At 42.8% G+C, this 114060-nt stretch overlaps 1 protein-coding gene across 1 annotated transcript; it reads left to right on the forward strand.

Moving 5' to 3' along the window:
* Nucleotides 1-32546: 32546 nt before the first annotated feature.
* Nucleotides 32547-103828, forward strand: SGPP2 (sphingosine-1-phosphate phosphatase 2). The gene is made up of 5 exons (XM_065411356.1): nt 32547-32768; nt 61453-61611; nt 89227-89400; nt 93000-93089; nt 103286-103828. Exons 1-5 carry the CDS (start codon nt 32547-32549, stop codon nt 103826-103828), a joined length of 1188 nt encoding a protein of 395 aa, XP_065267428.1.
* Nucleotides 103829-114060: the final 10232 nt, after the last annotated feature.

Genomic DNA, 114060 nt, shown 5'->3' on the forward strand with positions numbered 1-114060 from the left:
TATGACTCCAGTCCTGCAGACACTCACATGCTTTAATGTTACACAAATGAGAGCCCCACTGAAGAAAGTGAGACTATGCACACATGTAAAGACACATGTGTGTGAAAATGTTTGCAAGATTAAGGACTATATGCACACAACACAACTGAAATGCAGCCATCCCTGAGCTACAGGGCTCAGAAAAGAAAATGGTACACAGGAACACTGCAATTCAGATATTTATCTATCTGCTTGCTTACTCATCTAGTCTTTATTGCCCTAACATCTCAGCACCTCACAGACATTAATGGATTTTATCCTCACAACACCTCTATGAGGTAGAGAAGTGCTATCCCCAGTTTACCAACAGGAAACTGAGACACAGGATGGATTAAGTAATTTGCCCAAGATCAAACAAGAATTCTGTGGCTGAGCCAGGAATTGAGCTGAGGGGTGAAATCCTGACTCCACTGAAGTCAATGGCAAAACTCCCACTGACTTCGATGTAGTCAAGATTTCACTCCAGGTATCTTGAGTCCAATTCTAGTGCCCTGCCTTGTACATATAGGGATACTCTGATACAGAACAACCCATGGGAAATTATCATTTCTTATGTCTCATGACTATCCAAAGTGACTGTATCCCTGTATCCACCAATGAACGTTACTACTTTTTTTGGTAAGTATTTCTCTAAATTTTTGAGCATAGCTTTTCTAGATGCATCTATTACTGCTCCATTGATGCATCCAAAGGGAAGGGTGTTGTTGGAGTCAAAGCAATCATGAGTAGCCTCTCTCACAAAATTGTAAAGATCCATACATAGCTTGCATCTCCATAGTGTTCTTTCTGAACAATAGTGAAAATGTTTCAGATTTTGCGCTACAAGAATCTCTCTTCCTTCTAAAGGTTGGATATGCTCCCCACTCTTTTCCTGTTTCAGTTATAGTATTTAATTTTTTTTTATTTGGGCTTTCAGATTTTTAAGACCAGTTCTTAGGGGCAAAATATATTAATCGAAGAAAAAAATCAAAATTTAAGTATCTACAGGAAAGGACGAGTTGACATTTGGCTGAACCAGTCTCTAAGGCTTTGGATGCTATTCAGCATAAATCTTGTTATCAATTCTGAGCAAAAGTGGCAAACAACTTTTAATGAAATACAGATTGTTCACTTTGCAATAATCTTTAATATTTTTCATCCTGCAGCTTGGATGAACTGAATTGTAATGTTGGGCCTGATTCGCTAGTGCATTGCTCCAGTTTTATGCTGGGTAACTCCATTGATCTCAGTGGAGTTACACTGGTGTAAAATGAAGTAATGCATTTGGTGAATCAGTCCCAAAATGTAATAAAAAGTCACATTTTGGCATAAATCCCCATAGCAATCATCTATAATTAAATTGTTTCAGCTATACACATCTCCATGTTGTTGTACTATAGACATATTAAAATAGATTAGGTTTGATATCTGGCTTATTTTATATTTGAAAGAAGCAAATGCTAACTGATGAACACGTGACCCAGGAATGGACCTGATCCAGCCCAGAGACAGGTAAATCTCCATTGAGATAAATCTATGTGTACTGATCCTGAATTAGGACTGTAGCATCAGACCCAGTATGGTGTCTCAACAATTCAGAATGAGGGACAGTAGTAAAAATTAGTGCTGTAACATCTGTAATGTCAGACACATATATGACACAGGTGGTAACAAAAAACCTGAGGAAAAAAATCAAAACCCATTTTCATTCACTTTAACAAAGCAGGCAGTCTCATAAATTGAGACTTCTTAATGATTAAAATTAATAAAAAATTAAAGAATATTTTAATAATTAAGTAGTTTAGTTAGGGACGGATGCAAAGCCCATTGAGGTCACTGGGAGCTTTTCCATTGACTTCAATCTGCTTTGGATAAGACCCTTAATGATTAAAAATTATTTCCAGTGATATCAAAAGTGCACAGATGACATTTTAGTATCAAGGGGAAAATGTTTTTTACTGTATTCTTTTGTCTACATTTCTAGGCTGCATTAAGTAAGTAAACCCATGGCTCACATGGTAAATATTTAACAAAGAACTCTTCTCCTCTTCCATCTTTTCACACAACTAATTCATTTACATTAGCAAGAAGACCTGAATTTCTCCTTCCTATCCAGTTCCTTCTCTCTTTTGAGGATTCACTAAAACTGTGCATTGTTTTTCATGACATGTCATTATATCACAAGCTTTAAGAGACCAGCTTCTGCTTTCTTCTTCAAGTTAACATTTTACTTAATACATTTTAGTCCTGAATAATTTATTGTTAAAGTGCCTTCCTACCTATTCCCTTTTGGAGATGTTGCAAAAACTAGTGCAAATGCTGCATACTGAATGCAGTATGCCAGAAAAGAATTTAAATTTCCAATAATGTTTGCACTCCATGGTGGGAAGGTAAAGAAAGAAAAAGATTACATTTATAACCAATCCAGTGTGTCATTCATAGATGTCAGAGTTTAAGGCCAGAAGGAACAATTAGATAATCTAGTCTGACCTCCATTAATTTTTACCCAGTTACCCCTCTTTGACATTTAAAGTCTGAGGTTGAGATTTTAATTGCAGTGTAAGGGATTTAGACACTTCCTTTATTACAATCAGTGGAAGGCAAGTGTCTATGGGCCTAATTTAGCAATAATTCAGTCTAACTTCATGCCTTACTTTTGAGACATACAAATAGCCCCATTATAGTAAACCCTCTTTTACAGAATCTAAGGCCAGAAGGGGCCATTATAATGCACATTTTAAAATCAAAATACCATGTGGTACTAATGCCTTGGAGAAATCCAAGTATATTACATCAGCACTGTTATCTTTATCAACCTCACCTGTAAACTTCTCAAAATAAAAGAGAACAGATTAGTTTGAGAAGACCATGAGACCATGCTGACTGGCATTAATTATATTTTTATTATTATATCACATATTAGCCTCTAATTCTTTGTTGCTAGAGTCCTGAAATAACTGTTCTGTTATTTTACCTGGGACTGGCATGAGGGTAACCAGTTTATAGTTCCCTGGCTCATCCCTTTTATCCTTTTTAAATATTGGAACTACACTGGCAGTCCTCCAATCTTTGGGAATTTCCCCAGTTTTCCAAGATTTCTGAAAAAATTAGCATTAGTCGTTCCTTTAATTGAATAGTAGAAATACTGTGATATTAAAGTACAGATGATGCTTGTATAAGTATAAGCCTGATCCTTACCCCAGAGCTGTGTATTGTACTGTGGCTGCTGAATATGGCTCTGTATTAATTTTGTCTCACAAACAGATTAAAAGATCCAAATGCTACTTAAAGCTAAACTGGGTGTTTTTAGAAGCAAGTTGTTCCCCCAGAATTTATGCATGCATCCAGATAAGTACCCATTTGCACATGCAGTAACTGGATTGGATGTGCAAATGTGGATTTTGCCAGTGCAACAGGTGCAGGTAAAACCTCGGTATCAAAGTTTGACCTCTTGGCTCTTTATTACAAAATATGGTTGGCTCCAATGTTTCAGTCATGACAGACTGTTTTAAGGATTGAGACAGACCCTGAGCTGCAGAGTTCAGAATTGGATCAAAATCTCAATTTCCTCAAAACTGAATGATTCTTAAAGATACAAAGTTTTGGCTTGGGCCTGTCTCTAGCTGAAGAGTCATCACATTCATGAACTTTAAAAGATTACCTTTTTTTCCCTCCTAGTGTTAAAACTAGGAACCTTCCAAGCTGTCTAGTGTAGATTTACACTACGATCTAGGGGTGTGATTCCCTGCTTGTGTACACATACTTGCACTAGGTCTCACTGAGCTAGCCCTAGCATAAATCGCAGTGTAGCTGCAGTAGCATGGGTAGCAGCTGTGGAGACATGGCTGAGCTGTGCTGAGTACATACCTGCCACTTTCAGGCACAGCTCAGCTGTGCCTCCAATGCTGCTACCCTGCTACCATGGCTATACTATTATTTATACTCACACTAGTTCAATGAGTGCCAGCGTGAGTATGCATACACAAGCAGGGGAATCACACTCCTAGCACATAGTGTAGACATAGCCTTTAAACAGCTGAGCCATTACATCCACAATGAACTTTAATGCTCCACTCCAGTCATAGACATACTCTTCCCACCACTCTAACCATTCCATTCCTCCATTATTGAAGGTTTCTACACTGGTTTCCCCTTTTCTTCTGCATTAATTTTGAGCTTCTCCTCTTACTATCAACATACCCATTGCCCCACATGCTCCCCAGCAAGTGGGTCCTAAATTCAATGACAACCCCTGCCATCCTATTTCTACCTCAATCTGGAAATTCTGCAGCACCTTCATTAAAATTGGTGGGGGTGGGGACGGGCGAGGTTTATTGATTTAAATATGGAAATCAATAAACAGTCAGTACAGTGACCCTTAGAATTTTTTATATTCAATTCCATTTCTTTTACACTGTCCTACATTTACAGTGTTCAGTGTGCCACAGCTTTTATATCGACAGTGCGTAACTACACTGCAAAAGTTGCGAGGAAGACGCTGGAAGGTTTGGCAGCTTTGGTTTATGGCACCCAAGATGTCACAAGGGGCAGTTTGGAACTGTGGAATAAGCACATAAGTTGAGTATTTCTCCTACATTGGTCGGCAGTGGAATAGTTAACAATGCTGATATTTAGATTGTCATCTTTAGGTTTAAGAATTAACATCCCAATGAGCAATAGAGCAATATTCACTCCTCAGAACTATAGTTTCAAGTGGACTGCAGCCATCACTGCAAGAATTTGCAAGAGGGGCAGGGGAGGAAGACCTATAAGCTGGGTTGCACTGTCTTAAGCCACGCAGTGCAAGGAGTTAATATGACCCTAAGCATTGTTATTAGTAGTTCCCTGAGGCCAGGGACCATGCGTTTGTCTTAGGGCTGGTCTACTCAATTTTTGTACTGATTTAACTAAAACTGTAGAAAAACCAATTTAGTTACATTGGTATAACTCTCTAACATGGATGCAGTTATACTAACATAAATGCATTGACGTCAGTATAGCTTTTACTGAAACAAGCTATACTGACCGAAACACCTTTGTATCAGTATAACTGAGTTCACATGCTTGAGGGTTGCATTGATTTAATTAAGTTATTTCAAACAATTTAGTTAAAAAGGTGCAAAATTTGAGTGTAGACTAGCCCTTTGTTTTGTATAGCACCAAGGATGCTGTCAGCAGTAAAATAATAATAATGAGTCAGTATGGCTTAGTGGATAGAGCACTGGATTGGGACTTAGGAGACCCAGGGTCTAATTACTGGCTCTGCCACTGGCCTACTGGGTAAGTTTTGGCAAGTCACTTCACCTGTCTGTGCCTCAGTTTCCCTGTCTGTAAAATGGGGATCAAGATATTGACCTCCTTTGTAAAGCGTGTTGGAGATCTACTGATGTGAAGTGCTAGATAAGAGCTAGGTATCATTATAATGCCCATTTTCAAACTTGGGTGCCTGAATTTTTAGGCATTTAAGTGTCCACTTTGGCACTGATTTAGGCCTGATCCTTCAGGGGCTAGAACTGGCACTCACTGAAGTCAATAGCAAAGCTCTCATCGACTTTGATGGTACAGGATCAGAGTCTCAGTACTCTTCACACAGGCACCATCAAAGTCTCCACTCCCTACATTTCTCAGCTGCATGAGGCTGTTCTATATGTAATCACTGTGAGTAGATTGTTCAGCACTATGGGAGATTTGCTTGAAAGGCCCTGCATAAATGTCAGTTATTATTATCATCACTGCCCATTTTTAGCAATGTTGAACTAAGATAGGAATTATATTTGGGGTGAAATCCTGGCCCTGTTGAAGTCAATGGGAGTCTTGCCATTGACTTCAGTGCAGCCAGCATTTCACCCAAGATATTTATTCAGAGGTTGTTTTTTTTTTTAAAACAGTTCTTTTAAACATGTTTTGTCCCGTCAGACCACAATATTATGTACACATGTTCAACCAGATTTTGTCCAAAAGAGAGAAAATAGTGAAGGGCTCAGGGGTATTTGCACTCATACTATCATATCTAGTCAGGGATTATAATTACAATTGCTGTGTTTTGAGCTGAAATGACAGTTTGTGTTTTTTAAAATTTCATGTTCACCCACCAAAAAAACCAATGTATTAAAAAATACCAGATTTAACAATTATTTTAAATGGATTAAGCACTGAGTGCCTGATCTAAAGCGTATTGAAGTTTATGGGAGTCTTTCCTTTGACTATGATGGACTTTGGATCAGCCTCTGAGAACCTATTTTATACTGTAGAAGTTCACTATCTTTGTACTCTAGAAGTGTCTTCATAGAGAACCCTCCCCCTCACCCCCCCCCACACGTTTGACCTGGCTGCGTTCCTTTCTGATTCTTCAGTTGTGAGATCAGATGAAGACACAGGATTTGCCCCACCTCCAAAAAGTTAGGGAGTGTGTGTCCCTTCCCCAAGTCTGCAGGTCTTATGGGACCTGCCAAAGGCAAGTGTTGAAGTCTCTGCACTGCCATGCCAGGTCCCTGCAGCCAGCTATGTTGTCAGCCCCTCCTGCCTCACTGTGGCTGATCCTGGATTATCCTGAGGGGAAGCTGTTCAAATTTCTTTTGACACTGTCTGCAGTTACTTATGATGCATTGCCCTCCACAGGGGCTGATTCCCTTTTGTTCCCACACATAAAGGGGAGTGCAGGGGCTTTAGAAAATACCTCACAAAATAATTATGAAGAGGTTAGTTAATTGAGGCCTATGTCTGAAATGCTTTATTTTTAACACATTTTTAGTGATCACAAAAAGTGAAAGATGGTCAACCATGAAGACTAAAATCCTGTCTATCCAAAGAAGAGGGGTCACAGGGAGTGACAGAGCTGGGTTCTCTATACTCTGACCTGGAGGGATTCGAGATAATAGAGCATTCATGCTCTATGCCCACTCCGTCTGTAGCCTTTGCTGAGCTGGCCAACAGGAGTGCCAGTAAGTATCAGTGATGATGCTGGTGTGGAAACTTCACCACTAAGGTTTCACCTCTGCCTTTAAGCAATCATCAGACAGTGATAACCTTTCGGGTCAGGTGCACAGTGCACAGTGAATCTGAGTGATGGGCCTGAGCATGTGGGTTAGCCTAGCCCAGAGGTAAGCATCCCCACACCAAAACCCTACCGGCTAATGTGTCTTCATGGTTTCTGAACTCACTCGTGTCTGGGGGTGTATCGCATAATTCTTTGTGCTGAAGAACTCTAGGGATATTTCTACACAGCAACCCTCTCCCCACTTGCAGCAGCAAGTCTCAGAACCTAAGTCAACTGACTCTGGCTTGCGGGACTAAAAATAGCAATGTAGATGTTCGGGATCAGGCTGGAGCCAGGGTTCCAAGACCCTCCTCCTCACTGGGTTTCAGAGCCCAGGCTCCACCTTGAGCCCGAATATCTACACAGGCTATTTTTAGCTGCACAGCATGAGCCCAAGTCAGTTGACCCGGGTCTTCTTTTGCTGGGTAGAAGTACCCTTGGCTTCTTTCCCAGTCAGTTGTGGGAGAACTTGTCTGTCCTTTGGGCAGGAACTGTGAAAATGGCATTGGAGGAATAACAGCACCCACATGATTTAACCTGCATCTGTACTGTGAAGAGGGCGGGTTCCAGCCCAAGTTAAACCAGAGCGCATGTTCTATCCCACACACCCTCAACCAGCTACGCTGGCTCAGGCTTAAAGCCTCTCCAAGTCTGCCTCAGATATATTTCTGTGTGAACGGTAGGGCGGCTTGGGCTAAAACGCAGGTAAAAGCCTGGGTTAACCATACAGCAAAGACATACCCTCAGCCACTACCACCACCACCTTGGTCTGGATCAAACTACTGCTACTAATAATAATACCCCCTAGCTCTGATATTGTATTTTCATTATCCCGTAGAGGATAATGGCTTGATATAACTTTATTAATCCCCTGATTGCTACTCCCAAAACATCACAAAAGACCAGCAGGAGAAGATATTCTCCAGTGACTGGTCTTAAATTATTATTATGATAATGAAAAAGGCCCAACTTAGATCAGAGGCCTATGGTGCTAGGCACTGTACAAACATAATAAGAGACAATCCCTGCCCTGAAGAGCTCTAACAGAAAGATACAAAGGGTGGGAGTGGAAACAGACACTCAGAGAGGTGAAATGATGTGCCCAAGTTCAGAGAGCTGGTCAATGTCAGAGCTGTGACTAGAACCCATATCTCCTGACTCCCACTCCACTGGGCAATTCATCAGACCATGCTGCTTCCCATAAAACATAACTATTAACAAAACACTGCTTCACCCCTATGTCACTGGCTCACCCAATTTTCAGAAGTCTAATTAATGTTTAACTTAGGACTGCCCATCTGGGCCTTACAGTTCACAAAATAAATCAAAAGTCTCTCATTGACCTAAATGCAAAGTGCACTCAGTCTTTGATCAGACCTGGCTCCCTGTGCTAAGGCAGTGGGAAGGTCCTTCCTCTTGGCTTCACCCAGAACTGCCATTTGATAGAAGCAGCCAGACCTTTTTATCTGGTCTGCTGGGCCCCGATTGGCCTCTGTCTCCTCACAGCCCTTCTAGTTGCTGGAGGACCAACTGTCACTAGTTCCACCAGCAACTGACCCTGGGAGGCCTTTCTAGGTAACCCCTGGAGGTCCAAACTTGCTGCCCTTCTCCTTAAAGCAGTGGTTTCCAAACTTTAACAACCTGTGAACCCCTTTCACTAAAATGTCAAGTCTTGTGAACCCCCTCTTAAAAATAATATTTCCAGGGATTTTCTCCTTTACCTGAGTATAAATTATAAAAGCAGTGATCTTGGAAATATAAAATTTGTTTTTGTGACATGATTATTACACACTATGTATTATTAATTATTATTTATCATTACAGTATTTTTATTGCATTATGAAAACACGCTTCCAAGATTTCACTTTCGTAGCTTGTATCACTTTGAATAAGCTTGTTATAAGACAAGGCTCCTATGTTTCATCAAGGAGTGTCAGATGTGAAACAGCAGGAAGGTATTTAAGAATCCAACTCAGAGTTCCTCCTACACAAGCATTCAGGTCTTGAGCAGTCCAGGCAAACAACGCATGTTACAACAAAGCTTAAACTTGTTAAGAACATAAGAACGGCCATACTGGGTCAGACCAAAGGCCCATCTAGCCCAGTATCCTGTCTACCGACAGTGGCCAATGCTAGGTGCCCAGAGGGAGTGGACCAACAGGCAATGATCAAGTGATCTCTCTCCTGCCATCCATCTCCATCCTCTGACAAATAGAGGCTAGGGACACCATTCCTTACCCATCCTGGCTAATAGCCATTAATGGACTTAACCACCATGAATGTATCCAGTTCTCTTTTAAACGCTGTTATAGTCCTAGCTTTCACAACCTCCTCAGGTAAGGAGTTCCACAAGTTGACTGTGTGCTGCGTGAAGAAGAACTTCCTTGTATTTGTTTTAAACCTGCTGCCTATTAATTTCATTTGGTGACCCCTAGTTCTTGTATTATGGGAATAAGTAAATAACTTTTCCTTATCCACTTTCTCCACATCACTCATGATTTTGTATACGTCTATCATATCCCCCCTTAGTCTCCTCTTTTCCAAGCTGAAGAGTCCTAGCCTCTTTAATCTCTCCTCATATGGGACCCGTTCCAAACCCCTAATCATTTTAGTTGCCCTTTTCTGAACCTTTTCTAGTGCCAGTATATCTTTTTTGAGATGAGGAGACCACATCTGTACGCAGTATTCGAGATGTGGGTGTACCATCGATTTATATAAGGGCAATAATATATTCTCAGTCTTATTCTCTATCCCCTTTTTAATGATCCCTAACATCCTGTTTGCTTTTTTGACTGCCTCTGCACACTGCGCGGACATCTTCAGAGAACTATCCACGATGACTTCAAGATCTTTTTCCTGACTTGTTGTAGCTAAATTAGCCCCCATTATATTGTATGTATAGTTGGGGTTATTTTTTCCAATGTGCATTACTTTACATTTATCCATATTAAATTTCATTTGCCATTTTGTTGCCCAATCACTTAGTTTTGTGAGATCTTTTTGAAGTTCATCACAGTCTGCTTTGGTCTTAACTATCTTGAGCAGTTTAGTATCATCTGCAAACTTTGCCACCTCACTGTTTACCCCTTTCTCCAGATCATTTATAAATAAGTTGAATAGGATTGGTCCGAGGACTGACCCTTGGGGAACACCACTAGTTACCCCTCTCCATTCTGAGAATTTACTATTAATTCCTACCCTTTGTTCCTGGTCTTTTAACCAGTTCTCAATCCATGAAAGGACCTTCCCTTTTATCCCATGACAACTTACTTTACTTAAGAGTCTTTGGTGAGGGACCTTGTCAAAGGCTTTCTGGAAATCTAAGTACACTATGTCCACTGGATCCCCCTTGTCCACATGTTTGTTGACCCCTTCAAAGAACTCTAATAGATTAGTAAGACACGATTTCCCTTTACAGAAACCATGTTGACTATTGCTCAACAGTTTATGTTTTTCTATGTGTCTGACAATTTTATTCTTAACTATTGTTTCAACTAATTTGCCCGGCACCGACGTTAGACTTACCGGTCTGTAATTGCCGGGATCACCTCTAGAGCCCTTTTTAAATATTGGTGTTACATTAGCTAACTTCCAGTCATTGGGTACAGAAGCCGATTTAAAGGACAGGTTACAAACCTTAGTTAATAGTTCCGCAACTTCACATTTGAGTTCTTTCAGAACTCTTGGGTGAATGCCATCTGGTCCCGGTGACTTGTTAATGTTAAGTTTATCAATTAATTCCAAAACCTCCTCTAGTGACACTTCAATCTGTGACAGTTCCTCAGATTTGTCACCTACAAAAGCTGGCTCAGGCTTGGGAATCTCCCTAACATCCTCAGCCGTGAAGACTGAAGCAAAGAATCCATTTAGTTTCTCTGCAATGACTTTATCGTCTTTAAGCGCTCCTTTTGTATCTCGATCATCAAGGGGCCCCACTGGTTGTTTAGCAGGCTTCCTGCTTCTGATATACATAAAAAACATTTTGTTATTACCTTTGGAGTTCTTCATAATAATTTTAAAAACAATACTAGCTGCCTATTTAATTTTAAAAACAGCAAAAAATATCAACCTTCAAGACTCCTTATAAGAAATGGAAAGGGAGGTGAAGTCTCCTCAGTGTGATAGATATGTTTGCTTTGATCTGCTTAGCTCTTGGAAGTCTAGGGGCTCCGGGCTGCTGGCCCCATGCTGCCTGGGGTCCCTAGGGACAGCTCTGTCCGCCATTAGGGAATTTTTCCCCGAGAACCCCCTGTAACATTTCGCGAACCCCAGTTTGGGAACCACTGCCTTAAAGGGACACTTACTGGGCCAGGATGCACCAAGGCAATTGGGTTTCTGGCAGGGGGCCTGGTACACCCTGTCACACCCTTACAGAAGTGTATGACTTTATGGACATTACTAATTTAACCTTTTTTAACCCCTTATAAAACCAAGACATGTTCTGCAAGAGTAACCATGTGCTTCTGATTCTGTTAGATGAGCCAAGCAACTCTGACATAGCTAACAAACCCCCAACATTATAAGGGGCTGAAAATTGCTAGAATAAATGTCAGAACAACTTTTCAACCTTCCCCCACCAAGAATGACTATAATTCTGGACAGAGAAGGACATCTGATCAGAGACTTGGCATGCATTCCTTGCATACTCTGCTATAATAGCCCACTAAATTTCACATCTGAAATGAAGAACAGGAACTTATTTCTAATGGCTTGATTTGATATTAAATACCCCAATACAAACTAAATTAACAAGTGGAATGACTTTCTTATGGGAGTGAAAACTAAGGTTTCTAAGGTTACAAAGAAAAATTCTCCAATAATTAGCAGAAGATGTAGCCCCAGCAGAGTCAGGAAGAGTCTCCTACACCCTAGACTTGAATGATAGATTATTTTCTTTGAAGAGTATTTAGTTCCTGAGTTTTATAAACATCCTCCCACATAGCACCTGGCATTTTGGGGGTGCAACTAACTGCAAGGGCATATGAGGTAATTATGCCACTAATGACATCAAGTTGGGCCCACAAACATTTCACTGAAGTCACTAGAGTTACTCACACAGGTGTAAATCTAGAGTATAGAATCTGGCCATGCACTCACAGTGTTTTTTTCACTTGCAGAATTGCAGGAAAACAATGGGAGGCCAGGTTAAAGTACCATTCAGCATTAAGGTTAAGATTAATATGCAGATAGTAAAACTAGTAGAAAACAAATCTGGCATGGCAATGATTTAAAAACAACCTTTAAACAATTTTCTCAACCACAACAAATGAGAGAGGTAATTCATTGTTCATGTTAGCTCACAGATAACCTCTTAGGGATTAGCACATATGCCAAGCTGTGAGACACAGCATGTGACTCTTTTGTAGTCTTGTGATGCCTCTGAGCCTGAACCTGTTTAAACCTGAGGGTATGTCTACACTACCAGCGAGATCGATGGGCAGCGATCGATCCAGCGGGGGTTGATTTATCGTGTCTAATATAGACGCGATAAATTAACCGCCGATCGCTCTAGCGTTGACTCCAGTACTTCACCTCAACAAGAAGCACAAGGGGAATCGATGGGAGAATATATGAAGACACTGCAGTAAGTAGATCTAAGTACATCAACTTCAGCTACGTTACTCATGTAGCTGAAGTTGCGTAACTTAGATCAATCTCCCCCCGTAGTGTAGACCAGCCCTGAGTGACCTCTGCATCTGAGCCTGCTTAAGCCTGATGAGTCATCCCTGAACCAGAGAATGTGATGAATCATCAGAGGCAATTACCTGCATGTCTTGTGTTAGGCCCCATGCCATGCAACCAGGGTTCAGCCAATCCAGGCGAGGTCACATCCAGGTGATTCCAAGGCAGGTATATAGGGTCCTCAGGGAAACAGTCTCTCTAGTTTCTTCAACATCAGTATCTTGTTGGGAATATGCCTATTGCTTCTGCTCTTACTCTAGCCCATGCCTGTTTGAGCTTGCATGTGCTCCTGCCTCAGTTGGCCACCTGGTGACTCTAATGTGTCTGTACTGACTGACCTTCAGACTACGAGGAAATTACCAAATGTGTGGAAATTATTCCTTAGGATCATCATAATGTGTTGGAAGCTATACTTCCTCTCAGCCCCTTCCAATCTGCCCTTTCCCATCCCGCTGCGACAAGACCTATATAGCACTCTAAGCCTGGAGCCACTCCTCTAACATCTCAACAAGAGATACTGTTTTACACAAAAATGTTGATCCAATGCATTTCAGTGTTTGTTTATTTTTACAAACTTGTCTTATCTATTTGAACAGCTGAAACTTCAAGTAAGATTCCAGAAACTTGTCAAAAACTGTTTGAAATTCAAAGGGGCTTTCTAGATTTATTATAATAGGAATATGGACCTTGAGTCTCAGTCATGGCTTGAATTTGTAGATGCCAATGCAAGAAACAGCTGGGGGGTGCTTCTTTCATCAGGGCCCATCTGCCTGAGGGCACTGTGGCTGCTCTCCAGACACTAAAAGGAACCAGCTAGGGGCCACTTCCATCAAAGCCCTGCCCACCTGGTGACTGATGAGCAATCATGGTTAAAAGCCTTGCTCCCTCTCCAGCTGCTGCCATTGTCTTTGTAAAGAATGTGTGCCTATAATTATTTTAAAGCTGTATACAAATAAATGGGAATAATACAATAGATGTCTTCCATCTACCAGTCAACTGACACTCCAAGCCCTTTGTTTTCATATCATATCAACATATTAGGTATGTAATGCAAATCACATAGGTAGCAAGCCCACTTACCTTGTGTGCACCATTGGAAGACAATAGCACTGTAAGTTTAGTGGCATTAGCATGATATTGAGCAATGCCGCTTCTTCAGCTTGTGTGCGGAGTCAGATTGTCTGGGTCACAGGCCAGGATGCAATACTATACATACTGGCCCAGCATACTCACTTCCTTTCTGGTGCAAGCAGATGGTGACTATTCATGCTCCTTTTTAAAAGGATGAAACAGCTCCCGTCACCCCAGATTTAGTAAAGTAAATTGCCTCTTGACAGAGACTTGATATGCCAAATTTTGATACAGAGAAAATAGTTTTGCTATGATGATAAAAAATAAGGATTGTTACTGAACTGTTGACATAATTTAACTTTAGATAGAATTTACACATTAGAGAGGTGGTACACTCCAGCAAGTGGAATCTGGTAGTATTTTTTATCCAGCAAATACCCTAAAAATACCTGCTATTTGGTGAAAGTGAATGCATTCCAAAGACAAAACATTTGCTCCTTGGAAGTATCTTTATGAACCAAGGATAACAGACAACTCTCGCAGGGCCAGTTATCAGAGAGGGGGATGGAAGAGGCAAGGAAATCCCCTACCTCCCTCTATTTTACTTCAACCACTAATTACAGGGGGATGAATAATGTCATTAGTATGCAAAACTGTGTTTAGAAAAGGGAGAGAATATCTCGGGCCTTGCCTACATTGAGAATTTGCCCTAATTCCAGCAATCAATGGCCAGCCACGGAAAGAGGTGCACTGGTGCAGCCCCAGTGTAGAGAAGAAAAGCTGCAGTTTGCAACACTGGCGCTTACCCTGTTTTCATTCTTGACACCAATGAAAATCACAGCTTTCCTTGTCTACATATGTAGGCTGCACCAGTCCAGCTACGGTGCTAGCTGGCTATCATTTGCTGGAATCAGAGCAAATTCCCAATGTAGACAAGGTTTACTGTGTTGTATGGTTCATTTGATATTTTATTATGAACAATCAAATTGGATGATCTAGATTGTTCCTAATGGATGAGGATTGACATTTTTAGACTTGCTAATGACCAGTTCTTCCTACAGTACCTTCCTTATATATATACGAAAAATGGTTTTTACTGCAAAATAGTCTATCAGTGCTCAAAAAAAATATTTGACACGTGGGATTTTTTTTAACAGGATCAGTGACATTGAAGAGGATTTTAATTTTTTTCAAAAAAAGTCCAAATGTTGCAAATAACAGAAAGCTGAAAGTCACTAGCTATGGGCTGTTTTAAGATGACATCTGTAATGTGGGCGGCTCAGAGCTGCCTGCTTTTCTGAGAATGAAAAGTAAAGAGAGCTTTGCGATTCTCTCTCATTTAAATGAATCAACCGAACATTTGTTTTTTTGGTTGGTTTAAAAATATTAGTTACACTAATCTTGTGTGTGCAAACAAAAAAATAAAATCTATGAATTACAATATTTCTGGTAAGAGATTTTCAGAACAAATGAAAATATTAGTCATGAAAATTTTTTAAATATTAGTGATAAATAAAAATAAAAACATGTCGTTTGTATTCCAAAATCAGGATAAGTAATATGTACAATAGAAACAAAAGCTGGAGTAGAAAAATAATTCAACAGCCCAATCAGTTTATGGACTCATTCTTGCCTTTATGTGGCTTATACAAGGGTCAGGGGGCATATTTGCAGGCTAGTAGGCCCCAACCTTGAAAAAAATATATACCTTGTTACATCTTATTCCTAATTAAATCAGCTGTCGGGAGCAGTGACTCTTTTTATTTTATGTTTGTATACTAGCTTGCAAAGTGGAACCCAAATCTTGTCTAAGCTCTGCGCTCACCTGTAATACAAATAAGTCAATGATATGTCAGTGATATCTGCCAAGTCCTGTAATTGGTCAATCAGTATTCAAAAGACGTCAACCACGTAGTTTTTGTGTGAGGCTCTCTATTTCTACTTTGCTTGGTACACAGTGAAAAGAAAAAAAAGCAGAGTATTGCTTGGGAGATTTTTCTCTGTGGGTCTGACTCTCATTTACACTAAGAACCCTTTACAATACTCTGGCAGAGAGAAAAGATCAGGCCCGGTGAGCCTATGTTTTCAATCCTGCAAAGAGCTCTGCATGGATGAATGCCTACACACACACGGGGTCCCATTACAGTCAGCGTGGCTCCATGTAGAACTTTTTGCAGGATCAGGGCCTTCTTCAGCAAAAGTTGACTGCACGGCGTTCATATCTACAATCTCCCTGGGCAACCTGGTGTCAGGCTGTACCACATTAGCCATGTAGAAATCAGACACCCTGAGGTTTGGCAAGATACTTTGGAAAAATCCAGCATTATTCATTATTATTTATTACAGTTTTTATGTGTATTATGGTAGCACCTAGGAACCTCAATCAAGGTTCGGGGCCCTATTGTGCTAGGCCCCTTACAAAGAAGACAGTCTCTGCCCCAGATTGCTAACAGTCTAGGTGTCCAACAGGACTCATCGGGTGGTCAAACAGACAAACTGGTTGAAGAAGGAAGGAGAGTGACATAATTAAACAGAGTTTACCAGAGAAATAGAAGTGTCAGATAACAAATGTTTGACTCACAGCAGAGATAGATTTTAAGGAGGGATTTTTAAAACAGGTAATGTTACAGCTATATAATGCTGACAGAAAGATTTCCCCAAGTATAAGGGGCAACATAAGAGAAAACATGGAGTTGCCTGAGGGAGACATAGACAAGCAGGTATCTTCAAAACATTGTATCTTCAGAATAGTTATCAAACCTCAGGTTCACCCACTTTAAAGAACTATGGAAGATTCTGCAATCCAATGGAGGCTTTAGGAAACTGGCTTCCCCAGAGCAAAATAAATCCACACTGCTCCAGGTGAGTTAATGTCTGTAGATAATCAACCTATTTCTGTTGTGGAAGTCATACACTTTGGGGGGCTTGTGAAAGTAGTGGATCTTCATTAGCAGCTCCCCTCCCACAAATTTTGTGCCAGCAATGTTTTATCTTTGATATCTTTCACACATAAAATGCTATTTCTTTATATGGACACAAAGCAACACTGGCCTTTCCAGGATTTAACAGCATTCTGGGAAGACAAGAGCTCATAAGAAGACAAGAGGTGCTGCATTGTGTGTCTTTCAATAGCAGCTGCCCAGGATCTGTCGCTTTGTAAGCATTTCTCAGCATGCTGAATAAATGGCAGTTTATTATAGGGTTACCATATTTCAGCAAGCAAAAAAGAGGACGGGAGGAGCCCTGCCCTAGCCCCGTCCCCGTCCTGCCCTAGCCCCGCCCCTGCCCCTCCCACTTCCCGCCCCCCTCAGAACCCCCAACCCTCCCCCCCGCTCCTTGTCCCCTGGCTGCCCCCTCCTGGGACCCCTGCCCCTAACTGCCCCCCAGGACTCCACCCCCTACCTAAGCCTCCCTACCTCTTGTCCTCTGACTGCCCCCTCCTGAGACCCTCCCCCCATCCTAACTGGCCCCCTAGGACCCTACCCCCTACCTGTACCCTGACTGCTCCAACCCTTATCCACACCCCCACCCCCAGACAGACCCCTGGGACTCCCACGCCCCATCCAACCACTCCCCACCCCCTGACAGCCCCCCCCCCCCCAGAACTCCCGACCCATCTAAACCCCTCTGCTCCCTGTCCCATTGACTGCTCCGATCCCTCTCCCCACTCCTGCCCCCTGACAGCCCCCCCCAGAACTCCCAACCCCCCGCCTCGCTCCTTGTCCCCTGACTGCCCCCTCCTGGGAACCCTGCTCCTAACTGCCCTCCAGAACCCCACGCCCTACCTAAGGCTCCCTGTTCCTTATCCCCTAACTGCCCCCTCCTAAGACCCCCCCCAACTGCCCCCCAGGACCCTACCCCCTACCTGTACCCTGACTGCCCAAAACCTTATCCACACCCCCCCGAACTCCTCACCCCCCCGTCTCTTGACTGCCCCCTCCAAAACCTCCCTGCCCCTTCTCCGACCCCCTGGCCCCCTTGTTGTTGGCCTTCGCCTAATGTCTCTGTGAACTTGCTCAGGAACGGCCTGAGCCGTTCGTCCCGGCACTCTCGTCCCGGCAGGCTGGCTGGCAGGGGAGGAGGAGCGGGGGAGGAGCTCCAGATTGCCGGAGGCGATCTGCGAATGCAGGGAGGGAGGGAGGGAGTGATCTCTGCTGCAGGGGAGAGGAGGAGGGGCTCTCTCTGGCTGTCAGAGCCTCATGTAAGTGGCACCATCCGGCCGGCTGCCCTGTTAGCCGCGCGCGCTCTGCATGGGGGGGGGGGGGAAGTCCGGACATTTACAAATTCCCCCCGGACGCTATTTTTAGCTCAAAAATCCGGACATGTCCGGGGGAATCCGGACGAATGGTAACCCTAGTTTATTAGCATCCATGTGGTGCTCAGAGAGAATGGAGCCAACAGAACAAACACGTGTGTACAGCAAGAGCTCCTTCACTCACACACTGCAATTCTGTGTTAATGGTGCAGTATCAGAGCCACCATTCATGGGGAACTTGATTATGATTAGCTGGAAGCTGATCACCTGTTTCAAGAATTCCTTCTCCAATATCCCCTAACTGCACAGCAAACAAAGGGAATTAGTCCGAGCTGTTTGTGATCTGGTTGAATTCCCACTGTCTTTACACCATCCTCCTGCTTCCATCCCACAGGAGTCTCACAGAGAGTGTAATCCAAGTCCTGGAGCTACTGAAGGAGCTAATCCAGGAGATTAGCCTTGACCAAGACAGCATTTCTGTGGTGTTCCCCTGCAGTTCGAGCGCTGACAGGTTGCCTAAGCCAGATGACAACATCAGAGCCACTAAAAGAAAGATTCTAGGAATCATTTCACATGGTTCCAAGTACATCAAGACAAAAGTCACCACTGGCTGCTGCCTGGAGAGGGGCAATATGGGTGCCAAGACAGTCAACCAGGAGGAGGTTGCAATAGTCAGTTCAGGAAATGAATGAGAGTTTTAGCTATTGAGAAAGATGTTTTGGAGGGAGAAGGAGCATGATTTGGATCCAATTTGAATGTGTAGGGCGAATGAAAGAGGAAAGTTGGAGATGATCCTCTGGTTATAAATCAGGGAGAAAGAAGGAAGAGGAAAGGACTTAGGTGGAACAAGAAGGAACTCAGTTTTAGCTCAGGTTGAGCTTAGATTGTCATTGAGACATCCAGGAATAGATGTCTGAGATACAGGTTAAGATGTGGGATTGGAGAGAAACTGGAAACAAATCAGATGGTGTAGCTATTAGAGACATTTCTAAAAGCATAACATTATCTGTATTTCTCTTAGAGGATAAGACAATAATTACTTACTACACTGTCATTAAATTCATATGTTATTTCCCACAAACACTGAGAACAGCCATGATATCCTATGAATATCTGTACACTGTTAGAAAATGTGCAGGAATTTCTGTATTAGAGTTATGTGAAACTGAACCATCCCAACTTTCTTGTAAAATTAAAATCATTTGGTGAAGAGTAATTATTTAAATGCTATGCTAATCATCAATGGAAATTAGCAATCCCATTTTAAGCAATGCAAATCATAAGCAATTACATAGCATTATCTGGTTACTTACACTACAAACAGGAAAGTTAATTACTTCTACCCAAGACAGATAAATTTTCAGCAGGCAGAAGCTTTGACGCATGCTCTTGTTAGCAATTCATGAAGATGCTTTCATCCTGCTGTGTTCTACAATTCATTCTGCTTTTGGACCTGTGTTACCTAAAAATAAAATTCGGAACTGAATATATAATGTGTATTTATAATAAAATTATATCAAGAATTATTATCCTCAGGGTCAGATTAAGGCACAGGCACGTTCCTGGGTCTCAACACCACTCACTCAAATTTGAGTCATGATGGAGTGGTGGCAGGACCAAACCTGAACAGGCAGTGGGCAGGTGTGACCTGAAGAGCCCCTTTATGCCCACTGGCAAAGGATGCACCCAACAAACTATTGTCAGAATATGTAACCAAAGAGTGTCTTGTAAGGGATCATACGATAATTGGTGACATGTTGGTCATGAATATCATTGAGTGATGTATGTATGGGTTGTGTGCTGAAAATATGTTCTTAAAATATGTTCTGAAGGCAGTTGACAAACAAGTCTGCTCTAGATAAAGGAATATGGATTTACCTGCCTGCACGAATCAAGCTAACAGACAGATGAGAAAAGAGTGTGGCTTGATTACAAGCAAAGCACAATGAAAGTGCTCAAGGCAAAAAAGAAAGCAATTTGACCAGAGGATGAAGAAGGGTGTGACGGTCCACGCCCCTAGGGTCAGGGCCGCAAGGCCTATCCATCACAGTCTATGAAGCAGCCCTTCAGTGCAGGCAGCGTGGCCTAGTGGCCAGAGTCTATAGCGCCGCCCTTGGGTGCAGGACAGCGTGGCCTAGCAGCCAGAGTCTACAGCGCCGCCCTTGGGTGCAGGACAGCGTGGCCTAGCAGCCAGAGTCTACAAAGCGTTGGAGCGCCCCTTATGAGGTGGGGCAGCCCCAGTAGGGGGGTCCAGGCCCACCCGACTCCACCGGGCCCCGACCCAGGGCCCTAACAGTGGCGTAGTGGCTTGCCACTGACTCAGCGGGGGGGGGGGGGGTCCTACCGAAACACGCTGAGTTTCCCTGGGTGGGAGGTACCACTCCATCACCCTCCCTGGGTCACTTCCTACCAGAGTCTGTGTTGGGGTTTCCCATGAGATGTCGGGTCCTCTGTGTTCGGCAGGGCCGGTCGTCTCCAGGGTTTCCTCCAGTCGCTGGGGTGCCGGCGGGCCGTGGACGGCTTCGATTCCCGGTGCAGTCAGAGGGTGTGGCTGGCCCTCCGCAGGAGCTTCCCAGGCAGGTCCATCCCCTGCGGCCTCCAGCCCAGAATGAGCTGCTCTCCCTCCCTTTATACTATTAGAGCACTTGGAGCATGCCCAGTCTTGCCAGGGAGGCAGGACTTCTGCTGTCAATACCATGGGCTTAACCCTGTCTGGGCTAGTGCGGGGTAAGCAGACCCCGTCACACAGGGGTTTGGAACCTGCACCTTGAAAAACAAGCAGCAGGGGAGAGGAACATTGTCTGGGTTTACTTTTCAAAGGATACATTTCAAAGGCTTTAAGAGGGAAGAAAGGGGACTCCTTTGTTATCCACCACTGAAGGAACAAAGGGATCAATGCCCTCTGATTCTGTGAATGGTGGATCCTCCAGCCTAAAGGACTGGAGATGCCAACAGTTTAATGTAAGTGAGAAAGGTTCTTAGGCAAAGATTGCAGCTTTTTGACATTAAGTATTAGACACTAGAAAGCATGTTATTTTTTGTTTTGTTTGTAACCTTATCTGTCTCCTTTTTCTCTTGCTCAGTATCACTTAAATCTATGTTCTTTATTAATAAACTTATCCTTAGTTTTATTATAGATCAGTGTTTCTCAACGACCAGTCCGTGGACTGCACCGGTCCCAGAGATCTCCCTGAAACAGTTTAGGAAAGCAGCAAGCTGGTCCCTGGTATCAAAAAGGTTGATAAACACTGCTATAGACCATCTCAGTGCTATGTATTAAAGTAAAGTGGGGTCTTCAGCTAAACTAACAGACTGGTGTGTGCACTGTCCCTTTGGAGGCAGTGGACTTGGTCATTTCCGTGAGTGTCCTGCGATAGGGGATAGATACTGCAGAAAGATGTCTCTGGGGAACTCGGGAACTGGGGTTCACGGAATGTTACCTGCAAGGCCAGGTTTAGGTGTGATGTATATAATACACATTTATTTCCTGTTTACCTTTAAAACTTTTAAGGACTCTGCTTTTTGCGGAGACAGTCAGCCACATTGTGTTCAGTTCACTGCAGATTGTTTTAGGAGGGACATACACTCTGTTGCTTGGTCATGACGATTTTAGTTTAGTCCTATCTTGTTTTGCTCTTCTCTTAATCTAAAATAGAGGACATTCTGCCTGAAAGGATTTGCTTATTGTTATTAGGAAAAAGCATAACACAGAGTATGCAGGTTTGAGACCCATTAGAGTTGTGCAAGACTGTTGTTACTAAACCAACCTGGTTTTGTGTCGTTACCTGCTGAAAACTGAGATCAAACTTGTTAAGAGATTCACCAAGAATTGGGCCTATTTATGTTTTTTGCATCGTACACATGAAAAACTGAACATTTTCCATGGTTATGCTGCAAAACTAGGTGAAAATTGATGGTTCTGGTTGTGTTTAGTTTTTGAGATTTGGACAGAGCTGGTCAAAAAATGGAAAATATTTTTCACAGAAAACTGTTTTTCATCTTTTTTTCTGTTCAGATTTGGATTTGTTTAAATCAGAAGCTCAAAGTTATATTTAAGAGGTGTGAACACATGAGGATGAAAATACAGAGGTTCACACTCCCATGTGAATGGCAGCCACTAAATTTCACACTATTTTTAACATCATCTTTCACGTTATAAACTCTACAATTCTTCTGCATAAACTACTAAAGACCCCATGCTGTTCCCATTGAATTCAATGGGAGCATTGGCGCTGACTTTAGTTGGAGAATGGGCAGACCTAAAATGTATGTGCTTAATAGCCTAACAGGTATATAAACCAAAGAAATCTATAATAGGCATATAAAAATGGTGTTCAGGGTTTGTGGTCATAAAAGTACATAAAATCTCATTATGTTCTTTTGACATGTAAATACTTTTTAAGATACAAACTATCAAGCTATGGGATGAAAGATTCAAAAACGAACAGTGGGGCTCTGAAATACAGAAGAGTTGAGGAGAGAGAAAAGACATGATACAAAGCTCAGAGAGAAAATTTGTTTTAACCATGCTGTGATGGAGTGTATACATCCCTCAAAATGCTTCTTTATAAAGGGACCAAACTATTTCTCCAGAGTAAGGAAAAGGAACTTCCTGCTTGCTCAAAATATTGCCTTAGATTCCAGCATTGGGAATAAGTTTCATCAGATGATGAAGCAGTGGAGTTGCTAGCTGAACAGTGCTTGCGGCACTGCCCTCCCAAAACCAGCAAGCTTGACGTAGTCACAAAAGCATGAAGTGAATTCCAACGAGCAGCCCTATGATAACAGGACATTGCAGATGTGGGCTGGTGAGGCTGCTTCCTTTTTGAATCTGGGCCTTTGACTCAGGATAAGAATGAATGGATGATCTTTGGTCAAGGCCAAAACCCCTCAGAAGTAGGTCTGTAGTGCCCAGACTAGTGCACTCTAGCTCCATAGTGCCAAATTTTCCACAGCACACTGGGTCTGACAGGAAAGACATAAAAGAGCCCTCTTCTCTAGTGCTAAACAAAGGCATCTGATGTACACTGTTCATCTGGACCTGCTCTCAAGCACATCAGCTGATTGTTGCTCTATTTGTAGCACACATGTCCATGTCCAGATGAACCCCCAGATATTTTAGTTTAGTTTATTTATTTTGGAAATTTACAATTCTATTGCTTCTGTGCACAATTGATAGTGTTACCCTTTTTTGATCTGAGCAGTTAGCCATAATTCAGGGTCTAATGGGCTGTTTAGTTAGGAGAAGAAGATGATGTTGGAGTCTGATGCAATCCTGCTTATTTACAAAGCCCTGTTTCCCCGAACACAGCAGAAATAAAACAGCAGGAGACAGTTTCTTTGTTCACAGTTCCAAGCCCCTTTCCAGCCAGCATTCAGCCCAAGAAGTGTTCTCTTTTTAGGCTTTCCTCAGGACCATGTTCCCAGTGCTTGTTCTGGCTGTGTCCTTGGCTTTCTACTGTTTGTGTGCTTCTGCCCCGCTTGTCTCTCTCTCTCTCTTTCACACCCACTCATCCACCCACACACACACACCACTACTAATCAATGCCCTAGCCTCTGCAATTGCCATATCAGTCCTTAAGGAAACTTCTTTGGCCACGTGGTTCAGCTTTTACTCAAGCCATGCCACATGCCTGTGTTTTGGGCAGTGCTCCTATTGCTTCAGCTACCTACTTCCATAAAGTAGCTTAATGGTGTCTTACCACTATCTTAAATGGAAAGCTGTTATGACCAACAGCTTCAGTGAGGTTTCACCCAACCCAAAACTATAGGCTTGCTACTGAATCCAGAGAACATGGTGCTGGTTGGATTGGATATTTGCTGATATTTATAAGAAAGGACTATCATCTCTAATAAAACGGTTACTGTCTGAAATGTGACTCGGCAAATGGCATCCATATTTATTCTCCCTGAAATATTGTGGGCTTTTTAGTTTACAAGTCAAAACAAGACTTGTCTAACTGCCAGGACTGCAAGCTCAAGCTGGTATTTGAAAACTGAGCTGAATTCTTACATCATCATTATCTGCCCCAGTTCTGGAATTTGTACTAAGCTGTTAGCTTTGTTGATGCTGGAGGCAAAATTCTATAGCATCACAGTAATGACACTAGCTATAGTTAAGGAAGTAGTTTCTTGTAAGCCACTGAGTTCTAATCTTTTATGCTTATTCTCAGCCCAAAGGTGATTTTTCCTTGTGAATACTTAGTTGAACTCTAGCTGGCCATTTATGTACTATTCAGGCACTAAAAAGAGGTAGTTTCTCCAGTTTTAAAAGTTTTCTTTGTATCTGGATAATACATCATTAGCTTTTTTTTAATACTTCAGACTTGCCATTCCTCCATCATGACATTGTTTTTAATACATTTGTAGAAAGTTTCATTTCTAAATAATGGAAAATCTTGTACTATGCATGTGAAGTCTGGGCCAAATCTTTAAGTTTTTTCCCCTCGATTTATTCACTCTCAATTTATTCAGTGCTGCACATCTTTAGATGCCACTGATGACAATGGGAATTGGAGGGACTCAACAGGAACTTAGCACCAATCAGGATTTTGCCAAAATAAGGACAAAGTATCCCTCCTCTTGCTTTGAACAAGAATAAATAAAAAGAATAAAAACAAAAGCAAATCTTACAGTGATGAAGCAACAACTTTCAGAGCTCTAGCAAAAGAGTTCTGTGTACAAATCTCCAGTCCTGTCTATATTAGAAATATTTTTCAAAAAATTCTCAGTGTAAGCGACATTTTGGCCATTGTGTGTACAGGCGACTGCTTTCCACCACCAGTTTAACCACCATGGGCCAAATTTATAAAGGTATTTAGGTGTTCAAAGATGCAGATAGGTGCATAGTGGGATCTTCAAAAGTGTCTAAGCAGGTAAGGTGCATAACTGGCTTATGTTAGTTCTACTACTGTCTCTTGGACAGTGTAGAGGCCACTGAATATATTATGTGTAGGGCCCTACCAAATTCATGGCCACGAAAAACGTGTCATGGACCATGAAATCTGGTTTCCCTCATGAAATTTGGTCTTTTGTGTGCTTTTACCCTATACTGTACAGATTTCACGGGGGAGGCCAGCATTTCCCAAATTGGGGGTCCTGACCCAAAAGGGATTTGCAGGGAGGGAGGTCACAAGGTTATTTTAGGAGGGTCGCAGTATTGAAGGCAGCACCCTTACTTCTGTGCTGCCTTCAAAGCTGGGTGGCCAGAGAGCAGTGGCTGTTGGCTGGGCACCCAGCTCTGAAAGCAGCACCCCGCCAGCAGCAGTGCAGAAGTAAGGGTGGCAATATACCATACCATGCCACCCTTACTTCTGCTCTGATGCCTTCAGAGCTGGGCAGCCAGAGAGTGGTGGCTGCTGACTGAGGGCCCAGTTGTGCAGACAGCAGCACAGAAGTAAGGGTGGCAATACCATACCATGCCATCGTTACTTCTGCGCTGCTGCTGCTGGCAGCTCTGCCTTCAGAGCTGGGCTCCCGGCCAGCAGCTGCTGCTTACCAGCTGACCTGCTCTGAAGGCAGAGCTACCATCAGCAGCAGCACAGAAGTAAGGGTAACAGTACCGCAACCCCCCTACAATAACCTTGTGACCCCCCCACAACTCCTTTTTGGGTCAGGATCCCTACAATTACAACACTGTGAAATTTCAGATTTAAATAGCTGAAATCATAAAATATATTATTTTTAAAATCCTGTGACCATGCAATTGACCAAAATGGACCCTGAATTTGATAGGGCCCTAATTATGTGACTCCATGATATCCTGTTCTAAGCCAAATCTGGTGTGTTACAGAGTAAAATTCCTGTGAGGGACAGGTGTCTGTTGATGCCATCCACAACTATCATGTTTTAGGTGTTCCGGGTTGTGTGTGTTCTATCCTGCTTTCTCCTTGGGTCAAAGTCAAAGATGATTCTCACAGGGAAGTTGGTAGGCATTTGGAGCAGATGACCATACCCCCTTAGAGAGCACTGGGCAACCATTTAAGAGAGTGGTACCTGTTTATTTAGAAAACGGATCTCTTCATTCATCTTGACAGCGAGGGGGCATTTTTCGGTCAGATACTGACCACTGATGCATTATATATCCTCAGCTTTGCCTATTTATCAAGGTGTTTGATTTACAAAAAACATTCTTGATGAGACATCCCATTACTGATGACACTTTTGCAATGCAAGCTTTAGGTTCTTTCTCGATGTAGCCCATCTTATCAACAGCAGAGCTGAGGGAGGTGAAATCACCACCCATCTTGACTGGATGATTACTCACTAAGATGCTAGAGCTTTCAGGATGTTCAAAATCACTGATAGGAAGAATTTATCCCAATTAATTTGCAAGCCAAATTTTGCCGATAAGATTTCCAGGGCATGAAGTGCTGCAACTAGCTCAGCTGTTGATTTGACAAGCGGGAGCGACGTCATCAGAAAAATCAGCACGGGTGAGGTTTTTATCATCAAGGCTTTTCTCTAAAATACATTTACTTAGTGTATGGTCTAGCACATAGTATATGACAGCATAGCCTGCTTAGACACTTTTGTAATTCCCACTAGACATCTTTAAGTACCTAAATAGCTTTGTAAATCTGACCACGTTTCTAACTCCGTTTAGATCAGGTCTAATCAACACAATGCTTAAACTGGAGATGGCGGCCGAAGACTTGTTTTTCGGAGGTGTTGAATATCTGCAGCTCCCATTGATTTCAGTGGAGGTAGGGGGTGCTCTAAAGTTCTGAAAATCTGACATATTTTTAAAAAACAGCTTTCCCTACCTATCTTACTACTTAGACTGAAATTCTGGATTTGTCTTTCCCCATGTTTATAATATTAATTATTTATATGTTGAGTTCTGTGCAAACGGAAAGAGTTTATTTACTCACTGTAGTGATTTCTATCTCATACAACAGCATAGTGACATCATGGGCCATGTTTTAGCTAGCATTTTTGCCACTGTTGGTCTATCAAAAGAAAACATAGTAGCAAAACTGCATGAGTCCAGTGTATTTACTAGCACTTCCACTGTCATTACCACAAGTAGAATTGCAGTGGTGTTACACCAATGGTAGAAAAAATGCTGAAAATTTCCAGCGTCGATGTTCATGCCCTGCTCTGGAAGCCATACGCCATCTCCTCCATCTATTGGAGCTCTAGGAGATTAGATATTCAGAGCTGTGCATTACGGTTAAGATTGGGAGAAAATGCTTATTGTTAAATGAACTGTACCACTCAATTTTTTTTCTAAAATGTACTTCCTGTTTCTGTATAAGTTTACAACCCATGCCACACTCTGTTTTTGACCCTTCCCTCAACAGCGCTCCGCTCCAAACACAACACACACTCCGCATCCACATCCTATACTCTGGTAAGCCTCTCCACACCACACTCAAATGCCACCCCTTGTATACAGACAGTACAACACAACATAACACTCACATAGGCAGTCAAGCTCTCCATGCCACAACATGCACAGCACTCATACAGGCAGCCTTTCCCCTCCCTCTCTGCCTGCACACAACATAAAACACATACAGAGATACCCATAAACACATACCACTTGCAAGTCCTAATACCCAACCCCACATGTTATTTCCCCCATTACTCCAATACTGCACTGACTTGAAGGAGGATGCACTTCTCTTCATTCCCCCCACCTCACCCAGAGGAAAGGCCCGGCTTGGATCTATCTATATGGGGGTCTTATATCATGCCCACATCACTATGGCTTCTGTAATGATGCCTCTTCACTACCCCTTGGGAAGGGAGGCCACTCCCAGAGAAACTTCTGTTCCCCTCCTACCCACCCAGCCACTTTCTGGAGAGGGAGCAAAGCAATGGTGCCTCTTTGCATCCACTCAAAGGGGAGAGCATCTCCTGGCAGCATCAGCTCCTCTCCCCTTTGTAGTCCAGTGCCAGAGGTACTCCTGCTGTGGACCACAGGACCATGACTTCGTGTGCATGCATACATTCCCTTGCAATATTTGTGTTGGTCACAAACAATAGAGTAGAATATTGACTAGCAACAAAGCATTACATTCACTATGATTCTAAAATAATGGAAACATTTTTAACAGAGTTTTTGAAAACAACCACCACCATCTAAATTTTAGGTCAGAGTTTAGTTGCTAGTCTCCCCTTATGCCCTTCACCTTCAGCCTCCATTTTCAGCAATGGCCTCCAGCACTGCAAGCACAATTTTACACTTGCATTTGCATTTGGGTGCAAAATTATGGCTGCAGTTAACTACCACTCTATTTTAAACTATAGCTGACACCCAAGGGAAAGAAGATGGGTGATGTCTTGTTTTGAAATAGTTAAAGATCAAACAGACCAAATTCACTGCTTGCATAAGTAGGTGAAACTGAGGTGGGTAGATGTTCATTTACTTACACCAATAGTAAACTTGACCTTGAAATTTCCTAAAACAAAACAGAGCTTTGACACAAACTTTCTTGGGGAATGGTAGCGAGTAGTGGGCGCCGGGCAAACAAATACTCTGGGTAAAGTTTATGCTGAAAAGGTAGGAAGGAAATAAATGCAGCTCCCCCTCCCCCAAGGCATTTTCCTCAGGGGATCTTCAGTTTGTTTTCTCCAGTGCCTACTAGGGTCTTCAATGGCTTGTGCTTTCTGTAGTTGCCCCATACATGTATTTTTCTTTTTCTTTATTAATAGTTCTCCAGTTATATTTCTTGAAGACATCCTGTTTGCACTGGAGTTACCGAGCCACTTTTCAGGCTGCCTAATTAGTCCTACTGCTACTTAGCCAAACACAACCATCCAGAGAAGAACTGAAATGAAAAGCTTCTAAACAAATACAGCAGCAAAATAAAGCTAGAATTCCCACAAGCACAAACATCCAGCAATTCTTGGGTTCCTTCTAGCTGGAACTACTATAACAATAGCCTTCCTTGCAGTATTTTAGCTAAAACCAGAAGTGCAAAACAATATTTTTAAAAAAATAAATAAATTAGCCCAATACTTTTTAGCCCCAAACAAAGTTTAGGTTCAAAGGTAAGATACAAGTTTTGGGGCAATTCTTATATGAGCTCATTCACTCACCTTTAATTTCATGGGTCAAATCCTGCGGGCTGTCTTCAGGAAAGCCTCTCATTGATTTCAGGGGGCATTTTGTCTGACTAAAGACTGAACAAAAATTGGGTAAGGATGTCAGGATTATTATTTCTATTTGAAAATAATTGGGAGGCATTTACATATTATGATAAGGACAATTTAAATACTTAGATAGGCCGATCAGATAGATATAGGCTTTGTGCCTGCAAAAGAGATCTTTTAAAAAAAAAAAAGCTGTTCAGAACTGTCCCACCAGTCACATGCTATCAATACTGAAAACTATTCTGTATCTATCTGGCATTACATAGTTTCCTTTTTGTCGTTGTTGTTGTTGTTGTTGCAAGCTTTGGGTGATATCCTGGCCTCATTGATGTCAATGGCAAAATTTGCATCGACTTTAGTGGGGCTGAGATTTCACCCTTTGAAACCAATATGTTTACAACTTTTCACATAGTTTTTCATATTGATGGATAAAATGGGAATGGAATGTGCTGGGGGATATTTCCTGTAATATGAAGAAACAGTCATAAAGAACATATGGGCCAAATTCATCTCTGGTGCAACTTTATTGACGTCACTCCAGGGATGAATTTGGCCCTATATCTGGAATTGAGAAATACAGATGTATTTCTTTTGTTAAATATTCCACCCCACAGAGATTTCCTGAGTCCTAAAGAGAGAAAAGGCAGTGGGAAACAGTTTTTCCAGGTATTTATGAAAGTACCCAAAGTATTATGTAGCCTCAAAGATCATTTCATAAAAATCATTTGCATAACACCTGCCTTTACACATAATAATGCCTGAATGGATGTCCTGCACCCTAAAGCCAATGGGAAATCATGCTGACAAACAAGCTGAACTCTTTAATCATGAGAGCAGATGAGTACACACAAACTATTCAAAATGCAGTTCTACCTGAAAAGTGACTTCAGATGGATTTGTGGTGGCTCAGCACCTCTAAACATCAGACTCTGGGTGTCTCAGTTTTGGGAACCCAGAAACTGAAGCACACAAAATTAGTGCCCTCTTCTGAAAATTTATTCCTACATTATTTGACCAAGGCCACAAATATCCAGAAAGGGATTTAGGGCCTAATTGCTGGTTAGCTTTAGGCTACACCCCTCTCCTCAATATTTCCCTGGGCTAGTATGGGGAATAGACAGACCTAGGTGTAATGTAGGTGATGTTATACTGGTGCAGTGCAGAGCACAGGGATACTGACCAGCATACACATGTTTGAGGGAGGAGATGCTGAGGCTGGAATGTGTTGCATATACATGTTCAGAGAAGGGTGAATGCTGGGCCCCAAGTGGGGTGCAACATGCACCTGCCTGGACAGGGAGAGGGAGATCCTGGGGTATCAGAGGGAGATGGTGTAAACATACCTGTATGGGGATGGGATTGCTCTAGGTCAGAGTGGGGCCAGAGTGTTGTCAGCCAGTGTCAGAATTGTTGCAGAGTGTACACATCTGGTGGTCGGGGTGGAGAGGTGCTAGGACTGCTGAGGAGTGGAGTATGGATATATCTTTGTGAGGCAGACATACTGGGTCAGAGTGTGGCCTGGGACTCTCTTACACATAGAGCTCTCTATGTTTTTTCTATAACATCCATCACTAAGGGCTTGTCTTCACTACCCGCCTGGATCGGCGGGTAGAAATCGATCTCTCGGGGATTGAATTATCGCGTCTCGTCGGGACGCGACAATCGATCCCTGAATCGACGCGCGTACTCTACCAGCGCAGGTAGGAGTAAGCGCCGTCGACGGGGGAGCCGTGGCGGTCGATTTGCCGCCGTCCTCACAACGGGGTAAGTCGGCTCGGATACGTTGAATTCAGCTATGCTATTCAGGTATCTTAAATCGATCCCCCCCCCCCCCAGTGTAGACCTAGCCTAAGTGTATTTCAGGTAAATTCCTCAGTGAAATGCAAGGGGGTTCATTCTCTTCTTCCCTCCCTGCTTGGGTACTGTATATTCAATCATTGTTGTGGTAGAAATGCTTTGTCAAATACAAAGATTTTGAGAGTGCTCTGGAAGTGGTCAGGATCTAGATTAGTCTGATTCCCTCTAGAAGTTTGTTCTACAGCCAAACCCAGTTGAACAAAAATACTGCTAGCTGGAGAGCAGTTCTAACAAAATCCAGGAAAGACTGAGAGACTGGTGGTCTAAAGGGGAAATTGTGTGAAGATTGTCTTGCCCTGACCTGAAAGTGGTGGTTGGGGTGTGTGTGCGGGGGGAAGGTTGTCTCACTTGTGTGGGTAGGAGAGTGAGGAGTGAAGATCAGCACTAACAGAAGTGAGAGGGGATGCAGGTACCTGTGGGCAGGGAGAGGCACTGGGGTTCAGAGGGCGCAGAATAGCTGGGGCTGACAGGGCCGGCCACTGGTGTTCAGAAGGGCGCACGCAGGTGTGTGTGGGGGAAGGTGGGGAGCTCGGAGAGCGCACACATACCTGTGCACTGGGGGGAGGCTCGGAGCGGTGTACACGCCACAGTGCCAGAGACAGGGACTCGGAGGGGCGTACCCACCCCAGTGCCGGAGGGGGCTGTGAGATGGGCTCAAAGGGGCGCACACACCCTGGTGCCGGGGGGGTCTCGGTGGGGAGATGGGCTCAGAGGGGTGCACACACCCCAGTCCAGGGGGCGGGGGCGAGATGGGCTCAGCGGGGTGCACACACCCTGGTACAGCGGACGGGGGCTCAGAGGGGCGCACACACCCCAGTGTCTGGGACAGGGGCTCGGAAGGGCACACACACCCCAGTCCTGGGGGAGGGGGTGAGACGGGCTCGCAGGGGCACAAACACCCCAGTGCTGGGGACGGGGGCTCGCAGGGGCGGCTGGGGCGCACACACTCCAGTCCTGGTAGGGGGTGGTGAGACGGGCTCGCAGGGGCCCACACACCCCAGTGCTGGGGACGGGGGCTCGCAGGGGCGCACACACCCCAGTGCTGGGGGGGGGGGTGAGACGGGCTCGCAGGGGCCCACACACCCCAGTGCTGGGGACAGGGGCTCGCAGGGGCGCACACACCCCAGTCCTGGGGGGGGAGGTGAGACGGGCTCGCAGGGGCCCACACACCCCAGTGCTGGGGACAGGGGCTCGGAGGGGCGCACACACCCCAGTCCTGGTGGGGGGGGGGGGGTGAGACGGGCTCGCAGAGGCGCGCACACCCCAGTGCTGGGGACGGGCTGGCAGGGGCGCGCACACCCCATGGTGCCGGGTGCGACGCGGGCGCTGACACCTGTGCGGGGAGCCAGACGGCGCTGGCACGCCGCACGCGGCCATGCAGGGGAGGCCACCTGCGCGGGGCGGAGCTCGGGCCGGGGCAGGCGGCTGCACCTGTTCCGTGACCCGCGGCCGCCGGCCTGGGGCGCTGCCTGTGCCGGGTCGGCCGGGGCGCGCAGACAGCTCAGGCGCTCGCTTCCCTGGAGCATGGCCCAAGTGCTCCGCAGACTCCGCAGCTCCCAGCCAGTCGCCCGCTTCCAGCGCTGCTGCGGGCTCTTCCCCGCCGCGGAGGAAGGAGCCGGCGATGGGCTGGCGGGGACCGTGGGCGGTGGGGACCATCTCCCGGCCCGGGACACCTGCCCCGGGAGCAGCCCCGCCAGGCAGCGGCTGCCAGAGGCCAACGGTGTGAAGAGCAGCCCCCAGCCGCAGGTAACTCCCCAGCCAGGCACTAGGGTCAGGGAAGCCCCAGCCCGGCAGGCTCAGCAGCGAGGGGTGGCGGCGTCTTCTCATCTCACCTCTACCCCCACTTCCCCTGTGGGGTAAATGGGGGGAGGGGTCTGGGGAGCGTTCCCATTACCCCCCCCCCCTCTTTTCCTGGTGCATCGGTGGCTTTGGGATATTTATGGGTTTCCATGTTCCCCCGCCTCATACCTCTTGCAATCGAGGGGGAGGGGAGTGTTTCACTGAACTCGTTCTCTGTCTCCCCCCTCCCCCCGCAGTCCAAAGAGAGTGAGAGGGCGGGGGCTGTATCCCTAGGGGAATTCCTTAATAACCTTGTGCTTTTAGAGGGTACTTTACTCTCTTGTAGGTGGATGCAGAAATTCATCATGATTTAAAAGTGTGAAGCTTTACTGGGAGCCTGGGAACTTTGGAAAGGGGCTCTGAGGGACTGTAGGGGTCACTAAAAGCAAGTGTGAGTCAGACAGTTAGAAAATGAAATTTCAAATCAAAGTGAAAGAGGTTCTGGTTATGTTTCCATTATCTGATCAGTTCTACTTTACACACACTGATACCAAAGGGTGTAACCTCTTTAAATCTTGCAGTCACATTCATTTTGGCAGCCCCCTTCAACTCGGTGGGGCTCTGTGTGGGCATAAAGGCTCTCCGTATGGATCCAGTTATTGGATCAGGGCCTAAGATTGCAATTGTTACATTAAAAAAAAAGAGAGAACTTTTTGTACCCTTCCTATAAACTTAACAGGAGAAACAGGTGGTGAATTTGTAAGTGGATGGGAAACAATGTGAGAAAAAAAATCACAATTATTCAAGCTTGAGTAAATCAAGGAGAGTCACAGGGGAAGATTTTTAATTTACCAATACAGACACTGTTAGGAAGAACCTTCAGCCTTTACTTAAGCAAAGTCAATGGGAGTTATGACTGGCCTAAGCTTGCAGGATCTGGCCTTTTGTATAACAACTGAATTTTGCTTTTTAATATTTCTCTGTGACTTAGTTTTGTACGTATGAGGTATACAGTATCATTTCTTGACTCTTGTAGTCACTAGCTACCCAGACAAAAGTACATATTAAACCTTGTATAATTGTTGCAAACTACTTTCTAAATCAAAATAAACTTTATTCTTAGAATGTGCTAGGTCTGTTTATGCTAGTGACTTTCAAAAACAAGCATGAATAAATGAATTTCACATCTGAAGTTGTATGATCAGATTCTTAGTTGATGCTTTCTTGTGTTTATGCTGTTATTTGTTGCCATGGACAGGGCTAATGTTATAGTAATACAAACTGATCAAAGACAGCAGTGACTTTTGTACAGCTGAAACTAGAAAATGGGACCAGTGCTGTCTGTGTACAAACTGCAAAACAGATGGAATGCTGGCTGGCTATGTCTGAACAAACAGAAAGGTTGTGGCACTTGCTGATGGTGGGATACCCTCCCGAATAAGCCTCAAATGTGGAAAAGTTGAAGGATGTACTAAAATGTAAAAAATTCCCCTGAAGTGCCACTTACTGTATGAACGTTTCCTGAAATTAAGGTGGTAATAGTGTCTGTGCTTAGAGCACGGGGTTATTGATGAATCTGAAGCTTCAAATCACCTAAGGATACTGCTGTTTATAAAACTTGTCTGGTTTTCATTTTATCTATTTGTTTAAAGATATGAAGAAAATATGATCTGTGGAGCATGGCCAAGGTTGTCAGTTTATAAGAGAATGTCAGAAGAGGGAAAGGTGGATAACAAGGAAAAGTACTGGGGATGTTATAGAGAAAAAGTGGTGTTGGGAAAGGAGATAAATATAGCTGGTTTCTGTGTAGAAGTTAGAAAGATAACATGGTCTAGATCCTCAGCTGGTGTGAACTGGCATAACTTCATTGAAGTCAATGGAGTGATGCAAATTTACATAGCAGAGGATCTGACCCCATAACTAAGAGGTTGTCTAACAGTCAAAAAGCCAGTCATTGATATATAGATATACAATAAATGTTAAGCAGCTGGGGGATGGGGACAACAGAATAGAAAGTAAATAAAGGCTTGGTCTAAACACAAAGTTGCACCAGTTTAACTAAAGTTGTGATTTTTAAACACTTAGCTAAATCAGTGCAACTTTGTGTAGACACATCAGTCTAAACCTGGTTTATATTGGTTTTGCTTGCTCCTGTAAATTCATTCAATCTAAATTGATATTGATTTTAAAATTGGTTAAAAGTGTCTCAGCACTGGGCTTTGCTTCAACTAAATTGGTTGAATTAAACTAGTGCAAATGTGTGTATACACAATCCCTAATAGTTATGATAGCCAGAAAAGGGAACTAAAGAGCTGGAGCGGGGATAGATGACAAATTATAGAGGAGAATTTTTAAAGTGAAAATCAGAGTGACAACTTCTTAATTAAAAATAGAGCCTGAGTCAATGAGGTGCACAGCACTAACTAGGGAGACTAATTCAAGAAATTATTTGTAAATTCTTATTCCAATTCTAAATTTAAAAGAAGCATTCTGAGGAGAGATGTTGTCTGAGTTACCTTAATTTTTAAGAAGGCTGTTCTCTCCCTCCAACTATTATTATAATCGAGAGATGTTGATACCCCTGTTGCTTCTAGACCCCGTCTAGATTGCTGCCAGCAAGAACTTCCTAAGGTCACTGAGCAAGACTGATATAACTCCCTAGAGGTCTCTAGCTACACCTGTGCCGCTAACCCCAAAGTGTAATTAGTCTATGTTAGCCAGCTCTGTCCATTGTGAGTGTGGCTGCATACAGGTTGTGCTTTCCTTGCTTTCTCTGATCTTGGCCAAGCAAAAAAAGCAGTGAAGTATTGAAATTTACAATGTACATATTTAGTCTTATGCATTTGTATTATCACACACAAAAAAGTGCAGGAAGGGCATGGTGCAGTGTGCATGTACAGTTTCCATGACTTGCTTGTCTCCCATTGCATCAAACTGGATTTGTTATAGATCATTCAGGAAGGGCAGGGTGTGTACTTGGAATTGTAATCTTTCAAGCTCAGCTCACAAAATAAATTCACCCACATGAAATTGTGCAAGTGTTCCAAGTATGCTCACTCATGCTCTTAGTTCTTTGGGCTTAGCTTCCTTTCACTGGGGTCTAAATATATGGGGTCTGCTGTTTCTCCCTGCATGGCTTTTCTTCCTAGAGGCTTCTTGCGCTCAGCTCCCCTTTGGAGGGCCTCAGCTACCCCATTGGTCTCTGCTTGGCTCTTTCTTGATTGGAGGGTCAGGAAGACTCACTCATGGTACTCTTCCAAGTCTGCTCGCTTGTAGTGCCAAAATGGTCTGCAGTTACAGTAAATTATGCAGATCTTTATAATAGGATCCTCCCTTCCAGAAATAGTTAATACAGAGAAATAGTTACTTTAAATGTCAGAGAAAGTTTTATAACTATGTTGACATTTAAAATAATTGGTTTTCTGAGTTAATACACACTGAGATGAATGGATCAGTTCACACCTCTGACTTATTGTTTCAGATTCTGCAAACAAAGGTAGAGGAAGGATAACATGGTGGTTAGGATGCTATCATGAAATTTAGAAGACCAGGGTTCAATTCCCTGCTTTGCTACAGTCTGTGAGAGACTTTGGGCAAGTCTCATTTTATTTTATTTTTTTTGGTACATCAGCTCACCATCTGTAAAATGGGGCTAATCGTACTTCCCAGTCTTACAGAAGCGTTATGAAGATAAATACCTAAAGATGGAGGTGCTCTTTGAAAGTGATTGGAAGAGATGAGGAGCTTTAGTAATAGAGATGCTTAAACATTTCCAAGGGTCAGGTCTACACTACTGCTTAAGTTGATCTAACTTATGTTGCTCAGGGATGTGTAAAAGCCCCTCCCCCAAGCTACACAAGTTTTGCACTGTTCACACCGGCACTATGTCAGCGGGAGACACTCTCCCAATGACATAGCTTCCGTTTCTTGCCAAGGTGGAGTAATTATGCCGACAGGAGAACGCTCTCTCATTGGCATAGTGCATCTTCACCAGACGTGCTATCTTGGTGCAGCTGCGCCGATGTAGCACTGTAGTGTAGACTTGCCCCTAGTCTTGATTACACTGGGGCCAACCAACCTTTAATAGTTCCTGATTTCCCGAACTTCTTTGTGGTTTTAGTGTAACAGACTGAGGATTCATTTCTGAATTTTTTTTGCTTTTAGGGAGTTTAGTCATGAGATTTTCTGAAGTCTGTGGCAGTTGAACACAAAAACATTACACAGTCCTCTGAAAAACTTGCCCCATGTTATTTTGGCAAGTAAGTGTTCAGATTCCAAATCAAATGGAGGCTCTAGACAAACTATAACTGCATTTAAAAATAAGATTCCCTTTGCTTACCAGTGGTGTCCCAATTTTTGGATGATTCTTTCTTCTGTAGATAAGCTCAGATAAAATTCTTCCTACATTTCTTTTAAGTTATAACAATAATTTAGGGATATGTGAGAAATATAAATGTCCCCAATAAATGGTTTGAATGAATGTTTGATGTCTTAACATTTCAACAGATACTCAAGGGCATCTGATTGAACTATGGAAGGATATCTATATTTACTCTGTAGATACATTAATTGTATAAAGGACTCCTAACTGGTGTAATGTTTCCATATTGGTAGCAGCCTGTCTCTCTCTCTTTTTTTTTTTTTGGGTAAGTGAACATAGTGCTGACCTCTGATAAAGATATACTCTTAGTAGGGGTCTTGTAAGTTGACCTTTGTATAGATGAAATCGGTCCATAGCTGGAATGGGCTAGGAGAAATTGCACATCTGTTAATTCTAGATGCATTGCAGCCACACAAATGCAGTGATCAATGACTACTTGCAGACTAAGATATTGCTTAATGTAAAGGTGGCTAGATCATGTTTTGGAATCTGAAATGCCTTTTTTTTTTTTTTTAAACAATAGATTTTTAGCCTCTGTCCTCCCCCCAATATATTTCCTTACCCTTTTGAAATTCAAACAGATGCTTTGCTATATAAGGTCTTATTTCATGATGGGCTTTCAGGCCTCAAATGTGGCACTTTTTCTAGCTCCATCAGCAAAACAAGAGCAAAGAAAAACTCCCCTAGCTGGATAGGGCAAGGAGATGCAACTGCTGTAATTTAGTCCACATTTTTAAAAAACAGCCTCAGATTTGAGCGTGCTGCTGGAGGGACTTGGTGCCTGATTTTTTTTTTCCCCCCTGAGGGGCTGCTGAGCACCTGCAGATTAGCACTGCTGAAAATCAGGGGCCCAAGCTGTCTATTCGTCCTTTCCTTTCTTAGCTATTGTCAACCCACTGTGTCTGCTTAGGAAACTCGTCCCTTTGGTATGTACCCAATTTTTGCTCTCATCAAGGTTGATGGTTCCATTGTTTCTGTGGAAAGCAGCTGTTATGGGAAGTTTTAATCATGCAGAATAAGGGGCCAGTCCTATGGAGGACTTTGAACATGAGGATTGAAGGCTTGAATTTCATCAAAGGTTCTTCAAGGGGAGTATATGTGTAACAATTCCCTGGAGGGGTTGTCAGTGGGCACTGAATACAGGACCTCTAGTTCCAAAGCGTAGACCTCTATGACTTGAGTTAAAAGACTAAATTTGTTAGTTGGGACCAGCCACAGGTGGCTATCCTCTGTGGACCAGCCCCAAAGTCAGACTACCAAACACTGGTAACAATGGCAAGTGTATGGTAATCTAAAACTTTACTGAAGGGTGGACTCATCACAATCCACCACTGCCAGGGCCATTATTCATCTTCTTTCCTGTCCTTGGAGGCCATTGTCTTCTCGTCCTAACACCAAATCTGTAGTCCTGGAATCCTGGCAATGATTACAGCTGGCATTGCTAGTGGTGGAGGTAAGTTGCTTTATTTTTATGTAATTTTACTGAATGTCTTAATCTTTTATGCTTATGTTTTCTGCCTTGTAGCTGAGTTAATGGTTTCTCATATGTCATTCTCCCCCCGTACTCTAGAGATTCACAGATATGGATTATACAGGACGGGTCTAGAGGAAAAAGGACCTTCTTGGGAAAGTCATCTGACCCCAACAAGTTACTCTTTTCTCCTTGCCAGATGTGATAATGGTCCCTACAAGACAATTACTACTCATCTCAGAAAGGATTGCTGAGTGCTAGAGTCTCACCTGCTGGTAAGACTGAGGTCTAGGATTTCTTAAGGTTGGGTGGGTAGCTTTGCTTAAGCCTTGTTTACACATGCACAAGTTGCACCAGGCTTAATTAAAATCTGCGAAGAACAATTTAGCTTAAACTGGTGCAAAACCCTTTGTGGGAAACACCTGTTTAAAATGGTTCTGTGTAGCTTGCATAATTAAATCTTCCTGCACTAGCTACATTTAAATCCAGGTTTAAACCTAAATTAAAGTTACCTATAGGGATTTGCACTGGTTTTAAAACGGTTTAGTTTATCTGGAGCAACCGTGTGTAGGTCATTGTTTAGTGACAGTTTTGTTGTTTGTCTTACTGGAGGTCAGCTATGTTCCTTCTGTTTTTCTGAAAGGTGTCTGGGATGTGTAAATTACTGCAGTTACCTGATGTCTACCAATTCTGATTCATATTAAGATAAGTTTTTAATGTTGCAATATCAAACTACATTCTCTCCTTCCCTGCCCTCTTATGTAGTATGTAAGAGGAGTCTAATCAGTGTCATCTTTCATTTTACAGGAGAAGACAATACCATGGCTTTCACCAGTCCAATTATACTATATTAAAATATGCATTAAACATTTGTATTGCATTCCGTGGTCTGTTTCCAATAAGCACTGTTCAGTGATGACAGAGTTCCTTGGTTAGGATTAGTCTGTTTAAAAGGGGAAAGGAGCTGCTGTATGGAGAAGAAGATACAATGCTCTAAGCATTGGGGGAAGGAACTGGGAGGTTCAGTTACAACAGTGCACCTGCAATGCCAGTTTTCCTCGAACCTGGCAGCATGCTGATGTATAGTGAATTGATGTATTGTTAAGCCTTGATGAAGGTGCACTCAGTGCTATTGGCAGAACTGTGTAGTTATGAGCACTCCTGGATTTGAAGGGTCTAGCCACCTTTGCAGGTGCCTGAATTTGTGGTTCTAATAGCTTCTCTTCAGTGTTGATAGATCATTAGGGTGTCTAGATAGTAGGAAGATACGCAGTACTGACAGTGGGTGCTAACTACTGCTCTCCTGGCCTCGGTGACACTTCCTATAACTTTTTGAATCCGTTTGGGCTGGTCTACACTAGCAACTAATGATGTTGCTCAGAGTGAAGGAAGGACTTGCTTCCAGTGGTGCTGGAACAATTTTTATAGTGAGGGTGCTGAGAGTGATTGAACCAAACTGTAAATCCTGTATATGATGGAAACCACTTCAAGCCAGGGGGTGCTGCAACACTCTTAGTTCCAGCACCTATGTTGCCATCTACAACCATCATCAGCAATGGATCACTCTTACTGTATATGAAGTTAATGCACATCAATGCTACTGTCACAGCTAAGATTAGAGCACAGTTCACTAACCTGGTAATAACATGGCTTTGCCCAGGAGAGTCTACCTGGGACCATGACCATCTTCTTAAACCATGTTAAAGCTTTACTTAGTCCAAGCATAGAAAAATATTTTGATTTAGGATTTTAAATTCAGCTGTAAAGGAAACCAATTTCCCCCTCATCCATATCAATGAACTTACAAAATTTGTTGCATTACACTGGAGGAAATAAATTAGTTACCTACCTGAAAGTGGAAATGTGACTATCAAATTTTGCCTTGCCAGTTTCTCTGAAATCTTGCTGCCTTGTGCCACTCATCAAATTGTCATGAAAATAAAAACCTTGTGTTATAGGCAAATGAACAATATTAATTGAGCCACAGGCTAAATATACATCACAGTTGGTAGCAAATGACAAACTTTCATAGTGAAATTAAGCTTAGAGTTGACTTCTGAAGCCAAAACATTGAGAGAACTTTCTGTATTTAAAAAACAAAACAAAAAACCCCACCACACAACCACCACCCCAAAACCTTCGCCTTCCATGCTGGTTTTTCTACCAGTGAATGAGGATGATCCTCTTACACAGTTGCATTGTGTCATCCACAAAAAGCCAACAAACTGAGAAATAGCAAACACTTGGACATATTAGAAAAGGTGAGTGTATGTATTCCTCCTCAGACTCTCCTGAAGTAACTTGCAGCCTTACAGCTCTCCACAATAGACCAGTCAACTTTCCTCTCCATCCCTGCCAAAATAAAAACAAAGGGGTGATGAGATGAGAGGCATTAAAGTGTGTGTGTGTGGGGGGGGGGGGCGGCTGGAGGAGGGGGATCTTGCTAGAGAATAGATTGAGAACCACTGGTCTAAGGCAAGTAGTTTTCCTGTCCAAATATGCTGCTGGTGATCTTTTCATTTTAGATGTCTGGAGCACAACTGAGTTCACAAATTTCTTCTGATGGCCGTATCTTGAAATCAGGATGATGGGGATTTTAGTCTAATTCTGTAATCTCTCTCCATATATCTTAAGTTTTCACCATCTAATTTTTTCTTAAAACAGGATTTTTTCCATTCCTCAGATGTTTTGGCTCTAACAGAAGTAGTGTGAGGAATGAGGGAAAACCAGACTTGCTAAAACATTTCAAATGTAGGCTCCTTTGGTACCCCTCAGCCTGTGGGACAAACCTGTTTTTCTCCTCTAATGAAAATACGGAGGAATAGTTCTTTTGTGCAATAAGGAAATAACAAGGCAAGTAGGGAGCAAATAAATCATTCAACTCCTTTCCCTTTCCTTCCAAAACAAGCATCTGCCTTTCAGTTGGTGCTTAAGAATGTGGAAAGCCTTCTTTGCAATGCTATTTCCTACGGTCTATAACAAGGTTGTAGAAATTTTGTGACCCCAAACACCACATTGGATACCTCCCACGAGGCTGAGGAATGCACCTTCCACACCTATCAAAAATATACACAGCTTTATTTATTTATTTGTTTATATATATATATATATATATATATATATGCCGCTTCTTTAATAGCAATCTTTTGATTTGAGTTAATCAGCAATAAAAAAAAAAGAATCCGTTGAATAGCTTTGTTTTCACACTGGAGTTTCAGGGAAAAGGTGACTGTGGGGGATGTTCTTAGTTGCACAGGCTGTGTCCTTGGCCTGACACATGACCTGGTAGACGAGATAGTTGGTATTACTATAGACTTCTCCAAATTTAGCTTTTATGTTGGATCAGTTGGCAATTTTCTATCTAAAAGAACTATGCTCAGGGATGAATGTGTCATTGAAGGCCTGAGTTTTGTGTTTTTTTTTTCTGGTGGAACCAGAAATGAAGTAAAATCTCAGAACTGATTAAGAGGAGAAAATATTACATATTGAAAAGTAGAAAGTGTGGGGGATGGGGGAGTTAGGCTGGAAGCAACTCAGCCACATGGACAGAGCAGTGCACAGGGTTTAATAAAGTTCCACTTGTTCAGCTTAACCTGTATTCAGCTTTACTCTGGGAATGAAATATGCTCACACTGTTCATTCCCTGAAGTGCAGCAGCTGGCAGCATGAGCTATGGAACTTGGTCTGAAGCCCTCTCGATTCCTGGATTTTGCAGACACAAACCTAGCCCAGCAATGGACCCCAGTAGAAGGAGGAGTTAGAGCTGTAAGACCTGGCCATACTGCAAGATAACAGCAGGAAAGTAAAACTGTTATTTTGTCTTATTGGGGAACAAGACAGAGGTCTGCACCACTCAAACTCACCACTGCCTCAGTCCTAGAAGCCCTGCGGACCTATTGCTCTCCAAAGCAGAACAAAGCTAGGGAAGGACACAGGTTTTTTCACTAGTTACCAATCAAAAGGGGAAGGGATGGACCCTTATGCACAGTGACTGCTACATACAAATGTGGGGACTTGACAGACTCTCTAACTCCAGACAGGATAGTCTGTAGCACTTGGGATCACCACCTGTGGAAGCACTGCACCAGGAAGGCGATCTCATATTAGACAGATTCTTATACATGTCTGCAGCAGAAGCTGCAAGAAGCTGAAAGCCCTCGGAGGAGCAACCTCTCCCCTCCCCCCAGACGTACAACAGCAAAGGAAAGCAGGTGGCCTGAGTTCCATACCCGGTGTGAGATGCATTTACTGTGCATGAGCTGGCAAATAAGCGCCCCACTCCAGGACCACATTGCAAGGAGTGTGGTAAGCTGAACCATTTTAGCAATGTGTGCAAGAGCAGAGTTTGTACATCTGACAGCAATGACAGCATCGTGAATCAGGTTCAGGCTGTTGGGACAGGAAAGCAACGAACATCTGTGTATGCAACAACGTTAATAGGGAAAAACACCCTGTGTGATATCAGCTGGATAGTGGGGCCTCCTGCAATTTGAATCCTTGGGGTAAACTGGACTCATGCACACACACAAGAAAGGGCAGTCTTAGGCCAGGTCTACACTACCGCGGTAGTTCGACAGCTGGCAATCGAACTTCCGGGTTCGATTTATCGCGTCTGGTCTGGATGCGATATATCGATCCCGGAAGCGCTCGCCGTCGACTGCGGTACTCCAGCTCGGCGAGAGGAGTACCGCGGAGTCGACGGGGAGCCTGCCTGCCGCGTGTGGACCGCGTCTGAACCGCGGTAAGTTCGAACTAAGGTATGTCGACTTCAGCTACGTTATTCACGTAGCTGAAGTTGTGTACCTTAGTTCGAATTTGGGGGTTAGTGTAGACCAGGCCTTAGTCTAATAATGTACAAGGGGAGCACAATGTAGCTGCTAGGAAAATGTGACCTCATAGTAAATAACCTGAAACATAAGACAGTACCTACTTAAGTTTGTGGTGGTGGATAAGCATCATGGACCCTTCTTGGGGAATATAGCCATACAAGCCATGGATCTGATCAGGGTGCAGTGTCTGAATTTTATAGCTGCAGTGCAAAAAGGGGAGTCCCATGGACAATGGAGACAATTTTAAATGCATATGGGGATGTTTTCAAAGCTGCTGGTTGCCTTGAAGGAAAGCTGTGACTGTATGTAGACCCCAGTGTGGAAACTGTATGCTTATTCCAGAAGAAAATTCAAGTGACACTATATAATCCAGTATGTGAAAGTCTGTAGAGGAGAGTACAACCTGGGTGTCCAGTGGAGCGCCCCCTCCTGGCGGTGTCCCATCCGTCGTCTCGTCCTCGGTTGGCGTGTCCAGACCCGCGTTGCTCCCAAGCTCGTGGCATCCTCTTCGAGCCACTGCCCTCCGGCAGTGCCCCTTAGTCCATCCTCGCCCCCTTCTGGGGCGGGGGAGGAGGGGGGGGAAGAGATCAATCAGCTGCCTCTCTGCATCCTGGCCGATGTGGCCAACTGCACCCTCAAAGTCACTCCCCTCTTGGCAGGAGGTTGGTGTAGCTCTAGATGGCCGCTCCTTCGGCCAGGTGCATGGCAAGGGGGGACCCAGGCCCGCCCACTACTCTGGGTCCCAACCAGGGACCCTCTAGTGGCAGCCGTCCTGCCCTCCTTGTCTCCCCCCGTCTGTCCACGTCCCTGGGCCGCTTCCCCTTCGGACCCTAGCACCGGCTAGGCCCTTCCCTTCAGGGCCTGCAGCCTGACAGACTCCGGGCTGGAGTTACCTTCCGCTCCCCCGGGCCTGCCCAGCACTGCGCTGTCCCCGGTGCTAGTCTCCCAGCCTGGAGACAGACCTTCTCCTGTCGAAGGCCTGGGACAGACTGACTCTCCTCTCCCCGAGCAGCCTTCTTATAGGGCTGAGCCTGGCCCTGATTGGCTGTCTCCAACCTGGGCCCTGATTGGCTCCCAGTAAGCCCTTCTCCAATTGGTTCCGTCTGCGCAGGCCCACTGGCCTGCCGCAGCCCATACTCTCAGGGAGTGGAGCAGCCACCCCACTACACTGGGTAAGTAGCATGGTGGTTAAGAAGCCATCAGGTAAGTTACATATCTGCGTAGACACAGCCATTGAATGGATTTTGAAAAGACACAGTTATCCACTGTGCACAATTGATGGCATTTTGACAGAACTTTCCAAAGCCAGAGTCTTTGGGTCTGTGATGTGAGGAATGGGTTTTGGCATATACAAGTGGATAAAGAATCCAGCATACTGACAACCTTTGCAACAACATTTGCTCATTACAGATGGCTGCGCAGCAGCAGAAGTGTTTCAGGAAAGACTCGCCCAAGCACTGAAGTACTGCCTGTGCTGAAAATAGTTGTATATGATATCCCTCACTGAAGGTGAAGGGAGCAATGATACAGAATCAGAACAAGACTATGACACAAAACTACAAGCTTTTTGCTGCAATGCAAGGACAAAAACAAACTTCAGCCCAGAAAAAATGCAACTCAAACAGCATGAGGTGACATACATTGAACATCTGCTCACAGCAGATGAACTGAAAGTAGATCCCAACAAGATGAAGGCAGTCAGATATGCCGGCTCCAGTATATGTGACAAGGGATACAGCACTTCACAGGAATGATAACATTTCTGTCCAAGTTCTGTCACACCTGGCTGCAGTAGCATTATCCATACATCAGCTCGCAGATGTTGACTGGGACTGGGCAGGTCCCCAACAGCCCCAAATGATAACGGATGCCCCTATCCTGAAGTACTGCCTGCCAGGAGAGCCACTGACACTCCAGTGTGATGAATTAGAGAAAGGACCGGTATAACTCTTTTGCAGGAGCAGTTGGCCACTTATGCCGGCAGAGCCCTGTCAGGGATTGAACGATGGAACTATGGTATTTGGAGAAGAGCGATTCTATCAGAACATCTATGGTTATCCAGTACTAGTGCAATCAGACCACAAACCCCTGGAGACAATCATGGCAAAGCCCCTTCTGCGTGCTCTAGAGATTGCAGCACATGTTGATACACCTCCAGCACTACCAGGTGAAGCTCAGATATTGTCCAGGATGATTGCTGGTAGTAGTTGACACCCTGAGCAGGACATATATATTCAGCATCCATGAGTTATGGGAAGGAGATCAGGACATGGAATCCATTGATGTGCTGCACTATTTTCCAGTTTCAACGGTGAAACTGATGAAAGTGAAAAGTTATGGAAAGGGACATCTCACTACTAGTCAAGACAGTGATACTAGAAGTGTGGCCAGCAGACAAAAGCCACATACCAGTAGGTGCAGAACCATATTTTCAAACTAAAGATGAGCTGAGTGTGCAGAATGGAACCATATTTTGAGGACAGAGAGCTGTTGTCCCAGACTCATTATATAAGGAGATAATGCAAAAAATGCGTGCCTTGCCCGTGGGCATTGACAGCAGCCTTATATGGGCTCAAGAGTATGTTTACAGGCCAGGAATGAATACACAGCTCCACTTCATGATAGAAGGGTGTGAACCTGCCAGTTGTGTGATAGCCACCAGGAGAGAGACTTACCACATGAGCTGCCCACTTGACCATGGGAAAAAGTGAGAATGGATTTATTTACCTTGATTACAATGGACTATTATTCAAAATTTTGGAAGGCTGATGCCCTACCTGATACAGGAAGCAAGTCTGTGTTTGGGAAACTGAAGGCTCACAGAGAGATGGCATTCTTGGCACAGTACTCACCCACAGCAGACCCCAATTTGCCTTGGAAGAATTCAAGGAACTTGCATGAAAATGGGAGTTTGACAACCACATCTCTTCCCCAGCATATTCACAGAGTAATGGCAAGGTGGAATCAGCTGTGAAAGCTGCTAAGAGTGTTACACAAGGCTGTTTCTTCTGCTTCATATCCCTTGCAAGCATCTTTGGCACATAGGAATACCCCTTCACAGGAGTTCCAAAACAGTCCAATGCTGGGACAAAGCCCCAAAACCCTGCTATGAATGAGGAGGCCTGTTGCAGCCAGAAGAATGGTGATAACACTGAGAGGAGATAGAGAACAATCAGAAGAATCAGGTGCTAAAGTACAACAGGTTAGCCAATGACCTACCGGTAAGGCTAAGATTTTTGTCACGGATATTTTTAGTAAAAGTCACGGACAGGTCACAGGGAATCATGAAATATTCATGGAATCCCATGACCTGTCCCTAATTTTTACTAAAAATATCCATGATAAAATGAGAAGCCTGGACACCTGCGGGTGGGCTGGGAGCTCCCCCCTCTGCTGCTGGCTCCCCTCTGGGCAGTCCCTCCTGCCCCCCACAGAGGTGCAGAGCTGCAGGGGTCCCCTCTGCCCCCCCACAGCAGCCAGGAGCTCTGGGGGTCCCCCCTGCCAGAGAGCAGCAGCAGTGGGGGTCCCCCTGCACCAGCCAGGAGCTCCAGGGGTCCCCCCTGCCAAAGAGCATCAGGGGTTCCCCCTGCCTGGAGCGGCACCGGGGAACCTTGCAGCTCCCATCCGGGGCTGGCTGAAGTCACGGAGGTCTTTGGAAGTCATGGAATCCATGACCTTCGTGACTAAATCGCAGCCTTATCTACTGGCCACACAGACAGGAATTCCTGTGAGGATCCAGCCATTGAACAAACAGCAGGAGGAGTGACGTGAACTAAGGGAATCCTGAGGGGTACAATGGCACCCAGGTCTTACAGGGTGACTGTACAAGAGGGACAAGTGATCTAAGGAACAGAAGACACTTACAAACCAGCAGACAACACCCAGAAAAAGCCTACAGAGATCACCACAGAACAGAGACAGAGAATCATCTGGAGGCCACCTCCACAAAGAGGGAGGAGACTCCACCAAGAGTTTGCTAGACTGGGAGAGGTCACTCCTAGTTTGGTCTCCTCAACAGGAAACCAGACCATCTGAAAGACTATTTAACCTGCTGCGTTTGTGGTAAAGACTAGACTCCCGCTCAGCTCTGTGCTAGCAGTCTTTGGCCAAAGGGACGAGGTGGGATCTGGGCATCAATTATTTGTTTTAATGTTGATATTAAACTGTCTAAACTAGGGAAGATGTATCATGAGTGGAACTGGAGTCAGAAGGCCCATGTTTCCTGAAGGGACTGTTATTGAGGGGACACTAGTGGAACAGGGAATGCAAGGAGTTAGGCTGGATTTAACTCAATACCATGATTAGAATAGCCCACAGGGTTTAATAAAGTTCCATGTATTCAGCTTAACCTGCATTCTGCTTCACTCTTTACTATGGAAAGAGAGAGGACCAAATTAAGGTAACCTTAGTTCTAGCACTTCCTATCTTGAGTGCCTCTCTTTGCAACCTAAATGTTTTAATTTACGGTTTATTTATTTAGTTTCCTAATATTTAAAAACACTAAAATAGGAATTCTATTGCCTGGAATCCAAACCTGGGTCACTAACTCTGTTTGGATCTTTACCTCCGCAGCACCGATCTCTGCCACGTGTGCTAACATAGTAATTGGGAACAGTAGTAGGCTGACTGCAGGGTAGATCAGGCACTAAAGCTGGCTGGGAACTCTTCAGCTTTTTTTCATTAGAAAATATTGATTTGTCAAAACAAACTTTTTTCAGACACTTACATTTGGACAAAATGTGTGTCAGGAAGGCTTCTCTGGTCCAAGATGGCATTTCAGAGAAAGAGACACCCCCACCCTTACAGAGCAGGGACTTGAACCCAGGTGAATGCCCTAGCCACTGGGCTATTGGCTGTTCTTGGAGGCTGTGTCTGTGAGACCAGACATTCCAACTTGGACCTGAGAAGTATTCCTGTTGAAACAGATTATTTATGTGAAAAGTTTCAGTTTAGACAAATCAGTCTAGTTTAATTTTTCATTGAAAAGAAAAGTGTCAAAAACTCAAGGGTTTTTCACAAAACTGCATTTTTGTTTTCTGGTCAGCCCTCACACACACCACCAGGGGGTTTCATGGTTATTTGCTGACACAGCAGAGGAATGTAGAGACTCTGGACATTGGGTGAAATTCCAGGTTTTGGTAGGGAGTGTGCTTTAGGTGTTAATATTTGTGCTTCTGTTTTTCCCTTTTCCTGTCTCCTAGCCATCCTCACACTCCTTGTCTCTCTCTCTCTCTCTCTCTCCTTCCTCCTCTCCCATGTCCTCCTCTCCACCCTCACCCGGCAGCATAAAGTACAGGAGAGTCTGCCTTAGGGTGACCAAAGAGCAAGTGTGAAAAATCGGGATGGAGATGGGGGGGTAATAGGCGCCTATATAAGAAAAAGGCCCAAATATCGGGACTGTCCCTATAAAATCAGGACATCTGGTCACCCTAGTCTACCTGCTCTCAGTTGCTGTGGCTAGCACCACAGCACCCTGTGGTAGGTAGGAAGATCAATTTCAGGGAAAGTTTGCTCAACCCACACTTTTAAGCAGATAGAATCTCCTTGGCAACTAATTTTTTTAAAACTCTCTAACAAGCCTCTACTGCCCATGTATGAATGGAGTTCTTTCAAGGGCTTCTAACTTGGCCAAATTTGGGCAGATTTTCATGGGACATGAAAAGATACATCCCTGACACGCTCCCCATCACCACATTTTGAGTTCTTGTTCCAGTGCATGGAGTTTCTAGACCCTGTCCAAAGAAATGGTTATGTAAGAATTTCACCTGGACATAACACTTTCTCTAGTCTGAACCATTTTAGCAGAAACTTTCCAAAAACATTCAGCCTGAGGCAGACACCTAGCATGGGAAACTTCAGCCTGAATAGTTAGTCTGGAAAATGTATAATTAACCGTAATGGGGGTCTTATCCTGGGAACTGTTAAGTAAACATAACTATAGTTATGATACCAGCTCCGCCTACAGTAAGACTTTCAGCTGTCCAGCATCTTTCTTGGCATTAGATATTTGATCTCAATGTTAAACAGCAAATTGTTTTGTAATCTACATAATAATTTATGCTTTTGAGCTGAAAGTCCTGGTTTTCTTAGCTCTAGCAATAGAGTCTCCTTTTTAAATCCAGAGGTCTGAGGTTTGATCCCAGCTGCAGATGACCTACCCGGGGTCATCTCATTACTCTTTCATGGTCATCACAGTGACTGGAGTCTCATATTGTAGGGGAGAGGATACAATTGATTTCTGCCTCCAAACTGCTGTACAATAGGATGAAGTTGATAAATGGCAGCAGCCCTCTTGTAGTAAGCACAAAGCAATGGTTTACTATAAGCTAGATTCAAACTTAATTTAACTTACTGTTATTGCTAGTCAAAGAATAAAGTCATGTGACAAATGTTAACTAAGCATCTGAAAATCCTTTGCACAAATTCCTAGCAGTGTCTCTCTAAGGCTTCAGTGTAAAGAATAAGTTGTCCTTCAATGTTGTTGACCTTCAGACCAGCCATCCTAAATTTTAATCATCCAAAGTACTTGGCAGACTCCAGCTAGGTCACCTAAACTATATTTCTATCATACATGTTTCCAGGATTTCAGACAGGTCTTTTTATATGTTTCCATACATATCTTCCCTCCTCAACTCACTGTTAAAAACAAGAAAACCCTTTGTAAATTTAACATTCTCTACCTCCTACCAAAAATCCTTTTAATTAACATGAATAGAAGCCAGGATGAATTCTGAAAGGTATTTATCTGCCAAGAGCTAAGTTCAGGGTACTGCGTTTCTGCTACAACTGTTGACCATTAGAACCGAATGATTTGGGGTGGGAGGTGGGAATAATAAATTTGCTGAAAAATACATTTTTCTTGAGCACCAAAGGAATTTGTCAAATAGATATGGCTGAAAAATGATTTTTTTAAGTCCAAATAGTTTTAATTTGCTAAAATGGTCAGTTTAAAAATTTAGTTAAATTAAAAAAAAAATTGAAAGATACCCAAAATGAAATGAAAAACTGAATTTTCTTTTTGGGTTGAGCAAAATGTTTCATTCAACCCCCAACTATTTGTTTTCATATTAGTGAGAAAAATAAATATATATTTGGTTTAACTGAACTGATTTTGGGGGGCTGGGGGCACTCCGGCTCTGAACTGAAAAAATCAGTTATTCACTCAGCGTTTGATAACACATCTCATAGCAAGTGTAGCAAATGGGGATCTTTATGCTGCCTAAGAATTTGAAGTCAATTGCATTAAACAGCATTATGAACTGCATTCAGTGTTCAATAGTCAGTGTTTCTCCTCCCCGGGCTAGGCTATCACTGGCACACAAAACTTTAGCATTGGCCGGTAAGCAAAGGAGAAACTGATTTTTTACATTTGTCTTAAAATGACTAGCTCTTAAGTCCTAAACATTCTGGTAACAGTTGAATTTTTACTTTGAAAGAACTTTTAAATTGTTGCAAATAGAACAATGCTTTGACATCTTGGGCATATCTAGACCCAAAACAACGTATGTGGCCGTAGAGTCACAGCTTTACAGGGTTGGCCAGACCACAAGGTGTGAGAGCCTACAGCACAACCCTGATTTTTTCTGAACCATGTGGTTAACCCTGAATGATGGGTATGTGCACTTCATTAAGGCCTGGTGCAACCCATTAGGCAACCTAGGCGGTCGCCTAGGGTGCTAGTATTTGGGGGGCGGCATTTCGTGTCCTTCGGCGGCAACCGGAGCTTTGGCTGCCCCGGTCGTCATCGGCATTTAGGCAGAGGGAGCTGGGATAGGGGGCGGCACGCAGGGGAACTCCCTGCCCCAGCTCACCTCTGCTCCGCCTCCTCCCCTGAGCACGCCGCCCCGCTCTGCTTCTCTCCCTCCCAGGCTTGCGGCGCGAGAAGTGGAGCGGCAACTGCGTGCTCAGGGAAGAGGTGGAGCAGAGGTAAGTTGGGGCGGGGAGCTGCCGCACGGCTCCCCGGGCGGAGCTGCTGGGGGGGGGGCGCGCCTCAGGGCAGACGGGGGGAGCTGCTGCTGCAGTGGGGGGCGCCTCAGGGCGGGGGGGGGAGCTGCTGCAGGGGGGCCCTCAGGGCAGAGGGGGGGCGGGGAGCTGCCGCGGGGCTTGGGGAAGGGGGGGGGGGGCGCGTGCAAGGTGGAAGTTTCACCTAGGGCGCGAAACATCTTTGCACCCACCCTGACTTCATTTGTGCTGATTGAATCTCAGTCACATGGAACATAAAGCTCTATTCTAGGCTGAAAAGGGAGTCTTATTCACAAAGGCATCAATGAGTCTGAATCAGACTCGCTCAATTTACAAGTAAACATGTTTCTGTTAGTTTGATTTCCAGATGAGTTTGCACTATGCTCTATTTCCCACACTGCTCATGTATAATTACCCATATCCCTGACACCTGGATGAGAAGTATTTTAGTTACATAGCTACATTACATCTTGTCACATCCTTGGTAAATCTTTGCCTGGTGGATGCTCATTAGGCTGCTGTGTTTGGGTCCTACCACATTGGACCCATGCACTTTTAGGCTTCCTGAGACTGAACAGAGTCTAGGAACTGCCTGTGATGTTGGGTTTCTAGGCACACACTCAGGGGACAGATCCTCCATCTAGCACCCTTTCACAGAGCTGAGACCCACAGTTCTGCTGCCTAGGCTCAGAGACTAGTGCTGGATTCCCCAGCAGCATAAGTATACCTTTCCCTAGTGCTCCAAGGTTTTGGGTTTACCAGTTACCTTTCCAAGAATATGTGATAGTTGAAGCATATAACACAGAGACTTTGTAAAGGCCCTATCACAATTAGCACAATAAATATATAGATCTAGACAAAACACCTGTATGCATTTATCTCAATTTCCTCACCACCCTTCAGCATTTTTTGGGCTCAGGTCAGAATCTTTTAAAGGGTCCAGCATCTTTCCTCTCACCCTTTCCTCCTGCATATAGCTTCTCCTTTGGAACATGGACTCTCCTCTCACTCCTGTAAGCCAGCTTTCTGCTTCTAGTCTGTTCTCCCTCTTTCTAAAATGGCTAGTGGGAGACCCCTTTCTTCTCTTATAACCTCCAGTCCCTTTGTCAGGTGACCTGCTGATCAGCCTTTTCAGGTGGTCAGTCTCCATCAGGCAATTTGTTGCTTAGTTATCAGCACACCTGGGCTGACTAGTTTTTCTGGGTGGTAGCCAACTCTTTGTCCAAGGAGGATTCTACGTGAATAAAGGATCATCAAGGTTTAGCAACCCTCATTGTTAGTCCTGTGTCACTACCTCTTGGAATTTCAGTCTAACATGGAATTTAGAAGACAAGAGAGAAGGGAGACAAGCTCATTATTCAAAATGGAGTTTATAGACTGATAAAGTTATATATGCAGAGTTCAGAATCCTCAACAGGAATTCATAAGTTGTATATAGATTTCCCAAATCATGATACACCTTAATAAACTACATCTATAATGCATTTCAGATGGGTTACAGTCATGGATAGCAGATATTTTCTCCTCGCTCCCATGGAAAAAGAAAGACTTTTTATTTTGAAGGGGGGAAACTATCAAATTGTCATTACCAATAGCTGCCTTCATTTCATTTATAATCCTTTAATTTAGGGAGAAAATATTGAATGAACAGGGACAAAAATAATATTTGATCTATAATTATAGACTACTGACATATTTTACCATTTGCACACAAAAGTGTGTCCTGATAGCCTATAATAATGGTTTGAATGTGGCTCTGCTGGAATTTGTTTTGTCACTATCCTTTCCCTGCAGGTTTCTGCCACGGTTTCTGGCTAGCAGCAGAATTTAGTAACATTATACTGAAGGGTAAGATGTTCCACTGGAACATCAACATATCAGTGTAGCTACCTGGTGTTGCATTGCAGCCAGAAATAGATGTACATTTTCCCCACTCCTACCTGCCAGTGAATTAGGAAGGACTCAAGTGGTTAATTGGTTCCTATTTAAATATTCTAAGAATGTGGGTAACTTAACCAGAGCTACATGTTCAGGTAACACTGCATCTTATGAATGTGCAATTTTGTTTTCTGAGTTGATATTTTTCGGATGGAACTATGTGTCTTTTGTGTTTGTAAATGTCCTGGGGTATTATACACAAACACTTTCCAAAAATGTTCTTAAAATTCCCATTTCCACTACACTCTTGTGCATGGTATTTGTGCAAAACCGATTGTAACTTAGCTGGATGCCTCTCCCTCCCTGAGCCAAGCGGGCTGTGGCCTAAATTATTAAACATACCTCATAGAATATTAAAGACATCAAATCACTTCAGTAGGTTAAGTACAAACAATTTTTAGACTATCTCAGGAGACTCACAAATTATTTAAATGAGCTATTCTTAATAAGAGGTTGGAGGGATAAACTGCTATAAACATGAGAGAATGTCAAATGTTCACAGAAATTAATTGCAATAACTTTCTGCATAAAGTAGTGATTCAAGTGCTTCAGCTATCTTTAAATGTGATTAACTCCCACAGAAATCCCATGCCAGGGTTAGACTGGGGGTAGAAAGGAGACTGTGCTCTACCAAAGCTTCTGCCATGATCCCAGCTTTATTTTGAAATGATTGTCAAGAAATTGTAAATGTTATCATAGTTAGCACCCTGTGGAAACGAATGTGAGAAGGTTCCACCTCTTAAAGGGACTGATCTAATTTTGCTTAGGGCCTCCCATGCTCAGAGTATTTCATAACCATAAGGGGTAGAAACTATTTTTTTAAAAAGCTTAACCTATGCTGAAACTGCTGGGGCCACCAGAGAAGTACCGATAAAGTATTAATGAAGTGATAAATTGCTGATAAAGCTCAAAACTTGTTCATGTCTACTGCTACTCATGAAAGACCATGTTATTGTAAGCTACCATTTCCCTAGGAAACAAACAGGTGTGGATGCCAGAACTATCACACACACTTTTTTCTTAAAATGTTTATCTAAATAAAGGAAAGTAACAAACAGTGCAGATGATGAATAAACCTCCAGAGTAACAAGTTCCCATACCCTATGCTACTCTATCTTAAAATGTGTTAGTCAGAATGTGTGTGAGAAAGATAATGACATAATAAATACCTCAAGCAGATTCTACTGGGGATGAGCAAATAATAATGAAAAAAAAAAAAAAACCCAAATCCCCAGATGGGTCCATTTCAAATCCTGAAAAGTCAATAAAACCAACAGTTTTCACAGAACTGTTTCCATTTTGGGGCCAGTTCTGTTTTTAAATAACTTCTAATTACAATAGTCTTTATCTGATTTCTTAAGAATAGAATAATTGACCTTGGGAGTGTGCCATTCATTTTCGATTTAAGACACATGAGCACATAATTCCTAACACAAAGATTGTTGCTTAATTGGAAAATTAGCACACTAAGGAGTGAGCATTCTTTTGGGATAAGCATAAGTATGTCCAAATATGGTTTAATGATATTAGACACAAAGCACCATAGTTGCTAATTAGTCCATGTTGTGTTCTAATTGGCATACTAGACTCAAGATATTTAGCATGATTCTTCCTTAATTCACTCAGTGCCACAGAACTGCTAAGTTTACTTATAGAGATGTCTGTTACGAATATATGACCTCTAATACTAATACATGGGGGAATAAGTCCATCAAATTGGTGTTTCAAGAACACTGACTTCTTTTTTTCTGTCTCTTGTCTATCTAAAGTGAATTTAAATAAATTATCTTTTCTTTGGCTAGCTAGGTGAATGGATGTGGTTTCTTTAGGTGTCTTGCTACTATCATCCTCAGATAATTACTAAAAGAATTACAGCTGCATGACGTTCCAGGCAATCCACACCAGTGAGGGCCTGATTCACCACTTGCCCTGCAACCTGAGGTGCCTCCCACTGCTTTGCTGTTGTAGTTCCCAACGTGCATGCAGGTCACACTCTGAGTGTCTGCGTGTAGTCATAGCCCTGGTCCAGAAGCTCTGACTCCAGCAGCCTGTCAGTAAACACCAGCCACACTCTGGCTTCCATCAGCTTTGGTTACTACTTGCAAGTGACACCCCCCCCCCCCCCCGCACACTCCCAGTCCCAGATTTCCCCCCAAAACAGTGTATGTTTTGCACTGTCCAACCCTCTCCTGGACAGTCCAGTTATGTTAGGTTCCTTGCCCCTTTAAGGGGGTCAACATACAACAGTCTGCTACCTTAAATGAAGTTATCCGAACAAGTCACAACACTGGATTAGTTTTAATAAAAGAATAAAACAAGTTCATTTATTTACAGAGAGAGAGATTTCAAGTGAGTAAAAGTAATGAGGCATTAAAGTCAGAAATGGTTACAAGGAAAATAAAGATTAAAGTATTTCTAAACTTAACAATCTAGACATGGTTCAAGTAACCACATGTTTCCAGTAACTTTGCTGACCAAACTCTCAGGCTAGGATTGCTCCCAAAGTCTAATGGTTGTTTCTTATGTCTTCTGAGGAGAAGAGAGAGCTATGGATAGGGAGAGAGAACTTGGCGTGGTTTTTCCTCTCACTTTTCTAGTCCAGTCCATCTTTGAGATGCATTTTCCTGAAGGTTACCCCTCAAAGCAAAGTTTATTCAAACAGAAAAGAGGGCAACATGGTTTTTGGTAGTGAAAGAGGATGCATGGTGTTTCTTCTTACCTCTGTTTGCTGAAATGCAGATTTTCCTAGTTTCCTGTCGTCCCCCTCTCACTGTCCAAGGACTCCGTTTGCAACTTTATGTAAATTGAGGTAAACACACACTCCCTTGTTTAATGCCAGCTTTGACCAGTTCTGCCTCCTGGGGGTTATGTGGTTTTGAACATGTGCCACCAACATCATTCCGAGAGAATTAATAACTTTACATATAACATTGCTACACACATTTCATCATGATATTATTGACCACTGAGTTAATTAGTTTTCAAAAAATACCTCACAAGGCCTATTTTATACAAAGACTATAACAATAGAGTGTAGGGTGTGAATATAGGGGTGCATTCAGTCACAGACTGATATTTTCAAAGCAGACTAAGGGATTTGGCCGCCTAATTCCTTTTTTAAATGAATGGGAATTGGATGTCCAGATTCCGTAGGAGCTTTAAAAATCTCAGCCCAAACACGATCGAGAAGGTGCATCTTTGCCAGAGTTGAATTTTGAACTGCTCCCTAGTTTCCAGTTGTTTAATCTGTGGGGTCTTAGCTATGGCCATGGTATAGGCTTGTAACCTAAACTACTTACTGTCCACAAACATCATCTTCCACAAACCATCTGTGTGCCAAGAACCTCTCACACAGAGTAGGAGCATAGTGGTTACAGGTATCTCCTGAGTCTGGCATGTACTTTCTAGTTCACCAAAGAGGGTCATGTGGGGTCTCTAAAAAATTCTTGTCATACTGATCCTCATAATCGTTGTGTGATATATGTATGGATATTTGAGTTGTGTATATGTACTAAAAATATTCTTTAAAGTATCTTACCAACCACAGAGAAAAACAGGTTTCTTCCAGATAGGAAGTAAGAGGTATATCTCTCTTCAAATGTAAAGTAAGCTTTGTAAAGTTACACAATGGGGACTCATTTGCATACAAAGTCAACAGGAGGATATGAAATCAACAGAAAAAAATGAGTGATGGGTTCTGCTGTCTCTGAGGACAGACAGTGAACTCTGGTGATAAAAGTAGAGGGCAAGGAGATACCCCTTAATCCTGCACCAAGGAAGTAAAGGGACAGCGCATGTACGTTCATGAAAATGGGATCCCAACCAGCCTTGGTTGCAAATGCTGCAAAGGACATTTGGGATGAGATAAGCGTCTTTAAACAAAATGATTCCCCTTTTAAAATAAAGCTTAGTCTCTAAGAATCATACTATGATTTTACTTTATATGTAACCCTTCTGTTTCCACTATCCTTACTCACTATGTCTTAAATCTTAATCTTTGATAATAAACTTATAAATATAAGTCAGTGCTGTGGTACTGTACAAGGAGCTGACCCTGAATTGGATCGTTCAAGCTGATGTGTACATGGTTCCCCTGATGACAGCTAACCTGGTAATTCTGTGAGTGTTCAGTAGCTAAGAAACAGAATACTACAGAAGTATGCTTCAAAGGAACTTGGGGACTGAGGTGCACCTATTATTAACCTTCAAGGCAAAGTAGGGGCTGGCATAGCCACAAGGAGAGTGCTTGGGTGGCTGACAGATTAGAGGTTGGAGCTGTTCCACTTTGTGTAAATAATTATTCATTGAGCCAAAGAGAGGTTGACTAGCCCAGTGATTAGGACACTTATGTGGGATGTGGGAGACCCAGATTCAATAAATGAATAGAAAGTGGAACGGCTCCAAACAGGAGAGATTGAGAGAGACCTACCCCAGAAAAGCCAATAGGCCTCACCTCAAGTGAGTGCTCTAACCACTGGGCTATTGACTATTCTGGGGTCGGTCTTTGTTTTTCTCCCTCCCTGTATCTGAGAAACCTTTCCCAATGAAAGTTTCATCGAAACTAGTATGTTTCTGCAAAATCTTTGGTTTCAACAAATCAGCATTTTCTGATGAAAAATCATTTCATTAGAAACCTCCCAATTAATTCTACTATTGAAAAATTATTTAGCTTTCGCCACCATCAGAAAACTGATCCTCATACCATTTCACAACTACACGGATGTTTATGCCTACTTTCTGTAGGTGGGTGATGGCTGCTCAGACATAATTGATCAATCCTTTAACATAAGCTGAGTTCAGCTGCACAGATATAGCGTCTACTCCCTTGCCCAACTCCATTTACGCAATGTGTAGTGACTTGACTCAATCTTAATAGATAAAAGGCACACAGACACGATCTCCCTTCTGAAATCTAATTTCTCTCCAGTCAGGAAAGAGATTTTTAACCCAGCTCTGCACATCTTTGCCTGCTCAGTCTGTGCATTTCCCTGATGTAACTTTTTAAAAAAAGTATCACCCACACCTGACACTTGACCATTATTCTGCTCTAATGAATCTGTGCATCCATCTGTTTTTTATGCTAATTCTCTCCTTTACAAGTCTGAAGTCTCCAGACTACACTGTCCACTGTCTTATTTCCAGAGTTTTGCAGTGTGGTTAGTTTGTCAGTTTCCCACAGAGTTAGCGGTGAGAGACATCATGGACTGAGTTTGAGGAAGTATCAGGGGCTTCCCCTAGTGGACCTCTCCCTTCCAGTGGATTGTATCTTCATGCAGTGGGAATAGTGTGACTATTTCAGATCCACTAATAGATCATCAATTTAGTCCTCAGTTTGTTTTCTGGAAGCTAGTTTTGGTGACAAATGTCAGGGGCTTTGGATGCTGTGTGTGACATATGTAATGCTTTGGGAATATGAAATATTCAGCGATTATGTGGAGAGATGTAACAGATGTTATATTTAAAGACTACTGTATCAAATTTATAAAAGTTATGTGTATCTTTATGGGCTTGTCAGTGATTGTATTGTCAGTGGGTGAGCTAAAGCTAAACAGTGCTTCTGTAGGAGCTAAAGACAACAAGGAATAATTAATGCAAATCCCAACTATGGAAAAAATACAGGTAATACACCTGTGGAAGTTTTATGCTTAGGGAGAATATCATATACTGGTGTGACCTGGGTCAAGAAGTCAAGCAGACAAAGGACTAGAAACTGTGTAAAGCGACTGCCCTGACCTAGGGAGGGAGGTCAGTTAGGCTACGTCTTCACTACGGGGGGGGTCGATTTAAGATATGCAAATTCAGCTACGCGAATAGCGTAGCTGAATTCGACGTATCGCAGCCGACTTACCCCGCTGTAAGGACGGTGGCAAAATCGACCTCCGCGGCTTCCCGTCGACAGCGCTTACTCCCACCTCCGCTGGTGGAGTAAGAGCGTCGATTCGGGGATCGATTGTCGCGTCCCAACGAGATGCGATAATTCGATCCCCGAGAGGTCGATTTCTACCCGCCGATTCAGGCGGGTAGTGTAGACCTAGCCTTACACTTAATGCAAGAACTGACATAAGATTGTGACCAAGTAACAGGCCCTGTAACAGAGCCTGTAGTACTATACGTCCAATCAGGGTCTCCATGTGGAAGATGGGTGATGACCTGATAAGTTAGACCTACATGTGAGCTGTTTATTATAGGTTTTCTCTGTTATGACAGAGGGGCACCCAAACCCAATTTGAATGGTGGTGTGACCCAGTGTGTCAGGTCACAATGCCACTTACTCAAATTTGGCCCAGCTGCCCCACTATCATAATGGAGAGCTGGTTGGACCAATTTCTGCTGCCCTAGGCCTATGGGAGGGGAGTGGCACACTGACATTTTGCCTAGGGCGGTAGATTGTCTTGAGCAGCCACACCTCAGCCAGCACTCTCCAGACCCAGAACTGTGCAGTAGAGACCCCCCATTCTGGGGAAACTAGCAGTCAGGTGGGGCCTACCCCTCTCTCCCCTCCTCCCTCACCACATGGTCTTAGGGGGGGGAAATGCAGAGAGGAGCTAGGCAGAGACTCCAGCAGGTAGGAGCAGCTGCACAAGCAGCCAAAGCAGGAACCTTTGGACATTCAGAGCACTTCAGTTTTGACTGGGCATTCTCTGCCCTGCACTGATTGGCTGTTTACTCCAACTCTCCCCCCTGTCCCCGCAAAGCCTCTTCATCTCAGCTTCACTCCCCATCTGCCCCTCTTCTCTCCTACCACCCTCTCAGCTCCCTTCCCTTCAGCATCACCCCCTCTCCCATTACTTTTCTTTCCATTTAGCTGATCTTTCCCCCCCCCCCCCCCATGGTGGAACTAATAGGACACTTGGCATCACATTGTTCACTCTGCTTGTCTGTTTTATCCCTTTCCCCACCCTGTCTCTCTCTGGTCGAGTTAGATTGTAAGCTCTTCAGGGCAGAGACCATCTGCAACTCCATGTTCGTACAGCACCTAGCACAATGGGGCCCATTCATGGTTGGTCCTTAGGCACTACCGCAATAAACAAACATTAAAGATGTACATCTTCAAAGGGCAATTACAGGTAATAACCTGTTATAAGAGATGGGTGCTCTGGAAGGTTTTGTTCTGTAGAATCATGTTGCGTATTGACATACAAAAAGTAGGAGAGGGATGAAAAATTGGAAGTATTAAAGCACATAATATTTCTTACCCTTGATTCACGGATACCCACCTCATTTTGCAATCTGCTCATGCAGCCCTTTTAAAAGTTGAATCAAGTTAAATTTAAGCAATTTAGCTTATAAATTACCTCTGTCATGAAGCGTAGCATTTATTGAGTTTTTAAAAGGTTATGTCAGTCTTCTTGTCCCACTGCAGTGACTCGGCAGCACCTCACATGGTGAAGAGGATATGCTGTTTCTACAGTTGCTTAATCCCCACATTGAGATAGAGGCAGAGTTTGTGGCCCTCTGGATAAGAGAGTTAGGGAAAAAATTGAGGTTTAAAGTAAAAAATGGTTTTTAAAGGAAGGATGAAGCAAGTGACATGCCACTTGCTATCCTAGGGCAAATTTCAGGACGTCTAAAGGCAACTGGTAATCCAGTCTCCCTAGCCAGTGACGCAAATCTCAAAAACACAAGTTGCTTTATTTACTATTCTATTTGATTTTGGGGTTTTGCTTTGTCTCATCACATTCTTCTGTCAAGAGCAATAGTTCTTCCTTTTATCTAAAGCTGCATAAGCTCCCTAAATTTAGGGCCAGGAGGGTTCCACATCTGACCCTCCAAAACAGAGACTAGTCCAGGTCTGAACCTTTGCGCATGCATGTGTGTGTCTGTCTTCCTGTATATCATAGATTTGTCATAACTGATTGGGGGAGGAGGGGAAACACATTTAATCTATGTATCACTTAGTTATAAAATTCACTTTTATATGAAAAACTAAACCTACAGTTCTTGAGTCTCACTGCAACAAATTACTGTCTGAATCGCAAACTGGTTTGTAGCCCTAGTTGTTTAAATTGCACTGCTAACAACTTAATTCAATAAGTTCACTGAAACATGCTAAAAACATTTCACTTTCAGGATTGTGCACAGAAGTATGTTGTGAAGAATTATTTCTACTACTACCTGTTCAAGTTTTCATCTGCCTTGGGTGAAGAGATTTTTTACATCACATTCCTTCCATTCACCTACTGGAACATCAATCACGATGTGTCGAGGAGGCTGATAATGATGTGGTGTGTAAGTATGGGTGTGATTATTAAAACATTTATTAATTCCATTACTGTAACACCATAATAATCAACTTCTTCTGGCTTTTGATTGTCTTGTTTTTATCAAAAACTAAAGTAAGATGAATTGTGCTTCCAGAAGCACAAGTGTAATTTTTCAAACTAATTTTACAAAGGGATTTTATTTACACTGTTTCAAAGACACATAATCAACCTTGTATCACTCCTTTTTGGAAGTACAGTTGCACTTGCAACTGGGAAGAGAGGTGACCACAAGTTATGAATAAAACATTGAGTGCATCCACTCTCCCTACCCCCAAAGTGGCAAGGAGAGGTCTAAAATATTTGGCTATTTCTCTCTACCCCAAGCCCCCACTATGCTATTGATGTTAATTTAAAACTTGAAATTATCATTTGGATTTCATTTTAATATTGCTCTTCTTAATTTGTTCTGATTCTAGCTATAGATAAAGCCATATCTGATGTCTCAATTTTAAGTTAGTGGTCACCACAGTCACCAACAGCCCATTGCAAATTATTTGTGTTTTGGCCAGAGTGACAGCGATAAATACTTCTGTGCTCATATATGGCTGCAAATTTTAATCAAAAACCACAAAGAGTGAAGACCTACTTATTGCCATGTTCATACTTGTTTCTATTTGCTGTTCCAGCACTCTAGAAGTGGGGTTCTAGAAGTAAAAGTGTCTGTACAAATAGCATTTTGGAACTCCAGGTCTATTTTCACTCAGTGATTCTGTGTCTCGGGTACTCAGTCAACAAGCAAAAACCTGGTGGTGTTTTCAAACTGCCAGTACATCAAACTAAGCCTGGGATCTGAGAGTCAAGATGGGTTCTTTCCTTCTTATGCATCATCACCAATCATAAGGATTCTTGAGGCCAAATGAGTTTTTTTTTATTATATCCATGCAGTCACATTGCCATCAGTAGCTTTGCACAGGTATAAATTACTGACCCTAATGGAGATCTGGTAAGCAATTCTACTGATGCACAGGAGGGGAAGGATTCCAGTTCATACCTGTTTTAACATGTTTTAGTCACTATAGTAAATCAGATTGACTGAGTGCACACAGGGAGCAGAGCTGTTGAGTAAGGAGATGTTTTTACAGACCTACTTTAAGTAGAATTGCACTCTCCAATGCTACCCTCCCTTTTAAAACCTCTTATACTTTAGTGTAGTGAACTGACTTGGTATAGGTGTAGTTGTGACCTCTGCTGGAACAAGCAGACTGGGGTGACAGTTCTCTCAAGAGAGCCAGCTGAAGAAACAATTCTGAGAAACGTTTCTAATTGGTACTGCATGTGTCATGTAGGTGGTTAAATACCATGGTATGTAAAACAGAATAAGTCATTAGAATAAGTTTATGAAGCAAAGGTAGTGGGAAGTTTGAGAGAGGTAGGTATCATTATGGGGGAGAAATATCACCATCTTGAAGGTTCCAACACCCAGTTATTAAAGTTTTTTTTTTAAATTAGTTTATTTCCTCCCCCCTCCCCATTCGATAACTAACTTGCTTCCTTTTTACAGGCTCTCCAGCAGGGCTAGCTAGAAAACATTCCTTTTTCAGTATGACAGATTAGTCTAAGAACCTTCCAGTTCGTACAGCAGTATTTTCTCTCGGTTACCCTTATTTCTTTCACTTAACCTTCTTCATATCCAGCAACTCATGCTAGAAGAATCCAGTGTGCAGGCATGAGAAATGAGAATCCACAGCCTGGATTTGAATAAAGAAATATCCATAATCTCATTTCAGACAAAGAATAAGGGCCCTGATTCTGTGTCCATTGAAGTCAGTGGTAAAGAGTTAAGTGACTAGTGGTGCAGGGTCAGTATAGGATCATACCCCAAATGAGCAGGCTTTAACGCCATTTTCAGTCGGATAGCTTCTGAAGATGTTTGCACCACTGTGTTTTGTGTTTTTCAATTGCAGGCTAGTGCTAACAAGAGTTAATACAAGAATAACAACGTGCCTGGTTACCCATTAATAACTGCAGTTTTGTTGAGATTGTTAATTCTGTTTTTGTAATACTATAATCCTATTTGTACAGCAGTAATCTGATCAGGGTGGAGGGAGGGAGGGACATCTTTTCATTTTAAACACGAAAGTAGAGCATTTAAGAAATTGGTTAGTAGCTTTTGAGAAATGTATTATCTGGATTAGGCGTGACGCTGAACCAGGTCTGAAATTCACCTTTTACCATTGTGAATGGTTTGCTTAATTGCAGGTGAGGATTTTTTTTTTTTTAATCCAGCTATTTTCTGTAGTATCTTCTACAGACAGATCAGTGGATCCGGTCACTCATCCAGACTAGCCTGGGAGAAATTTAGTGTCAGTGAAAACTTGTCTGTGATGTATAGCAGTGGCCCCCAAACTGTAGGGGGCACCCCCCCCCCTAGAAGGGCATGGAAGGACATTTGGGGGGGAGGGGTGCAGCAGGGCCCAAGTCAGCCCCCACAGGGGGCAGGGAGGGAGCATCACCCAGCCCCGCTCTGCTCCCTGCGTTGCTCCGTCCCCGCCCCCAGCCGCTGTCCTGGTCGCAGCCTCGGTCCCCAACTGCAGACCAGCTGCAGATCTGCTCCTGGCCCCATTCCCAGCCTCGCTCCCAGCCCCAGACCTGCCCCCAGCCTCGGCTCCCTTACCCCATCCACGTTTCCCCCTCCTCCCCCCCTCCCCCCCCGGGAGCCACGGCCCCGCTCCTGGCCTTGGCTGAGGGGTGTGTGGACAGGAGTAAGGGGGGGGGGAGGGTACAACCCTGAAAAGTTTGGGAACCACTGATATAGTTTAAACCCCTTGTGATAGGAGTTTTCCATGTCTTTCTCATGGCTGTCTGATATTTTTTGAATGAAAGGCACCATAAAATATCATCTGAAGTAATTTGACTTATGTACGTCTTCCACTAAAACGCAACCATTTCGGGAGTGGAAGACAACAGCCATTCTTTGCCTATAATTATAGGCAACAAATTTTATCAAAGCAAGTTAAGAAATGAATTCTCCAACTGGAACTAGGAGTAGGTGGACAGCGTATAATTAGAGTTGGGCTCTGGTCAGAAATACTCCCACTCTTTTTGGAAAAGTGCCATAGAATCTTGTAATAAGTAATTAGTGCCTCTTTTTTACATCTCAGTCAAAAGATAGACTCAGAAGGGGCCATCACGATCATCTAGTCTGACCTCCTGCACATTGCAGACCAAGAACCCCACCTACCCACTCCTGTAATAGACCCCTAACCTCTGGCTGAGTTACTGAAGTCCTCCAATCATGGTTTAAAGAGTTCAAGTTATAAAGAATCCACCATTTACACTAGTTTAAACCTGCAAGTGACCTGTGCCCCATGCTGCAGAGGAAGGCAAAAAACCCCCAGGGTCTCTGCCAATCTGACCTGGGGGAAAATTCCTCCTGACCCCAAAATGGCGATCAGTTAGACCCTGAGCATGTGGGCAAGACCCACCAGGCAGGTATCTGAGAGAGAATTCTCTGTAGTAACCCAGAGCCCTCCACATCTAGTGGCCCATCTCTGGCCATTGGAGATTTGTGCTACTGGAAGTCGCTGATGGGCCACATGCCATTATAGGTAGTCCTGTCATACCATCTCCTCCATAAACTTATTAAGCTCAGTCTTGAAGCCAGTTAGGTTTTTTGCCCCCACTGCTCCCCTTGGAAGATGACACTTCCAGCATCACAATACTTTCTAACACCACACACAAGCACTGGTTTGATATTCAGAGGGAAGAGTAATTCCTATTGAACTGCTAACATCTCTTCTCATGGGACACTTTTAAGGAAAACCAGGTTCTATCCAAGTACTAACCAGGTCTAGCCCTGTGGAATTCAAGAGATAATTCAAGGTCAGAATACTAGGTTGTATGGCTACCATTATTGCTTGTTTCTGACTGCTAAGTGAGATACACAGTGGCTTTGGCAATGAAAGGAAAAAGGAAGCTTACTTTTAAAATAAGGATTTTCACAGGTTTTTATTTTTAAACATTTTCATTGTATTTAGTTGAAGAGTTAAATGTCTATGAATATTAAGCATTATTATATATTCAATTTGGCAAATGCAACTGGATGGTTTGTAGTGAAGCCATGCAGCTTTTGAACAATAAACAGCGTTCATTGCAACCTTTGTAACCTGTCCTAGGGGTGCTTGTTCCTGTAGCCTACGGTAGCCTAGAGGAATGGGATATACCAGGGTTGTTACTTTTTCCCCAACTGGACCAAAAATAAATAAATTTCTGTTTGGGGGGTGGGGGGGAAAGAACATGAATGTTTTATTAAATGAAATGCAGAATACATGTACTATGTGATTCACTTTGTCCACCTGTTTATTCCACAAAAACAATGCATATGTTGCCAAAATGAAACACTTTCAATTCTGTAAGTAAAACACAGACATGCTCATTGAGACTCCAGCCCTAGTTAACTAGTTAGGATTATCACTCTTTTGTATCAGCTCTTAAATAATGGTACATTTTTACCTACTTACTATCCCCTTCAGCACTGGGCCTGTTACAAAGTTTTAACCAAACTATTCTGCCTGTGCAGCAAACAGACTCAATTGGTGTTGAGCTGACTGGGCAGGAGTGCAGATCTTTTACAACCTGACAGTTTCAAATCCCATTGTCTTGACTTTCATGATTTTACTCCCAAAACTTCCCACTATTTTGATGCAACAATCTGTCATGAAACCTCCTTCCCAAACACAGTCATGAGCATCTTCAATGCTGAATGCTAGAGGATATGGAAGGCACGGAGAATTGTGTTCCATCATTTCATCTTCTCTTCTATGCCCAACCTATGCTTTTTATATTCAGGATCAGTCATTAGCTAAGAAATTGAAATGATCTAAGGCTTCTCTGAATCATTTTTCAGTTTTGCCCTTGGATGGTTCCAGGTCTCAGTTAATTAGATTGTACATGATTTCCAGTGGAGAGAGTGCAACAGTAGTGTTATCAGCCTACAGTGTCAAGATCTTGCAAAACCATCATCAATGTCTTTTGTAAATGTAGTGCCTCCCTGTTGATGAAACCACACAGCACGCATTTTACATAAAAGAGTGGAGCTGGTCGACATTTTACAACTGAATATTATTTTGTCAAAAACAGCCTTTTATAAAAAATAGAATCTTTTTTGTAAAAAAAGTTAAATTTTTAAGAATATTTCATTTTTTTCAACAAATTGGAAAAACAAAAAATTGGGTCTCCTCAGTTTTTTCTTTTCCCCTCCCTTTTTCAGTGATGAGAAAGGGAGAAGGAAAGAACACACACAAATTTTGAAATTAAACATTTTCAGCAATTCTCATGAAAAGTTTTGAATAAATGAAAAAATGTCCCTTTTTGAGACATGCAGAACAACAGTGACTTTGACATGTTTGGAATATTTCCCCACACCTCCTATTTTTTTGACCAGCTTTAATCACAAGTCATCCTCGTTCGCAGTGCAGTTTTCAACATACTTTTCATAGTTGAATGCAGTGAGGGATAAAAGCTTCCTGGCAGCTCCACCAATTGTTATTGGGCAGCTATATCAATTCTCCTCTTTCAGTCAATCAATTAACAATGAGGCTGATGGTGGTTGTGGAAAAAAATCAAAGAGTTCTTCTGCAATATGCTCTAGGACCATCTGAATGATCCATCAATCATTAGGAGGGTAAAACAATACATTGCACTGCTAGAATACCATCCATCTGAGGATCTCAAAAGACTTGACAAATATTAATCACCAGCATCCTATTAGATACATAGGTGTTATCCCCATTTTAAAGAGAGAGGTAGTTATTTGCCCAAGGTTACACAGCAAGAGGCTGGAAGAGCTGTGAAAACAATCCAGGTATCTTGACTCCTATTCTTAAGCTATAACCACCTGGAAATCCTTCTCTGATTCATCCAAATTCTCTTGAATCTGCACAGCTTGGGCTGGAAATCTGAACAGCATTTGTCGTGAGATTAAATTCCTGGCTGAAGCAGACATATCAAACAAACAAACCTGCTTAAACTTCTTTGAGTCTCACCACAGGTTTGAGTTTATAGGGGGAAAGTTTGGGACAGTTATTTTATCTCAACTGATTTGCCCATCACTACTCGCAGCGCGAACACTGCATATTGGTACATGTTCAGCTCAGTCAGAGACAGATCAAGAAACTACTTTGCTACACTTTTCCCCTCCTGCTTGTCATTCAGTATGCTTAAGATTACATTTAAACAAAACAAAGGAAGACAATTAACTCAGTTACCCTAGTACTCTTTATGTTTGTGTTTTGAGTGTTGTGTGCGCACCCGTGTGGGTGTATAATATGTACACAATGCATGTATACATGTGTGCACGTACTACATTTGCTTTCTGACCCCATAGTATGTTGACACCTACGACATTATACAGAATACGTGAGCAATGTGGACTTTGCCAGGGGAGTGGCTGAGATTGCCTTTGTGTCACAGAGATAAGCTGGTATTTACTGAAGAGCTGGCATTTCAGGAACAAGCTGGCCTTCCTGATCAGTATACAGTATGTATTATGATGAGTAGAACTGGAGAAATGGAATCAGGTTTCGAAAGGGGCATAGTTCGGTGCGAGACTGGGGGGCTTGGGAATGCAGACTGGGACCAGACTTGCCAAAAATGAAAATCTTGCTTCATATTTATATAAACTGATAATTAAATAAAGACCACTAATGTCAAATTGGAACAAAAATATCCACAAAAATCACATTCAAAATAAACTTACTTTTTAAAATGGTTTTTGCTTTATTATTTAGATTAAATAACTTATTTTTCATAGTATAATAAGATGTTGCGATTGAGACTTCAAATCTGAATTCCTGATAAAATCTTTCGTTTAATAGATTTAATTTTAATAGAAAAAAATAGATTTTCCTCTCAGGTCAGGATGAACCATTGGGATCATTTAGTCTGGCCTCCTGCAAAACACAAGCCATAGAACCTCATCTAGAATTTCTGCATCAAGCCCATACATTCTATTTGAACTAGAGCATACATCTCTTAGAAAGCTATCCAGTCTTGACTTAAAGAGTTCAAGTGATGAAAAATCCACTATGTCCCTAGGTAAACTTAGGAGGTGTTGGATTCAAAACCCTGATCTGAACATGCCTGAAACCAGGTGGTCTTGTTTTTTATATCTGATTTGGATGTGGGCCAAAACAGTGTAGATATCATAAGATCAGTATTTCTTGCAAGATATTTTCACAATTTGGGTTTCAAATAATGTTTAAATAGTTAATGAGACTTTAGAGATGTGACACTTGAGCTATTAGTCCCGGTTTGACTTCAAACCCAGATTCTGAACCCTCGCCCAAACCTAATCTCTACTGTATGTAGGGTCTTATACCGCCCTCATCACTAGTATCTGAGCACCTTCCAGCAGTGCTTTAAGCAACATGACTAACAATACAGATCGGTATACTAAACTCCTGTGCATAGGCTACATTTCAGAGGGGTGAGTGGGGGGTGAAGAGGGGAATTAGGATTAATGTTCATTTGTTGCAAGAATTTCATTAAGAATTGCCCTCTTTCAGACTGCTTCTGTCTCCTATTGCTCTCAGTGGGAGCAAAAACAATTCTTTCTGGAATTCTCTGTAGAATATTTGTGAGCGCTCATTGAAAAAGCTTTTTTCTGTCAGTCTTCATAACCGAAAGCAAAAAGTAACCGTTAATCCTAAACATTTCTTTTTAAAAAGCACCTGTTGCATCAGAACTACAGAGGAATACAGGAGACAGGAGAGAAAGAAAGCGGGGAATCAGTGTCTGCATTGTGGAACATGGGGATAGGAGAATGTTGGGGTGCCAAAGAAAGTGATAGAGGGGACGAGGAAGGTGGCAAACAGAATTAAAGTTCGGGTGCCTTAATTGTGCATTCCATACCTTAACTTGTTTGTGTTCCTTTTAGCTTTAACCTTAACTCTGAATTGCTTGGGTGTGTAAAGCTTGGGTTTGCAATAATTAAACCATCCCTGTAATGTTTTACCTTTGAGTTAGAGATAAGTATTCAATCTTGCTTCTGGTTTTACATAGCTTTTATCTGGGGAATTTTGTACAAGTCTTGTGAAATTAGTAAAAATATCCCACTATGACCTTGCCTACATTAAGAAGCTTTCTCAGGTGTTAAACATGGTTTTGAACAATTGAGTTAGCCAACATCATTATGACCATAACAGTCTGATCAGTGCAGACGAAATCAAGTTGTATGCTTAAATCAGTGAGATTATGCTGATTTATGCTATCAGAGGACCTGGTCCCTGGTTTGTGGGTGTGGTATTGTGGGTGGGTAGGAGAAGATTCCCACTCTGAATTAATGAGAAAGTTTGCACGACATGTTGCCTTGCAATGGAACAGTAGTTGAAAGCTGTTAGTTTTTACAAGACTAGTAAATGATGTGTTTTGACTTTAAAGGTAAATATTTATTAACAAACTGGAATTTAACTGTATTCATGGTTCCAATTGACATTACTGCTGTTGGATTCTTGGGCACCACTTTGAAAACTTATTTATTGATCAATTGTGATTTCATTGTGATATATGTTTTGGCTTGGAAGGATTAGAGTTTTGGTCAGTAAATGTCAATTTCACCATACACAGACAAATATATATATATTTCCATCGATGATAAAAATTTACAGATAGGAAAAGTAAGAAAAATGTTGCTTGAGAATTTAGAGTTTGATGTTTACTTTGTATATTTTGACATGTGATGCTGACATTTGTGTCTCAACAGTTATAAGTTTTAACTTTTGGAATCTCACCATCTACTATCATTAAATAATTAATTATTTTCAGACACACACACACACACACACACACACACACACACACACACACACACACACACACACACACACACACACACACCATTAATTTCCTACAACTGTGAAAAAGATAAAAATCAGAAAAAAAATGCTTAAAACCCATAATTTTGTACAACTGTGAAAGTGGGCAAATCACTTAAAAAAAAAAAATCTTTAAAACAAACGAGTATTATCTGTCAAAATAATAAAATTAAAATTGAATTCTGCCAAGCCAACACATTTTATTGCATATTAATGTGTCCTCAGCATTCTAGGGGAGACTCTTTCTCAAGCAGATAAATGCAACTGCATTTGCTACTGATAAACACTTCCACTCAACACTGTGGCCCCAATTTTCAAATGTGGGTGCCCAGACATGACATCCAAATCCTGCATTTAGATGTGTAAAACTGTGCTTCATATCACACGTAAATAGTCATTTGCATACTTAAATGCACTATTGAGCATCCAGATGTGATATTTGGGCATCCACCTTGGTGCCCATATTTGAAATTTGAGCTCCCCAAAGAAGTGAAGAGTCTAAGAAAAATAAAGTAATACCAAGCTTGGGTTAACTACTAAATTTCCATAGTACCTGGGGATCAAAATAAGTGATCCATAGATGAAAGTAATATTATCTTCAAAGTAGTAAAAAGCTGTGGGTTGGAAATGATTCTGCAAGTGCTGGGAATTACTATCTGCTCGCAATAGAAAGTGCAACGAAAGTTCCCACAATTAAAGCAAATAATGCTTTATGTGTCTTCATACGACGTGTGCCTGATGTTGCGTGTCCAGCGTGTTAAGGTGCAGCAAGCTGTTTGCTAGAGATTGAGACCTTGGTGAACAAGCTCCTGCTATGTTTTTCTTTAAGAAAGAAAGAAAAAAAAGAGTTTCTTGGAACAAAGACACTGTTTCACCAGAGCTGCAAACTGCAGGAGTTTTGCAGTTTGAGGGAGAGATCAGATAATATACAAAACCAGTGTTACAATAACTTATGTAGCCTTTCTCCTGAAGTTGAGTTTGATTCATTGTTAGGTGTAACTCCACTGAATCCAGTCAAAATACACCAGGGATGAATGTAGCACATCACTTTTTGCAACTGAATTTTAAAGACTTTGTAAGACCCCAGTTTGTTCTCAAGAGGACCCAAGGAAAGACAGATCTAATAATCTATAGATTAAGACTTTTGTCTGTTCTCTTCCCTATTTCCTAATTTTCCCTGTAGTTTATTTCTAGGCCTGTGAGCTGGAAGAATTTGAATTTTTCAAAAGTGTGGGAAGTGGAATTTTCAAAGCTGGGATTGGTCATGCCCAAGTCTGAGAACCCAATGGCTTGAGCACTGGAGGCAGGGTGGAGGTGTGGTCTGAGAAATGGGTGTCCAAACAGTATTTTCAGGAAATCCCAAGGTTGCTCATGGGCTGTTCCAGGTACTGCTCCTTCTCATTCTTTCTGACATCATGTTTGGCAGTGTCTGAAAATAGCCTGCTTTTTAAAAATGCACATCACACTGGGGTGCCTAGACTTCACTATTGTATGTAAAATGCATGAATAATTTTGAAAATCCCATCGAACAGTATGTGCTGAGGCAACTTGAGTGTGGTCAAGGGCCAGTTTGTAAGTCTTATGGGAATCCAACTCTCAGCCTCCTAAGGGACGCTGATCCTGCCAAAGCTTTTGAAAATGTTGGCCTCAGTGTGCAGAAACTCCCCCCTTATCTGCTTCATGTTCAGTCTCAGTCATGTTCCAGCACAGCAAATGGGTGAAATTGTTTTATGCCACGTCTACACTATGAGCTTGCGTGTGATTGTCTTGCTCATGTACACGAACTCGCCCTAGCTCTCATCGAACCAGCATGAGTATAAATAGCAGCGTAGCCACAGTAGCACAGACAGTAGCAGTGGAGACATAGTTTAGCTGTGCCGAGTACGTACCCACTGGTTTCAGAGGGTTTGTGCTCAGCACAGCTAAGCTGTGCCTCTGCTGCCACTGGCCATGCTACAGTGGCTACTAGATGAGCACGAGCATGTGTACACAAGCAGGGGAGATCAAACCCTTGGCTCATAGTGTAGGGACATAGCTTTAATGTCATTTAAACACACACCCACCGCCCTGATACTTTTCTATCCATTCTGATGCTGGAGAGACTTGTAGCATTGTGCAGACATCCTCTAGGAGCATTGGGTGAGCTTGTGCCACAGGGAGACAGTGGTACATGGGGGAGAGCACTAGTACCTTGAGAACATATCATATACCAGTGAGGTTGTGAAAAGCCCAGTGTCTGGGAACCCAGCTAAGCATGAGCTGATAGACAACTTGGGTATCTACTACTGTGAGTATTTTTCAAAGAGCAGCAGCGTCCACATCCTCCTATGAAAATTCAGCTTGTCGTTGGAGTGTCTGATTTTGGGCATCCTTTACAGAAAGCCCTTTTGAAAATTCTCCTGAAAAGCCTCCCTTGAACCAGACTATTCTTCTGCTTGCAAAGCACTTGCGTGAGTTCTCACTTTGGATCTGTGCTGCCTTAAAATTAACAAAGAACAGAAAAATAGCAACATTCACAAGCTCTTGCTATACAGTTACATACCAGAGCCACTCTTTCCTCTTTTGATTTTTCCTGGTTCCAAGTAGACTCTACTTTGGATCTGGTTAAACATTAAATTTAGAATCCCCAAGGGGATATGCTGCAAACAAAAATGTTTGGCCTTTTTAGAATCACTGTGAACCAATAAGGGATGTTTCCCATTTTTGCCCTCCTTGACCCACACAATACATTTTGGTTCTTTGGAATTACTACTATAATCTGAAAAATGACTCTCTGTCTTGATGACTAGAAATCTGCACATGCACATTTCCATAGAACCTAGTCTCAGCTGTCTGTCCCTTTGATCAAACGAAGTCAATCCACACAGCTAGAGGCCAGCCCTCCTCATCTTTGTTTAAATTTCTCATCTGAGTGGCTATGAAAAGAGGTGGGGTTTTTCTGTTTTTGTTTAAGAAAAGCTTGTTTAAATGAGGAAGTTGTTTGAAATACAGGGTCCCAGAGACAAGGTAGATTAAAAACTCTACTGGATCAGACAGGTCGGAAATCATGTTAAAGACTAAAAGTCCTTGCAGAGTTTAACAGATTTCAGTAGTCTCCTTGCATTTTTGTTTTGAATGGGGCTTCTGTGTGTCCTAAAGAAAACTAGCATATCCAAATCTAATGCAAAACTGAAACCTAATTATTTTTAACACGCGGTTTCTTAGTGTTTGACTGTATTTTTTAAAAACATTCTTCATTTTGAGTAAATTGTATAAGAGAATATTGTCTGGATAAGTTACTCTTTCATATTCACAACTAAGATGTTCTTTCTTAAAGAAAGTGAAACAACTGAATGACGCACAACTGAAAAGAACCAAATTTCCTTTAGAGGGTTATGTAGTAAGATATAGCTTCAGAATTGTCCAAAGTACACCAGGAAGGTATCCCGCTTTTTTACTCTTCTCACAATGGCTTTTGTCCTGCTTTATTAGATGTAGTAATAATTAGTGTAACTTATTTAAGGCCAGAAGGGAGCACCAGATCATCTAGTCTGACCTTCTGTATATCACAGGCCGCCACCACCACCACCACCTGCACAGCGGACACTAAACCCAACAACTGAAATGAGACCAAAGTATTACAGCCCACATGCAGGGGTGAAAGTAACTTAAATGACTTACTGGTACTCAGGGTGGCCGAGGTCCTGTGCAAGGTGGGGGGGAGGGCGCTCTGGGGCGGGGCCTTGGGCAGAAGGGGCAGGGCTGGGGCCAAAATCCCCCAGCCAGCCCTTCAGCGCTGCCCGGCCCGCGCTGCCCAGGGCTTCGGCAGCGATTTAAAGGACCGGGGGCTCTGGCCACAAGCGCGGCAGCCAGGAGCCCCGGGCCCTTTAAATTGCCGCTGGAGCCCCCGGTCACTGCTGCCACTACCACGGCAGAGGCCGGAACCACAGGCCCTTTAAATCGCCACCGGAGCCCCGGGATAGCAGTGGTGGGGGTCGGGAGCCCAGGGGCTCTGGCCGCTGCTGGGAGCCCAGGGCCCTTTTAAATCGCCGGGCCCTGGGGCAGCTGCCCCTTTTGCCCCCCCATCAGCAGCCCTGCCGGTATGGTCGGCATTTTCTTACCAGTACGCTGGACTGGACTGGCTTACTTTCACCTCTGCCCACAGGAGACTATTATGTGCTATAGGCAGATAATAGGAGGGAGCAAGGTGCACCAGTAGTGATACCAAAATAATCCCAGCAAGTGACCCATACCCACACGCTGCAGAAGGAAGGGAAAACCCTCAAGGTTCCTACCAATCTAACCTGAGGGAAAATTCCACACATGGCAATCAGTTAGACTGTGAGCAAGAACCAGCCAGCCAAACACCTGAGGGAAAATATTCGATTCTATATGGGTTGGTTATTTTGTTTCAGTCATGGACAGATCTTGCACACATAATTTAGAAGTGCAATATTGCAAATGTGTATTTTTCTTTTATCTTCCAAAGTCTGTTCCCCACACACACCCTGGGGAAAGTCAAAGACAGAAAGTAGTGGCTGCTTGCTTATAACATTATGGTGAAATCTTGGCCCTTTTGCAGACAGTGTTGATGCTTTCATAGACTGCAGTGGAGTTAGGCTTCCACCCTAATGTACAGCTGGGAAATAGTTGTTCAGATCCTTCCCAAGACAGTACTTTCTCTTTGGGTGTAACAGCTACAAATGTCTCCTTAGCAGAAGGGTTCTATTTTTGTCTTTCCTTCACACAATCACAAAATAGCTCCTGCTTTTTCTTCTCTTTCTCAGCTAAGGAATAAAAAAGGTATTCAGAGTGGGTATTTTAAAAAAAAAAAAAATTTACTTTTAGATTGTTAAAAAGTATTATTTTTATATATAAACCGGTTATCTTACCTACTTTGAGTTTAACTCTTCTGGTAAACCCAAGATCTAATGCATCGGAACTATATCATTGGTCTCATAGGCGCCGACTTCCTACTGGTGCCGGTGGGTGCTCGACCCCCCCTCTACCCCCGGCCCCGCCCCTCCCACCCCTATTCCGACTCCTTCCCCAAATCCCAGCCCTGCCTCTTCCCCTCCTCCTTCCCTGAGCGCGCCACGTTCCCGCTCCTCCCCCCTCCCTCCCGGAGCTTGCTACAGCTGTTTGGTGTTGGCAAGCGCTAGGAGGTAGGCGGAGGAGCAGGGACGCGGCGCGCTCAGGGGAGGAGGCAGTGGTTGGGTGTGGGGGGAAAGCTTGGCTGCCGGTGGGTGCAGAGCACCCACTAATTTTTCCCCGTGGGCGCTCCAGCCCCAGAGCACCCATGAAGTCGGCGCCTATGATTGGTCTAAGTTAGAATGTAAGCTTGAGGCAGGGATGGAGTCTTCTTCCAGCACACTTTCAACTCTATCTCCTCTCACTTACATTTGTGTAATCACTGAAGTCAATGAGGCCACATCAGAATAAAACCAGCATAAGTAAGAGAATCAGGCCCTCAGTATCCAGCCTGTCTAGGAACTTCTGAGGCAAGGGTCAAGATTTCTTGCTTGGAGCATTTGTATATAGTTAAATCTTAGCTTTGTTTAGAAAACCTTGGCACTTTTTTCTGAGCATTAACAAATTAATTCATTTTCAGTAATGTGAATTTCTGAGTTGTCCACTATATTCTCATGTTTGCCTAGTGTGTAAGCTGCTTTGGGGACAAGGACCTTTAATTACACGTGTACAGCATACAATACGGGGGGAGGGAGGGGCCTTTCTTAACCAGGGCCTTTAGGTGCCAATATTGTCTCCATTGCAATATTTCCTATACTGCATATTTGGAATATATATAATCCCAGTTCAGTGAAAATGCATTTTATTTAGGGAGCTAATTCTCCAAGCACCTTGAAGACAAAACAGCTCTGTCCAGTATGGAAGTAATCAGTCTACTGCAGGGGTCGGCAACCTTTCAGAAGTGGTGTGCCGAGTCTTCATTTATTCATTATAATTTAAGGTTTGGCATGCCAGTAATACATTTTAACGTTTTTAGAAGGTCTTTTTCTATAAGTCTATAATATATAACTAAACTATTGTTGTATGTAAAGTAAATAAGGTTTTTAAAATGTTTAAGAAGCTTCATTTCAAATTAAATTAAAATGCAGAGTCCCCTGGATCGGTGGCCAGGACCCGGGCAGTGTGAGTGCCACTGAAAATCAGCTCGCGTGCCGCCTTCGGCATGCGTGCCATAGGTTGCCTACCTCTGGTCTACTGCATCACATCTCCTTTATCTGGAGGAAAAATAGGGTGTCTGAACTACAGCTGGAGAGCCATAGAGGAACTCTTGTCTTATTCAAAGACTAAAGGGTGTTCACCTTTGCAATGCCGCATTGGGTGTCCATTTAAGGTTTCCAGCTCTACCACAAGGTCAAGTACTGAATGGACACTGCATCTGGGAGAGTATTCGGAGACAAAATCTCCCATTTTATGTGCAGCTCACAGTTTGCAGCTTTAGTTACTCCTCTTAAAAAAAATTTTTTTTTAAAAGTTGATGCTTTTATGAGGAAAAATGGGGAATAAGACATTTACCAACCAGGGCCGGCTCCAGGCACCAGCCCACCAAGCATGTGCTTGGGGCGGCACCTGGAGGAGGGCGGCGCGGCGCTCCGGCCTGAGAGCGGGGCCGCGACCGGGCTCGCTGCCCTCCCCCCGGTGCTCCGGCCGCCGGGGAGAGCGGAGCCGCGGCGGGCTCGCCGCCCTCCTCCCGGCGCTCCGGGCGGTCGAGGCGTGGCGGGAGGCTTTTTTGCCTGGGTCTGCAAAAAAGTCAGAGCCGGCCCTGTTACCAAATATGAGCTAATCTCAGATGAAAAATTTGAATGTATCTGAATGATACAACTGATCCAGTGTTGACACACCTTTACTGTCTAGTTGCAGCAAAATCTTGAGTAGGTGAGGGTGGATCTCACTGCCAAATTTCAAGTCCCTGCTCCAAAACACAGAGAGGTGCTAGTGTTTCTTAATGAAAGAGCTGGAAGACTTTAAAAAAACAAAAACAAAAAACAACCCACACGCAACCATGGGCAAAAACATTTTTTCCTAAACTTAGTCTTAGAAACAATTGAACCATTTTAGCTGAAACTTTTCAAACAAACAAAAACCAAAATACCTGAGGCAAACACCCAGCAAGGAAAACTTCCACCCCAAATGGTTTGACAAAGTTATAAGCAACTGAAAACAGGGTTGTATAATGGACAGTGTCAGCTAACCTTTTACATAGGCTTTGTTATCTGTGCTGCACATAATAAATGTGTACAGGAAGCAGATTACATATTGCACACCCTTGAGTGTGTTTGCTTAAACTATTACCTCTGATTCACAAATAAAGGAATCTAAAAAAGAATGTAGCTTTAAAAGGTGGTTGGTTTTTTTATCTTCTGTTCATCAGAAGCTGTAATGTTATGCCTAAAGCAGTTCACCCTTTCACAGTGGGATAGGGAAACTCAAGAGACACCATGAGCAATAGTTGCACCGTTTGAACTGGTTAACTGCCCTGAAGCCCTTGGCTAGCTGTGGTAAAACATTCTTTGCAAAAAGGTCATGGAAAGGTTGCTGCTCCGCCTCTCTAGACAGTGACTACTATGTGTGATAAATAGCCCTTATGAAATGATCATATTTAATAACTCCATGCTTATTACAAAGGTTAGGGAACTGGAGCTACTGGAAGAGTCAATGGTGCTTTCCCTTCTTTTCTACTTTGATTTTTTCCCCAGGCCTTTATTTTAACTTGGATAATGAATAAGGGTGAGATGTAGAAATGTGGCTCCAGCAGTCTCAGCAGTTGTAGCAACTGCCAGGCACTCTGTTTCTTTGTTGCAAATCATCCATGTAAAAAGCAGGTAAGGCAGGGCACGTGTTTAAAAAGCGCATGAGGAAATGGCACATCAATACACAGTTGTCTGGGGCTGCTACTTGTTTCAGTAATACTGTTGGTTTCTGATCATCCTTTAAAAGGGAGGTAAAGCTTTGGGCAACAAGGATGAGATGAGATGGGGAGAGAGGAATGAAGTAATAAGTGGGAGTTGTGTGTAAAATTGGTACGATCAATAAGGGGGAATAGTGAATTATAATTAATTTTGTGGAGGCGACTGTGGCATTCTGAGGAAAATAATGAGCATTGCATATAGAACTGATTTACAAGAAACTACTACTTTTTCCAGTAGCCAGTCTGTGGAAGTCACTGTACCAGGAAACCCTCATGCCAAGTAGAGTTGCCAACTTTCTACTCACACAAAACCGAACACCCTTGCCCCCCCCCAGCCTCACCCCTCCTCTGAGGCCACGCCCATGTCCCACCCCTTCTCCGAGGCCCTGCCCCGCTCACTCCACCCCTCTGGGCTGGGATTGAGGGGTTTGGAGGGTGAGCAGGGAATCAGGGCTGGGGGAGGGGTTCGGGGGGCAGGAGGGGCTCAGGGGTACAGGCTCCGGGCGGCGCTTACCTCAAGCAGCTCCCAGAAGCAGTGGCACGTCCCGCCTCCGGCTCCTATGTGGAGGCACGGCCAGGCGGCTCTGTGTGCTGCCCCATCCGCAGGTGCTGCCCCTGCAGCTCCCATTGGCCACAAAGCCCCCTGTCTCCACATAGGAGCTGGAGGGGGGACATGCCGGCTGCTTTCCGGGAGCCGCGTGGCATGGAGGCTAGCAGGGAGCCTGCCAGCCCCACTGTGCGGCACCGCCAACTGGACAGTCAACGGCCGGTCAGTGGTGCTGACCGAAGCTGCCAGGATCCCTTTTCGACCGGGTGTTCCAGTCGAAAACTGGACACCTAGTCACCCTAATGCCAAGTACTGTGGCATCTAAAATGATCTGGTCCATTTAAATAAATGAACTGCTTTAGTGTTACAATATATCTTATGTTATGCACAATGTACTGAAGGACCAATCCTGCTGCATCTGCAGCCACTGAGAGCCCTGCCTATGTAGGAATTTGCAGAGTGAATGATGTGCAGGTGGGAAGAGGAGAGCACGCAGGGGAAAGAATGCCAGAGTTTATGCAGGCATCATGGAGAACATGTCCACGAGGACACCATGCTTGTTTCTTTGGAGATCTGTAGGGGGTAGACTGATGGAATGGTGGATGATTGGGGATTCAGTGGATCTACTCCTAAGTGGATCCACCAGCCATTCCCTTTTTGAGGAGGAGGGCGGTAGCCAGCAGAGACTAATAGCTGTGTACCACAAAACAACAGGTCTACAACCTTAGGCTAACCCCTTGTTCTTGGGCTTGGCACAAGGAACCAGATATACCCCTGAAAGAATATACTCCCTTAGTCTCTCCACAGTTTCAGGTCTCCCTCTCAATGAATCAAGCAGTTAAATGTATGGGTTGCATGGTTCATCTGTTCACTCAGGCTTTTGAGGGAGAAGGCTGGATAGTGTGATCTGTAAAGCAATGCATCCTAGATTTTTGTTTTAAACTCTGTACGCGCACCTAGAGTCAGACATCCATTTTATAAGTCTGAAAAATAAATACTGCTTTCACGGGTTTTGTCTTTCTACCTTTCCTTCTCCTAGCCAGCTTATTTGTAGCAAATATCACTTGCAAATGATGCCAGTCCTTACATTTTCACTCTCCAATATGTTTGATGCTCTAATGTCATTTCTGTCCAGATACAACAGCCATGTTAAAACAAAAGCAGCCTGATTGCTAATAGGAGTGTGTTAATCTAGGAAAGAAAGTGGATATGCAGGATTTCTGGTGCCAGTCTACACATGCTTTAGAAAGAAAGGCAGACCCACAGGTTCAAAGTCAGGCAGCCAGAGTAAGTAGAAGCCTCAAGGAAAAATTCACCAATGTCATTGACCCCACGTATATTCTCTTGACTTTCATTAATGGATCAATAGATCAGATAAGAAGAACTCAAAATAGAAAGCTGAAAATAAAATGTAATGGATGCATTCTGGCTCCTTTGTTAGATAGCAAAAGAATATTTCAGAGTATAAAAATAGAAAAGACTGATCAAAGTGCTCTGCCAAGTCTTCAAACATCTGTGGAACAATGGGCCTTTCTAGCTCACATACTAAAGCTCTCACAGTAGATTTTCTTGGAGACCTCAATTAGAAGTAGGTTGCTGTTTTTATATCAGGATAATGGCCTGCACAACAGAATGATTAGGATTAGATGTAGTCACCGAAGAGTTCGCAAATGTAACAACCAACTTCAGAAACCTGGTAATACTGTGCAAATATTGTAAAATGGGAAATTACGTATTCGCACAGAAGAAACTGCAGCAAAAATAGTGCCACTTATTATATTAAGGTACCAAGCCACTGTCTAGACGAATTATTTTCTCTATTGTATTCTCAGACTTTTTTCCATCAATAGTTACTCAAGTGGGACTTATGTGATGATTCTATGGAACCACTGTAACAATATGAGGGATGAGAACTTAGACTCCCTATCTCTTCCCACACCATATATTGTGTGTGTGTGTGTGTGTGTGTACACACACACTTTGTATATGTGTGTAGGAGTGTGTATATAATACCTAGCTCTTATATAGCTTCTTTTTAAATTAGTAGATCTCAAAAGCACTTCACACTCATTGAGGTATTTAACGGATATCATGTGTGTCAATACAATCTGCATGCATCCTGCAGAGGAAGAACGGTTAAAGGCAATGACTGATATGGTGACATATGAGAGAGAACTATTTAAAATGCAGGATCATTTAGTTGAGTATGAACTTAAGATACACGAGAACCCTTTTTTTGGTTATATAAAGCAGGACTGAAATGATATCAACACTGGTATACATGCTGAAAACACAAAAAAACCTACAAGTAAATAATGATGGAAAGACATGTGCACTCATTATTGTCTTTATGAGAAGTGGTAAAACTAGTCCCACGTAAAGGTCAAGCAGCCAGCTGCACAATGGAGAACTCTGGCACCCATGGGTGGGAGGAACCCTCTGCCTTTCAAGCTTTGGAGACAGAGCTGCTACTGCAAATTAAGGTGCTGCAATGGCTCTCTCAGCCACTATGTTTCCCCCTTTAAAACATGGCACTGACCAGTACTTCTGCATAGTAATGGATCCCTCAGCCTTCTCCAGGCCTCCTTTCTGGCAGTGCACAAAGGGTCCATCCTGTCTTCCCACACAATGTACCTGCTCCACTAGATCAAGGGAGGTGATTTCAAGGCAGGATTTCCCCCCAAAAATGCATATTTAATACAGTGTAGAAGATATGTTGGGTGTTATACAGAAATTCAAAATAAGTGCCTTTTTGCGTAACATACGTATATGAAAACAGAGCTAGGCCTTGAAACCCACTCAGCAATTCACAAGCAAACACTGTGATGTCTCCCATTTTAGAAGCAATGTAATAAAGGGAGTTCTAGGGCTTTATAACCTCTACAGAAGACAAAATACCATTTCTATTGCACTGAGGCACTACGTATTAAAGCAAGAGTTGTCAAAGTTAATAGTACATTATGGGTTACGTTATCCGTGTTTGAACTGGGTTTGATTACTGAATTTTGAAAGATAGGGAGTATTTTGCAACAGACCTCACAGTTACTAGTTAGAACTAGCACTAGTCTTTTTTTTTTTTTTTTTTTTTTTTTAAGTAGCAATTCTTAAAATAGCAGAGGATCTTGGGAGTTCCAAGGTTTGTATGTGTGGAATGGCATTAATGGAAAGCCTAGAGCACTGCTAAATTCTAAGGGTGGGGAATTTCAAGAGTGCTTATCATTGTCCTTCTCTGCTTCCATTAAAGGGAATGGGAGTTTGATTGATTTCAAATGGGACAGAATTAGGCCAATGTTTAAACCACCATCTGAAAAATCTAACAGCATGGTTCTGCAGACGAGTTCCTGGGGTCCCATCGTATCACATAAGGGTTGAGTAGACCAGTAGGGCACTCCATAGTTGGGATATCCAACAAATGGTGGAGGAATGGGACATTCACAGATAAGAAAGTCCCCAGATGTAGATGAGGAGAGTACCTTAATGTGACTACAACAAAGCAAATTTCAAATCCAGGCTGATTTAGTCTTTATCGCTATTTAAAAATGCAAATTGCTGTGGAGTTGCATTCTGTTCTTGACACTGGTCAGGTGGCTGTTTCAGATGAAGGGATAGGGACTGCTAGAGGTGATGATTTGTCAACGCATGACTTGCTGTTACTATCCTTTTGTTGTTGCTGCTCATTGTCAAGCAGGCCCACCGACAGACATTCTGGGCCCCAGGGCCAGGGGAAGTTTTCAAGTGTTCCTCTCACTTAGTTCAACTATTTGAATTCTCAGTGCAGAATGGAAGGGAAGGGTACAACTTTCACCTAAGTAATTTTTCATATTTCTTGCACCCAGTTCAAACAGCTTTCATTTTAAAAAAGTGCAGACCTAATACATGCATAGTCCTGAATCTAGAGAGAGAGAGAGAGAGAGAGAGAGAGAGTGTGTGTGTGTGTGTGTGTGTGTGTGTGTGTGTGTGTGTGCGCGCGCTAGTTTGAAGAAATTTAGCTTTGAAATAGCAGAGATGAATGTTCAGTAAGAACACTCTGAACATGCTTTGACTTCAGGAAAATAAAATGACTGCAATGTGATGCTCAGTGTCTTCACACCTGCACTGCAGCATGGAGAGAGCAGAGCTCCTTTTCACAGAAGGACATGAAAAAAACTTTGACTTGGGAGGGGAGGGGAGGGTGGGGGGGAGAAAACCACTCTCTTTCCTGTAACCCTCAGCATGCCCCCTTCTCAGCAGTATGTACAAATGCAGTGCTAATAGTATAAATCACTATAATATTGCAGCTGTAGAATTATGGGAGTTAGGGTTACCATTCGTCCGGATTCCCCCGGACATGTCCGGCTTTTAGAGTTAAAAATAGCGCCCGGGGGGAATTTGTAAATGTCCGGACTCCCCCCCCCCCCCCCTGCAGAGCACGCGCTGCTGACAGGGCAGCCGGCCGGATGGTGCCACTTACATGGGGCTCTGACAGCCAGAGAGAGCCCCTCCTCCACTTCCCCCTCCTCTACCCTGCAACTGAGAGCACTCCCTCCCTCCCTGCATTCGCAGATCACCAGCCGGCCGTTCGCACCGGCAGTCTGGAGCTCCTCCCCCTGCTCCTCCTCCCCGGCACGCTGGTCTGAGCGGCAGAGTAAGGGGGCCAGGGGGTCGGAGAAGGGGCAGGGAGGTTCTGGAGGGAGCAGTCAAGAGATGGGGGGGGTGCGGGCGTTCGGGGGGGGGGCTTTCTGGGGGTGGGGGTGTGGATAAGGTTTTGGGCAGTCAGGGTACAGGTAGAGGGTAGGATCCTGGGGGGGGCAGTTAGGGTGGGGGGGGTCTCAGGAGGGGTCAGTTAGGGGACAAGGAACAGAGAGGCTTAGGTAGGGGGTGGGGTTCTGGAGGGCAGTTAGGAGCAGGGGTCCCAGGAGGGGTAGTCAGGGGACAAGGAGCGGGGGGGCTGTCAGGGGGCAGGGGTGGGGAGAGGGATCGGAGCAGTCAGGGGACAGGGAGCAGAGGGGTTTAGATGGGTCGGGAGTTCTGGGGGGGGGCTATCAGGGGGTGGGGAGTGGTTGGATGGGGCATGGGAGTCCCGGGGGTGGGGGTGTGGATAAGGGTTGGGGCAGTCAGGGGACAGGTAGGGGGTAGGGTCCTAGGGGGCCAGTTAGGATGGGGGGAGGGTCTCAGGAGGGGGCAGTCAGGGAACAAGGAGCATGGAGGCTTAGGTAGGGGGTGGAGTCCTGGGGGGCAGTTAGGGGCAGGGGTCCCAGGAGGGGGCAGTCAGGGGACAAGGAGCAGGGGGAGGGTTGGGGGTCCTGAGGGGGGCGGGAAGTGGGAGGGAGTGGAAGGGGCAGGGGTGGGGCTAGGGCAGGGCTAGGGCAGGACTGGGGCGGGGCTCCTCCCGTCCTCTTTTTTGCTTGCTGAAATATGGTAACCCTAATGGGAGTCATGAGCTAAATCTCAAGCTTCAGTGAAGATCTATGCCAGACCATTTGACATTTCACCTACTGTGCAAAGTACGTCTCTAGTCATGATGCCACTTGTTGAAAGCTAGAACGAGGATATTGTTGTGATCCCTTCGGGCTTTGACTATGGAACAAGCTACCTCTAATACAGTAGTCCTGCAAGGTGTGCTAGACCATCTACTTTCTTTGGCTGTAATTGCAACATAGTCTTCTTCAATCCAGCTCTTTACTACCTTTAACTGATCTATATGGGAGAAGGAGGGGTAGGAGTTTGAGGGGTAGTATGATAGATTGGGGCCTTGTGCTACTCACTGTACAACACATAGTAAGAGTTGGCCCTGGCCTGGAAGAGCGTACAATCTAAACTCAGACAGAAAAGATGTGTTATCCCCATTGTACAGATAAGGTACAGAGGCATGGTGAGACAAAGTAATCTGGCTAGGGTCATGTTGGGAATCTGTGCCAGAAAGAGGAAATGAATTCAGATAAGCATTAATGAGGCCCCATGACACCCCTGTGAGGGAGGCAGTTAAGGACACTGCCGAGAAGTGGTACTGTGCGTGCCTTACTACATAAAGAGGAGGGAAAAAAGCCTGACTCTGCTCACTCAACTCTCTGCCTCTGAATATGCACCTGGCCCAACCGTTAGCTGCCTTAGTCCTTCCACTGTGATCTTGGACATGACTCCATCCTACCGTCTCACTTCCCAGATGCCTCAGAGTTCCTTCTGCTCTTCATCCCTCCCTCCTGCCAATATCCAATCTCTATTGTTTCCATACTAACCTCAGTAGTCCCATTTTCCCTTAAGAACTTGCATCCCAACTTGGCTTGCAAATAATTCAGGAATGAAAGAGTTAAAAACACTATGCTGCAAAAGCAAAACAGCCCCAAACTGTGAGGTACCTTGTATTTAGACACACTTCCTTAAGTTTTCAAAACAACGTAAAGGGAATTAGCCATGCTCCTCCCACCACATTTCATGAATCACTCAACTTAAATCCCCATGCATTGCTTTGTAACTGTCTCCTCAAGTTAATTATGTCTTGCACAATCCATTATGTTTCTTGATTTTCTTACTTCAGTAATGGAAAAAAGAGGAGTCTTTAGGTTCAGACAAATTCCACACGCCAAGACAAACAAAATACATTTATTAATGTGCAAATTAAAATGATTTATGCTGAAATTGCCTGTATGTTGTTTTCCACCAGAACTGCAGGGAAAAAAAGCAATTGATCTGCATCACTCAGAAATTGAACGGAACAGAGTGCATCCTAGAAATAAACTTAGAAGCAAAGCAGTTAAAGCCAAAAACATAGTTCCCTAGCTACCTGTTGAACACTAGCCACACAGGAAAGAAACAAAATTGAGCACCAAAGCAGGGAAATGATACTTCGCTTGGGCAAAGGTTTCTTTCTGTGAGGCTCTGGCTAATTCTTTTTCTGTATATTTGTGTAATGACAAATTTTGTCTTCTCACCCAACTTTTCAAAGCCTGTTCCTTTTTCCTTTCTAAGCTTTCGGGTGGGGGCCAGTGGGTAGATTTTCCAGGAGAGATTGTTGGATGGAAAGTTTTGCAGGCATGTGGGGTCTGTTGGAATGGATTTTACTTACAGAAGTTCTAAAGATTCTTGTGAGATTGGCAAAGTTTTGCCATAGGCAAGATCAGGAACAGTAGGAATGTTTTATAGTCAGCCCCACCAACATCCTAATTTTTTCTACACTCCTGTGAAGACAACTGGGAGATATGTTGAAAATTCATAGGAAGGCTCTGAGAAAGTATATAAAAAACTTACTTTTATGGTGCATACTTTTTAATTGTAAAACCAACCATATGTGTCTATCTTGCTGCAGTCATCTATATTTGCTGGTCATTGCTGTAGAATATTTTTCAGACTTGACTGTCTCTTGGCCAAATTCTTTCACTGACGTATATCAGTGTAACCAAGAACAGAACCTGACCTACAGTTCTTACAAGAGCTGTCCTTGTGTGGAGTCTGAGTTGCCTCTGGAATTGTGAGCAAATGTCTTCTATTTAGAGTGAAAAAAAGAACTACAACTGGAGAGCCTCCACTGAAATGCCAATTCCCAGCCTTCACAAAGGAACCTGTTACACTTTCCTGTGATCTTGTGACCTTACCCAATCCCAAAATTACTTGATCTATGGTTGTGGCCATCTCTAGCTATGCTAAACTTGTTCCACAGCCATCACAGGTTCTGAGACACTTTGCAAATAAGCGATTCAAGTCAAGGATTGAAGATGAAGTGCCCTGCTGTCTAGATTTTTATCTTGGTACTACCACTCCCATGCCTCCAGGTTTCCCTCCCCCCCCCCCATCTTGATTTACCCACATCACCTCACCCTTCCTAAAGAAAGCTTGGATTATAGGAGACTTGCAGTATCTTTGCCCTCAATACAGTGTTGTCCTCATTACACTGTTCTAGGCAGTACAGGCACATTGACTTCTTAGGCACATGCCCAAAGGCTCAGCGTATGCCTTCCACTGCCTAATATATAATGGTAGCAGCATGAGCTTTTAAATTTTAAAATGACGTGTTTTCTAGTCTACGCTGTCATTTAAAAAACATTAGAGATGAAACTTAATTACTTCCATTCATTATATTGTATTTGCATGGGACTTCCCACCTCTGCTTTCACGTCAGTAATAATCCAGCTCAGCATGGCTTGCCCTGCCTTAACTCTAGGCTAATGCCAAAAACAGTAGCTTCATAATAATAGTGGAATACATTTCCCGACCCATCAGAGAGAATTTTTGCTTTTAGTTCTGGAATTTAATCGGAGCATGGAAATGCTCCGCTGCTTGGAAATGGCACAGAATTTTAAACTATAGAAATCCACTAAGATTTTCATCTCTCTTTGACCCACTGTATGCTGTGAACAGTCTGGGGCACAAACTGTTTAAAACCCACTCCCAGAATACTACTGTGAAATGGAAAAGATCAGTAGGGCCATACTGATGATATTAAATTGGCCATATATACTAATTCATGAGACAACAAAGGGGTTAAATGATATAAAACCTCACGGGAATCATTTTTACTAGGGTCTGTCCCCTCCAACAGAGAGAGGACCCAGATCTTTATTTCCCCAAAGTTCAGGGGATGTTTGGTTATGACATTTTGATCACATAATGGTCTGGTCTCATAGCTACCTGGTATAGGCCAGATTTTGTTTTCAAAAGTAGATTGAGTGCAGGTTCCTGAGTCTCAAGGCCTCTCCTTATAAGGAGAAATCACTTCTGAAATAGAAAATGAAATAAAAACAACCTTAGCACTATTATAAATATTTCATGACCAAGACCAGTTTAAAAAAATTATGCTTTTAAGAAAACTTCTCGTCACGCAGTGCTAGAGGCAGAACAAAGAATCATCGTATATGGTAATTGAATAGTTTCCATGATAGACAGTCACAGCTGAATCTAATTTTTATGTAGAGTTTTTATTTTGTTTTATGAGACTTACTTTGCATATCTCTAGCTGCACCATCCTCATGGCAAAAAAGGCTAAAGAAGGTTTGTTTTCCATTCTTTAAAAATGCTGATACCCGGCAGCAAAGGACATACTAACATTATAAGCAGACTTGTTTCAAAAGCAACCTCATAGTCAGAGGCGCAGAGAGCACAGGGCCTTCAGGTTTCCATCACTGTAATCGGGAAAGGGTGCTGAAGCACTACCCGATCCTTAATGAATAAAGAATTAACTGCTGCTTAGCTTCTCCCTCTTACACAGATGCTCAGATGGCGTGAAGGGTGGTGGTTTATAATCCTGTTTTTGGGAAGAGCGCACACCACCCCCAGGACCATGGGTTGAGCTGAAGCCTAAAGTTGGAATCTATGTTTGTCTTCTGCTATGTTAACTTATTTTATTTTCTGATCACAAGTACTATCCATTTGGGGGAGATGGGGGACTTCACTGACAACAGCTATATCTTTTCTTTTAGTCTCTCTACTTGCTTACAAGCAATAACTGCTTGAGAGGATAACTTTTTTCTTCCCTTTGATTAATAAAAATATTTCAAACAACATCTGTGCTTCAGTGGTTAATAACATATTAATAGTTCCCTGACCTAACTCTTTCTGGTATTACAAAGTGGCTCAGTTACTTGGAATTGTCCAAGCAGTGCATGAAAGCACTTTGTTACCAGGAAGTCTGGCAGGAGGAGAAACTTTGCAAACATAGTACTGCCTATCCTGCTTTCTCCACTGTGTCCACCCAAAGATGTCAAAACAGTATACCCACCACTGCCTGTGGGTGCTTCTAGATGGTGTTTTGATGGCACGTTGTGGAGCTGGCAGAATTGAAAAATGCCAGACATCAGGGTGGAATTAATCCTTGCAGGGAGAACTTAAAAAAAAAATTAAGTGTATATTTCAAAGATGAAACATGATAATTTCATGGGCCTGAAAAATATGTAATAAGGAAGTCTCTAATCTGCCTCTTTGCTCAGAGTGAAGTGGTTGTGAATGGAGGAGGAGAAACCTTTACATTTAAAATAAATGTTTAATAATGCGTTAGTGGTGAGGAAACAAATGACGCTGGAGGTTGGGAGCCACTTGTCTCATACTGTGACTTGCTTATCTATGCTGTACCTCTTCTGAGTAACATCCTTCTGGTCCCAGATCTGATCCACTGACAACACTGTGCAGTAAAACCGCTGTTCCTCTCGTGTGCGAGTATAATGAAGTACTCTTTAGTTATTCTGGGGATAAATTCTGATCTCAGACTAGTGGATTTTACATGATATGCTGCAATAGTTGCCCATGTAGCTGAGACTGAAATTAGGCCTTTGTGTGAGTGGAGTGAGAATTCCCTCGCCTTAACAGGTCTAGCTAATTATGTGCTCTGTTTCCCCCCAGATTGTTATGTACATAGGCCAAGTCACTAAGGACATCCTGAAGTGGCCTCGTCCTCATTCACCGCCTGTTGTGAAGCTGGAAATGAGAGCAGAATATGGAATGCCATCCACCCATGCCATGGCAGCTACATCCATTTCCTTCACATTTTGTATTGCAACAATAAACCAAAACAAGGTAAGGAGGAACAAGCATGCGTCTGATCCCATTGAATGGCAGCGAGCATGAAAAGGTCCAATGCTTTTACCCACCAAGACTTCCATCATTACTCACTCCTACCTTCTACTGTTGTAATGGGTTAATACTAGATATGACAAGAACTGTTGTAGAAAATTTCCCAACTCATTTGGGATGGCACTAGCTCAGTGTCATTGTTGGGCTTTGTTACTGTGTTAAGCTTCAGGGAAATGTTCTGTGTTTTCACTAAGTACTGACCACTTAAACTGCATTGCTCAGAAGGAACTCTTCACAACAGTCATAGTATGAAGTATGTCTTGTATTGTACAGTTACACTGAAATACACCTCTACCTTGATATAACGCTGTCCTCGGGAGCCAAAAAAATCTTACCATGTTATAGGTGAAACCGTGTTATATCGAACTTGCTTTGATCCACCGGAGTGCGCAGCCCCGCCCCCCCGGAGCGCTGCTTGACCGCGTTATATCCAAATTCGTGTGAAAGCGGGTCGCGTTATATCGAGGTAGCGGTGTAGTTACATTGGTTGCAGTGTGCACGTGAGGAATTGCAAAGTCCCATGGACACCAGAGGGGCTCTCTACTGCCGTTGACAATGATAATGTCGGATGCAGAAGAAATATTTTTATGAAATTCCTCTAAAAATTTAATCCCTTTAATGGTCCTGTTGCACTTTTCAAATTAATAGTTGTTAAAATATTTTATAACATATTATTGGAAAATATTACCAAGACCTGATGGACAAGTAACACTGTCCAGTTCACTGCACACTCACTATTATTGTGGGTTGCTCAGAGAATCCTCATCAAAAAGACTCATTGGGGAAGTCAGGTTTGACAAGTCAGGCTGGGTGTAGATTTTCCTCTTCTTGTTACCATGTACCTTTAAAATATTGACAAGAACTAGAGAAACTCACTTGAATAGTACATAGTGAGGGTGTACAATCAATGTGAGCGTGAGGCACAACGTCTTTCTTCTTGCTCTATTGAGGACATAATCTTAGTATAGTGACCCAATTGGCAAAGCTGCAGAACATGGATTTCAAGGGGGTGTGCGAACTCAGCACCTTAGAAAAAAACAGGCCATGTGCTACTGTTCTATAAAAATGAAGAAATTGTCACAAACTTAGGACCACTTAGAACTTCACATTTGCCACTATGCTATATAACATGGCTACCAGGAGTTCATAATGACAGCATGCCTAGAGCTCTGGTCTTACTCCTGCTAAACCAGGGGCGGGCAAGAATTTTCACAGGGGGGCCACTCCAGGAATTTTGGTAAGTTGTCACGGGCCGCACATTTCTACTATATTAATGGAGGGGATGCAGGGTCTGGGAGGGGGATCTGGGCTGGGCAGAGGATTTGGGTGCAAGAGGGGGCACAGGGTCTGGGAGAGAGTTTGGGTGCAGGAGGGGGCTCCTGGCTGGTGCAGAGTGTTGGAGTGCAGGAGAGGGTGAAGGGTGTGGGCTCTGGGAGGGAGTTTGGTGCAGGAGGGGGCTCTGGGCTGAGGCAGAGGATTGGGGTGCAGGGTCTTGGAGGGAGTTTGGGTGCAGGAGGGGGTTCTGACCTGGGGCAGGGGATTGGGGTGCAGGAGGGGGTGCGAGGTGCAGGCTCTGGCCAGGAGGCGCTTACCACAGGTGGCTCCCGGCTGGTGGCGTAGCAGGGCTCAGGCAGGCTGCCTGCATGCAGTGGCCCCACATCACTCCAGGAAGTGGCTGCGGCTGGCTGCTGCTGGCACGTCTCTGCGCGCCCCTTGGGGGAAGGGGGGCAGCAGGTCTCCTTGTGCTGCCCAAGCCCACAAACACCACCCCCGCAGCTCCCATTGGCCAGTTTCCAGGCAATGAGAGCTGTGAGGACAGTGCTGGGGGTGGGGCAGAGCGGCCTCCCCCCCGCCAGGGGCACACAGAGACATGCCAGCAGCAGCCAGCCACTTCCAGGAGCGGTGTGGGGCCATGGCAGGCATTAGCCTGCCTGAGCACCCCGCTGCACCATGGGACTTTTAGTGGCCCAGACTCAGAGATTGCGAGGGGGCAGAGGAGGCCAGACAGAAATGTTAGATGGGCCAGATCTGGCTCATGGGCCGTATTTTGCCCACCCCTGTGCTAAACCCTACTACTTGAACTAAAGGAAAACTTCTTTATCTGTTAGCAGTACCGGGCCACGGCACCCACTTAGGCAGTTCTGACCCTGCCCAGCAGAGGACAGCAGTACACATCCATACTAACTTAGTCATTACAGTTCTTTATTTTCACCCATATATGAATTTGTGCACTAATATTGCAACCTATATCTTCTGAATAGCTGTATTGTACTTACTGTAAAATACAGACCACCATAAATATTAGATATTAGAAAATATCTACTGGTACATTCCTTTGATGTCTTCTAGAGCTGCAATTGATCATTAGTAGTCCTTCATCAGCCCCGGAACTGTGTGAGGAGGAAGGAATAAATTGGGAATACTCTATTTAGGAGGTAACACTGAGGCTCAGGAGGGTGAGGGGAAAACAGCATTAAAGGGAGTCAGACCAGTGTGTGCAGTCACAGATCAAGCTTTCCACAGGAGGGTCTTGGATACTACAGTGACTGTGGGGCCACATCAGTAAATTGTCAAACGTATAGCTCTGCGAAAGCATTTCTGACCTGACCTACAATCACCCCATACCATCCATCTAGTCATGGCACTCTCCTGAGTCAATTGTGCCAATCGAGTGATTATTTTTATTATACGGACAAATGTCCTGTTGGAGCGAAGATGAGGCCATCAGACTCATTTTCATGGATGACCTAAATCAGGATTTGAATGAAGGGGTGAAAGGCTAATCCATTAACCTAGTTCTCTACCAAGGATTTCTCGCCTCTCTATAATCTGAAAATACTTTACCAAACCATTTAAATAGTTGATTCCATGTTGGTAAGGCCATTCTGAGAAAGAATAAAATGAATAAAATTATATAAACCATAGATGACACAAGAAAGTTTGATATTACGGTTAGACTGCTATAATAACTGGAGTACAGTTTTAGGCTAGCCATTGATTCCCCCCCGCCCCACCCCCCCCGAGAACTATTGATCACAGTTTGTGTCAGACAGTAGGGGTATCACATTTCGCTCTCAGGCAATCACTTGAACAACTGCTCTGTACCTTGCTTTTTTCTAAAAAACAAACAAACAAAAAAAACCCTCTCTAATGCATAATCACTTAGTGCAAGAACTACTAGATTTTGTGGATGATCTTCTATTGTACATTAAGAAAAAAGAAATCTACAGGTGCCATATCGTCCATAGCTCATTCATGCCATCATTAGACCTAGCTTCCAGTGGGGAAAATGGAATCTTAAGACCTTCCACAGGCTACAAGTAATAACATAGCTTTCAACATGATACAGTGCCGCCAACATTCAGCCTGAGAGTATCTGAATGCATAACTCTGATACACATTAGCTCTCTGGAACATTAGAACTCGCGTTCTGATTCTAGATTACCATGTGGATGATGGCCATTGGATAATTTATTTTAGGTACTGACAGACAATATATGTACTTAACTGAATGCTGGTAACATTTCTCTTTCTTTCTACAGTACTCACTTGTGTTAGGACTAATGGCAGCATTTGTATTGTCTACTTTGGTGTGTCTCAGCAGACTTTACACTGGAATGCACACTGTACTGGTAAGGATAAAGATATACTGTCCTTCTGTCTGTGTTATTTTACTGGCACCCGTCCCCTTAGTATCTAAGCACTCTGAGGAGTGGGGGGGGGGGGGGGGAAATCATATTTTTGGCTTCCTTCCCTACCAACTAGAGGGAATGTTGGGATTTTTTCTGTAAAAATATATTTTAAAAAGGTATTTTTTAACATACACACAGCTCTAGGTGTGTGAAATAGTATTGCAGTGACAGTGCATAAATGGTACTCTTATAGGAACAGTAGGACAAAAAGGTGGATTGGCATTTCACTCTGAATGCGGAAAGGCAAGTGGTTATTTTAACTGCTAGCGACTTCCATACTGTTGGTCCTGCTCCCATGAAGCTCTGTCTCCCATGGTCATAAGCTACTTTCTGTTGATTAACAGTTTGACTGAGTAGAAGGTGGCTGTAGACTAGCCCAATAGTTAGTACTTCTGGAGGAGTGCCAGTGCTCGTCACTGTGGTTATCCCATGCACAAAGCATTGTGAACTTCAACTTAAAAACTTTCCCAAATGCATTTCTCATCAAACACAATCATTAAAAATCCAGGAAATTGTTAGTTAAGCAATATTTCCACCCAAACCAACCTCATTGTGCATACCTTGCCCCCAAAACACACTCTCCAGCTCCACAAGAAACTCCCTTTGAATTCCAATACCTAACCAACCATAATATACACAACCAGTTTCTCATAATCACACACAAATGCACAACCTGAATTCTGACCACATGCTTTTTCATGTACAAATGACTCATTATACATTTTCCTCTAGGGAGAAATCTGAATGTAGCTGAAGTTGGGGTTAAGCTTGTGTATTTCAGTGCATTTGAGAATCTGGATGTGTGCACTTTGGCTGATAAATATGTAACTGAAAGGGAGTTTGTTGTGCAGCTGAGGAGCCTGGTGGAGTGTTGGGTATTATGGTGTTTAGGTAAAAAGTCAGGTGAGGTGAGGTGAGGTTGGTGTGAATGTGAATCTTGATTTAATTTTTGATGTCCTGGACATTCAGTGATTACATTGATAGGAAATGTCCTTAAGCAAGTTAACAGTATTGTGTGTGTGGTAGTTTCCTGTTTGTGTACGTGGAGCTAAGTTAGGTTATGACATAAGGGGAATAGCACTTTTCTGTTAAGTACACATGTCAATGTAAACCTTAATTAAGGAGTCATTAGTGGCCTCCGTAATAACAGGAAGCTTTATTGTAATTGGTATGTAATTAGCAGAGATGTGCAGCACTTTCCTAAATATGAAATTCAGTGTATGAAAATATTTTCAACTTACATAATGCATCATTAATAGTATATGAAGAAATATTGTATAGTCTGAATTATGAATAAAGTAATTGTATTAGTTGTTATGAAGACATAAATTTGATGCATTGTAAAAAAACATAAATTCCTAATAAAATGGTGGTTGTCCATGAGATATGGCCTGACCTTTCCTTCCAACCTTACTGGATCAAAACAATGTCTTAAAAAAGAGAGGATGTCTCCAGTCTAGCTTTAACTAGTGACCCTAAGTCAATCAGTAAAAATTCTTAGCATATTTCCGTTGGTGTTCCATGATAATGAAAGAGACTTTTCTAAATTCAGATAGAGTTTGGGGTAAAGAAGAAAAAGCCCTTTGTGCCTATCTCAGATTGCCTCTAAACCCCCAACTCCTTAGTTTAACAGCAAGAAACATATTTCAGTAGAGAGTCTTCGTCTTAAAAAATGGCATGCTAGTGAGTGGAGCTGAGGAAATAATTCAAGTAGAACAATTATTTCACAAATGTAGCCTCTTTCTGTTCACAAATTGTCCATGAGCAATTTAAGGTTCTTCTCAATATTTTATTCATTATTCCAGAACAATTTGTCAAATTTCTATGAATAACTCTGTCTGAAAACTGCTCCTCAAGCGGTTCAGTGCAATTATTCAGTATTCTAAATCCAAGTTTGGACACAGGTCACATCATATGCTCATCAGGAAGCAGAAACAATAATTATTAGAATCGGGTTTCTGGTGCAAATGATCACATTTGAGCTCAGGTTACTCCCCTCAAAGGTTTTGTCCACCTACATTTTTCACTAGACTATTGATGGAAAACTAGCACTGAAGGTGCATGAACACATCTGTAGTGAAATCAATATTTTCTTCAAGCAAATATTCACACAAAACATGCTGATTCACTGAGGTTTACTGAATTTCTCAAATTTAGCAAGTGAATGAACACATGTAATTTACAAAAATTAGCAAGAATATTGCAACACAGCATTTACTTGGTTTCTTTGAGTTTTAATAATATCACACAATGTAATAAATGTATTTTAGTATAGGCTGTAAAAGTAAGGAAATGTAAGGTCTGATGTATACTTGCAGTTTTATTGGTAGAAGTATTTTGGTTAGGAGCATGATGGTTTTTGGGTGTGTTTATTTTATTGAAATAGTTATATCTGTAGAAGGATTAATGTGGATGCCATTATGGTGACTTACGCCATTATGGTTCTTCCCCGTACAGGATGGGAATAGCTATACTGGTGTAAAAGCACCTTTTTACTAATAACTGAATTTACACTCTAGGGGGTTGTACTGCTTTAACTAGTATAGTTAACTAGAATAGCTTGTTAGTGTAGAGAAGCCTAACTAATACACATAGGTGCTGGAATTAGGGGTGCTGGAGGTGCTGCTGCACCGCCTGGTTTGAAGTGGTTTCCATCATATACAGGGTTTAAGTCTGGTTCAATGACCCTCAGCACCCTCATTATACATATTGTTCCAGCACCCCTATTATTATGAGAACCTTCTACAACATCTGCTAATAATGAACCTTGGTTGAGAAGTGGGGAGATGCCACTGTTTTGGGGGATTGCAAATTATAAAGTGTGAAGAACTAGCAAAGTGAGAATTAGTGACATTCTGTATGTAAATCAGAGAAACTGTCACTCAAAAACAAGGAGGAGTCTGGTGGCACCTTAAAGACTAACAGATTTATTTGGGCATAAGCTTTTGTGGGTAAAAAACCTCACTTCTTCACAGGGCCGGCTCCAGGCACCAGCTCAGCAAGCAGGTGCTTGGGGTGGCCAACGGAAAGGGGCGGGATGTCCGGATCTTCGGCGGTAATTCGGTGGCAGGTCCCTCGGTCCCTCTCAGAGGGAAGGACCTGCCGCCGAAGAATGAAGTAGCAGCGGTACAGCTGCCGCTGAAGTGCCGCCGATCGCAACTTCCCCCCCGCCGCTTGAGGCGGCAAAAACGTTGGAGCTGGCCCTGCTTCTTCAGATGTCTTTAAGGTGCCACCGGACTCCTTGTTGTTTTTGTGGATACAGACTAATACAGCTACCCCCTAATACTTGTCACTCAAAGGCACAACCAAACTCTTGATTAAATTTTGAGGCAGAGATTCTGTAATTAGGAGGAGGTTTTTAAAGGCATAAAGGGCAATTAGGTGCTCCAATCAAGAGTCAATGGGAGTCTGGGGCCTACCTCCAGTGGTATCTATGAAAATCTCCCCCAGATTTTTTGCCTGAAAACTCTGAACCAACTCGTGATATCCTTGATCACTTACTTCAGTTGCAGGAGTGAGGACTTGGTGCACTGTTTAAAGATCAGTAGAATGGGTGGGGGGAGGGGACAAAATTCATCTGCATCTACTAGGATATGAAAACTATGTATGCCGACTTTCATTTGTGGAACAGTATAACACCGAGGCATAAGGAATCACATCACCGACCACATCACAACTGCAGACAACACTAAAAATACACAGTGGGAAGGCTTTTATCCTTTTAACCCTTCAGTGCCAGCATCGGGAATTTCCTAATGCATCAAACTAACCCATTTTGCATTAGTGATCACAGCAAAGCTCAGTTTCCCCTTGACTGTAATGCACATGTTCCTGTCTCCAAAAAGCTACATGAGATGGTAGAAGCACACAGTCGCTTGAGAGCCACATTTAATTTTGCGACAGTACTGCAGTTCACAATATATACTGCCATGATTTAAAAAGCAATAATATCTTATCCTACCTAAACATTGGCCAGTATATAAGGAAAAGTCTAAAGGTAATTTGTTATTTAATTCTGAAAGAGTTTCCTCTGAAAACAAAGTAAATAATTTGTGTAAGAAATATAGCTCTAGGATTGATGCATTTATTGCTGATTATACAGTTACAAAGACAGAAAAGAAGCAGATTCTGTTCTGTAATACGCAGCCTACAATGTGCACCTATCTTCTCGGTTACATCTTGGGTTTTTTCCAATAGCACCATTAGTCCCGAAGGGATTTTAAATGGTTTACAAACTGACATACAACTATGTATCGGGGTCATTTCACCCGCCGTGGAAAACTGCCCAATATTTGTATGCAGCAAATATTATTCAACAGTTAAGGACAAGTAGTGTGGTAGAAGAATATCATATCCAAACAAAACAATCAGAGGAATTAAAGTAAGCAAAAGAATACCCAAGATGAAATAGGTTTCACTTTCTTGAGACATGGGTTTCCCCCCAAGATAGACCTGAAGAAGAGCTCTGTGTAATCTCAAAAGCTTGTCTCTCCCCCCCAATTGAGGTTGGCCCAATAAAAAATTATCAGAATAGTAATAAACATCTTTTTATATACAATGTTGAGCTTTTAGAGAATGTGTTTGAATGATTAGCTTCACTTGTTTATTGCTCATATTTAGAAGAAATTCCTGTTGACTCTAGGTAACATTTTCAAAAGCACCTACATGACTTAGGAGCATAAGGTCCATTTTCAAAAATGACTTAAGCACTTAAAAGCCCAAGACTCATTGAAAGGTTCCAAAGTTACTCAGGTGCTTAATTTTTTTTTTTTTTTAACTCGGTATTATTAGCCTTTGGGATCAAGATTTAAAACTTTATCTGTTTACATAGAAAAGTCATGTACAAGTTAAGATCTTTGTTATCATTTTAGAGGGAGTTCAGTCTTGTTTGTCATGCAGTAGTTGTGTGTGTGCGCACACACACGCATGTATGTAAATCTCAGGTTAGTCAGACAAACTTAAACCCATCAAAAATGTATACTGGAAGAAATACCTCTGGTATATGCTCTATCGTGCAGCACGCCAAATTATTTCAGTCCAAATTTTTTTTTAAATCCAATTTCCCATAAGAAACAAAACCCAAAACTCTTTTATTCCATTATAAAATGACTGACAGAATAAAAATGTGCACAAAGGAAAACTTTAACTAATCAACCCAGTAAATAGAGGTTCTCTGTTCAGGAGTTATTATCCAAATGTAAGCAGTCTTTAGTGATCATATAGTGTAGGTAGCAAAATAGGTATTAACTGGAAAGAGAAGCTATTCATATGCAAAATGGATGAATCTTACCATATACTTATTTCTACTAAGGCTGAGTCCTTCCTTTTTACATTATATTCTTTAAGAATTAATGAATCTCTGACTTCACCTACCAGCAATGAAATCCACATACAGATTTACAAAAGGTATTCCTTGAAGTCACCACTGAGGATTTGGGGGAGAAATGCACCTTGGAAAGTATAAGAAACTTTTTAGATTTAAGTGTGCTAATAAGCCTTAATATTTGCAGTTTAGGTAGTTAATTAGCTAATTAAAGGCACTCTGGGTTAATGAAGAGCCATAAATAGGTGCATAACTTTCTCCTTGCACCTCATTTATCTTTAAATTTAAGATTTTTTTCCCATGGGTTTCACCCAGCTTGATGCTGATCAAATGTGGCATTGGTATAGGCATATTTCTAAATAAAAGAGTGCTCTGAACAGAATGACCAGCACCTGAATGCAGAAATTGAATTCAGTATTTCCTCAGTTTTTTTAAAGCAACCAATTAAACCCTTCTCCATCAGCACCTTCCTTTCCTTCCTCTCAGCCCCTGAAATCTAGTATCTGGGATGGCTTTCTATAGTGTTAACTGTTGACAAACAGAGACAAAAATAAATTGCATTTACTCATAAAAGAAAAACTACAAGTAAAATTAATGTAGGAGGAAAAGATGAAGGAGAATTAAGATTTCTATAGCCATCCTTTAAAGCCACATCATAGCCTCTCTTTTTGGTGGGGGATGGAGGGAAGGGAAGTTTATTCACTGCAAATGTTTTACAGATTTTTGTATGGCATGAATGCTGCCAAAGTCAATACCACATTAGGTCCTTCCCCGCTCCCATGCATCTATTGTTCAGATTAGGCTTGCACCACTATGTAGGTTGCAGTTGGTGCACATATAGTTATCTGAGTAGGAAAGCTGTGTCTGAAATAACCCCAAGTTCCAAATGAGTAAATAATATTCTCTTGGTTAACAGTTTATGAGTTTGGTTAATTAGCCAATGCAACACCAGGCAATATTGCTGAGTTTATCAACCACCTTTTAATAGCAGTCCATAGCACCAGCTTTAGAGCAGAGACTTGCACCCTTAATGGGACTGAATGGCTCAGAAAGAGGTGTGTTTACCACCATGCAGAAAGTTATTGTAATGTTTACCAGACAAGTACTGTGACTAATCATTCCCTGTGCAGACACTACTGAGACTCTCTGAGCCTGGGCAAGCTAGACTCACTCATGGCTAACTTGGTTTTATTATTGTTGTTTAATAAAAGGATCTGTAAGGATCTGGGGGGAGGGATAGCTCAGTGGTTTGTGCGTTGGCCTGCTAAACCCAGGGTTGTGAGTTCAATTCTTGAGAGGGCCACTTAGGGATCTGGGGCAAAATCAGTATTTGGTCCTGCTAGTGAAGGCAGGAGGCTGGACTCAATGATCTTTTGGGGTCCCTTCCAGTTCTAGAAGATAGGATATCTCCATTTGTTATTTAATGGATCCTCTGGTGATTTTCTCTCCACTTACTTGTGTTCACATACATTCAGTTTTGGAGCTTTGACAGCAATAAGTGATCATCATCATGAACTTCATGTAATTCACTTGAGGACAGGGAGTGAGATGCAAGCCACTGAAGTGAAGTGGAATTTGGGTTTGCTTTTGATGCTTGATTCTCTTTTTAGCTACTCATTAAACTACAACTATTTAAAAACAACATTAAATTTACTGAATGGTTACTTATGGTTGCTTCAGTATTGCCAAGCCCAAGTATTTAAAAAAATAAAAATCATATGTCATGCCCCCAAAATCATGTTTGGCTTAAAAGTCATGAGTTGTTGGGTTTTTTTTTTTTTTTAAGTAAATGTTGGATTCTTTTTATTTGCTTTCTGGTTTTTCCAAGCTTCCCCCCCCCCCCAAAACACTTGTTTTTTTAAACAAAAGCTGAGATTCTAAAATAATCCCAAGACTCCAGGAGCTGGAGCTTTTAGAAACGCATTAAATGTCGCAAGACTGATGACTAAAATTACAAGAGTAGACAACGCTGGGATTTCAGTATCAGATTCTATATTTTGAGCAACAGAAATTGGGGCCACATTGTGCTAGGTACTTTACAAACATGAGAGACAGTCCCTGCCCAAAACAGCTTACATCCTATATACACAAGACAGACAAAGGATGGGAGGGGGAAAAGAGGCATGAAGAGGTGAAGTGATATTGAGGAAAATCACACAGCAAGTCAGAGCTTGAGTATATAACCCAGGCCTCTTGATTCCCAGGCCAGGACCTTCTTTGCTAGATCAAGTAGAGCCTTAGCATATTAAGTGTTAATAATCCCTTTATTAAGAACAGTTTACACTTATGGAACTGTGGATCCTTGACAGTAAAACAGCAGTACCAAGTTGTATCTTGGTAAGCAATATCAATATTATGTATTTACATCATTCTCTTGTAATTGTAATGCTAACCTTAATGGAAACTTGTACTGATCATATGCAAAAATGATTCTTTGAATTACTTTTTTTTTAAATTTCAAATTTGCTTGGAACCTAGTACATGAAAATTCTCAGCATCTAACATTCACCCATTTTTGAGTTACGTGCTTGTCACAAAATATTTCTGAAAAATAAAAATAAAAATCCAGCCTTGATTACTCTAAATGGAGTTTGCTCAAAAACAATTCACCTATGGGTGATGACCAAGCATAGAAATTGTCAATTGTAAAGAACTTTTCAGAAAGTTATGATCTTGTGAAACAAGGGAATTTTTAGTATTTACTTGACTAGAGCTTTTGCAATATCACACTGAGTCAGCTAGATAATGATAATAGAACTGTGTTTGTGAGGAAAACAGTCTCTGTATTGCTTTTGACCTCCCTACCTGCAGCAGGCTGCAAAACTTCAGTGAGAGCATTTGTCACAGGGTAGCATGTGTCTCCTTTCCCAGTATCACTGTTGACAACAGCTTTATAAAAGTCCTCAAAGCAGCTTATTTATTTCAGTTAATAAATTAGACTTTAACCTCCATGGTCTTGCCTCAGGCAATTAACTAACAATCCAGACTTCAATTACTGCTATCACAAGAGTTCTTATGCATTGTTATTGCCTAAAGGAGTCTGTGCCCAGCCAAACTAGAGAAATGCATCATTTAAATATTTTACATTATCTCATATCTATGCAGTTGTTTCCTCCCTCAACTTTAATAATATGAAGTTTCTTTTGTTAAAGGAACCATATAACCTTTCTCCTGCTTGTGCAAACGAAGAAATCATAATCCTGTTGCCATGGAATGAAATTAGCTTTGGGATTATGGGTGGGGAAAGGTTTGCATTAATAGAAATCTGCTGTTTAAACTTGTTTTAATAGAGACCCTGAAACTAAGTCATACAAATAGTTTCTCCCATTTAATTAATTATCAGAAGTTAACTGGCCCTCAAAAAACAAGTGTACAAGGGGTAAAATCTTGCTTATCCTACTCAGGGAAACAACTACAGAGATATAAGACAATGTAAAATATTTAAATGATGCATTTCTCTAGTTTGGCTGGGCACAGGCTCCTTTAGGCAATAACAATGCATAAGAACTCTTGTTATAGCAGTAATACATTGGCCCCGATCCTTCTTGTATACTTTGTTTTGTCTGTCATAAATCTACGTATCTAATCTGTGTTTATACTTCCACTCATCAGCATAGGATCTAGACTCTGGCTACAAAACACTAAGTTTAACAATGAATTGAGCCTGAAAGAAGGACACTGTTTTAGCCAATACATTCCTTTGCTCAGGGAAAGGTTTCTTTGACTTACTGTCACTTCAGTATTGTGGGAAAACATATCTAAAGAAATGGGGCTTGAAATGTGCACTGAATGTGGCCAACCTGGTTCATCCTGATCACCTGTAGCAGTGTTCTAGAATGTAGGGCCCGCAAAGCTCTGCCCCCTGAGTAGATTGGCCCTGTACAGCGCTTCTCCTACCTCCCTTGTTTAAAAAGTAGTGTACAAATCAATGGGCTTTTGCAGGGTTATGTCAATGTCTTAAATGTTGCAGTGTTGTTAAATCATGGAGTAACTGAAAAATAGTAATTAACGGAAAGTAAACTCAGAAAAAAGAACAGGAGTACTTGTGGCACCTTAGAGACTAACAAATTTATTAGAGCATAAGCTTTCGTGGGCTACAACCCACTTCTTCGGAAAATAATTGCTGACTGTCAGAAGTTAAGACTGTGGCCTGTTACGCAGTGGAGACCAGAAATGTCTATTAAAAACATATAGGATGGCAGGTTAAGACAGCAAGTTCAGTACTTAGGGTATGAATTTGGAAGTCAGTTTTGACTTCAGCCAGTACTGAAATGCTGCAGTTTATCGTTGGGTAATAAGTGAAAAACACTAGCCAACTGACACTGCAGAGGGAATTTGGGTAGGTAGAATCTTTATGTGGCCAGGATAAAAGGTCTGTTTTGCTATATAAAGTCTTATGAAGCACTGAGGGAATTGCGGCCACTCAGATCACATTTTTAGCTGAACATTCTGACACCTCTCTTTTTGGCAAGTAATTCATTATTAGTGCACTGGAGTGGGGGGAGGAGGAGGAAGGACAGGATACATATTCATTTGAAAAAATAAGATACTTGTTGCTATTAATGTTCCTATTGTTTCTCACTACATTAATGCTTTACTTCATAGTTAACTGTATTTGTGGGGGGAAAAAACATAATGTGTTCAATCTTAGAGTATACATTTAAATAATAAAAAAAGATAAATTTAAATGTAAAGACTGCATCTGCCTAATTTACTCCCCACTTTTGAACTGAAAAATTGGTTTGGTAGTCTGATAACCTGTTTATACTTCCATGTTTTAACAAGTTTTTTTTTTTAATTCCCATGTTTACAGGATGTGATTGGTGGAACTCTGATTTCAGCTGCGTTAATTGCACTCACATATCCTGCATGGGATATCATAGACCACTTGATGTTAACTAGTCCATTCTGCCCTATACTTTCCATAGTCGTGCCCCTTCTCCTATGTTACAACTATCCCAAACTAGAGGATTACAGCCCTACTCGAGCAGACACAACAACTGTCCTTGGAGCAGGAGCTGGAGCAACCATAGGATTCTGGTTAAATAACCTATATGCAGCACCAAACTATCCCAACGAAAGTCTTCACCTCAACCTTCCTCTAATCAGTGAGATGATGATGGTGGTGCTGGCAAAGTTCTTAGTAGGGGTTTTTATTCTTTTGGTCACACGTTATTTCATCAAAGGCATGGCCCTCCGTGTGTTGTGTTCTAGGTACCAGGTTTCTGTCAACAATCTAGAAGCCAGACGACGACTGGAAATAGAAGTGCCCTACAAATTTATAACATATTCTTCTGTTGGCTTCAGTGCTACTGTGCTTGTGCCATTAGTGCATGACTTATTAGGATTAATATGAGTGCGATGCATTGTTGGAAATAGTTTATGGCAAAACCATGTTAGAGATGCAAAAAATTTACACAAAGGAAAAGACTTGACCAAAAAGTGTGTTGTGCCTTTCTGCACTGGCCTAAAATACCTCCTATTGAATATCCCAGGGAATCACTGAATGTAAATAATTTAAGATTAGAAATTACTGGCTAGTCTGTACCCACAGCTACAGATCTGTGATCCAGGTGGTTAGTATGATGAGTACAAAACCAAGAACTCCTGTTTGTATGGCTTTTGTTTACTTTCCAAAAAGTTAGCATGTGCTACAGTGTCAGTGTTGTGTCACTCAGGGTTCAGCCTCAGTACTTCACTCCTCCGTTTTGGAAACATCACAAAGGTGATGCTCACACGGTTGGAGATATGGTAGGTTTCCCTCACTGCATCCTGCAATCCCTGATGGCCTCCCACACTTCAAGTAAGGGATTCTGTTTTATGAATGCCATGTAGGGTGTAGCAGATGCAAGAGAGCAATTCTGCTGCAGGGCCAGAACGAGCTCCACAGTGGTCAGGAATTGGGGTTAGTGTAAATACTACTACTAAGAATAAAAAAGTGTGCATGTGTGGGCAGCAGGGTTGAGGAGGCCTCATGTGGGGAAGAAGCTGCCAACCTAGTATTAAAGCTCCACTCTCCAGCCTATCAATGCTCAATATTGTGGTCTCCCGGGTAATTAGGCAGCCAAAGGAAGAAGTTGCTGAGGGGGGCAAATCCACAGGGAAGGTAGCAGGAAATTAGAAGTGATCAGAAAGAGGTAAGCCTGGCTAAGTGGGTGGTTAGCCAAAAACAAAATGAGAATGGCTTGAAATGGCATAGGGCCTGATGCTGCCATGAAGCTGTGCTTTAAAACTGGCATGGATTCAGTGGAAGTGTCCTGCTGACTAAGATGTCAAGCTCTCTGAATAGATGCCCTTGGGAACTAACATGCACAGAAACCATAAGCCTAGATAAGGTTACCTGTGTGTGTTTCCCTTGTGACTGCTCTTAATTGTTAAATGTTGAAATTTTATGACATTTTTTGTTCTTGCTACTTGATGTAATCTGTCTTCTCAGTACACAGACAGCTTTCCTTGTTCAGACTTGTTTTACCTATCGGAATTCTTCAGAAAACTAACTTTTTTCTTTTGTGTTTCATACCAAAAATCTGACTGAAGTATTACTGAAAATTCTGCTTGGCTATGCTTCAACTAGGGAAGTGAGCACACAACAGGGAGCCACGTGCTCCTGAATCAATATCCCAGCTGACATGGATTCCCTCTTGGGAAAGCCACTTATCCACCTTGCCTCAGCTCCCCCATCCCTAAAAGTGCAAGAATAATTTCTGCCCACCTCACAGGGATGTTGTGAGGACTAATTAGAGTTTGAAGTGAATTATGGAAAGTGCTGAGTATTAATAGTCAAGTGACCATAAAATACATAGATACAATGGCCATAATTTTCTGGTGCTAATAAGCTCCACTATGATTTGTCTTCTATGCATCTTGCATTAGTACACAAGAATAGTCGTGTTCCTGACCATTAATAGTTAAGGGTGGCTGCTGCTGCTGTGACTTCCAGGCCACTAAAAAGCATTAGCAATTGCACCAATAAGCTGCTAGAAGTTCAGCTGTGAGTGTGGTTCAATTAAAAAAAACAACGAATGGGTAATACTGCTAGACCGTGACTCCTCCTACACTCCCCCCTGCCATATTATGAATGTGCCAATCTACATATTATACTGCTGCATTTATAGCTGAAAGCATGGCCGGAGGGCCTTTTTCTTAGATAATTTATAAGAAGTAGAGCCATCGCTCTTTCCTATTGGCCACTGCTTTTTTTAAATTTGTGTAGGTTTGAGCTTCTAGGCCATTACAAAGGCTACCATCTTCCCCTGTAAAATGAATGTTTAATTTGTGAGCAGTGTTAAATGGGGTGAATTGCCAGTGTTGGCTAGTTTTAGATTCATGTATTCAGACAGTATGGCTTTGCCCTGCTTGCCACTGAGTAGATTTGGAAGAGATGCTTGCTTTTAGAAAAAGTTAGCAACCACTCCAGAATACGAGATACAAGCTGACATTTCAAATATAGCGCTAAGTACACACACACAGCCTACCCAAAATTTAATAACCGTTTAGTAAATATGAACACTTCAGTACCAAAATGTATAGAAGACTGTAGCTAAATTAAGCTGCACTTTACCACTACACCACAAGAAATACCTTAAAACACCTTCTAATAAAGGTGTTTTATAATATAGGGCTGCATGAAGGCAAACGATCTGAAGCCCTGCAGAGGTGTTATTTCATGTCATAGTGAAAGGGACTAAAGCAGAAAAGAGGTACAATAAGTGGAAGATTCCTTAACTCATAACACTAAGTCAACTAGACTCAAAAAGTGGCTTAAGTTTAGCTGGGACTTTCATACAGTTTTAGTTAAAATATTGTTTTTCTGAACTGTGGCTATTCTATGCTATCAAACTTTTATAATATACATCTAAGCTTGGATTTATAAAGTATGTGCACATTTCTATTTTTTGTAACATTCAGTTGCATGTGACTTATGCAACCCCTACAAACTGTTCTCTTGCAGAAGTCTTACCTGGTTTGCTTCAAACTTTAAAATAAATTTATTTCCAAAAGCTGGTGGGTTTTATTTACTTTGTAGCTTGTCACATCTTTATTAATCTTTGAAATTGGTTGATATAGAAGGGGAATGGCTTGACGTTTGAAATATCCATTACCTGCGCAATGCATTGCCACCTCCATCTGCAGTAAACCTATAAACTCCCATGGTAGACATGTTATGGTCACTAATGTCAATGTTCTGTAGTTACAACTATCCCACCAAGGTGTTAATAAAGATTGGAAGAAGAATTTTAAAAGCCTACCAAACAGCATAAATATGCTATCCACAGGAAATTAAATGTTTTTTTAATTCTGTGTGCAAACCTTTAATTACGGGAGAAGCAGTGATTAATAGTGGCCCTAAACATCAGAGATTAGAAAAATCCCTCTGCATAACCAGTATAGATTTGGAAAAAAGGTATAGTTATTTTTATTAAACAGCACTAGCTAACAATTTGAAATGCCACTTAGAACCTAGCATAATTGAGGTTTAACACTTCTACATTTGTGGTATCAAGTCACGATCAACCCTGCATGAGCCCTCATGTGTAAAACAGCATGAGGTTAGTGCGAATTTATAGCCAAGAACATGGTGGCAATAAACAAAAACATGTCTCATGATCAATAAACTGTGTTACCTAAAAAGTCCATAATAGGGTTCCAAATAGCCTCAAGTAAATCCCTTCTCTTCCTCAAGCTACGTGTGCTCTTCTCCTGCGCAGCTGTTGGGCACAGTCAGGTGAAAACATTCTGCCTCTGTTGTGTGGTACTGATTTTCCAGGGTCTTGGTAAGACATTGCAACCATTAGTCCAAGTACTAAATTTTTGTTTTTTTAAAGGATTGGGTCAAAATAGTAAAAAACACCTTCTCATTTCTGTATTTAAAAATAATTTTGGAAAGGATCCTGCACCCTCCCAGCCCTCCCTCTCCTGCTCAGTTTAACACACATGCTCACTGTTATGACTTCACATGGCTTGCTGCAATATATGTGATCTACTGTGAAGTGAGGCCTTCTTTAGAACCTCTCCCTGTAGTCAGTATGCAGCTATTTCTCTGTGATTGGATATCAGGCACTAGAGGTGGGAGAGGATTCCTAACACAGGCGGACCTAAGACATACCTGAGTTTAATACCTTGTGTCACTGATTCAGATCCACATTTGGTTGTCTGTGATGGAAAAAAATTGTCTAATAACTGTCTGGTGACTTACGTAGAAGGTCCAGTTCTTGCTCAACAAATGTTCACACTGCAAACACTACTTCTGTCGATGGTGCTACGTGGCTTTGTTGCTTGCTGGTAATCTCGCCAAAGATAGAGTTGCCGCTCTTCAACCAGAGCAGCTAGTCCAGGGATCGGCAACCTTTGGCATGCGGCTCGCCAGGGTAAGCACCCTGGCGGGCTGGGCCGGTTTATTTACCTGCTGCGTCCGCAGGTTCGGCCAATCGCGGCTCCCACTGGCCGCAGTTCTCCGCTCCAGGCCAATGAGGGCTGAGGGAAGCGGCGCGGGCCGAGAGATGTGCTGGCCACTGCTTCCTGCCACCCCCATTGGCCTGGAGCTGCGAACCGCGGCCAGTGGGAGCCGCGATCGGCCGAACCTGCGGATGCGGCAGGTAAACAAACTGGCCCGGCCCGCCAGGGTGCTTACCCTGGCGAGCTGCGTGCCAAAAGTTGCCAATCCCTGAGCTAGTCAAATTTTGGATATTCCAGTTGGAAGTAGAAATTGATAGAGTCTGGTATTCTATTTGATACAGTCTTATTTACAAGGAATATACAAAGTCCACCTTCTCCAAATGCAGGAGGAACCGAGAACAAAAGGAACAGGTTCTTAGCTTACAGCTCCAAGCCTCTTTAGCCAACAGACCCAAAAGCTCTCGCTCTAGATTTTCCCAGGGTCACACTGTGCTCAGAGGCTCCTGCTTTCTTGCTTTTTGCCTGTGCTTCTCTCTCCCCCCACCCCCCTCCTGGTCACAATCCCCAATCAAACCCTTAGCCCAAATGATGGTAGTTTCTTGGCAGAGTCTATTAGGCCTTATTTTAGGTGTCAGCCCCTTAAATGGGTCTTACAACTATCTTAATTGAAGGGTGCGTTCCTACCCATCAGTCTCATTGAAGTTTTAACTCAACCCATACTAAGGTGTAACCTAGCTCATAACAATAGCACCAACTATGTCCTGGCTTCCTCGGAGCTCTAATCTACATTTAAAATTTAGATTGCCCTAGCTGCAGCACTCAGAAGTGTGAAAAATTCATACCGCTGAGTGAACTAGTTAAGGTGATCTAACCCCTCCGTCTAGAATTCTTCCATCACCCTTGCTAGTGTCTACAATACAGCACTAGGGCAGCATAGCTGCAGCTGTGCCACTGCAGTGTAGACATGTTGTGTGTACATATACATGATGTTTTCCTTGCCTCACTGTGCCCATTCTTCTGCACAAATGTATCGATAAAGGGATCACTAGTCAGAGAACCCAGAATTGTAGCGGTGCAAGCTTCATTTTGGGGAAGTTAGGTTTCTATGTTTGGTGTATATCTATATATATATGTGTGTGTGTGTATGTACAATTTTTACATCAACACTGTGTCCCAAAATAATTCTCTCCTAGCTGTTGCGTTCGCTCATAGGCTTAGATAACAGGCTGGCTTCTTTGATTATACAAGTAGTGCCAGTGTGGCCAGTCATTCTTGCCCAGCCAGCTAAAGATTACTAAGTTATTTTCAAAATATTTGTGGTGGCTGTCATCCTGTGTGACATCACAAATGGGAGGGCACCAATCAGACGTCCATGGGTTTATAAGGAAGGGGAGCACTAGAACTCCTATTGCTTGTAATGACTGCCTCAAGTAGCTCTGTACAGTCACTGGGTTGCCACACGGATTTTAAATGAGCATATGCAATTACAAGATGAAGTTCCATAAATCGCAGAATTTATCATATTAAGAGAAGGAGTCACCAAGATTTAAAAAAGGATGAGTTATTTATCAGAGATGATGGGGCTAGATCTCCCAGTTATTGATTTTCCATCTAGGAGTCAACTGCTCCTGGACTTTTAAGTAATATTAGTAACTACAAATGACTTTTAATGTATTTGGATTACTGGAAATGCCTCTGAGCTATCTCTGAGGCCTATTCAGAAATTTCAGCTAGTGCAAAAAGCAGCTGGCTGCAACTAAGGGGTGGTCTGCGTATGGAGTATGCTGTCGTCTGTTTTTTCCAGGTTCAGTTTAAGGTGTTGATGTGTAAAGGTTCTATCCATGCTACCAGAGAGCACTCTCTCCCTGTGCACCATTTCAGCAGTAAGTGCAATTATGGTAAATGGATTTTGCACAGTAGGAAGTTCATTTTCAGTTGACTTGTCAGTTTTTCATCTCTGATATACATTTAATAGTGTAACTACACCTGCTGACTATTTGTGGGTCCCTATATAAAAATTAAACAAAATCTGGCCTCTGTGGAGACGGTAGGCTAGGAGATGGGTTATAAATCCCAATAGATCTTGGCATAAGGTGATCACTAGCTGGCATTAGGAAAAGGTTTCCTCCCACCCTATACTTTGGTCTGGTCCAGCATGATGGTTCCCTCTATTCTAACTACTACATGAGTTTGACTAGCTGTCACTTTTTACTTTACTGTTGTCAGTTCCCTAGAGCAGGAGTTCTCAAACTTCATTGCATCGCGACCCCCTTCTGACAACAAAAATTGCTACATGACCCAGGAGGGGGGACAGAAGCCTGAGCCCACCTGAGCCCCATCACCCTGGGTGGGGTTGGAGGGCAAAGCCAAAGCCCAAGGGCTTCAGCCTCAGACAGGTGGCCTGTAACCTGAGCCCTGCCACTCAGAGCTGAAGCCCTCAGGCTTTGGCTTCAGCCCTGGGCGGTAGGGCTCAGACTGCGGCCCTGGGCCCTAGCAAGTCTAAGCCAGCCTCGGCAACCCCATTAAAATGGGGTTGCGTCCCGCAGTTTGAGAACTCCTGCCCTAGGGTAAACTCACTTTATGGACCTAAACCTCCCACTCTCTCTACCACCTATATGCAAAATTAGCAACCTTCTCTTTTGGTACGGCGATTCTAGTCCCTTGCTGATTTGGGGGCAAGAGGAAGGAAGAAACGGAACCAACATTTCTGTTTTGCATTCTAGTTCTAAGCCTTATGCTCTCTGAATAGGGAGGAAGCTAGGACATGCAATATATACAGACACTAGAGGGAGCTTCACAAAACAACCAGAAGGGGAAGAGAGAATAACAAGACGGTGGAGATTTGCATGTACAGAGTTTGTTTGCACAAAAATTCAATTAATTGTACTTTTGTCAAACTACATTTTCTGTGGGGGGGAGGGGAGAGGGTTAGCACATGCTGTGTTTGACAGTGAGAAGAAAACAACCACATAAAATGACACTTTATATCTATGTGTGTGTGTACACACACACAAATCCCCTACCACACAGCCTTAGCTATGCTGGCTGTCACTCCACATACAGGGCTGTGATGGTCCCCAATTCCTCCCCTACCCATCCTTATTGATGTTCCTTCCCAGAGGACAACTAGTCTGAGGTGATTCCTGTCACATGACGCCTGGAGGTTGGAGGTTGCCAGCTTACAAGAAGCTCTGTAATGTGCACAGCAGTCTCTCAGGTGAAGTAGAAACCTGGGGCCTGGCTCACTGATTTCCTGCTGTGCGTGTTTAGCGCCCCTCGGCAAAGCTAAGAATCACTGAAACTGTAAACAATAGTGGCATCTGTCCAAAAGTAGAAACTGCCCAAGGAGAGATGTTGCCTTAATCTAGACATCAATCTGTAATAGAAATAGTAATTGTAACCATAGACTAGGGTAGAGGAATATATATCAGATAATTTCTAGTTCCTCCCACTTACTGTATAGAGCAAATTTCAGAGGAACTCAACTATTAAACCTCACAAGACATCAGAGCAGTAAGTTGTATACTTGTTTTACAGATGGTTGAACTGAGCCATCTTCCAAAGGTCATCCAGCAGGTTAGTGGGAATAAGACCCAGGAATCCCAACCTCCTGCTCTGCCCCTCAGTTCATCAACCCCACTTCAACCTGTAAAAACAAATAAATGCACGTCAATCAGACCTCATAATAGATTAGGGAAAAACATTCCAAGTAGACATTAAATACAGACACCACCCTAGCAAACAGTGCCACCGAGCCTCTGAATTATGAGAGCTGATAGGAAAACGAAATGTTAAGTGCAGGTATTCTGATGAATACGGTAGTTACAGTAATGTTAGCAATAAGGGGAATGCATGAGGAGTGTTGCTATCCCTTTCTCTGTGCAGAGGTTTGTTTTTATTTTTCTAGCTCTTTCATACTCCGCACTAGTATCAAATTCTGTCAGTGTCTTAAGGTTAGAGCCTGTTTCTTTTTTCTTCTTTTTTTTTATTAACTGGTAAAGAAATATGCACTGTACTGGTCAGTATGGGGATTATATATTGAGAAGGAATAAAATGTAACATCTTCCTCTCCAGAGTCTGGATAATTGGTATTTACTTAGACCAAAGACAGTAGACTGGTCTAAACACTTGGAAATCCAAGGTAACAGTAAAATATTGTGATCCATTGGTAAGCCTCTCAGTTGACAATAGTAAATCCTCCATTACTCAGACTGTGATCTCCTAATACAACTCAGCTTTAATTTTGGCTGACAATTTCTCTGCAGACACTCCTTCCCAGAACCCATGTTACAAGGAGGTTGAATTGTCTAAGAAGCAAGAAGGCCCATCATCTCTTCTCTTTTGTTCCCATCACTGGCCCCTTAACCTTGACAAGGGCCTCCTGAAAACTAAAATCTCATTCTCAAAAAGCTGAGCTTTGCTCTCTAATCATTTTGCTGCCTAGATACTACTGCTGCTTGACTGAATTCTAAAATGTGTTATAAAAGGGGTCAGCCTGCTAACAGTTATCTGGAAAAAGAAACAAAAAACTCAACGATTCTTTTTCATTTCTCATATTTTGACCAGTTCTACTCTATAGACGAGTCTGTACCTTCAACCCTCAGCACATTTTGTCTCTCACCTGTACAAAATACAGAATCTTCAAGATCCTTCCCTCCGTTTTGCCCCCACTTATGGCCAGAGCTCAAAGCTAATGAAGGGAGGCTCTATCCATGACCAGTGGACTATGCTAGCAATAATTGTTTGGGATCAGTAGTGAGACAAACTAATTTTGAGCCTCTCTAAAAGTCATCAGTTCAAAAGTTTCACCTTGTTATTGGGTTCCAATGGTGTCAGAGAGGTATTTAAGCAAAGGGCAGCAGAAAAATAATCTACTGCAATAAGCCTCATCACTGTGGTTTCCTTTGGCAATGAATGCTATGTTAGTGCAATGGATGCCGTGGCTAAGAGTAAATATAGTATCTTTTGCAGAGGGAGCTGGGTATATGGATTGGAGACTTACTGCTGATGCAAGAAAGGTATAAACTCTTGCAGTACGGACAGTACGAACTGCAAGAGATCTGGGTTCAATTCCCAGATGTCAGACTTCTCAGACGACCTTGGGCAAATCACTTACTAGAACCCTCCAGTTATTGAGCACCTGCAGTTCCCACCGACGTTAAATACAGTTGTGGGGAGCCAGAAACACTGAAAAGCAGCTCCTTAGTGCCTCTGTTTCCCTCCCTGTAACTTAAGTATAATTTCCTTTGTCACAAGGAATTATTGGATAACATCACTGCTTGTGAGGCACTCAGATGCCAAGGCGATATAAAGCCAGAGGGAAAAAACTTGACCCATAACCCTTCCCACAGAGACCACTGCAGCACAACGATGAGTAACAACCTAACCAGGCCATTATTCAATAGAGGGTAAGCTCAAAGGAGAATTGGGACATAGTGTCCAAAAATCTTGTGTATGGAAGTATATTTAATATACAGAAGTATGCCTGTGCTATGCTGAAATGCAAATCTGCCTTATTGTGGTTCTAATCCCCACGTATGACCCACTAATAAAAAGGGTTTTTTAATACTTACCATCTGTGTTCAAGCTTGTTTCCCACACTGAAAGCTTGCCTGGTTATAGTTGTGTAGGCATCACAGAGAATATACCTTTCAACTGAAAAGGCTTGATAATCCCTGAGGGACTTTAAACTGCAAGCTGCAGTTCTCTCACTCTGTGCGCGGTAGAGTCAGTTGCCTTACGTTTGTAATATCTTCTCATTTCATGTTTGTCATGCAGAGAAGTAAAATCTAAACTTCCATCTGATGGTAACTGTAACTCACTGACAATAGGATTTCCAGATGGGTAGCTGTAATGCATTTTTTCATAATATATTAATACACAGTCTCCCACCTGTTAAGAATAATGAAAGATTTACCATTAAAAAGATCGAATGGTTCCATTCATGGGTGCTTTGAAGTAATACATCTTGGAAGACAGTTGACCTTACCATCACCATTTTCTACACATCTCCCTTGTTATTTAGTTGGCATTTGTAACACTCTTGTCCACCACCACTCAGCTGTTTACATTTATACTGTCCTTCCCCTACAGGACTAGATCTGGCAGGCTCCCCCAGTAGAAATAAGGATATATTGTATTGGTGCAAGATATGTAACAGTCATAACGGGCAACTTTAGAACTGGCTATAAT

The sequence above is a fragment of the Emys orbicularis genome, chromosome 9, assembly GCF_028017835.1.
Source record: "Emys orbicularis isolate rEmyOrb1 chromosome 9, rEmyOrb1.hap1, whole genome shotgun sequence".
NCBI classification, from domain to species: Eukaryota; Metazoa; Chordata; order Testudines; family Emydidae; genus Emys; species Emys orbicularis.

Coding starts and splice junctions, on each gene's coding strand:
- SGPP2 (XM_065411356.1), top strand. CDS start 32,547: ATGGCCCAAGTGCTCCGCAGACTCCGCAGCTCCCAGCCAGTCGCCCGC. Junction 32,769..61,452: donor AGAGCAGCCCCCAGCCGCAG/GTAACTCCCCAG, acceptor TTTCACTTTCAG/GATTGTGCACAGAAGTATGT. Junction 93,090..103,285: donor CTGGAATGCACACTGTACTG/GTAAGGATAAAG, acceptor CCATGTTTACAG/GATGTGATTGGTGGAACTCT.